The sequence below is a fragment of the Aegilops tauschii genome, chromosome 6 (assembly GCF_002575655.3).
Source record: "Aegilops tauschii subsp. strangulata cultivar AL8/78 chromosome 6, Aet v6.0, whole genome shotgun sequence".
In the NCBI taxonomy this organism is placed as follows: Eukaryota; Viridiplantae; Streptophyta; class Magnoliopsida; order Poales; family Poaceae; genus Aegilops; species Aegilops tauschii.
Genome location: NC_053040.3, coordinates 496,683,845 through 496,828,023, shown reverse-complemented (window position 1 = coordinate 496,828,023; position 144,179 = coordinate 496,683,845). Strand labels below are relative to the sequence as shown.

Below are 144,179 nucleotides of genomic sequence, written 5' to 3'. Positions count from 1 at the left end.
GAGAAAACATATGTTGTGAAGTAGGTGAAGATATTTCACATTAAAAAGTAGCCTCTGTTTAGAACCTTCTGTTTTGCCCAGACCACAACATCTTTCTTTTGTTCATGAAAAGTATAAACATGTATAAGGCCTGAACATGTTCATTACAAAAGTTCTACCTAAATTTTCTAAATATTAATTGTTTTTACAATTCACCTCCAAAACACTACCTCTAATAGTAACCATATATATTTATCACAATACATGTATGAACCCATGCACGAATTGATGACTAATAGAGTATATAATAAAGGGCTACCCATGATGGAATAATCCAACGACAATTGAAAGTTTCATAAGAGTGCAAAAAGAAAACCTAAGAGAAGTTTCTAACAAGTACTAATAAATACTCCCTAGACTCACAAATATAAGATGTTCTACCTCTTTTTCTGATCCAGATGTATATAGTGGTATTTTAATTGTTATTGAATCATTTCAGTACGTAAATAGTCCATATCAAAATATCCAAAACATCTTATATTTATGAATAAAGGGAGTAACTCTTTTGTGCATGATACAGATGTGGCAGCACCAAGAAGCAAGTCAGTGTGCGACTTCAGCAGTGAACGCATGGACATATGTACCATGCAAGGTGACGTCCGTATGCATGGCAAATCCGCCACCGTGTACGTGGTCTCGGCGTCTGATGATAGCTACCGGCCAGAGAATGGAACAGTGAAGATCCACCCGTACCCGCGCAAGTCGGAGGAAGGAACGATGCAAGCTATCCGGGAGGTGACCATCCGCTGGAGCGGGCTGGATGCGCCACGGTGCACGGTGACACACGACGTCCCCGCGGTGGTCTTCTCCACCGGCGGCTTCCTCAACAACTTTTTTCACGCCATGACCGACGGTCTCATCCCTCTCTTCAACACTGTGCGGGAGTATGATGGCCGCGTCCAGCTTGTGGTCACCGACTACAACCACAAGTGGGTTGACAAGTTCCAAGACATCCTCACCGCGCTCTCCATGTACCCGGTCATCGACTTTGACGCCGACGACAAGGTGCGTTGCTTCCCGTCGGTGCACGTCGGCACCGAGAGCCATAAGGAGATGGGGATCATACCTGCTCTCTCCCGCAAGGGCTACACGATGACGGACTTCCGGAACTTTCTCCGGTCGGTCTACTCGCTGAAGCGTGAATGGGCGACCCCTGTAAACAGGACCGCCGGCGACAGGCCTCGTCTCCTCATGGTGTTGCGCCGCAAGTCGAGGGCATTCGCGAATGAGGCGGAGGCCATCGCAGCTGCCACAGATATCGGTTTTGAGGTGGTGTTGGGGGCCCCGGAGGCCATGAGCGACATGGCCCGGTTCGCAGAGGTTGTGAACTCATGCGATGTGATGGTTGGTGTGCATGGTGCGGGGCTCACCAACCTGGTGTTCCTCCCGCGCAACGCGACGTTGGTGCAGGTCGTCCCGTGGGGCGACATGAGCTGGGGGGCCAATGCTGCATTTGGTGCGCCGTCGGCTGACATGGGGCTCCGGTATGTCCAGTACGAGCCGACCGCCGAGGAGACGACGCTCAAGTACATATACCCGAGGGACCACGCCGTCTTCACCGACATTGCCTCCATACACAGGCAGGGGTATGGTATGACGTGGGCGATCTTCCTCAACGGCCAGAACATCACCCTCGACATCGACCGCTACAGAGGGGTGTTGCAGCAAATCTACCATGATAGTGTAATGGCCAATCCTTCATTTAACTAGATGACACGTTGTGCCCTTGACGAAACATAATGCTGCCGAGAAGCGATGCCATCTATATGAAAGCCATCAATGATGGGGTCAAGGAGGAGCGCTATCACCCCTATGTTGCTGATACCCGCAGGAGTATCGCGGTGATCAATTGTAATCGGAATTTTCGAACATGAGTCTACTTGTGGCAGTGCTGTTTCAATAGTGCACACCTCGCCGAAAACACGGGAATAAAAAATCAAGCAATTTTATTTTAACGGAAAAGGAAGTTTTTTTTAGGAAATAAAAAAAGAACTACAAAATTCAAGCAATGAGAAAGCACCTCCTAAAAAATAACAGTTACCCAAGAAAAAAGGCATAATAAAAGCAAAAAATGAGACCTAGTGCATCGAACAACAATAACGAGGCTATCCTAACCACAAGGAAAATTCAAAAGAAATAACAAGTCTAGCCTGAAATAGAAAAAAATACCAGGGGCTGCCCATACAAACACACACGGAAAAGCTCATCTCCGTCCACAAGATAGAAAAGCCGAAAAAAGGTTATGGCTCATAAACCCGAAATCACTAATTAAGATGTACTCCTTTCAAAGATCACTCCCGCCTCCCTAGGTTGCGACAAGTGATGCATTGCATGTGCGCCACTTGTTGCAACCTGTGAGTTTTCCATTTTTTCATAGATCCGTTTATTCAAAGCGTTTAATCTCTTAAACCGTGTGTCTAAATCTCAAACCGTTTTCACCATTGTATTCCTCAGGTCGAGATCTTCAAAATTAGATCGCATGTTGATAGGTTTTGGCAAAAAAAATCCAAATAATCCGAACGGATAGCACGTTTTTTTCCTTTTCGAAAGAGGCACGAATGTGCCTCTTGCGGAAGCAAATCTGTGCCTCCATGAGAAGTAAACCATGCCTCTCGTGGAAGGAAAAAAACGCGTTTGTTTTTGTTTTCGAGAGCCACGGTGGTGCCTCTCGCGAAAGCAAAACCGTGCCTCTCATGGAAGGAAAACGAAAACGCGTTTTTTCTTTCATTTTTGAGTGACACGACCGGGCCTCTTGCGGAAACAAAACCGTGCCTCTCACAGAAGGCAAAAAAAATAAACGCATTTTTTCTGTTTCCGAGAGGTACAGCCGTGCCTCTCGCGAAAGCATATCCGTGCCTCTTGCGGATGCAAAAAAACTAGTTTTTTCGTAAAAAAAAATCAATTTTTTGTCCAAAAGCAAAGAAATAGCGGTGGAAAACCAAAAAGCCTAAAAAACAAAAAAAATCGAAAAAGCAGAAAACACGTGCGAAAAATTAAAGAAAATCCGAAGGGAGCGCTCAGAGCAATTCAATGCTGCCAGCATGCATTTGAAGTCAGGTTTCAACTTAGCGGACGATATTCATGCAAACCGGCTGATATTCATCAAAGTTTGGAAAGAAAATAGCACATCCATACGTAGGATGCAAGTACAACAATGTCCCAAATTCGACGTCCAACAAGTTTTTCAACAGATCATGTGGTCCCATACATGTTGTACCTTCAGTTTCATCCAATAATGTGTGTACGTAAATGGTCGTCCCTATGTCCTGTGGTACATCATGGCAGCGCGTACGAGCTACAAAACATGAATAGCAATAGTAAGTGAATGAATGAGTCAATCATCAAGTTGAGGAAGAAGAGGCAAAACATACAATCTTCTCATCTGCCGCATGCAATGGCCACCTTACCTCCAGCTGAGCAACTACGTGACTAAACTTGGTGATGATGGTCTGGATGGCTTACCATCTATACGATAACGACCTCACATTGTGATCATGGATGATGTGTATGTCATAGGGCGCAATGTGCTTTCGTTCGTGAAACAATTCATGCACTTGCTGTCAGAAGGTCCCCCCTCTGCTCCTGCCTACGAAATCCATGGATATGGCTAACCACCCATCGCACAACAACTCATCCACCATGGTCGAGAATCCCGACATCCTTCTTACTCTAAAAAAGCGACATGGCGTCTGAAAATAAGATCGATGGCATTTGACTGAACACCTGCCGGGCGTGGTAGCCGTCATGGAGGTCGTCGGCAGGGTGGCGGTGTGTACCTGGGTACAAACGGCTCCAGGGTGGAGAACGCCGTCGAAAAAGGCGGGCGGGCGCGTCGGTGCTGGTTGCGAACGTCCAGCAATGACTGTGTGGCGGTCGGAGAGGTACAATGGTGGCGGCAGAGGTGGAGGGTGCGGATGCAAAGCAAGTGGGAGAAGTGGCGGAGTTGAAAAAAATGGGGCCATGAGGAAAGATTTAGAGGGCCTGGGGTATCGGAGTCCAACGTGGTTGTTGTCCAGACTCCCACAACCCCTCCCCCCCACCCACCTTGTCTCCACTTTGCGGGAGAAAGTACGTCTGGACCACCGAGCAGACTGATACATGCCCGCGTTGGATGTCTTCCACGGTCCGGACCGTGTCGTCCAGACGTATGCGAGCGGTTTGAGGGTCGGCGTTGAAGATGTCTTAATAAAACTTTAAGTTGTTTTCATCAATATCCACCCAATTAATGGGTTTGGTTCATCACAAGCAACACGTTACTTCACGATGTTCTAACTAGCAATTGAAGTTGGTATTATTGGTTATAATATTAAGAGGTAAATACACCGCGAATCTTACAACTTGCACGCAGCGGTCAGTGTGAGCATCGGTACTAGCGCGGGATGCTCATATGGTGCACCATCTTCTGTTCTGGATAGCTCCACGTGGCTGGTTTTCTTCCTACGTGATCTCCTCTTCATATGGTAGGTTATTATGACGTTAATTGCCACAATTTTCACCTACAACAAGGTGTTTTCTAATCAATGCTCAAAATCTCTTGCTTCTTCGGGAACCTGGCAAAAACAGGCAAGAAAAGGTGAGCAGACGCGATTAAATTCTGACAGTCCAATGACTATGATGCAAAACAATGGATAAAAGTGATCCGAAAATGCACTCATCACAAAACCAATTCCCAGTGAGATACTTGTGAATTCTGATTCACCTCCGGCGCCTCTCAAATGCGACGTGGAAATATGGTAAGGAGGAGAAACGTCTAAGGTAGTTGGAAATGCAAGTTGCTAATTGTTGGCACACGACTTGTTTCAATAAACTAAGTACTGAAAAATATGGTTCTCTACATGCTATAATTTTTCTAGCTGTTAAGGGGGTGCTGAAAAGGCTGGATTACTTTAGGTTGAGATTCTTTTCTAGTAAGGTGAAAGCGAAAATAAAAGAAATATAAATATGTCAAATGGAACATGGTTTGCCACCCAAAGGATCACTAATGATTAGGCATGGACGATCTTTAGGTAAAAGATGATGCCTTACTCGGTAAAAAGATGTACCCCCTCTGTCTCAAAATAAGTGTCTCAATATTATTACAAATTTATACTAAGGTTAGTATAAAGTTAAGACACTTATTTTGGGATGAAGGGAGTATAAGCTTCTAACTGAGAAAGGGATCTAACAAACACTGCTTCGCAAAAAGTATCTAGGCTCAAAAGAAGTATCGCAGGATTACTGAAAACATGGGTCTTCATACTTTAGGGCTGGTCTAGTGGAGGCAACGAGACACATTTCTGCTCTGAATCCCTCGCAGTCAAGGAAGGCTTTGAGATTTGTCTCTGGGAGGATAAATGACTGTGAAACACCATCCTCCGGGAACAATACCCGCCCTTATACCTAATTGCCACTCCACTCCAACTCAAAGGAAAACATATATTCCCCCGCAAAAAAAAAGGAAAACATATACGGAGAGCCAACCATGGAAATCAATAGGTACAAGGGCATCAAGCATACTTCACTGGAAAGGACAGATCCCTTTAGGGCATCCACAATACAAGAGCGCTTAATCAGGTGCTTAGACAATAAAAATAATTAATTATAGAACTTGCGTCGGTGTGGGAGTTTGTTTCCCCAACGGAGGAGCGCCTACTCAAGCGTTAAACTAATTCTTTTTTGTGTGGGAAAAAATGGATAGTGCTCGTTAAAAAAGGCTCGTACGGGAGGAAAAAAGGGAAGCGCCCGATGGCTAGAAAGGCATCGACGCCAGCCAAAATCCTTCGATCAAATGGGATTTACCCATAACGGCCAGGACTTGAATCCTGGCGCCTGACCTAAGAGCCGGCATTGTACATGCCCTTAGCAGCCTCCCTCTCCCAGCCACGCCCCCTCATGTAGACTTCATGCGTCAGTTGGGCAATCCTCCTAGACATTTTGAGCGCAGAGAAAAAAAATCACAATAGTGAGGTTTCCATGCAAAATGCCTTGGAAGCCAGATTTGTTTCTTATCTTTCATATAGTCCATAAAAGACCAGCAACATAGAAGCAATGCTGCAGAAAAGGAAAATTTGTATGTATCCTATATATAGCTGGGAAGCCAATTCGGGCATAAATCAAGAAGAGCGGTTGTATATATGACTTCACTGTGTCTGAAAAATTATTTTTGTATAGGTACCTTGTTTTTGGTTGTGTGCATTCTAGTCATGCAGAGGCTTGATATATGTTCACTGTGCCCTGTATCCATTTTGAGTTAATATAAACGTCCTTCATCGAAAAACATCATACCAAAGAAACAAAATTTTAGTAGGAATTTTTGTAACTACTGTACGACTCTCCACGCAGATCTATCTGAGAGTGATTCTTTTTGTCAGGTCCCATGTAGCTATACTGGCCGTTGGCTCACGCGAAACAGCACTAGAATGTGTGCAATTAAGAAACAGTGTAATGGGGCGAGGCGGCGAGCTATGAGCCACCACAGCGTTTTGATGTCGCTGGCCATCGGATTCCATCGATCGCACGGCTTCTGGTCATCTTCATCTGTCTGTTGGGCCGCTGCTCCGTAGAACCATCTAGCCGCTGTTGGAGCTGAGCTCAGCTCCTCTTCTTCTTCTTCCTCTAGCTTCCACTCACAGCTCACGGAAGAACAAAAGAACACAGACATTTGGTGGCCGCTGTATCACACAGACGACCCTTTTTTTCTTCTCTGTATTCTTTTCTCAAAGCAAACATGAGTACAAGTGCTTAAGTAGACTCACGCCCACACAGCCGGGCCACACACTGGCCCACTAACTGCATGCACGCACTCACACCACTAACTGATGACCTGATCTTCTCCTAGAATCACTTCAGGAGCCACACAACCCGACCACTCATGCAGCAGCAGCTAACAACCTCGGACATGCATACACAGCAGCCACTCGCCACTGTTGGGCGTCTCGCCATGCGCCACATCTCACGGCGCCTCGCATCTCACCTCATGCATGTTCTCCTAGGCTCCACCTACTACAACTAACTACATATATGCATGGACAAGCAAACTAATATGCAGATCCATGTGAATCAAGATTTTAAAAACTAACAGACGCAATGTGGTTAGTCGATTCCTACTACACATCGGGCTTTTTTGGCCACTGCTCCGTAGAACCATCTAGCTTGATGTGGTCAATCTGTCGTTGCCGGATCGAGCGTGAGAGGGAGAGAGGAAGATGAAGGCGCGCGAGAGAGAGAGTCCTTGCGCTGCCAAATTTCGCAGCTTTTTATGCGTTATATTCTCTTCTTGTTATTCTGTTACAGAAGCCACCCCCAGCTCGCTATCTCCCGGCGGGATCGCCATGATCCGTGATCGTGATGGCCACATCACACAGCGACAAAGTCCCACCAGGAGAGAAGCTAGGGTAGAAAGAAAAAGAAAGAGAAAAACGAGAGGATCGTGCGTACGTGCACTCCACTCCTACCACTACATGCATGCGCAGGTCACATCACCATGCACACACACATTATTCAGCAGAAAAGAAACAAGGACCTGAACTACACAGCCATGCATCCAACTAGCTTAGTCTAACACAATCGAGCCTTATTACACATCGGGCCTGCTAAGCAAACCAGGCGTTGAACTCGTGGTGGCGGTGCCGGATGGCGACCACATGTTGCAGGTCCGGCGGCGCGAAACCCTGTCCTTTCTCCAAGCGATTGCGAGGCGGCATGCTTCTCCACGGCATCTTCTAATGCTAGTGTTTGGAGTAATTTTTTGGCAAAGGGTGAATTTTTTTTTTGCAGGGTGTTGAGTATTATGATTATTACTATCTATCCCTTCTAACATGGGGAAATGGTGAATTTTATTGACTCAAAAGGAAGCATCAAGAGAATGATAACATAATGAGCACACCCGGCCTCTGCATAGCTAGGATGCACACAGTCAGCACACACACAATAAACATGCCAGCAAATAGTAAAGTTATATAAGACCAAAGCTGTGCACATACGAGAAAAAAAAACAAAGCAAGCATATCCACTATCGGCAAACTACATCAATGACCATATCCGCACCAACATCTCATGACACCACATGAACGACGAGATTCTTCAACAGCAACGCCTTCATAAGGGAGCGACACTCAATCGCCTCCGTCACCGGATCCAACCACTCAAGATTAGAATCTAGGTTTTCTCCCTGAAGAATCAGTTTGGGCATATCCGAGCAATGCCTTCAACAAGGTAATGAAGTAGAAACATCACCATTGCTAGGCATAACCAACTTAGGTAACCTAGGCTTTCACCCCGGAGCTTGAGACCTGCTGCTCGATAGCACCACCATCAATGTCACTCATGTGTTTTCGCCACCACTTTTCCACCATCCCAGCAGCTATACGCGATGTGCAACCACCATCGCTGTACAACCATCCCTATGCGTCAAGTCGTCGTCGTAATTTGCATCTCATCATCGAAGTCAACCATCAGATCTAAAGGAAATAACCCTCATGAAGGCATTTTGGTGCCCACCCCGATTCTCAGCGAGGTCGGAGAATCACCATGGGGATGGCCGGATCTGGCCCACTTTGCACCTAATCCATCCATGGATGCGTGATACGTCTCCAACGTATCTATAATTTTTTATTGTTCCATGCTATTATATATATTATGTTTTGGATGTTTAATGGGCTTTATTATACACTTTTATATTATTTTTGGGACTAACCTACTAACCCAAGGCCCAGTGCAAATTGTTGTTTTTTTGCCTATTTCAGTGTTTCGCAGAAAAGGAATATCAAACGGAGTCAAAACGGAATGAAACCTTCGGAAGAGTTATTTTTGGAACAAACGTGATCCAGAGGACTTGGAGTGGACGTCAATAAACGAACGAGGAGGCCACGAGGCATGGAGGCGCGCCTGCCCCCCTGGGCGCGCCCCCACCCTCGTGGGCCCCACGTAGCTCCACCGACCTACTTCTTCCTCCTATATATACTCATATACCCGAGAACATCCAGGAGCACCACGAAACCCTATTTCCCCCGCCGCAACCTTCTGTACCTGTGAGATCCCATCTTGGGGCCATTTCCGGCCCTCCGCCGGAGGGGGCATCGATCACGGAGGGCTTCTGCATCAACACCATAGCCTCTCCGATGATGTGTGAGTAGTTTACACCAGACCTTCGGGTCCATAGTTATTAGCTAGATGGCTTCTTCTCTCTCTTTGGATCTCAATACAAAGTTCTCCTCGATCTTCTTGGAGATCTATTCGATGTAACTCTTTTTGCGGTGTGTTTGTCGAGATCCGATGAATTGTGGGTTTGTGATCAAGATTATCTGTGAACAATATTTCAATCTCCTCTGAATTCTTTTATATATGATTTGATATCTTTGCAAGTCTCTTCGAATTATCAGTTTGGTTTGGCCTACTAGATTGATCTTTCTTGCAATGGGAGAAGTGCTTAGCTTTGGGTTCAATCATGCGGTGCCCGATCCCAGTGACAGCAGGGGAAACGACACGTATTGTATTGTTGCCATCAAGAATAAAAAGATGGGTTTTATATCATATTGCTTGAGTTTATCCCTCTACATCATGTCATCTTGCCTAACGCGTCACGCTGTTCTTATGAACTTAATACTCTAGATGCATGCTGGATAGCGGTCGATGTGTGGAGTAATAGTAGTAGATGCAGAATCGTTTCGGTCTACTTGTCGCGGACGTGATGCCTATATACATGATCATGCCTAGATATTCTCATAACTATGCACTATTCTATCAATTGCTCGACAGTAATTCGTTCACCCACCGTAATACTTATGCTATCTTGAGAGAAGCCACTAGTGAAACCTATGCCCCCGGGTCTATTCTCCATCATATTAATCTCCCGTCAACTAGCTATTTCTGTCGCCGTTTATTTTGCATGCTTTACTTTCAATGTTTATCATAAAAATACCAAAAATATTATCTTATCATCTCTATCAGATCTCACTTTTGCAAGTGGCCGTGAAGGGATTGACAAACCCTTTATCGCGTTGATTGCAAGGTTCTTATTTGTTTGTGTAGGTACGAGGCGACTTGCGTGTGGTCTCCTATTGGATTGATACCTTGGTTCTCAAAAACTGAGGGAAATACTGACGCTACTTTGTTGCATCACCCTTTCCTCTTCAAGGGAAAACCAACGCAGTGCTCAAGAGGTAGCAAGAAGGATTTCCGGCGCCGTTCCCGGGGATTCTACGCACAAGTCAAGACATACCAAGTACCCATCACAAACTCTTATCCCTCGCATTACATTATTCGCCATTTGCCTCTCGTTTTCCTCTCGCCACTTCACCTTTGCCGTTTTATTTGCCCTCTTTCCGTTTGCCTTCTCTCTTGTGTTGGAACGCTTGTTTCACCATCATGGCCAGTCCTTTATCTACTCCTTTGTCTCCCGAGAATGAAGTTCTTAATTTTAAACAAAGGGAGGGAGAAATCTAAAAGATGCATGCTTGGTACATAATTTGCAATGCTCAAAATAGATCTACTAGGAAGCAATCTACTTCCGTTCTTCTTCGCAATTTTTATGTAGGCATCACTCCTTGGAATAGGTATATTTTTGATACCATTACCGGAGGGAATTTCTTGGGTAGCCATACTTTTGATTCTTATAATGCTATGATAGATTTGTTTGGCCCACCACCTCTTTTGGTTAATGGAACTATGCTAACTTTGGAACATGTGATGCAAAGGCTTGAAATTATTGAAAATAAAGTTGCCACTGTGGATTTGATTGAGAGTTTGGATAAAAAGATCCACAACCAAATTACCCTATATGGATCTAAAGTAGGAGTTACTCTGAAAAGTTTTAAAGAAAAAGAACCCATAGTTAATGAAACAATAGATCAAGATTCCACTAGAATTGATAAACTTGAGGGTATTATTACCAACTTAGGGTCCGCTTTTTTTCCCGTAAGAAATATTCCAATTCCTCCTACTACCAAAATTGCCAAATTTATGTATGTTCCTAAACATAAGGGTGAATCTTCTAGTAAGAAAACTGCGGATCTCAAATCAATCAGTGTCCACCCCAACTTTTTCACTATCATTAAGGAACCGTTCGCTACAAATGAATTTCTTGATTTCTTGCCTAGGAGTTTGATCATTAATAAGAGGAAGGAAACTCCTAAGGGTTATAAGTGTTCTATTGAAGAATTACCAATCAAAGATGGCAATACCTAGATCTATCCTAGCTTTTTTGCCTAGCTAGGGGCATTAAACGATAGCGCTTGTTGGGAGGCAACCAATTTTATTTTTGTTTCTTGCTTTTTGGTTCTGTTTAGCAATAAATATTTGATCTAGCCTCTAACTCTAGTGCATCCGTTGCATGGCAATCCCTACTCACTCACATTGATATCTATTGATGGGCATCTCCATAGCCCGTTGATACGCCTAGTTGATGTGAGACTATCTTCTCCTTTTTTGTCTTCTCCACAACCACCATTCTATTCGACATATAGTGCTATGTCCATGGCTCACGCTCATGTATTGCGTGAAGATTGAAAAAGTTTGAGAACATCAAAAGTATGAAACAATTGCTTGGCTTGTCATCGGCGTTGTGCATGATTAAATACTTTGTGTGATGAAGATAGAGCATAGCCAGACTATATGATTTTGTAGGGATAACTTTCTTTGACCATGTTATTTTAAGAAGACATGATTGCTTTGTTAGTATGCTTGAAATATTATTATTTTGATGTCAATATTAAACTTTTATCTTGAATCTTTCGGATCTGAACATTCATGCCACAATAAAGAAAATTACATTGAGAATTATGCTAGGTAGCATTCGACATCAAAAATTCTGTTTTTATCATTTACCTACTCGAGGACGAGCAGGAATTAAGCTTGGGGATGCTTGATACGTCTCCAACATGTCTATAATTTTTTATTGTTTCATGCTATTATATATTCTATTTTGGATGTTTAACGGGCTTTATTATACATTTTTATATTATTTTTGGGACTAACCTACTAACCCAAGGCCCAGTGCAAATTGTTCTTTTTTCCTATTTCAGTGTTTCGCAGAAAAGGAATATCAAACGGTGTCCAAACGGAATGAAACCTTCGGGAGAGTTATTTTTGGAACAAACGTGATCCAGAGGACTTGGAGTGGATGTCAAGAAACGAACGAGGAGGCCACGAGGCAGGGAGGCGCGCCTGCCCCCCTGGGTGCGCCCCCCACCCTCGTGGGCCCCACGTAGCTCAACCGACCTACTTCTTCCTCCTATATATATACTCATATACCCCGAGAACATCCAGGAGCCCCACGAAACCCTATTTCCCCCGTCGCAACCTTCTGTACCCGTGAGATCCCATCTTGGGGCCTTTTCCGGCGCTCCGCCGGAGGGGGCATCGATCACGGAGTGCTTCTACATCAACACCATAGCCTCTCCGATGATGTATGAGTAGTTTACACCAGACCTTCGGGTCCATAGTTATTAGCTAGATGGCTTCTTATCTCTCTTTGGATCTCAATACAAAGTTCTCCTTGCTATATTCTTGGAGATCTATTCGATGTAACTCTTTCTGCGGTGTGTTTGTCGAGATCCAATGAATTGTGGGTTTATGATCAAGATTATCTATGAACAATATTTGAATCTCCTCTGAATTCTTTTATGTATGATTTGGGATCTTTGCAAGTCTCTTCGAATTATCAGTTTGGTTTGGCCTACTAAATTGATCTTTCTTGCAATGGGAGAAGTGCTTAGCTTTGGGTTCAATCATGCGGTGCTCGATCCCAGTGACAGCAGGGGAAAAGACACGTATTGTATTGTTGCCATCGAGGATAAAAAGATGGGGTTTATATCATATTGCTTGAGTTTATCCCTCTACATCATGTCATCTTGCCTAATGCGTTACTCTGTTCTTATGAACTTAATACTCTAGATGCATGCTGGATAGTAGTCGATGTGTGGAGTAATAGTAGTAGATGCAGAATCGTTTCGGTCTACTTGTCGCGGACGTGATGCCTATATACATGATCATGCCTAGATATTCTCATAACTATGCACTATTCTATCAATTGCTCGACAGTAATTCGTTCACCCACCGTAATACTTATGCTATCTTGAGAGAATCCACTAGTGAAACCTATGCCCCCGGGTCTATTCTCCATCATATTAATCTCCCGTCAACTAGCTATTTCTGTCGCCGTTTATTTTGCATTCTTTACTTTCAATCTTTCATAAAAATACCAAAAATATTATCTTATCATCTATATCAGATCTCACTTTTGCAAGTGGCGGTGAAGGGATTGACAACCCCTTTATCATGTTGGTTGCAAGGTTCTTATTTGTTTGTGTAGGTACGAGGCGACTTGCGTGTGGTCTCCTACTGGATTGATACCTTGGTTCTCAAAAACTGAGGGAAATACTTATGCTACTTTGCTGCATCACCCTTTCCTCTTCAAGGGAAAACCAACGCAGTGCTCAAGAGGTAGCAATGTGTTGCAGCTACGAGATGGGATGGAAGCGGAAGCCATGGCTTGATGAAGGAGGGAGAAAGCCACACTTGGGAGGGAAGAAGGCCCCGCCGCTGCCTAACACCGAGGGCTTTGCCGGGCGGCGCTGACCGGCAGAGGCGAGGGGGAAGGGAGAGTGGGAGAGGAAGCCTTTGGCTGCGGCGGCATCCTGCCTCACGTGTCGCCCAGGGACGACGCGGTGGCCAGGAGTTTGGAGTATGGGAAGCAGGATCCGGAGTCTATTGAACCTATGGAGCTGGATCATCGACCTCCTCGACTCTTCATTAGTGGCGGCGACGCCGACGTCCGCCTCCACCCGCGAGACCCATCGTTCATCGCATCACACACATCGCGATGTCTTTCCTTCTTCCACATGTATGATGACGAAAGTGGCCAAAACCGCGGCGTATCTGCTTACGAGGTCCCAGTCCGTCGTAGCCGTCTGGCATGTGGATGGGCATGACCCGACCCTCTACGCACTCCACCTCCACAAGCGGCTGGAGCACCGGCTCATACTGCTCTTCCCCACAATTTCTTGTCAATTTGTTTCATGTTTGGACACAAATGTCCTGCTGGGATTGAGATATGTGTGCTTCCTCCCCAATTGTAGCTTGCGAAGCAAGCTAATTTTAACTAAAGTAAATGTTAGGAAGAGTTTACATCAATGTACAATTCAAGAGTATTGTTGAGATATAGTTCATGATGTTTTCAGTGCTTGCTATTTCTTCAACACTCAGCTGCATGTCTGTCTATGTCACCATGTCAGTATGACACTAATGAAAGTGCTCTGAAGGATGCATTCTCTCAACATGGACATGTTACTTGGTGTTGGATCCATGGTTTGTGTTGATTAGAGATTGTTCTCTAACTGATGGATCTTTCATACAGTTAAAGTAATACACAATCATGTGCTTAAGAAACCCAACAGATGTGGTTTCTTCATGTTCTGTTAAGAAAATGAAGCAGCAGTAGCATTCGAGACAGTGAACAATGAGGTCCTTTCCCAAAAAACATGAATAATGAGGTAAAATATGCTTCATGGCATCCATAGTATATATTCCATGTCATGTATATCTTTTTGTTACTGAAAGTATTTCTCATTTATGTGTGAGTATAAGAACAATAGTACTAGTACAAGTAGTTAGAAATTATTTTGGTTGGCAAATCCGATGGGCTGGGTATGAGAAAGGAGATAAGACTTCCTCTTTGTCTTTTCTGCTGCACAAGGTCACATGCACACAGCGGCATAACCGGATAAACTGGTCTCATACAGTAGTGGTACCATATGGCATGCATATCATTAATGCTCAGAAGAAAGTTTAACCACATATGGCCTTATAATCATCTGACATGCAACAGGCCTAATGCATCTGTCCCGAGACAATGCGCACTCAGTTGCAACTTTCTCAATCTTTTATTGTGGTTCACACGACTACCCCGTTCTGATACGCTAGTTCCTTTCGTAATTTAGGCCATATTTTGATCATAATTTAACTAACAAAATATAAGTTATACGTAGCAAGAACAATATCACTGAAAACTACATTCAAATACGAATCCAACAATATAAATTTTGATGACACATATTAACATTTTCTAGTCAATTATGTGGTCAAACTTTGACTCAAAATACGATGGGGACTAATATACATAGACGGAGTTAGTACTGTAGAGAACGGAGGAGGCAACCGAGGACACGAAAGATTAATGCGTAACAGGAGATCCGATTTTACAGGAACAATATAGAAAAGATTTGACATTCCTGGCCTCTCCTTTGGGAGAAGTGATAAAGAATTTACGCCTTTTTCGAGGGAGTGGATGCTAATGCCAGTATGCTTGAATAGCGCAGTCATGCCAGTATGACAATTAATTTGTTGGAAAGTCTCAACCATCTGTTGAAAAGGCAAAATTTCAGGCCGCAAACCAAGAAAAGTTACAGCGGACAAATCCAGCCCGAGAATAGCTAAGGATAAGGTATATTTCTACAATTTGCTATCATCTAAGTAAGAGCGCTTGAGAGAAATCCATTCATAAGCAAATTAGTGTTTCTGCTTTGATTGCAAGAACAAGTTGGTTCATGACTTCAGAATTCTGAAGGAGACGTACAGTGCTAGATTCCACATATGGGTTTAATGACATACTTAAAGTGACATCACATGTTCCAAACTATGCTCAGACAATAGCCTTGACATATTTTCATGTAATTATTGGTAACTCCTTTCTGAACCTTGCATCAACTAAAATTTGATAGTCCATTCATCAGTGTATTCAGTTCTGTGGAATTTCGTGTTATTTATTAGGTGATACGTATATTACCGAAAACAAAACTGGTGGAGCCCATAAGGGTTCGCTCAGAGAGAATTGTTTAGAGATATTGGCAAGATTGTATTTGTCCTTAATCCAGAAAAGGATTTGTCAATGTGGAGGTTGATCTTTGTTTCCCTTGTCCTATCTTCGTATCTACATTTCTGTTTTGTCATTAAGTTACTTTCGAAAAATGTACTTTTGCCTCGAAGTTCTTGTTACATGTAAAAGTTGAACTGAGGGGGAAGGAAATCAAGAGATAGCTAATCTATTGGGAAGAGGGAGGGAGATGCAATCTATTAATCATGTAGGTGTATACAAGTCACTTGAGTGGGACAAGCTAATAAGCCATGTAAATTAAAAGATTGATAAACTAAAGAAAAGCTGTTCACGTTTATTTATATTATAAGCTATGTGTGGTCCATGGTTTTGCCTGGTCAAGTATAACATTATGCTAAGTCCTCTCCTGGTAACATGATTTTGCGTATTTCACCGTCATTTTGTCATGCTCTGGAGTCAGGGAGCAGCGTTGCAACGGCTCATGTTGTCGGTTCAACTATACAATAGTGTGGTGTTGCAACGACTCATGTCCATAGTTCAAAGTGTGTGTGGAAGGGGGCATTGTGAGCTTGAAATTGTATGATAGAGATAGTGTGTGAAGAAAGAAGAAGATAGTGCCTTATAATGACATAAAGAATAAGTTGACAACGAGGATCCTAAAAGTACTGTATGTTAGACACTACTAGAAGATTTTTGTCCCCATTGCAACGCACGGGCACTGATCTAGTGAGTGTTAAAACGCCATTCTCTCCGTTTGTATCTGCTGGAGGTCACACTGGTTTTTTTTTTCTCTAATAGTAGTATATATGCCAGGCCATGTATGTCTTTCTTTTATTGAAAATATTTTGGTTGAAAAATCCGATGGGCTGGGTATGAGAAAGGAGATAAGACTTCCTCTTTGTCTTTTCTGCTTCACAAGGTCACATGCGCACAGCGCCACAACCGGATAAAACGGTCTCATACAGTCTGACCTGCATTAGCACATGGCATGCATATCATTAATGCCCGGAAGAAAGTTTAACCACATATGGCCTGACAATCATCTGACATGCAACAGGCTCAATGCATCTATCCCGAGACAATGCGCACTCAACTTCAAATTTCCCAATCTTTTATTGTGGTTCACACTAAAACAACTTAAGTAGTAGTAGTAGATTATTACAACTAATCCATTTCTTTTGTAACTTGGGTCATATTTTGATCATGATTTTAAATAATAAGATATAACTTATATTTAACGAAAACAATATTGTTGAAAACTACATTCAAGTACGAATTCAACAACATAAATTATGCTCAATTATGTGATCAAAGACAATGAGGACTGATATACACAGGCGGAGGTAGTACTGACAAGAACGGAGGAGGCAGCCAAAGACACGAGAGATTAATGTGTAACGGGAGATCCGATTTCCAAGGGCAATATAGGAAAGATTCCACGTTCCTCACCTCTCCTTGCGGAAATGACTAAGAATTTAGGACTTGTTCAAAGGAACCGAGGGAGTAGTATATGCTAATGCGAGTATGCTCGATTAGCGCGATGGTGCCATTATGACATGACACTCGAGGTCGAGGTCAACTCAAAGACTTAAGACCCACTCTAGAGTATAGACCCCTGTACAAATGGATGGAGAGAGAGAGTATACTAGACATATATGCTAGTGGCAGTAGTATGCTCGATTAGCGCAGTGGTGCCATTATGACACTCTGAGGTTGAGGTCAACCCAAAGACTTAAGACCCGGTCTCGAGTAATATGAGAAGCGCGTTCGGGGAGGAGATTGCATCACGCTTCACTTGTAGTAGTAGACTCCAGACTTTGCAGAATACAACGTCTTGAGGTCTGACCTCCATTTCCATTAAATCTCATGCACACATATACTACTAGCTAGTAGGAGTAGCTCCCAAGTCTGTGAGGAGCAGTGTCCACCATTGCTCACTCAAGCTAAGTGAGCAAGCCAGTAGGTACAAGATGAAAAGGGGCAGGAGGAACGAGAAGGGTAAGAAGCTTGCGGGCAAGGCCGCGGCAAGGGCTCTCGTGTGGCTTCTGCTTCCTGTCCTCGTCTTCGTGGTGCTCAACTCCGATCACATGCCGCAGGTTCCTCTTCAAGCAACAACTCTTTGTAAGTCCCCTCAATTACATTACAAGCAACAACTCTAGGTTTCGAGTGTTCATCTGATCTATACGTGTGCGCGCTCATCTCCGATTCATCGTCCCAAAGACTCATTACTCAAACTCTTAGCCCATAGTATTAGTAGACGTGTACTACCTCTCTCCTGGTTTATTGGTCTCCTTCATATTTTATGTTATATTTTAACCATTTTTTTTAGAAATGGAGGACGACCCCAACATCAGCATCTGGATTATGCATGCAGAGATTTAACTAAAAAATGTTAATGCATGTCGTCGGAAATTACATCGTTAGAATTGTATTTGAACATAGTTTTCGCTAATATTATTTTTAATATGTATAACTTTTTATTTTATTAGTTACAATCATGGATAAAATATGACTCTAAATACTAATACGAGGGGCACGGAGGTAGTAACAACGATTTAACATATCTGTTACAGCACGTTATGTATACTGCCCATGAGCTTGATCATTCTCTAATTAATTCATCGATTTGGCGCTAACAGTAATATGGGCTAATCCTTCATTTAATTCAGATTTGGTCGGCCATGCACCACCACCTTCTCCCGCATCAAGCGATCAGACGCCCGGCGAGGCCGTCGATGCACCACCTTCTCCCACATCACGCCATGAAACTCCCGGCAAAGTCGTCGGCGCACCACCTTCTCCCACAACAAGCGACCAGACACCCAGCGTGGCCGTCGATGCACCACCTTCCGTCGCATCACGTGACGAGGCGCCCGGCGACGCCATCGGTGCGAACAAAAGTCAAGGCGACGTCGCCCGTCGACGAGGTAATAAGTTTACCTTTTCTCCGCAGAGCAGAACCGTTGTTAAGTCTGCCTAAACAAACTAATGCTAACAGACATTGTGTTAGTTGTACAGTAGTACCAATGGAATAATCCAACGGTAATTGAGATCTCTCCAAGAGTGACAAGAGCAAACCTAAATAGAAGTTTCTTTCTACTAATTAATAACTCTTTTCTGCATCTTACAGATACAGATGTGGCAGCACCAAGAAGCAAGTCAATCTGCGACTTCAGCAGCGAACGCATGGATGTCTGCGCCATGCAAGGCGATGTCCGTATGCACGGCAAATCCGCCACCGTGTACGTGGTCTCAGCGTCCGACGACAGCTACCGGCCAGAGAACGGGACGGTGAAGATCCGCCCATACCCGCGCAAATCCGAGGAAGGAACGATGCGGACTATCCGGGAGGTGACCATCCGCTGGAGCGGCCTGGATGCGCCACGGTGCACGGTGACGCACAACGTCCCCGCGGTGGTCTTCTCCACCGGCGCCTACCTCAGCAACTTTTTCCACGCCATGACCGACGGCATCATCCCTCTCTTCAACACTGTGAGGGAGTACGATGGGCATGTCCAGCTTGTGGTCACCGACTACAACCACAAGTGGGTCGACAAGTTCAAAGACATCCTCGCCGCGCTCTCCAAGTACCCGGTCATCAACTTCGACGCCGATGACAAGGTGCGTTGCTTCCCGTCGGTGCAAGTCGGCACCGAAGGCCATAAGGAGATGGGGATCATCCCTGCTCTCTCCCGCAAGGGCTACACGATGACAGACTTCCGGAATTTTCTCCGGTCGGTCTACTCGCTGAAGCGTGAGTGGTCGACCCCCGTAAACCGGACCACCGGTGACAGGCCTCGCCTCCTCATGATTCTGCGCCGCAACTCGAGGGCGTTCGCGAATGAGGCGGAGGCCGTCGCAGCTGCCACAGAAGTCGGCTTCGACGTGGTGTCGGCGGAGCCGCAGGTCGTGAGCGACATGGCTCGGTTCGCAGAGGTCGTGAACTCGTGCGACGTGATGGTGGGCGTGCATGGCGCGGGGCTCACCAACTTGGTGTTCCTCCCGCGGAACGCCACGTTGGTGCAGGTCGTCCCGTGGGGAGACATGAGCTGGGGGTCCAATGCTGCCTTTGGTGCACCGTCGGCTGACATGGGCCTTGGGTACGTCCAGTACGAGACGACCCCTGAGGAGACGACCCTCAAGTACAAATACCCGAGGGACCATGCCGTCTTCACCGACGTCGCCTCCATAAACAGGCAGGGGTACGGCATGACGTGGGGGCTCTTCCTCAACGGCCAGAACATCACCCTCGACATCGACCGCTATAGAGGGGTGTTGCAGAAAATCTACCATGATAGTATAATGGGCGATCCTTCGTTTAATTCTGGCCCGGTCGTCGAAGCACCACCTTCTTCCGCATCAAGCGGCGAGACACCCGGCGACGTCCTCGATGGGAACAGAGGTAATTAATTACTTGTTCGAAACTCAAGTCTGGCTACTCAATTGAATATGTATATTGTGATCTGTTGCAGATCTCCAAAACGAGAAGGGGTTGCAAGCCTTGAACGCGGGAGTAGATGCCCCTTTGATAAAATCAGGTACGTACAGAGTATGTATACTGCATATATATCCAAGCACTGGGTTGTACAGTACCAACGTATTATAGAAATTACTCCTAGTTACTCCATCCATCCCATAATACAAGAGCATTTTTGACACTCCCTCCGTCCCATAATACAAGAGCCCAGGGAGTACTAATTTGAGGCATCTTTCGAGCCACCGTGTTGATCCTAGAAAACATGCCATAAATAACCATACGATTGGAATTCAACAGACTAAGATTAGATGTGAGATATAGTATATTTGCACATGGTTCTAAGTTCCGGCAGTCTTGAATCTCTACGTCTTTACATTTTCTATTAACATTTTCTTTTTGCGGGTGACATTTTCTATTAACATATACTGTACAAACATTCGCTTACACGTTGCCAGTTTGTAGCCGATTCCTTCGCTAGTCCGTATGTGTATGTGCCTCTCAAAGCAGAATCCTAATAGACTAATCTATCTACTACGCAAGCAGAATCTCTATCTTCTTACTCTCTTTTACCGAGACCTGTGTAACAAAGTGCAAGCAAGTCCATAAACCATAGATTCCATTAGTCCGAGCTTTAGATTTCATATAATTTGGAACACATATTGTTAAAAGAAACCGGCCAAACAGTACTACTACGAAAAAGGTGCTCACATGTGGACACGTCGATGGCACAACCTTCGTGCATGGTCAATGGTAAAAAAAAGTGAGGTTAATAGGACCCGCGCAAGTATGTAATGTTTCAGCCAGGTCAATTTGTCGACCATATCGGTCTTATGATCTTGAAAAAAAAGACATACTATTTGCAAACAAATGGGAAATAGTGACAAGATTCCGTTAGATGTAACTTCTAGTATGAACTAGCATGGGAAGATATATATGAAGTGACATCACCACGTAGATAATATAAAAGAATGTGCGGAAATCGACACAATAGTATGACCATGCAATTTTGTTTGGCCCAATGCATAATACGAAAACGTCAGAGAGATAAATATAGGGACTTATCCACTGTATATTGAGTGTCCATATGAAATTAATATTATAATAAGTCAGATATTTCTTTCAGAAAGACACACCACAAGATCCCGGACTAACAGTAAACAAGAAAGAGGCAAAAATGGTCAACGAATATTGATTTCTTTTTTCAAACATACATGAATGTCTCTTTTAACAATGTAGTGAATTTTACCAAGAAACAACATATGTTGTGAAGTAGGTGAAGATAGTTCATGTTAAAATCCAGCCTTTGTTTATAACCTTTTTTTTGGGCCCAGAGCACAACATCTTTCTTTTGTTCATGAAAAGTTTCAAACGTGTATAAGACCTGAACATGTTCGTTACAAAATACTTCTTAAATTTTCAAAATATTGATTGTTTTTACTATTCACCACCGAAACACTACCTCTATTAGTAACCACATAATTGTCAGAATACATGTATGAACCCGTGGATGAATTGATGACTAGTAGAGTATATAATAAAGGGCTTCCCATGATGGAATAATCCAACGGCAATTCGAAATTTCCTAAAGTGACAAAACAAAACCTAAGAAAAGTTTCTAACTAGTACTCCCTCCGGTCCTTTTGACTTTGCATATAAGAATTTTTTAAAGTCAAGCTTCTCAAAATTTGACCATATTTATATGAGAAAATATTAATATCTATCATGCTAAAGTTATACAATATGAAAATGTAGGTCATGACGCAGCTAATGATGTTGATTTCGCATTGCAAATGTTGGTATTTTTTTCTATAAAGTTGGTCAAACTTTACGAGGCTTGACGGCGGGCAAATCTTATATGGGATCTAAAAAGGACCGGAGGGACTACTAATTAATACTCCCTAGTCCCTATGCTCACAAATATAACATGGTCTACTTTTTTCCTGATTCAGATGTATGTAGACACATTTTAGTTTGTCTTCACTCATTTCAGACTGTAACTAGTTTAAAACATCTTATATTTCTAAACAGAGGGAGTAACTCTTTTGTGCATGATATAGATGTGGCAACACCAAGAAGCAAGTCAATCTGCGACTTCAGCAGCGAACGCATGGACATTTGTGCCATGCAAGGCGACGTCCGTATGCACGGCAAATCCGCCACCGTGTACGTCGTCTCAGTGTCTGATGACAGCTACCGGCCAGAGAACGGGATGGTGAAGATCCGCCCGTACCCGCGCAAGTCGGAGGAAGGAACGATGCAGACTATCCGGGAGGTGACCATCCGCTGGAATGGGCTGGATGCGCCACGGTGCACGGTAACGCACGACGTCCCCGCGGTGGTCTTCTCCACCGGCGCGTACCTCAGCAACTTTTTCCACGCCATGACCGACGGTGTCATCCCTCTCTTCAACACAGTGAGGGAGTATGATGGCCACGTCCAGCTTGTGATCACCGACTACAACCGCAAGTGGGTTGACAAGTTCCAACGCATCCTCGCCGTGCTCTCCAAGTACCCCGTCATCAACTTTGACGCTGACGACAAGGTGCGTTGCTTCCCGTCGGTGCATGTCGGCACCGAAGGCCATAAGGAGATGGGGATCATCCCTGCTCTCTCCCGCAAGGGCTACACGATGACGGACTTCCGGAACTTTCTCCGGTCGGTCTACTCGCTGAAGCGTGAGTGGTCGACCCCCATAAACCGGACCACCGGTGACAGGCCTCGCCTCCTCATGATTCTACGCCGCAACTCGAGGACGTTTGCGAATGAGGCGGAGGCCGTCGCAGCTGCCATAGAGGTCGGCTTCGAGGTGGTGTCGGCCGAGCCACAGGTAGTGAGCGACATGGCCCGGTTCGCAGAGGTCGTGAACTCGTGCGACGTGATGGTGGGCGTGCATGGCGCGGGGCTCACCAACCTGCTGTTCCTCCCACGCAACGCCACATTGGTGCAAGTCGTCCCGTGGGGCGACATGAGCTGGGGGTCCAATGCTGCCTTTGGTGCACCGTCGGCTGACATGGGCCTTGGGTACGTCCAGTACGAGACGACCCCTGAGGAGACGACCCTCAAGTACAAATACCCGAGGGACCATGCCGTCTTCACCGACGTCGCCTCCATAAACAGGCAGGGGTACGGCATGACGTGGGGGCTCTTCCTCAACGGCCAGAACATCACCCTCGACATCGACCGCTACAGAGGGGTGCTGCAGAAAATCTACCATGATAGTATAATGGTCGATCCTTCATTTAATTCTGGCCCGGTCGTCGAAGCGCCACCTTCTCCCGCATCAAGCGGCGAGACACCCGGCGACGTTCTCGATGGGAACAGAGGTAATTAATTACTTGTCCTCTGCAGAGCACGGAGGAGTTTGCTTGTTCGAAACTCAAGTCTGGCTATTCAACTAAATATATATATTGTAATCTGTTGCAGATCTCCAAAACGAGATGAACGCGGGAGTAGATGCTTCTTTGATAAAATCAGGTACGATATCCAAGCAGTACGTATTTGCATTCTTAATTTGGTTGTGGCAATCTGGCTGGCAGCGAGGAAACATAGGGTATGTTTGGTTCATGACTAATTTTGTCACAACTAAGCTTAGGCAAAGTATGGCTGCCACAAAAAGTGTGGCTAAAAAATGGTCACTACAAGTGTGGCAAGATTTGGCAAGAAGTTGAGTCTATGACATGTGAACCATGTAGCTAGAAAAGTGTGGCAATGAACCAAACACATGCCTAAGATATTGTGGCACGCCTAAGCTTAGGCGTGGCAACCTTAGGCTGCAAACCAAACAGACCCATAGTACTAGAATTTGGTACTAGAAAACAAACTTAATACTAATAGACTTTGCGTTAGTTGTGCAGTACCAACAAATTATAGTAATCACTCCTACTAATTAGAGGCATCTTTGGAGCCACCATGTTAATCCTAGAAAACATGTGATACATAACAAACGATTTGAATTGGAGGACTAAGACTAGATGTGAGATAGAGTATATTTGTGCGCGGTGCTATGTTCTGGCAGTCCTGGATCTCCACGTCTTTACATTTTCTATTAACATATCTTGAAACAGGCTTTCGCCCTGTTTTATATATAAAGCAACAGCACCCAAGTTGCTTCTATTCCATTCGCTTGCATGTTGCCATTTTGTAGCCGATTAGCCCTTCGGTGGTCCGTATGTATGTGTATGTACCTCGCAAAGTAGAATCCTATAATAGACTAATGCATCTACTACACAAGCAGAATCTCTACCTTATTCCTCTCTTTCACCGACATCCATAAACCATAGATTCCATTAGCCCGAGCTTTAGATTTCATATAATTCGTAACACATTTTGTTAAAAGAAATAGGCAAAACGGTAATTAAGAAAAAAGTGCTCACATGTGGACACGTCGATGGCACATGCTTCATGAAAGGTCAATAGTCAAAAAAAGAAATGAGGTTAATAGAACCCGCGCAAGTATGTAATTTTTCAGACAGGTCAATTTGTAGACCATGTCTGTCTCTCAACCTTTAAAAGAAGACATATTTGCAAATAAATGGGAAATAATGACACAAGATTCTGTTATATATATATAACTTCTAGTATGAACTAGCATGGGAAGATATATATGAAGTGACATCACAAAATAGATAACATAAAAAAAAATGTGCGGAAATAGATACAATAATATGACCATGCAATTTTGTTTGGCCCAATGCTAATACGAAAACATCAGAGAGATAAATATAGGGACTTATCCACTGTATATTGAGTGTCATATGAAATTATATGATAACAAGTCAAATATTTCTTTCCGAGGCCACACGACAAGATCCCGGACTAACAGTAAACAACAAAGAGGCAAAAATGGTCAAAGAAAATTGATTTCATTTTTCAAACATACATGAATGTCTCTTTTAACAATGAAGTGAATTTTACAAAGAAACAGCATATGTTGTGAATTAGGTGAAGATACTTCATGTTAAAAAGTAGCCTTCGTTTAGAACCTTTTTTTTTTTGCCCAGATCACAACATCTTTCTTTTGTTCATGAAAAGTTTCAAGCATGTATAAGACCTGAACATGTTCATTACAAAATTCTTCTCAAATTTTCTAAATATTAATATTTTTTACTATTCACCTCCAAAACACTACCTCTATAATAGTAACCATATAATTGTCAGAATACATGTATGAACCCGTGCACGAATTGATGACTAGTAGAGTACTCCTCCATTCCTAAATATAAGTCTTTTAAGAGATTCCAATATGGACTACATACAAAGCAAAATGAGTGAATCTATACTTTAAACTACGTCTATATACATTCGTATGTAGTCCATATTGAAATATCTAAAAAGATTTATATTTTGAAACGGAGGAAGTATATAATAAAGGGCTGCCCATGATAGTATAATCTGACGGCAATCGGAAATTTCCTAAGAGAGACAAAAGAAAACCTAAGAAAAGTTCCTAACCAGTACTAATTAATAAATCCCCCATTCATAAATATAAGATGTTCTCCATTTTTTTCTGATTCGGATTTATATAGACGCATTTTAGTTGTTTGCTCACTCATTTCAGTTCTTTTTTTTTTTGTAAAGACTCATTTCAAAACGTAAGTAGTCCATATCAAAATATCCAAAACATCTTATATTTATGAACAAAGGGAGTAACTATTTTATGCTTGATACAGATGTGGCAGCACCGAGAAGCAAGTCAATTTGCGACTTCAGCAGTGAACGCATGGACATCTGTAACATGCAAGGCGACGTCCGTATGCACGGCAAGTCCGCCACTGTGTACGTGGTCTCAGTGTCTGATGACAGCTACCGTCCAGAGAACGGGACGGTGAAGATCCGCCCGTACCCGCGCAAGTCGGAGGAAGGAACGATGCAGACTATCCGGGAGGTGAGCATCCGCTGGAGCGAGCTGGATGCGCCACGGTGCACGGTGACGCACGACGTCCCCGCGGTTGTCTTCTCCACCGGGGCCTACCTCAACAACTTTTTCCACGCCATGACCGACGGCATCATCCCTCTCTTCAACACTGTGAGGGAGTACGATGGCCACGTCCAGCTTGTGATCACCGACTACAACCGCAAGTGGGTTGACAAGTTCCAACGCATCCTTGCCGCGCTCTCCAAGTACCCGATCATCAACTTTGACACCGACGAAAAGGTGCGTTGCTTCCCGTCGATGCACGTCGGCACCGAAGGCCATAAGGAGATGGGGATCATCCCTGCTCTCTCCCGCAAGGGCTACACGATGACGGACTTTCGGAAATTTCTTCGGTCGATCTACTCGCTGAAGCGTGAGTGGTCGACCCCTGTAAACCGGACCTCCGGTGACAGGCCTCGCCTCCTCATGATTCTGCGCCGCAACTCGAGGGCGTTCGCGAATGAGGCGGAGGCCGTCGCAGCTGCCATAGAGGTCGGCTTCGAGGTGGTGTCGGCGGAGCCGCAGGTCGTGAGCGACATGGCCCGGTTCGCAGAGGTCGTGAACTCGTGCGACGTGATGGTGGGTGTGCATGGCGCGGGGCTCACCAACCTGGTGTTCCTCCCGCGCAACGCGACGTTGGTGCAGGTCGTCCCGTGGGGCGACATGAGCTGGGGATCCAATGCTGCATTTGGTGCACCGTCGGCTGACATGGGGCTCCGGTACGTCCAATACGAGACGACCCCCGAGGAGACGACGCTCAAGTACAAATACCCGAGGGACCATGCTATCTTCACCGATGTCGCCTCCATAAACAGGCAGGGGTACGGTATGACGTGGGAGCTCTTCCTCAACGGCCAGAACATCACCCTCGACATCAACCGCTATAGAGGGGTGTTGCAGCAAATCTACCATGATAGTATAATGGTCGATACTTCAGCTAACTAGATGACCCATTGCGCCTTGATGCAAAGACCTAATGCAACCAAGAAGCGATGCGGTCTATATGAAACACGTTTCATGAATTGTTCGCATCGTACGATCTCAATTTATGACATGCGACATTTGTCAATACTCGGGATATTACATGATATAGTTCATTTTCAAGGTACATATGCAGAAAGTGTGTACAAACATTCTAGAAGTTCTCAAACTATTTCTTTAAGTGCTACTGAATATTCTTGAAAATGCTAAAACTATTTCAAAACGTTTTTGTGACTAATTCTGAAAGTGATCGGTCTTATTTTGATACTCAAACTATTTCTAAAGCGTTCATAATGTTTTGCAGTCTGAACATTTCACAGATGTTTTACAAATACCCCACACATCTATACGTAAATGTCACATCTTTTTTGTTGCCCACACATATGTTAATACAAATACAAACACTTATTGTTGTCTTGAATTAAGAAATACAGTACCAACAACATCTCGACCTAATACAAACATAATAAGAACTTAGTCTGTGAAATGAAATTAACATACTAATTCAACATGCGCATCTAAGCAGCAGGGGTTCACCACCCATAGCTTCGAGAGAGATGCGACTAGTGAACCTATGGTCTCCTGGGTCTATTCTCCATAACTTAAAACAGAAAAGGTAGCCATGATGTTTTTACTTATGTTTTAGATTTACCATGCATGACAACTAAAGTTTTCCATCACTTATACCGAAAAAAGAAGTAGCCATGATGTTTGTACCTAAAAGTTTCCATCGGCTAAATCCTAGATTTCCCATGCATGACAAACTAAAGTTTTCCATTACTTATACTGGGAGAATTAGCCATGATGTTTTACATAAGTTTGCCATGTAGCAAAACCATTATTCATGCTCTAGAAAAATAAATCTGACGCATATTTGAAATTCTTGTGTATTATGTCTAACATACAAAAAAGTGCAAGATACTAGAAAGTTAAACTACAACATCTCCAAGAAAATCATATATATCAAATATATAGCTAAAAAACCAAAATTTGCCATGATTGTAGAATGTTTATATAGATCATGTATTTATCATGCAAAATCTATCTTAAAAAATTACAAGCATAAAGTTGTCATGGTGATTTTATGGACCTACCATGATATGTACTAAGTCTTAACTCATGTTGGAGGACATTAAAAACTAGTCCCTCAATTCCTCACTTATTGTGGAACGCTAGGAGCATCATAGTGTGTGTGAACCCTCGAAGGAGCTCAAATTCACCTCAAAATGCATCTAATATAGCAAAAAAGAGTGGTAGTTTTTGTTTGTTTACCATGATCCCTACACACTACTTTCCATGAAGACGCTCAAAAAACACAACATGGAAAAAATGCGTATAAAATTTCCATAATGCATACAAACTAATAGACATGATGCTCAAAAATGGCAATCATGACAGATTGTGTGTAAGTTTGTGATGATGGAAACTATATGTGTAAAATTGTCATGATGCATACAAACTACTTGCCATCATGATCAAAAGATGACATTCATGGAAAAATTTGTGTAAATTTGCTATGATCACAAATATAGTGTGAAAGTACCATGATGCACATGAAATACTTGTCATGATGCTTAAAAAGACATTCATGGTAAAGTGTGTGTAATTTTACTATGATGATAAATTTAATGCCAAATTGCCATGATGCATACAAACCAATTGCCATGATGCTCAATAAACACATCAATGCCATTTACACACTAATTTGCAGTGATTCTCAAACACAAATCATGGCAAAAATAAGGTGTGTAAAATTGCCATTGCATGCACACTACTTGCCATGTTGTTTAAAAACACATCATGGTAAAATTGTGTGTAGATTTTCCACGTTGCATAAACACTACATGTCATGATGATCAAAGGACACCGGCAAAAAGAAAAGAAAAACACATGGAAGTTGGCATGATATTTGCCATGCGCAAACAGATTTAGATGCAAAAGGAAAAGGTGGAAAACATCTTTAGTTCTCATGGATGCGAAAATCTTAATTTGAAACAGGAAATCTTCTTTAAATTGCCGTGATATTTGCCAGGTGCGGAAAATATTTAATATGAGAAGAGGTAAAAAAACATATTTAAGTTATCATGGACAAAAAACATCTTAACGGTTCCCCTCAACAAAAAAACATTTTAAAGGTTAGCCCCAACAAAAAACATCTTAAATATGTTAAGGAAAAAAATTAAGTTACAAAGATATTTGCCATGTGCAAACATCTTACAGTTCCCACGTAGAGTGTGTTTTAAGCTGTCAGGGGAAAAACAATTTGGTACGCTATTGGAACATAATTTAGTTGCAATGATACTTGGCAAAACATAAAACAAAGGGGGGAAAGGTGGTAGCTAAGAGAAGCATGAAATGACAATGTCGGCAAGTGAAAACATGGGGTTTTATCATGGACAACTTTTTTGGCACACGCCATAGTATTGCTTACCAATAAAGCAAAACAAAGGAGACACAAATCGCATATAAAAAAACATGGAATATGTGTGAATATTGTCGTGGGGTGAATCTAAGAGTTGTCACCTTGACCAAACAGTGGGAAAAAAATACTGGGAAAGCCTCCTAATGCAAATATTGCCGTCGGAGCATAACAACCCATCCAGAAAGCTTCTTCAGAGAAGTACATCTAAAATGATTTAACCACTTGACTAGTTTGTCGCAGATTTGCGACACACCCAATCAACTAATACACAAGCAACTCCACAACAAATACAATTACTATAAAAATGTAATGCAAAATTTAGCAAAAACATGTGCTGGTAAAAATGTTGGAAATATGAGCAATTTACCAAATGATTTTATTAACAGAAATACTAGAAAAAGCGTGACTAATATAGCAGAGATAAAATAGGTCATGCTATCTGACAGAGGGAAGGTAAATAGCATCTGCATATAATAACTGGGACCAAACATATCTAGAGCAGACACTAGAGCCAGAAACTGAAGCAGAACTTCAAACAAAAAGAGTATGAGAACGTACTGACAGGAGCGGAAGCACCGGTCTTGGGGTCGGTGTCCTCGCCAGCCATGTCGTCGAAGAGTTTGTCGACGTCGGGGAAGAAGTCATCGTCGAGGAAGTAGTCGTCGGAGTCAGGGGCGTCCGTGACGAAGAAGTCAGTAGTCGCGCGGAGCGCTCCCTGCTACCTCTTGAGCACTGCGTTGGTTTTCCCTTGAAGAGGAAAGGGTGATGCAACAAAATAGCATAAGTATTCCCCGTAGTTGTTGAGAACCAAAGTATCAATCCAGTAGGAGGCCACGCACGAGTCCCTCGCACCTACACAAGCAAATAAATCCTCGCAACCAACGCGATAAGGGGTTGTCAATCCCTACACGGTCACTTACCAGAGTGAGATCTGATAGATATGATAGAACAATATTTTTGGTATTTTTATGATAAAGATGCAAAGTAAGATAAAAGCAAAATAAAAGCAACGGAAATAGCTAAGTGTTGGAAGATTAATATGATGGAAAATAGACCCGGGGGCCATAGGTTTCACTAGTGGCTTCTCTCGAGAGCATAAGTATTTACGGTGGGTGAACAAATTACTGTTGAGCAATTGACATAATTGAGCATAGTTATGAGAATATCTAGGTATGATCATGTATATAGGCATCACGTCCGAGACAAGTAGACCGACTCCTGCCTGCATCTACTATTATTACTCCACACATCGACCGCTATCCAGCATGCATCTAGAGTATTAAGTTCATAAGAACAGAGTAACGCTTTAAGCAAGATGACATGATCTAAAGGGATAAACTCATGCAATATGATATAAACCCCATCTTGTTATCCTCGATGGCAACAATACAATACGTGCCTTGCTGCCCCTACTGTCACTGGGAAAGGACACCGCAAGATTGAATCCAAAGCTAAGCACTTCTCCCATTGCAAGAAAGATCAATCCAGTAGGCCAAACCAAACTGATAATTCGAAGAGACTTGCAAAGATAACCAATCATACATAAAAGAATTCAGAAGATTCAAATATTGTTCATAGATAAACTTGATCATAAACCCACAATTCATCGGTCTCAACAAACACACCGCAAAAGAAGATTACATCGAATAGATCTCCACGAGAGAGGGGGAGAACATTGTATTGAGAACCAAAAAGAGAGAAGAAGCCATCTAGCTAATAACTATGGACCCGAAGGTCTGAGGTAAACTACTCACACATCATCGGAGAGGCTATGGTGTTGATGTAGAAGCCCTCCGTGATCGATGCCCCCTCCGGCGGAGCTCCGGAACAGGCCCCAAGATGGGATCTCACGGGTATAGAAAGTTGCGGCGGCGGAATTAGGTTTTTGGCTCCGTATCTGGTAGTTTGGGGGTGCGTAGGTATATATAGGAGGAAGGAGTACATCGGTGGAGCAACAAGGGCCCACAAGGGTGGAGGGCGCGCCTGGGGGGTAGATGCGCCCCCCTACCTCGTGCCTTCCTGGTTGATTTCTTGACGTAGGGTCCAAGTCCTCTGGATCACGTTCGTTCCAAAAATCACGTTCCCGAAGGTTTCATTCCGTTTGGACTCCGTTTGATATTCTTTTTCTGCGAAACTCTGAAATAGGCAAAAAAACAGCAATTCTGGGTTGGGCCTCCGGTTAATAGGTTAGTCCAAAAATAATATAAAAGTGTGTAATAAAGCCCAATAATTTCCAAAACAGAATATAATATAGCATGGAACAATAAAAAATTATAGATACGTTGGAGATGTATCAAGCATCCCCAAGCTTAATTCCTGCTCGTCCTCGAGTAGGTAAATGATAGAATAGATTTTTTGATGTGGAATGCTACTTGGCATAATTTCAATGTAATTCTTCTTAATTGTGGTATGAATATTCAGATCCGAAAGATTCAAGACAAAAGTTTAATATTGACATAAAAATAATAATACTTCAAGCATACTAACTAAGCAATTATGTCTTCTCAAAATAACATGGCCAAAGAAAGTTATCCCTACAAAATCATATAGTCTGGCTATGCTCTATCTTCACCACACAAAATATTTAAATCATGCACAACCCCGGTGACAAGCCAAGCAATTGTTTCATACTTTTGACGTTCTCAAACTTTTTCAATCTTCACGCAATACATGAGCGTGAGCCATGGACATAGCACTATATGTGGAATAGAATGGTGGTTGTGAAGAAGACAAAAAAGGAGAAGATAGTCTCACATCAACTAGGCGTATCAACGGGCTATGGAGATGCCCATCAATAGATATCAATGTGAGTGAGTAGGGATTGACATGCAACGGATGCACTAGAGCTATAAGTATATGAAAGCTCAACAAAAGAAATTAACTGGGTGTGCATCCAACTCGCTTGCTCACGAAGACCTAGGGCATTTTGAGGAAGCCCATCATTGGAATATACAAGCCAAGTTCTATCATGAAAAATTCCCACTAGTATATGAAAGTGATATCATAGGAGACTCTCTATCATGAAGATCATGGTGCTACTTTGAAGCACAAGTGTGGTAAAAGGATAGTAACATTGTCCCTTCTCTCTTATTCTCTCATTTTTTTATTTGGGCCTTTCCCTTTTTTCTTATGGCCTCTTCTTTTTTTTCGTCCGGAGTCTCATCCCGACTTGTGGGGGAATCATAGTCTCCATCATCCTTTCCTCACTTGGGACAATGCTCTAAAAATGATGATCATCACACTTTTATTTTCTTACAACTCAACAATTACAACTCAATACTTAGAACAAAATATGACTCTATGTAAATGCCTCCGGCGGTGTACCGGGATATGCAATGAATCAAGAGTGACATGTATGAAAGAATTATGAACGGTGGCTTTGCCACAACTACAATGTCAACTATATGATCATGCAAAGGAATATGACAATGATGGAGCGTGTCATAGTAAACGGAACGGTGGTAAGTTGCATGGCAATATATCTCGGAATGGCTATGGAAATGCCATGATAGGTAGGTATGGTGGCTGTTTTGAGGAAGGTATATGGTGGGTGTACTATACCGGTGAAAAGCGCGCGGTATTAGAGAGGCTAGCAATGGTGGAAGGAAGAAAAGTGCATATAATCCATGGACTCAACATTAGTCATAAAGAACTCATATACTTATTGCAAAAATCTACAAGTTATCAAAACAAAGTATTACGCGCATGCTCCTAGGGGGATAGATTGGTAGGAAAAGACCATCGCTCGTCCCCGACCGCCACTCATAAGGAAGACAATCAATAAATAAATCATGCTCCGACTTCATCACATGACGGTTCACCATACGTGCATGCTACGGGAATCACAAAATTTAACACAAGTATTTCTCAAATTCAAAACTACTCAACTAGCATGACTCTAATATCACCATCTTCATATCTCAAAACAATTATCAAGCATCAAACTTCTCAGAGTATTCAACACACCCATAAGAATTTTTCTTTTACTAATCTTGTATGCCTATTATTGTTAAAGCAAACTACCATTCTATTTAAGACTCTCAAAATAATCTAAGTGAAGCATGAGAGATCAATAGTTTCTATAAAACAAATCCACCACCGTGCTCTAAAAGATATAAGTGAAGTACTAGAGCAAAAACTATATAACTCAAAAGATATAAGTGAAGCACATAGAGTATTCTAATAAATTCCGAATCAAGTGTGACTCTCTCAAAAGGTGTGTACAGCAAGGATGATTGTGGTAAACTAACAAATAAAGACTCAAATAATACAAGACGCTCCATAGTTCCAAGTAAAGTTACCGATGGAAGTAGACGAAAGAGGGGATGCCTTCCGGGGCATCCCCAAGCTTTGGCTTTTAGGTGTCCTTAGATTATCTTGGGGGTGCCATGGGCATCCCCAAGCTTAGGCTCTTGCCACTCCTTGTTCCATAATCCATCAAATCTTTTACCCAAAACTTGAAAACTTCACAGCACAAAACTCAGCAGAAAATCTCGTGAGCTCTGTTAGCGAAAGAAAACAAAACACCACTTCAAGGTACTGTAATGAACTCATTCTTTATTTATATTGGTGTTAAACCTACTGTATTCCAACTTCTCTATGGTTTATAAACTCTTTTACTAGCCATAGATTCATCAAAATAAGCAAACAACACACGAAAAACAGAATCAGTCAAAAACAGAACAGTCTGTAGTAATCTGTAACTAACGCAAACTTCTGGAACTTCAAAAATTCAGCAAAAATAGGAAGACCTAGACAATTTGTTCTATCTGCATGTTGACGTGTGCGGCTGACGACAGCACTTGCATGGATATGTGTGCGTGTGATCAAACTGATGACATGGAGTAGCACCGGTTTGCTTCCCAGGGAATGCCAGCTACATAGCTTTTCTGAAGAAAAAAAAAATGAATTTTGCAGGAGGCGAAAAGGTCATCGAAGAAAGAAAACTCATGCCTACATTTTTCACTTCTGTATTCCACCTCTGTATTTACTAAACATGCCTACTACATCCTGTACTACTATAAACTGCCCCAACATCTTATATTTAGGAATAGAGGTAGTATAATGGAAAGGAAATGTGACAAAGCATATATATATCACTCAACTTACAAACCATCCACCCCATGGAGAGAAAATCCTGCACATGTTGTCTTTTTTATCGAGCATATATGCGGATTACACGACAATACAAAAGCAAGACGCCTGGACTACAATCTCTTTAGAGAATCCCATGTAAGCATAGGAGAACATGCCAATCGGGGGAAAATGTCTAATAAACATGCGTATCACATATACAAAGTATGTGTCACTTCTGATTCAAAGCAATAAGCTTGGCAATGAGCTCGTTCAAAACAAGGGGATATGTTGCAAGTATATGCTGCCAACCATGAGACGCCATTAGTGTTTGCAAACACGATGGAGACTGGGCTTGGATAAACTTGAAGCACGCCTCCTTCAATCCGGAGCAGTGGTGCTGCTCGGCTAGAACTAGTGTAGACGCCACCGAGCTCACCTGTATGTTCTCAGACAACTGCATTTCACATATGAACTTGAGTCGTTGAAGATCATATCGGTCTGCCGCTACCAACAAGTCTTGCAGCCATTGCAGCCGCATCTCATCAACTTCTGTTTCGTCGTCCTCCATGTCATCCATCTCCATCCCAGGGAACGAGTCTGTGTAGATGAAGCTGAGCAAAGACCTGAACACTTCTGCTTTCATGTCTTTGATATGTATGATGGTGGACGTATCCTTCATGGGGCCAAAGAGTTGTGCCATGAAGACTTTAGACCTGGCTGCAAGCACACACCGGTGTGCAGGGAACGTCTCACCACTGACCTCAAATGTGACATCAGCACCAACCTTGGTTTGAAGGAGATTGTTAAAATGATGGCAAATGTCAGGCAGGCGCACCCCGTTTCCATGGCCAGCGGCATCATCATCCTCGGTGTTGCAGACCATGATGTCACACCGGATGGTGAAACAATCAGCCTCCAGATTCATTGATCGTTCAACGGCGTCTTTTCTCACAAACCTGTCGTAGCCCCAAGAAGAACCCTTGGAGGGAAAGCTGCATGTTTCAGCTTGACCAACGTAGAGAGGATTCTGCATCTCAACCTGGTCGATGAAACTGAAGGTGAACTTGGCTTTCACAGGCGTCTTGCCGTCATCGTCGTCATCAAGAACAACATCGAGGGAAACGAAGTCGGCGCAATCCGTGCTCTTGCCGTTAGGGAAGCACTTGATGAGCCAACAATGGCCTCCTACCCCGAACTCGCGGGAGGTGACGCTCTCGCTAGTGGGTCTCGACTTGTTGGTACGTGAGTAGTTTTCGACCACAAGCAGGTGGTACCCGCACTCGGAGCTGGTGTTGATGAAGGCCACGGTGGAGTCGCACAGCCCGCCGTCCTCCACCACAGAGACGCCGGCGAACGACGACATGACGAAACCTACCTACCTGCGACTGCGAGCCCACCGCAAATCTATCCGCTCAGTAACCATTGATTGATAACAAGTTACAGAGTTGAGATCGATCGATGAGCTGGGGGGCAAACCTGGTCACGTACGTTAGAGTCGTCGGAGATAGTCTGCGCCGCTGTCTGGTCCTTTATTTCACGTTTCTCCCCAAGCCTATATAGTAGTAAGATAGATGGCCGGTCCACTACGTACACATGTCCTAGACGGACCCTTTTTTTTGCGGGGGAAGTCCTAACAAGATCCCTAACACGTGTTAGTACAACTCATAAACGGATCAAGAAAAAAGTACAACTCGTAACACAAAGTCCTAATTAGGTACGGCAAGCTGCCAAATCGCACAAATTAGGCTCTTCTCATGCTAATTAAGATTATAGTAACCGACAAATCCATAAAAAAAACTTTTTTTTTGCGGGTCTACTATAACTGACAAAGACACCACTGAAGTCGAAATTTCCCCACCAAAACTTGCCTACATGTAACGAGGTTCATCGATATGGATATATTCCCGGGGCCTGACTACGAGTGCTCCTCCTATGACACCACTACAATACCACACCCCGGCCGCCCAGGCATCGGTACATGTCGCCGGTTCCCCCGCGTGCATGTGTTATTATGTTGGCATATGTTACATCGTATGTCTCCTCTCTCATTATATAAGAGGCCTAGTATACAGGTGTCCTACTTGGACACGACTCCATATCATGTCTACGTACCGTACGACTCAGAGTCCAGCTGTAACCTACCTTGTACAATAATATCCGACACAACAACAGTCACAAGAATGTTTACCAGGTGCAATTGGCAGCAGGATATTATATCACTGGAACAAGCATGAACATGGGGTACCCAATGTTAGCTAAAATAAATGGGTGGGTACCAACAACAAAGACGCAAAGAAATTAAGATGCAATGGCACCAAGTGTGTATGTTTGTACCTCCATACCGAGTCTTCTAGAAAATCTGATTCACATTAATAGACAACATTATGTTCATTGATCAATGTTTCGATTATGATACCCAGCATGAAAATATACTGTGTACCGTGGAATTTCTAACAAGAGCAGCTAGCTAGAATCAATTAATTGCAACCATGTGCTAACACCAGCATAGCTCTGAAAGAACCACACCAGGTAAATTGACCAACGGACGATGATAACTGCTACACGTGTGGGTGTTAAGGTGTCTGGCCACATGTTTTGTGTGGTGTTTAAAAGGACCAGGCGTGTGGGCAAAACAAGTAATGCCCACACGTCTCTTTTTTTCTTGCGGTCCCTCTCACACGCTTACGTGTGGGCAAAATAGATAACGCCCACACGACCTCTCTCAGCCACCTACCTCACGGTCCCGCACGCCCCGCGTGACAGTCACCACGCGTCCCCGCAGTTGCCATGGTCCGGACCCTCTTCAATGTCCGTTTAATTGCAGTTGCCATGTTGCTGTACTACAGTTGCCATGTTGCGGTACTACAGTTGCCATGTCTGACAACTACATTTGTCATGGTTGCTCAACTGCAGTTGCCATCTCAGATCAAGTGTCAGATGCCATTTTTTGGACAACTGCAGCTGTTGCCATGTATGGTCTGGTTACTACAGTTGCCATGATTTGAAAACTTTAAGAGTTGTCACCTACTCACACTAGGCAGTTGCCATGTATGTCTGGTTTACTACAGTTGCCATGATTTGAAAACTTTAGGAGTTGCCACCTACTAACACTAGGTAGTTGCCGTGTAGCGCTACAAAAAGACATGGCAAAATAACATGTTCGGGTTAAGAGAGAGTTGCCATCTGCTTACAAGCACACTAGGGCACTTGCCATGTATCCTGCAAAACACATGGCAACTGACATGTTCGGGTAAAAGAGAGAGTTGCCATCTTCTTACAAGCACACTAGGGCAGTTGCATGTACCCTGCAAAGACATGGCAAGTGACAGCTTTGGGTGTGGGAGAGGAGACGGGCGTGTGGGCGAACTGATAAACGCCCACACACCAGCCCATGTGCGTGAGTGAAAACTGACGTGTGGGCGAACTGCTAAACGCCCACACACCGGCCCCTCCGTATGGTGAAACGGACGTGTGGGCGACCGGGTGAATGCCCACACACCAGCCCAGTCCTACATGACACCACAAACATGCCAAGATTCGTGCACCCACAAACGGACGCGGATCCATGCGCGTGGGCGAGATGCAAACGGTCGGGCTCGTCGGGCGCGTCGGGTGTGCGCGGACGTGCGGGACGCACTGTTGCGGTCGGGCGCGTCGGGTGCGCGCGGGACGTGCGGGGCGCCGAGGGACGGCAGGCGTGTGTCGCCGGCGGAGAAGGAGCTCGGCGTGTGTCGCCGGAGTCGTGACGGTGCACGTTGCGACCGGCGTCGTTGCGAGGTCGGGTCCGCGGGCTGGGTCACGGTCGTGGCGACATCGACGATGGGAGCTGCAACAACTCCGACGACGACGATGTCATGGCTTAGGGGGTGATTGATGGCAATAAGCCATGCATGTGGCAGAGGTGTCCGGTGCGTGCGCGCACTCCGGGTCCAGTTCGTAAGGCAGCGGCTGTTAGCTAGAGTTGTGGGCTGTTAGTGCATAGCAATACATGGCTAAGTTAGTTAGCAGGTTAGTTGGTTAGTGCGTGCGTGCATGCATCAGGATATGGAAGTGCATGGGTGCGTGGGTGTGTGGGTGCTGCGTCACCGGACGGCTATAAAGCCAGCCTTGATCAGAATGTGTAATCACGCAGAGTTGCCGGTGTTGTAGCGATATAGCCAGTGTAATGAGGAAAAAGATTTGGGCGTTCATGTGCCCGTGGCGGCGTTCGTGCGCCGGCCGGAAAATCTCTCGTGTCCACTGTTTCCTTTCTTCCTCCTCCTTCGTCTTTGTTGTGTCAGTGAGAGAGAGCGTGAGGGAGGTTCAGAGAAAGAGTGCAAGAGGAAGGCCACGGCAACAGCACCCGGAACATAGAAGCAGCAGTGGCACCGGCTTCATGCGCATGGGAGAAAAGTGCAGGGAACCGCCTGTTCAGAGGGCCGCCCTCGACGCACCAGTTGTCAAGCCAGAAGGCTGTCCGAGCACCGTCCTTCAAAATATATCAGAATGAAAATCATCTTTTTTGGTAGAGGATACATCCCTCGACCTCCAACCTTCCTCTGCCATGGGGGGGCACTGCCCGAAGACAACAGCCAAGTGCCGTGGACAAGGTTTTTGGGTGCTGGATCAAGTTTCACACTATCGCTTTCGCCGTGATGGAGGAAAAAAAACTTCCCCCTAAATTCATGTTCATAAAATGCATGTACCATTCTCGGAAAAAAAATCTGCTCAAAAACATTTACACTATTCTTCTTGATAACCACTAGAAAAAGGGTTACATGACATAGAAGGCACAAAGCAACAATACGAGACAATGCACCGAGAGATATGTCAGGATAAAAGGACATTATTCCCTAAAGAGACAATTTCCCCATATGTTGGATTTTTCTGATTCAGCATACCACTCACTCGTCTGCAACAGCGCATCCGTAAATCGTGTTCCTTCCTCCATTGAATAACCTCACTACCGACACTGCGTAAGTTAAAATATAAAATCATATCTCAATTCAAAATCAAACTAGATGAACCGGGGGCTTCTACTGGGTCATGACAAACCTAGGGTTTGGCGGGTGTCCATGTCGCGGGGCTAGGCCATGAGGTACGTGACTCGGGTGTGATTGACGACGATGACGGCGATGACGAGTACGGAGGCCAGATGACGCCATGATGCGGAAGGCGACAACTTCGACGATGCGGACGGAAGTGAGATCACTGGCGAGGCCGGGGAAATGCTGGCCGTGTTCTGCAACCGGCGGCGGCCGCGGTCGTGCGATGGCAGATGTCGACCGTACTCTCCTGCTGGCGGCGGGGCGGGCGTGAGATGGGGGTCACAACCGTGGGCTGCAACCGACGGGCAATGGCGGCGATCGGCCGAGGCGATGCTGGATCGGGCTGCATGAACGCTGGGCGGTTTGTTAGGTCGCACGCGCGCGCGCGTGTGTGTGTGTGTGTGTGCACCGACTGGGGCAGGGGGCGCGTATCGGCTTGGTTGTACGCGATGCAGGGCGACGCGCGCATACATTAAGCACCGTATGACAAGAATGCCCTTATACGTTAAGGGGTGTACCGAAGCAGACTATAGGGTAGGGCTCGTGCGCACTGGGCGGCGGCCTTCACGCAGCAACGCGTTGGACGAGACTGGAAGAATCGATAGAAGGAAGTAGATGACGCAGGATCTGATCAAACGGCTGCAGAGCTGCATTGTGCCGCTGAATTTGGGCCGGTCGACCGGCGCCTGTCAGTGCCCTATCTTTTTTTTAGACAATAGGACAATATCTGTCGTAGAGTACTTTTTTTTAGAGTTAAGAGTAATCTGTTTGTGGGCTATATATGTACGTACAGTCAGAACCTGGCCTTAAGCCCATTGGATGCCCTTCCGTCGCCACGAGCACACCTCCTGACGGAGCAGTAGCCAGGATCCGTCCCAGCCGGCGGCCATGGCGGAGGCCGCAACGTCGGCAGCGACGCCGCTACTCCACGTCCTCCCGGTTGATATTGTCATCTGGGAGATCCTTGTCCGCCTCGACCCCAAAACCCTCCTCCGCTGCCGCCTAGTCTGCCGTACGTGGTGTTGTGCCACCTCCACTCGCGGCTTCCTCCTCGTCCACCACGACCGCCAGCCCACCCTCCCCCTCGTTTGCAGCTACCAATGGTGTCTGGCCGTTATATTTCACGAAAGAGACAATTTGTTCATACGTTGGATTTTTCTGATTCGACATATAGGAAAATATACATGACGAGAAAACTGAAAGCAAAACACCTCTAGAGTGTCGCGTATATGCATAAGAGGATAACTTCCAATGGTTTGAAGCAAGCTTGACGAAAATCTCCTTCAAAACTGAGGGTCATGTTGAAACTACGTGATCCCAGCCATCATTTGTCGTTACTGTTTGCAAGCACGAGGGGGCTGGATTTGGATAAATTTCAAGCATGCCTCCTTTAATCCCTGGCAGTGGTGTTGCTCGGCTAAAGCAAGAGTGGACATCACCGAGCTCACACCTAAGTTGTTACACAATTTCATTTCACATATGCACTTGAGTCATTGGAGATCATACATGTCTGCAGCCACAAACAAGTCTTGAACCCATTGCAGCCACATTTCATCCTCTAGTCTTTCCTCTTCTTCTTCTTCTTCTTCTTCTTCTTCTTCCAAAACTTGTGACATTTCCTCCTCCTCCATGTAGTCCTTGTCTATCTCAGGGCAATAGTCGGTGTAGATGAATCTAAGCAACGCTCTAAACACGTTTGCTCCCATGTCTTTGATATGTAAGACACCGGATGTAGTAGTGCCCTCCTTCATGGGGCCAAAGAGATGTGCCATGAAGACTTTGGACCGGGCTGCAAGCACACACCGATGTGCAGTGAACGTCTCGCCGCTAACTTCAAATGTCACATCAGCACCCACTTTAGTTTGAAGGAGAATGTTAAAGTGCTGGTCTATGTTAGACACGATCACCTTGGTGTCATTGTTACCGGCATCCTCGGTGTTGGGATCCTTCCAAACCATTATGTCGCACCGGATGGTGAAAGAATCACCCCTTAGATCCGCGGATCATTCAAGGGCATCTCTTCTCAGAAACTTGTCGTCACCCCAGGCATCATTACTCTTGAACCTGCAAGCTGGATTAGTTGCACGGATGTACATCGGCGTGTGCTTGTCAACCTGGTCGACGAGAGTAAAACTGACCCTGGCATCCACTTTGTCATCGTCGTGGTAAAGGGATGCCATTAGGGTAGTACTCGATTAACCAATCATGGCCTCCCACTATGAAAGGGCCAGCTGTGATGCTGTCGCCCATGAGCATCAACTCCTTGGTGCGCGAGTAGCCCTTGACCATGAATAGGTGGTAGCCGCTGTCCGTGCCAGCATCGACGGCCGACGTGTTACAAGAGCGCCCGTCGTGGCCTTGGACGATGGATATACCGGTGAACGATGACATGACGTACTGCTAGTTGTTGACCGATCTCTCAGAAATCGCATGTTTGTTTGTCACGGTGGCTGGGTCTCCAATCTCTAACACGGACGAGGACACAAAGTCCTGATCGGACACTAACTAATTTGAACCTACTCCTAATTAAGTCCAGATCTATCTCTGACACACAAATTAAGTCCTAATTCATTGGACTCAGACGGCAAAACTTGCCCGGTTGGGTACGGCAAGCTAGCTGCCAAATTGCACATGCTAATTAAACTCCAACTTTAATTAAGATTTTATTATAACTAGCAAAAATACCAACGATCAAATTTTCATGCTACATTTGAATTTGTATTTTTTTTCTTTCTTTTACGGAACTGTAAGTAGCACTTTCTAGCTGCTTTCATGGATTCATGTATCAAAATTTCCCATCAAAACTTACCTACATTTTATGGCCAACTTTACCTATTATGCTGTAATTCAATGGAATTGTTTTTTTTCGAAACGGAGGCAAAAGATTTGCCTCGTCGATTAATTAAGGAGAAGAGAGTTGCCCAGTTAATTAATGAAAAATCGGCCGAAAACCGATACAAACCTACCACATGCGGACTATTCACATAACATGTAACCCCATAAGCACACAATCAGCCTGACAATCATACCCAACACATAACGACCACCAACCTCCACACAACTACATCGCATAGACACCCTCAACGAGAGTACCTCGGCCGGAGACCACGAGCACCACCAAGACCACAGAGACAAGTCAGGCCATATGGACAACTGAAGGGACTGATGACCATACATCAAGCAGCTGTGGACGCCTTTCCTGCGCCACCACTCTTCTTACTTTTGCTCATGATGAGAGCCTCCTCCACAATCGCCTTGCCGGATCCAGGACAAGCCGCCTCCAAACGCTTGAGCAAGCTGTGAACCTCTAACTCGAAGAGAATCTCATCGACCTTGTCACGCACAGACACCACGTTCCCAACGGCCACCTGCGAGTGGGTGACCGCAACGTCGGAACCTCCGCGGTCCACAAAGGCAAGCGGCTGGCTGGGCTCCCAAGAGTCAGGCGCCAACATACAAACCGCCTCAACATCATCAGCCACAGAAACCACCGGCACGACAACATCGCCCACGGGAACCACTGACACAATTGACTCAGGCACCTCCAGTTGCTCACATGACAGAGGCAAAACGTCATCGAAATGGATCTCTGCACTCAGCCGCACGGTGCCCATCCAAGCAGGGATGGGGCGAGGAGCCACTGCCGGGGCCGGCAACATTGGACGACGCGGACCACGCTGGGGCAACACCTCTTGCCAGCTTCCGCACACCTCCGGCACACGTCCCACACCCGAGTGGCAGCGAGCTGTGTTGTAGGGACCAGCTAGGGTGGAGTCGAAGACCATGGAGGCAGCTTGTGGCACCAGTTCTTCTTCGTCCTCACCCTCTTTGTCATTTGCAGCAGAACCCCACGTGCCCACACCATTAGGCATGAGAACCGGGGAATGGGGTGCATGCTGGAGCAACATGGGCAAGGCCGGCTCCTCCTGGACATCAAGTGCCGTGACGACCAAGCAGGGGCTCGCCACATGCATGCTGCAGAAACCCAGTCCGCAGGAGCTCTGATCTGGCCCCGGCAGGGATGTAGGCGCCGACGCCGGGGACGACAGCAGCTGGCCGGGGGAGACGCCAACAATGGGAGCAGAGGTGGCGCCGGTGCCGGCCCTCCGCCCACCTATGGACGAGTCGGGCTTGCGGGAGGCCAGCGCAGCCGCGGCCAGCTTCGCGGCGGAGACGATGGGCGAGATCGGATGGAACTAAAATCATCATACAGTATGTATTTCATGCAGTGTGTTCAAAGCTTGGCCACGATGAATGATTTACTGCCATTTCACAACAATATTTGCAAGGCTACTGATACCCGTAACCGGAGCAAGATTCAGATTTCCACACCGGGAAAAACCACAATGATTGTGTTTTTATTTCATAGCATCAGCTGCCAGAACTGAGGGAATTAGGACAACCAAATAACAGGCAGCTCCAAGAATTTCTTAGTCTGTTCCTCTCAAGTATGAGTCTGACACTAGTCAGCATCTAGACTCTTCAGTTTGCATGCTCAGGCCCTGTGTTCCAAGATCCTGCACGTATACGAGCCCCGACTTGATCATCGCCGCCATTCTTCACAAGTTTGCTTGAAATTAGTCGCAAAAGATCATCTCACCCGGATGAAGAGCCAGCCAACAGCATGCATGGCACGGTTACGGTACAAGTACCCAAAAGCGACCATGGTATACCTCTTAGACATACTCACAAGCAGTCACAAAGCCAAATAATAGCCATGTGAAACGTGCATGTCATGACGCGGTCCACCTGGTTAATAGACAGTCCAAGGCTCAAGGTGCCACATTCCCAGGTGCAATCTGCAGCAGGAACACACCAAGCATGAACGCGTAAATTTAGCAAATGTCAGTTCAAATAAATGGGTGACTACCAACACAAAGACACACGTAAAGATGCATGACACCAAGCTGTGTAAACATGCAAACAGAGAATGATGATTCATATCCCCTGGTTTCCTGACATCATAGAACAAGGACGCTCAGTCAGGCTACAGCCCCTCCCCGACTCCCCTCCCTCCCCGAGGCGCTCCCGCGGGCGCCCCCGGGAGGAAACCCTAGCGCCGCCCCCGTCGTCCCCTCGCCTCAATCCCCTCCCTCGCCGCCACCTGGGGCGTCGCCGACCAAAGGCCGTGTGGCGTTGGCGGCGGCAGGGCGGCTCTCTCCCGCACGCAGTTGGAGATTCCGCGGGGCGTTCCCATCTGCCTGGTGGTGCCGGGCGTCGGGCCGGCCCTGCCTCGGCTCCTTCTTCCTCTCCCAGCGTCCCTCGTTGGCGCCGCCTCCTCCCCTCCGTGGTGGTGGGTTGTGGGGGATGGATCTAGCACTAGTAGAAAAGAGGGCTTTGGTTCAGGCCGGGTCAGCCATTAGTCCCGGTTCAGTCCAGAACCGGGACCAATGGGGGCACTGGTCCCGGTTCGTGAGGCCAGGGGCCCGCCGGGCCTCGTGGGGGCATTGGTCCCGGTTCGTCTGGCCCCTTTGGTCCCGGTTGATGGGACGAACCGGGACCAATGTGTTGGGATTCGTAGCATAATTTTAAAATTTTCCTATGCTCACCAAGATGCATCTATGGAGTCTACTAGCAACGAGGGGAAAGGAGTGCATCTACATACCCTTGTAGATCGCGAGTGGAAGCGTTCCAATGAACGTGGATGACGGAGTCGTACTCGCCGTGATCCAAATCACCGATGACCGAGTGCCGAACGGACGGCACCTCCGCGTTCAACACACGTACGGTGCAGCGACGTCTCCTCCTTCTTGATCCAGCAAGGGGAAAGGAGAGGTTGATGGAGATCCAGCAGCACGACGGCGTGGTGGTGGATGTAGCGGGTCTCCGGCAGGGCTTCGCCAAGCTTCTGCGAGAGAGAGAGAGGTGTTGCAGGGGAGGAGGGAGGCGCCCAAGACTGTAGGTTGCTGCCCTCCCTCCCCCCCCCCCCCCCCACTATTTATAGGACCCCTGGGGGGGCGCCAGCCCTTGGGAGATCAGATCTCCAAGGGGGGCGGCGGCCAAGTGGGGGGAAGGGGTGCCTTGCCCCCCAAGGCAAGGGGGAAGCTTACCCCTAGGGTTCCCAACCCTAGGCGCATGGGGGGAGGCCCAAGGGGGCCGCCCCAGCCCACTAAGGGCTGGTTCCCTTCCACTTTCAGCCCACGGGGCCCTCCGGGATATGTGGCCCCACCCGGTGGACCCCCGGGACCCTTCCGGTGGTCCCGATACAATACCGGTAACCCCTGAAACTTTCCCGGTGGCCGAAACTTGACTTTCTATATATAATTCTTCACCTCCGGACCATTCCGGAACCTCTCGTGATGTCCGGGATCTCATCCGGGACTCCGAACAACTTTCGGGTTTCCGCATACATATATCTCTACAACCCTAGCGTCACCGGACCTTAAGTGTGTAGACCCTACGGGTTCGGGAGACATGCAGACATGACCGAGACGCCTCTCCGGTCAATAACCAACAGCGGGATCTGGATACCCATGTTGGCTCCCACATGCTCCACGATGATCTCATCGGATGAACCATGATGTCGAGGATTCAATCAATCCGTATGCAATTCCCTTTGTCAACGGTATGTTACTTGCCCGAGATTCGATCGTCGGTATCCCAATACCTTGTTCAATCTCGTTACCGGCAAGTCTCTTTACTCATACCGCAATGCATGATCCCGTGACTAACGCCTTAGTCACATTGAGCTCATTATGATGATGCATTACCGAGTGGGCCCAGAGATACCTCTCCGTCACACGGAGTGACAAATCCCAGTCTCGATCCGTGCCAACCCAATAGACACTTTTGGAGATACCCGTAGTGCACCTTTATAGTCACCCAGTTACGTTGTGACGTTTGGCACACCCAAAGCACTCCTACGGTATCCGGGAGTTGCACGATCTCATGGTCTAAGGAAAAGATACTTGACATTGGAAAAGCTCTAGCAAACGAAACTACACGATCTTTTATGCTATGCTTAGGATTGGGTCTTGTCCATCACATCATTCTCCTAATGATGTGATCCCGTTATCAATGACATCCAATGTCCATAGTCAGGAAACCATGACTATCTGTTGATCAACGAGCTAGTCAACTAGAGGCTTACTAGGGACAGGTTGTGGTCTATGTATTCACACATGTATTACGATTTCCGGACAATACAATTATAGCATGAATAATAGACAATTACCATGAACAAAGAAATATAATAATAACCATTTATTATTGCCTCTAGGGCATATTTCCAACAGTCTCCCACTTGCACTAGAGTCAATAATCTAGTTCACATCACCATGTGATTAACACTCACTGGTCACATCACCATGTGACCAACATCTAAAGAGTTTACTAGAGTCAACAATCTAGTTCACATCACTATGTGATTATCACTCAATGTGTTCTGGTTTGGTCATGTTATGCTTGTGAGAGAGGTTATTAGTCAACGGGTCTGAACCTTTCAGAACCGTGTGCTTTACGAATATCTATGTCATCTTTGTGGATGCTACCACGCGCTATTTGGCGCCATTTCAAATAATTGCTCTACTATACGAATCCGGTTTACTACTCAGAGTCATCCGGATTAGTGTCAAAGTTCGCATCGACGTAACCCTTTACGACGAACTCTTTTCCACCTCCATAATCAAGAAAATTCCTTAATCCACTAGGTACTAAGGATAAGTTCGACCGCTGTCATGAGATCCTTTCCCGGATCACCATTGTAACCTCTTGATCAACTCATGGCAAGGCACACTACATGTGCGGTACACAGCATAGCATACTATAGAGCCTACGTCTAAAGCATAGGGGACGACCTTCGTCCTTTCTCTATCTTCTGCTGTGGTCGGGTCTTGAGTCTCACTCAATACTCACACCTTGTAACACAGCCAAGAACTCCTTCTTTGCTGATCTATTTTGAACTCTTTCAAAATCATGTCAAGGTGTGCTGTCTTTTGAAAGTATCATCAGGCGTCTTGATCTATCTCTATGGATCTTGATGCCCAATATGTAAGTAGCTTTATCCAGGTCTTCCTTTGAAAAACTCCTTTGAAACAACCCTTTATGCTTTCCAGAAATTTTACATCATTTCGGATCAACAATATGTCATTCACATATACTTATCAGAAATGTTGTAGCGCTCCCACTCACTTTATTGTAAATACAAGTTTCTAACAAACTTTGTATAAACCCAAAAACTTTGATCACTCCATCAAAGCGTATATTCTGACTCCGAGATGCTTGCTCTAATCCATGGAAGGATCGCTGGAGCTAGCATACCTTTTAGCATCCTTAGGATCGACAAAACATTTCTGATTGTATCACATACAACCTTTCCTTACAAAAAACTGGTAAGGAAACTTGTTTTGACATCCATCTGCCAGATTTCATAAATGTAGCTAATGCTAACATGATTCCGACGGACCTAAGCATCGCTACGGATGAGAAAAAACTCATTGTAGTCAACTCCTTGAACTTGTGAAAATACTCTTTGCCACAAGTCGAGCTTCATAGACGGTAACATTACCGTCCATGTCCGTCTTCTTCTTAAAGATCCATTTATCTCAATGGCTTGCCGATCATCGGGCAAGTTCACCAAAGTCCATGCTTTGTTCTGATACATGGATTCTATCTCGGATTTCATGGCCTCGAGCCATTCGTCGGAATATGGGCCCACCATCGCTTCTCCACAGCTCGTAGGTTCATTGTTGTCTAGCAACATGACTTCCAAGACAGGATCACGCATTACTCTGAAGTAGTGCGCATCCTCGTCGTCCTACGAGGTTTGGTAGTGACTTGATTCGAAGTTTCATGATCACTATCATAAGCTTCCACTTCAGTTGGTGTAGGTGCCACAGGAACAACTTCCTGTGCCCTGCTACACACTAGTTGAAGCGATGGTTCAATAACCTTATCAAGTCTCCACCATCCTCCCACTCAATTCTTTCGAGAGAAACTTTTCCTCGAGAAAGGACTCGTTTCTAGAAGCAATTACTTTTGCTTCCAGATCTGAAATAGGAGGCATACCCAACTGTTTTTGGGTATTCTATGAAGATGCATTTATCCGCTTTGGGTTCGAGCTTATCAGCCTGAAACTTTTTCACATAAGCATCGCAGCCCCAAACTTTTAAGAAACGACAACTTAGGTTTCTATAAACGGTGTCGTCTCAACGGAATTGCGTGGTGCCCCTTTTAAAGTGAATGCGGTTGTCTCTAATGCCTAACCCATAAATGATAGTGGTAATTTGATAAGAAACATCATGGTATGCACCATATCCAATAGGGTGCAGTTATGATGTTCGGACACACCATCACACTATGGTGTTCCAGGCGGTATTAATTGTGAAACACTTTCCACAATGTCTCAATTGTGTGCCAAACTCGTATCTCAGATACTCATCTCTATGATCATATCACAGACATTTTATCATCTTGTCACGACGATCTTCAACTTCACTCTGAAATTACTTGAACCTTTCAATAATTCAGACTAGTGTTTCATCAAGTAAATACACTCAGCATCTACTCAAATCATCTGTGAAGTAAGAACATAACGATATCCACTGCATGCCTCAGCACTCATTGGACTGCGTACATCAAAATGTATTACTTCCAATAAGTTGCTCTCTTGTTCCATCTCACTGAAAACGAGGACTTTCAGTCATTTTGCCCATGTGGTATGATTTGCATGTCTCAAGTGATTCATAATCAAGTGAGTCCAAACGATCCATCTGTATGGAGTTTCTTCATGCATATATACCAATAGACATGGTTCGCATGTCTCAATCTTTTCAAAAATGAGTGAGTCCAAAGATCCACCTACATGGAGCTTCTTCATGCGTTCTACACCAATATGACTCAAGTGGCAGTGCCACAAGTATGTGGTACTATCATTACTATCTTATATCTTTTTGGCCTGAACATGTGTATCACTACGATCGAGATTCATTTTAGGTGCAAGACCATTGAAGGTATTATTCAAATAAACAGAGTAACCATTATTCTCCTTAAATGAATAACCGTTTTGCGGTAAACATAATCCAATCATGTTCAACGCAAACACCAAATCTCGATGGTAGAGGGAGCATGCGATGCTTGATCACATCAACCTTGGAAACACTTCCAACACATATCGTCATCTCACCTTTAGCTAGTCTCCATTTATTCCGCAGCTTTTATTTTGAGTTACCAACACTTAGCAACCAAACCGGTATCTAATACCCTGGTGCTGCTAGGAGTAGTAGTAAAGTACACATTCATGTAACGTATATCCAATATACTTCTGTCGACCTTGCCTACCTTCTCATCTACCAAGTATCTAGGGTAGTACTGCTTCAGTGACCGTTCCTCTCATTACAGAAGCACTTAGTCTCGGGTTTGGGTTCAACCTTGGGATTCTTCACTAGAGCAGCAAACGACTTGCTGTTTCATGAAGTATCCCTTTTGCCCTTGCCCTTCTTAAACTAGTGGTTTTACTAACCATCAACAATTGATGCTCCTTCTTGATTTCTACTCTCGCGGTGTCAAACATCGCGAATAGCTCAAGGATCATCATAACTATCCTTGATATGTTATAGTTCATCACGAAGCTCTACTAGCTTGGTGGCAGTGACTATGGAGAACCATCACTATCTCATCTGGAAGATTAACTCCCACTCGATTCAAGTGATTGTAGTACTCAGACAATCTGAGCACATGCTCAACGATTGAGCTTTTCTCCCTTAGTTTGCGGGCTTAAGAAACTTGTCAGAGGTCTCATACCTCTTGACGTGGGCACTAGTCTGAAATCCCAATTTCAGTCTTCGGAACATCTCACATGTTCTGCGACGTTTCAAAAACGTCTTTGGTGCCACAATTCTAAACCGCACTGAACTATCACGTAGTCATCAAAATGTGTATGTCAGATGTTTCATAACATCTACAGACGACGCTGAGGTTCAGCACATCGAGCGGTGCATTAAGGACATAAGCCTTCTGTGCAGCAATGAGGACAATCCTCAGTTTACGGACCCAGTCCGCATAATTGCTACTACCAACTTTCAACTAAATTTTCTCTAGGAACATATCTTAACCAGTAGAACTAAAGCGCAAGCTATGACATAATTTGCAAATACCTATTTGACTATGTTCATGATAATGAAGTTCATCTGATTATGAACTCCCACTCAGATAGACATCCCTCTAGTCATCTAAGTGAAACATGATCCGAGTTTAACTAGGCCGTGTCCGATCATCACGTGAGACGGACTAGTCAAGATCGGTGAACATCTCCATGTTGATCGTATCTTCTATACGACTCATGCTCGACCTTTCGGTCCTCCGTGTTCCGAGGCCATGTCTGTACATGCTAGGCTCGTCAAGTCAACCTAAGTGTATTGCGTGTGTTCCGAGGCCATGTCTGTACATGCTAGGCTCGTCAACACCCGTTGTATTCAAACGTTAGAATCTATCACACCCGATCATCACGTGGTGCTTCGAAACAACGAACCTTCGCAACGGTGCACAGTTAGGGTGAACACTTTCTTGAAATTATTATAAGGGATCATCTTACTTACTACCGTCGTTCTAAGCAAATAAGATGCAAAAACATGATAAACATCACATGCAATCAAATAGTGACATGATATGGCCAATATCATCATGCTCCTTTGATCTCCATCTTCGGGGCACCATGATCATCTTCGTCACCGGCATGACACCATGATCTCCATCATCATGATCTCCATCATTGTGTCTTCATGAAGTCGTCACGCCAACGATTACTTCTACTTCTATGGCTAACGCGTTTAGCAACAAAGTAAAGTAATTTACATGGCGTTATTCAATGACACGCAGGTCATGCAAAATAATAAAGACAACTCCTATGGCTCCTGCCGGTTGTCATACTCATCGACATGCAAGTCGTGATTCCTATTACAAGAATATGATCAATCTCATACATCACATATATCATTCATCACATCTTCTGGCCATATCACATCACATAGCACTTGCTGCAAAAACAAGTTAGACGTCCTCTAATTGTTGTTGCAAGTTTTTTACGTGGTTTGTAGGTTTCTAGCAAGAACGTTTCTTACCTACGTATGACCACAACATGATTTGCCAATTTCTATTTACCCTTCATAAGGACCCTTTTCATCGAATCCGTTCCGACTAAAGTAGGAGAGACAGACACCCGCTAGCCACCTTATGCAACTTGTGCATGTCAGTCGGTGGAACCTGTCTCACGTAAGTGTACGTGTAAGGTCGGTCCGGGCCGCTTCATCCTACAATGCCGCCGAAACAAGAAAAGACTAGTAGCGGCAAGAAGAATTGGCAAACTCAACGCCCACAACTGCTTTGTGTTCTACTCGTGCATAGTAACTACGCATAGACCTGGCTCATGATGCCACTGTTGGGATTCGTAGCATAATTTTAAAATTTTCCTACGCTCACCAAGATGCATCTATGGAGTCTACTAGCAACGAGGGGAAAGGAGTGCATCTACATACCCTTGTAGATCGCGAGCGGAAGCGTTCCAATGAACGTGGATGACGGAGTCGTACTCGCCGTGATCCAAATCACCGATGACCGAGTGCCGAACGGACGGCACCTCCGCGTTCAACACACGTACGGTGCAGCGACGTCTCCTCCTTCTTGATCCAGCAAGGGGAAAGGAGAGGTTGATGGAGATCCAGCAGCACGACGGCGTGGTGGTGGATGTAGCGGGTCTCCGGCAGGGCTTCGCCAAGCTTCTGCGAGAGAGAGAGAGGTGTTGCAGGGGAGGAGGGAGGCGCCCAAGACTGTAGGTTGCTGCCCTCCCTCCCCCCCCCCACTATTTATAGGACCCCTGGGGGGGCGCCAGCCCTTGGGAGATCAGATCTCCAAGGGGGGCGGCGGCCAAGTGGGGGGGAAGGGGTGCCTTGCCCCCCAAGGCAAGGGGGAAGCTCCCCCCCCCTAGGGTTCCCAACCCTAGGCGCATGGGGGGAGGCCCAAGGGGGGCGCCCCAGCCCACTAAGGGCTGGTTCCCTTCCACTTTCAGCCCACGGGGCCCTCCGGGATATGTGGCCCCACCCGGTGGACCCCCGGGACCCTTCCGGTGGTCCCGGTACAATACCAATTACCCCCGAAACTTTCCCGGTGGCCGAAACTTGACTTCCTATATATAATTCTTCACCTCCGGACCATTCCGGAACCTCTCGTGACGTCCGGGATCTCATCCGGGACTCCGAACAACTTTCGGGTTTCCGCATACATATATCTCTACAACCCTAGCGTCACCGGACCTTAAGTGTGTAGACCCTACGGGTTCGGGAGACATGCAGACATGACCGAGACGCCTCTCCGGTCAATAACCAACAGCGGGATCTGGATACCCATGTTGGCTCCCACATGCTCCACGATGATCTCATCGGATGAACCACGGTGTCGAGGATTCAATCAATCGGTATGTTACTTGCCCGAGATTCGATCGTCGGTATCCCAATACCTTGTTCAATCTCGTTACCGGCAAGTCTCTTTACTCGTACCGCAATGCATGATCCCGTGACTAACGCCTTAGTCACATTGAGCTCATTATGATGATGCATTACCGAGTGGGCCCAGAGATACCTCTCCGTCACACGGAGTGACAAATCCCAGTCTCGATCCGTGCCAACCCAACAGACACTTTCGGAGATACCCGTAGTGCACCTTTATAGTCACCCAGTTACGTTGTGACGTTTGGCACACCCAAAGCACTCCTACGGTATCCGGGAGTTGCACGATCTCATGGTCTAAGGAAAAGATACTTGACATTGGAAAAGCTCTAGCAAACGAAACTACACGATCTTTTATGCTATGCTTAGGATTGGGTCTTGTCCATCACATCATTCTCCTAATGATGTGATCCCGTTATCAATGACATCCAATGTCCATAGTCAGGAAACCATGACTATCTGTTGATCAACGAGCTAGTCAACTAGAGGCTTACTAGGGACAGGTTGTGGTCTATGTATTCACACATGTATTATGATTTCCGGACAATACAATTATAGCATGAATAATAGACAATTACCATGAACAAAGAAATATAATAATAACCATTTATTATTGCCTCTAGGGCATATTTCCAACACAATGGGCCTCGCTCCTGGCCCACCACCATTTGTCCCGGTTGGTGGCTTGAACCGGGACCACAGGCTGCCCTTTAGTCCCGGTTCATGCCACGAACCGGGACCAATGAGGTGCCTATATATACCCCTCGCCCGCGAGCAAAGCACTCCAGTGCTCTGTTTTTCTTTGGCCGGCGAGGGGAGGGCTTTGTGGTGCTCTAGCTCACCTCCTATGCACATGAGGTGTTCGATGAAATGCCCCAGCCACACTAGTTAAGCTTTCTCCTCTCGAAGCTCGACCTCAAAACTCCATTTTCCTCGAGATTTGTCTAGGTTTAGCGGCCCGTCACGTCCCATTCCCGTCTTCACCGCCGTCGATCGCTCGCGCCGATCTCGTCGCCGGCACCACCGTGGTGAGCCTCTTGTTCTTATCTTCTTTCTGGAAAAAAAAATTCTTACTTTAGATAGATACCTGTCTAATTTTCTTACTATTTTATTGCTTGTTATTATATAGTGCGATGGTTTTGGTATCCGCCCCCGTCGGCCCTCGTCCTGTCTATGATTCGGATGTGGTATATATTATCTTTGTAACTATTGGTTCATTTATTGTTTATGAAAATTATGCCGACCAACGTGACATAGATTTTATTTATCTAGGAGGTATGTGAACCGGAAATTCCAACCGACCCTATTGTCGAGAGGTTAAATTTAATTGAAGGAGAAAACAATTTCTTGAAGGAAAAAATAAAAAAAAATTGAGGAGGAGAAGATGATATTGGAGTTGCATGTTGCGGATGTCGTCGATGATCGCAAGATCAAGATGGATGCAATGCGCTTGAAGATTAGAAAGATTAGAAAATATACCATTCATACCGAGGCTTGGTATCATTATGCCATTGGATCAATTGTTACCTTGGTTGCGATTATGATCGCATTTGTTTTCGCATTGAAATGTTTTACCTAGTTTCAATGTATGGTTTAATTAATTAGATGCTCTGGAGAGCTATATGTTGTTATATGAGTACTATGTATGTACTTTGGTTTTAATGTGATGATGCCTATTGGTCCCGGTTAGTGCCACCAACCGGGACCAAAGGCCCTCCTGCTTGGGCTCGCCGCACCGGCCACGTGGAGGCCCATCTGTCCCGGTTCGTGTAAGAACCGGGACTAAAGGGCTAGGGCATTAGTAACGACCCTTTAGTCCCGGTTCAAAAACCGGGTCAAAATGCCCTTACCAACCAGGACAGATGCCCCTTTTTCTACTAGTGTAGGATCCCTGCCCAGATCCGGTGGATGGTGGGATTGGTGTTGGCAGCGGTGGCCGGCGGCCCAGGCATGGTGGCGGCGAGTCTCGCGGCCTCTGGGCATCGTGGAGGTGCCGGCGGCGGCGAGTGATTAGCCTGGTGGTGGCGGCGGCCGTGCACGGGAGTTGGATTCCTTCGAACAGATCTGGGTGAAAACTTGCTTTTGGCTATTGCCAAGGCCGGCGGTGGCAACGCTATCTGCATCGTTTCCTTTTTGAAGGCATCGCCGTGGAGAAGTTCAAGGCCACTCTCTGCTACCTCCGGAGGAAACCCTAAATCGGATGATCGGATGACGGCGGCGCTCTAGTGTCGTTCCCCCTTTGGGGCGTCATTCTTGGAGGTGCACACGTGATCGAGGGACCAGAGGACAGATTCTTTGGTGGAGCGGTGCTTCATCTCACTCATTGATGGTAGCGGATCTCGGCGGCATGGCGTTGTGGTGACTCGGCGTCCGATGCGCGGAGATAGACTCGGGCAGGAGGGTGACGCGGTCTGGCGTCGTGGTGGCGTCGACGGTAGCTAGACCGGGCAAGGTAGATGCAGCAGTACAGTTCTGAAGATGGATTGGTGGCAGGTGGCTGCGGCGGCCTCATACCAGGCAGGCGTCCGGGTTGAGTAGTGTGCCGGACCGATGGGTGCCCCATACCCGGCAGGCGTCCTGGATGGGACCTCAGGTCTTAAATGGTAGGTTTGGCTGCGAGGTCCGTTTGGTATTAGACCCAGACTATCAGCATCCCTTCATCAATTGGATAGGAGTAGCGACAGATGTTGCCTAGACGGTGGCTTTAGTCTTACGTTTGTATTACTTTGTAAGGTCTTGTGTGAATAATTAATAAAATGGCTGCATGCATCGTCCAGATACAGAGGCCGGGGGTCTTCCTCCATTTTTAAAAAAAATATCCCCTGGTTTCCTGCAAGCTCAATTAGTTGCACACCTATATTAAGCTGTGCATAGCTCGAAGCAAATCTACCAAAACATACTTATTATTATATAAAGAAAAGCATAGCCCCTGTACATGGACTCAAATCTATCCCCAGCTTTTCATCGCCAAAATTGACAGCAAACAATCACCACAATGGATATCATACATTTAGGTACAGGGCACAAGAATTGAAACCCTGGCTGTTCACGGTAACCAGGAATCCTGATGACCTTCGTCTTGTCTTCCAAGTTCCCTAAATCCTGGTTCATAAAATGCAGATCCAAAAACATGGACACTATTTTTCTTGATATAAACACTAGAAAAGGACCTACAAAATAACTAGCAAAGGCACAAAGCAACAATATATGAGACAACTAATGCACAGAGAAATATATGAGACAACTAGCTAAGGAACTTGCATAGTGACGCTCGTAGCTGAATGTACAGACCATCATTTCGACAGAGACAATTGCATACCTGAATGTACAGACCATCATTTCGACAGAGACAATTGCATAGCTGAATGTACAGACCATCATTTCGACAGAGACAATTGGGCCATAAGTTGGATTTTTCTGGTTCAGCATACAGGGACATTACATGAAGAGACAAAAGCAACACGCATCTCTCTAGAGAATCCCATAAATGCATAAGATCACACTACAAGTCCAAGGAACATGCATAGTTGCATATCGTGTAAAGAGTCTTACTTCCCCCGGTTTGAAGCAATCTTAACACAGAGCTCCTTCAAAACCGAGGGATAGGTGGTATAGGCATGATCCCAGCCATTAGTTGCCATCCCAGCCTCATTTCATGTTGTACTGCCTCGTCTACTTGCCCTCCTTCCAGAACTTGTGACTTTTCATCCTCCTCCATGTTGTTATCCTCTATCACGGGTAATAATTAAATCTGTGTAGATGAAACTAAGCAAAGCCCTGAACACTTTTGCTTCCATGTCTTTGATATGTATGACGGTGGATGTCTCCTTCATGGGGCCAAAGAGTTGTGCCATGAAGACTTTAGACCTGGCTGCAAGCACACACCGGTGTGCAGCGAACCTCTCGCCGCTGACCTCGAATGTCACATCAGCACCCACCTTGGTTTGAAGGAGATTGCTAAAATGCTGGTGCATGTCAGAAGGGGTGCCCCCAGCATCCTCGGTTTTGGGATCCTTGGAAACAACCATGATGTCGCACCGGACGGTGAAACAATCACCCTTTAGATCCGATGATCGTTCGAGGGCATCTCTTCTCACAAACTTGTCATTGCCCCAGCAAATAGCACCGCTGGAGAAGGTGCAAGCCTTGTTAGCTTCACAAATGTACACTGGATTCTGCTTCTCAAGCTGGTCGATGAGGCTGAAACTGAACTTGGCCTCCACGGCTACTGTAGAACAAGAGCTCAAGGAATCGATAGATCGCACAGGTTTACATCTTTGCCGTGCTGTACAACAACCTTAGCTAAAGATCAGTTAACTACCCCTACTAGCTAGCGCTGCCAATCCTGTGCAGTTGAGAGCACAACTGAACGTGCTTGCATGGGAGGAGGAGGTCCTGAAGACGTGTGCCAAGTCCTGCATGATGCGATCCTGGCAGCGTTGAGCAGGTTGGTAGTGGTGACGACGCCGCCACGCTGGAAGTGGGCCGAGTTGGGGTAAAAATCAGGTCACGTGGCCAGTTAATCAAAACTGGTTTGACATCATACTGAAACCACCTGAAGGGACGAAACTTATCCGGTTTAAATAGTTAAGGGACTAAGTTTTAGTGGTTTTGAAGTTGAGGGACGATTTCTAGACTTGCGCAAGAGTTCGATGACGAAAAATATACTTATCCCTTTATGAAATGCATTTGACTGAAACAAAAAAGAATACCATTGAACTCAATCAAAAAGTTCTCCCCGTGTTTTTCCACAAACTGACAGATAACATTTTCCTTATGTTCACATAGTACATCCCGCCAAGGAAAATGTGTTCAAGCTTCATCATGATAAGCTTTACCCTGGTGAATAAATCGACACTCCAGAAAAACCAGTGGTGTAGTTGTGTTTCTATTTCGCAGCACAAACAAAAAAACATCTATCCAGAATTAACTAATAAAGGGGCACAAATAAATAAAAATCTTTGGTTGGTTTGGAAAAAACATAATATGTCCCGCAATTGTGCATACCCTGATGAACAATATCTTTAAAGGTGCTAATATTCAGTATTCAGGTAAAACAGTGAACTATGTTAACACCAGCACAGCTCCAACTAAGCTAGCCAAAAGATATTAATTACATAAAGAAAAATCATATAATATGCTGTGTTGAAAATCTGGACCCATCCCACTGGAAATAACGAGTAGATAAGTGCACACAACTGCAACTAGATGCTCGGAAATTGCAAAAACACCGAATTTCGATAACATCGACTGGAAAATGTATCAATGTACAGGCATTTTAAACTTTTGCTTTTTCAGGGGCATCTACAGTACAAGGTGAAACACAAAAGGCAGGTACCTTCAGAAAAATTATTCAATTTATACAGCCAGCCCATCAGTGACGGAAGGGAAAAAATGTGGCAGCCAACACAGCAAGACTAGCTCAGACATCAACACCGGCGTAGCTCCAAGTAGGTTGCACAAAAGATATTTGTTATATAAAGAAAAATTAAAACCCTGCCTGTGCACTCATATGTGCTTTTCCCCAGCTTTTCTGAGTAGATGGCAATCATCTGTGCTCCAAAATAGAAAATACAACAGGATGAAAGTAATATTTTCAGGTACAGAGGACAAGTAAAGCATTGGACATAGCAAAAACATTTCAAGCTCCGACCTTCCACTCTGATGGGGAGCGCCACCCAATGAGTACGTCGAGCACCCAGGAGAAGGTTCCAAGGTACTCAATAAAGATTTCACACTGACGCTGTCGTTTATAATACTGAAAAAATTATTTCCCTTAAATCCAGGACCATAAAATACCTTTCCAAAACATCTACATTGTTCTTCTTGATAACCAAAGCAACAGTATACGAGACAGATAATGGAGAGAATTGTATGAGGATATAACGACTAGCTAGGAAGCAATACACGCAGATTACCATCTCTCTAGTTGATGCCAAACATGCAAAAGCATGTCACTTCAGGTCTAACTAAGGAACATCCATAGCGTACCGTACGCAGAGTCTTACTTGCGCTGGTTTGAAGCAAACTTGAGAAAGAGCTCCTTCAAAACGGAGGGATAGGTCGAAGCTACATGATCCCAGCCATTAGTTGCCATTAGTGTTTGCAAGCACGAGGGGGGCTGGACTTGGATAAACTTGAAGCACGCCTCCTTCAATCCCCGGCAGTGGTGCTGCTCGGCAAAAGCAAGAGCGGACATCACCGTGCTCACACCTATGTTCTCAGACAAGTGCTTCTCGCAGATGCATTTGAGCCTTTGTACATCATATCTGTCAGCCGCTACCAACAAGTGTTGAAGCCATTGCAGCAACATTTCATCCTCTAAAACTGCCTCTTTTTGTTGCCCATCTTCCATGGCTTGTACCATTGCATCCTCCTCCATGCTGACACTGTCCTTGTCCATCACAGGGAATGAGTCTGTGTAGATGAAGCTAAGCAGTGCCTTGAACACCTTTGGTTCCATGTTTCAGTGTTGCCATTAGTGTCAGTCTACCTGACCTGACAGAAACCCCAAGTTTCAGCGTTGGGAGTTGAGATGGATGAGCTAGCGAACCTTGAGGCTTGCACCGACGTCACCGCGCGGGGGCCGGGCTTGCACGGAATCGTCGCCGCCGCTCGACCCGCTGCGCCGCCGCGACAGGAAACAGAGTTTGCTCGCCGATGGGTGCGGCCTAAATTAGCTAGGGTTTGTAAGTCACCACGTTGTTGATTGCGCTTTCCAAGGCCCTCACAGCCCACGTTGCAAGCCCATACATCGCTCATGGCACTGTTTGTGTTTGAAATATAAGTCTATTTTTCACCCTAAAATGCGTCCTGATGGACAAATACTCCCCTGAACTGGAATTTGGTATGATTTCAACCCTCAAATCTACAAAACCGGATGAATCTCCCCCTTAATTAGGTGGTTTTGCTCCTGACTTGTCAGATTTTAGGCGGTTTTAGAAGTCTATTGGGCATTTGACTGCCATGATTGAAGCTGAATAGATTGGAAGTTTTCCGCAAAAAAAAAAAACGTGGCACCAAATCAACTTTTCTTGGTTGCATCGGACCAGTCCATCCTTGCTCATTCATTTTCCTTCATTCGCTATGGATCGGATGTCGTTGTAGACCAACCCTGCTTTTCTCCTCGTACATGGTTTACCTCTTCAACCAAATCCTCAGTCCATGACGAAGATCGTGTCGCCATTATCCACGGACGCCACCGCAGGACCTTTCCATCCAGTGAGCATGCCAGACAGCATGTCCTCACACCGACCGGTCACGAGGTTGAACATGGCGCCCTCCTTGCCGCAGCTGCAGCGTGGGTTGACTATGCGGACCTTCCGCCCGCCCCGTAGTGGCTTGAGCGGCTCCCACGGCGCAGACGGCCGGTGTGGCGGGGTCCGATATCGCGCTGGAGCGCGCGACAACGAGGTCGTACCCAGCGCCAACGCCTCTCACGATGAACACGCGGCCGCGCGCTGCGCCAGCCATGCACAACCTGTGCGGGCCGACCAGCCAGCGCGGCATGGGCGCAGTGGCCGGGTCGAACACGAGTGGGCTACAAGGCGCTGGGTGGAGCATCTAAGTGAACCCCATGACGATTTGGCCGTATCCATCGTTCTGATGCAGAGGCCGGGGAGTCCCCTTTTCGAAAAGAAAAAAAAATGACGAGGACGAGACACCCTGCTGCAGCCACGGACTGGAGCGGCAGCCGGCGGGAGGGAAACGACTGGTGGCAAAGTGCCAGGGCGGCAGCATGTCCCACCGCGCGCGCGGCGATCGGGTCATAGGCCGCAAAGGATGTGCCGTCATCGCCGGCGCCCTCGGGGAGCGCGTAGAGCATGAGGAACAGCGGGAACGACGACGCGTACAGGCGGCGGCACGCGACGTGCATGATGAGCAAGCGAGCTTTACTCCGTCTACGCATCCAAATACCATGCCACGTCAGATGATCTTGTCCCAAAACCACCTTAAATCAAAGGAAAACCACTTAAGGGGGGGATTTACCCAGTTTTAAGGATTTGAGGGTTAAAATCATACCAAATTTGAGTTAGGGGGGCTATTTGTCCTTCGAGCTACATTTGGGGGTGAAAAATGAACTTTTTTTTTGTGTTTTGGGGCAAAGCCTCAAAATGGAGCTGAATTTTGCATCACCTAAAAAAACTGAATTTTGCATGAGTATAATAATAATAATAATAATAATTCAACCAAAACAATTTGATTTTGTATTTACGCAACGACTAACTTGACTGTAATTTGTAATTTCGTGAACTCAGTCAGAATTCTCCACCTCTGTACTTACCGAAACCGAATTACTTGTCACCGAGTCGTGTTTTAGAGGGCCGTTCCGTCACGTACAACAAACCGGTCCAACGAGTCGCCGCTGCTTCACTCGCTGTGGCGCGTATGTTTTTTTTAGCAGTAAACCCAAGCTTTATTGAAGAGTATTAGGGTTTACACCCAATCATCTGTAGGGGACTCGTGGGGAACATTCTAGCAAGGAGTGTCTCTACGAGTCCTCCATATCACATATGTAATGATCCGAGTATGGCATCTTTCTCTTGTGACGAACAATTTCAGTTGGAATAGATTGTTGACGCCAAAGAAAGTTGTGTACCTTCCATGGCATGTCAACTCGCCATATAGTAGCCTATGCTTTCCCTTCCCTTCTGCGACAGGATCAGATGATCCTGCGGTTCCTTTCAACCAGTTTTCTCTACCGCCAACATCCGGTGTGCGGACCTAATGGAAAAAATCTCATTCTTCTCAAAATTCCAGGCCCAAAAATCCTGTGTTCTTAATGCACATGGGGATACCCATTATTGCATCATGGCCGGCTGCTAAGAACACTTGGCCAATTATCTTCCATCGCCAAGTGGCAGTCGTATTGTCAACCAATTCACTGACCAACATGGGTGGGTGGCTGGATAGACACGCATACGGTCTCAAAAATTCATCTCGTTGAATCCATTGGTCGCTCCATACACGGGTATATGGTCCATTGCCAATCCTTCTAATCAATCCCTGACAGAGAACATCCCTTCCTTCACTGATTGAGCGCCACAACTGTGAGGGGTGGGTGCCCACCTCAGCAGTTAGGATTGATGAATTAGGGAAATAAATCGCTTTTAGCAATCTTGCACGTAGGGATTCAAGTGTCTGCAAAATGCGCCATGATTGCCTCGCTACTAAAGCAAGATTAAAAACCTCAAAGTCTCGAAAACCAAGGCACCCCATAAACTTTGGTTGTGTCATTACCTTCCATGAGACCCAGCTCGGTCTAACGCTTGCCATCTTTGCTGCCCCACACAAACTGTCGAGTAAGTTTGTTAAGGTGCTCACACAGTCCACTGTGTAGCTTGGAACAAAGCATGACTTGATATGACTGACACTTCTTTTCCTGCTAATGGGAGAAAGGAAAGGACCACGATCTGTTGGCATGGTTCCCGGATCAGAAGAAAGGGAAACAGATCCAACAAGAATTGAACTAAAAAGGTTATTTTGAGGGGATGATTCAAGGCATACCCGGAGAAGACCACCGCCGGAGAGAACAAAGGCAGGAACACCGAGAATAGCGATGAAGAGAATTCGTCGAAGCCTCCAATCCGACGAACGAACCCGAAAACACACCATGTAGGACTAAACTAACAGATATACAAATGGGGGAGCGGCGCCTGGCCCCATTCCCCTGCTTCTCTGGCCGGACGAGCCGCAGAGGACAAACGGAGAGGAGGCGTCAGAAGAATAGGAACGAGCAGAGTGGCGCAGAGAGAAGCCGCAGGAGAGAGAGAGAAGAAGGAAGGAAAATCGAAAGATAGCGTTAGGGTTACTAAAGGATATTGGCTTATATAATGCCTTTGCACATCATACACGGTCGTTTTACCGAAAAAGGCTTTCGCCCCGCTTTATATATAAAGCAAACCGCCAGAGCACAATATCCAACATAGGAGGGCACAGCTCAACAAGCCCTAAAAACACACACGCCCAGACACAACACCGGTTGGGGCAACCATAATAGGCTAATTAGGCTCGGGAGGAGGCGGCGGAAGCGGGGGTGCCAGACGAAGCGTCATCAAGCGGAGATCGTCGATGATGGTGTTGATGGCGTCTCGGTCGGAGGGGCGGCTAAGCGTCCGCCAGAGCTGGAGGAAACCACACATTTTAAAGACATCATCAGTGGAACGTCGAAGGGGAACATGCTGAATCACAAGCTTATTGCGGATCGTCAGAGTCCACACTAGCACCCCAATGGTCAGCCACCTAATGTGGTGGGCCGACGGGGGGACGGACTGGATCTCCACGAAGAGGTCGGGGACGTTCAATGACCGCCAACGGCTTCGCGAAAGCAACTCCAAAGGAATTGGGCCGTGACACACGCAAAGAAGATGTGGTTCGAGTCCTCCAACGTGCCGCATAGGGGGCACATCCCATCCCCGGGACCATTACGTTTGAGCACCTCCACCCCAGAAGGTACCCGGCCTCTAACCCACTGCCACAAGAATATTCTGATCTTGAGTGGAAGTTCAATGGCCTAGACCGCCGTGAGAGCATCTGGGGCCGTCGACGGGGCGATAGCCTGGTATAAAGACTTAGTGGAGAAGCGGCCCGAGGGCTCCAGGCGCCAAGATATGCAGTCCGAAGCACTGTCAACGTCGGGGGGGTGTAGGGTGATGCACTCGAGCATGTCCTCCCAGGCAGCAACATTTGGTGGGCCAAAGGGGCGGCGGAACGTGAGGCGCCCTAGATCCGAAAGGGCGACCTCGACGGAAACTCTAGGCTCCACCGCAATGGAGAAGAGGTCCGGGAAGCGGGCAACAAAGGGTGCATCACCGGCCCATCTTGTTGGGGAACGTAGCGGAAATTCAAAATTTTCTACGCATCACCAAGATCAATCTATGGAGTAATCTAGCAACGAGGGGAAGGGGAGTGCATCTACATACCATTGTACATCGCGATGCGGAAGCGTTGCAAGAACGCGGTAAAGGAGTCGTACTCGTAGCGATTCAGATCGCGGTTGATTCCGATCTAAGCGCCGAACCACGGCGCCTCCGCGTTCAACACACGCGCAGCCCGGTTGGGGAAGACTCCGTCCAGCAGCAGCACGACGGCGTGGTGGTGGTGGAGGAGCGTGGCAATCCTGCAGGGCTTCGCCAAGCACCGCGGGAGAGGAGAAGGGAGAGGGGTAGGGCTGCGCCAAGAGAGAGGTGTTCTCGTGTCTTTTGCAGCCCCAAATACCTCAAGTATATATAGGGGAAGGGGAGGGGCTGCGCCCCCATCTAGGGTTCCCTCCCCAGGGGTGGCGGCAGCCCCCAAACCCATCTAGGGTGCGGCCAAGGGGAGGAGAGAGGGGGGCGCCACTAGGGTGGGCCTTAAGGCCCATCTGGACCTAGGGTTTGCCCCCTCCCACTCTCCATGCGCCTTGGGCCTTGGTGGGGGGGTGGGCGCACCAGCCCACCTGGAGCTGGTCCCCTCCCACACTTGGCCCACGCAGCCTTCTGGGGCTGGTGGCCCACTTGGTGGACCCCCGGGACCCTCCCAGTGGTCCCGGTACGTTACCGATAGCACCCGAAACTTTTCCGGTGACCAAAACAGGACTTCCCATATATAAATCTTTACCTCCGGACCATTCCGGAACTCCTCGTGACGTCCGGGATCTCATCCGGGACTCCGAACAACATTCGGTAACCACGTATATCTATTCCCTATAACCCTAGCGTCATCGAACCTTAAGTGTGTAGACCCTACGGGTTCGGGAACCATGCAGACATGACCGAGACGTTCTCCGGTCAATAACCAACAGCGGGATCTGGATACCCATGTTGGTTCCCATATGTTCCACGATGATCTCATCGGATGAACCACGATGTCGGGGATTCAATCAATCCCGTATACAATTCCCTTTGTCTATCGGTATGCTACTTGCCCGAGATTCGATCGTCGGTATCCCGATACCTTGTTCAATCTCGTTACCGGCAAGTCTCTTTACTCGTTCCATAACACATCATCCCGTGATCAACTCCTTGGTCACATTATGCACATTATGATGACGTCCTACCGAGTGGGCCCAGAGATACCTCTCCGTTTACACGGAGTGACAAATCCCAGTCTCGATTCGTGCCAACCCAACAGACACTTTCGGAGATACCTGTAGTGCACCTTTATAGCCACCCAGTTACGTTGTGACGTTTGGTACACCCAAAGCATTCCTACGGTATCCTGGAGTTGCACAATCTCATGGTCTAAGGAAATGATACTTGACATTAGAAAAGCTCTTAGCAAACGAACTACACGATCTTGTGCTAGGCTTAGGATTGGGTCTTGTCCATCACATCATTCTCCTAATGATGTGATCCCGTTATCAACGACATCCAATGTCCATGGTCAGGAAACCGTAACCATCTATTGATCAACGAGCTAGTCAACTAGAGGCTTACTAGGGACATGGTGTTGTCTATGTATCCACACATGTATCTGAGTTTCCTATCAATACAGTTCTAGCATGGATAATAAACGATTATCATGAACAAGGAAATATAATAATAACCAATTTATTATTGCCTCTAGGGCATATTTCCAACAGTCTCCCACTTGCACTAGAGTCAATAATCTAGTTCACATCACCATGTGATTAACACTCACAGGTCACATCACCATGTGACCAACACCCAAGAGTTTACTAGAGTCAACAATCTAGTTCACATCACTATGTGATTAACACTCAATGAGTTCTTGGTTTGATCATGTTATGCTTGTGAGAGAGGTTATTAGTCAACGGGTCTGAACCTTTTCAGATCCGTGTGTGCTTTACGAATATCTATGTCATCTTGTGAATATCTATGTCATCTTGTGGACGTTAGCACAACGCGGTTGATGTAGTCGTACGTCTTCACGATCCGACCGATCAAGTACCGAATGCACGGCACCTCCGAGTTCAGCACACGTTCAGCCCGATGACGTCCCTCGAACTTCGATCCAGCCGAGTGTTGAGGGAGAGTTTCGTCAGCACGACGGCGTGGTGACGATGATGATGTTCTACTGACACAGGGCTTCGCCTAAGCACCGCTACGATATTATCGAGGTGGACTATGGTGGAGGGGGGCACCGCACACGGCTAAAAGATCAATGATTAATTGTTGTGTCTATGGGGTGCCCCCTTGCCCCCGTATATAAAGGAGCAAAGGGGGAGAGGCGGCCGGCCAGGAGGGGCGCGCCAGGAGGAGTCCTACTCGGGGAGGGGGCGCGCGGCTTGCCCTGGCCGCCCCTCCTCTTCTCCACTAAGGCCCACTATGGCCCATTAAACCCCCGGGGGGTTCAGGTAACCTCTCCGGTACTCCGGTAAAATCCTGATTTCACCCGGAACACTTCCGATATCCAAATATAGGCTTCCAATATATCAATCTTCATGTCTCGACCATCTCGAGACTCCTCGTCATGTCCGTGATCACATCCGGGACTCCGAACAACCTTCGGTACATCAAAACTCATAAACTCATAATATAACCGTCATCGAAACTTTAAGCGTGCGGACCCTACGGGTTCGAGAACTATGTAGACATGACCGAGACAGGTCTCCGGTCAATAACCAATAGCGGAACCTGGATTCTCATATTGGCTCCCACATATTCTACGAAGATCTTTATCGGTCAAACCGCATAACAACATACGTTGTTCCATCATTGGTATGTTACTTGCCCGAGATTCGATCGTCGGTATCTCAATACCTAGTTCAATCTCGTTACCGGCAAGTCTCTTTACTCGTTCCGTAATACATCATCCCGCAACTAACTCATTAGTTGCAATGCTTGCAAGGCTTAAGTGATGTGCATTACCGAGTGGGCCCAGAGATACCTCTCCGATAATCGGAGTGACAAATCCTAATCTTGAAATACGCCAACCCAACAAGTACCTTTGGAGACACCTGTAGAGCACCTTTATAATCACCCAGTTACGTTGTGACGTTTGGTAGCACACAAAGTGTTCCTCCGGTAAACGGGAGTTGCATAATCTCATAGTCATAGGAACATGTATAAGTCATGATGAAAGCAATAGCAGAATACTAAAAAATATTTGAGAAAATAAATACCAGAGGGGCCACCCAGGTGCCCACAAGGCATGACGCGCCCCTGGTGGCTTGTGGGGCCCCTGGTGATGCGGAGCATCCTATGGTCATCCCCATGGACCCACCTTTGCCTACTCGAGTGCAAAGTGGACCAATGACACAAGCCCATGTAAGAGCTCTCGAAACCGAGGTGACATCTCTCCTTTTGTGATATTCCATATGACCCACGTGAGACATGACTACTACCTAAAGTGGGAATGCTATGTGTGATTAGGTGTGGAGAAGACCCTCTTGGAGATGCTCGTGAAGATGAACAAGTCCCCAAGTACACTGATGAAAGGAATCGCTGAAAGTCTACATGACCCGGACATCCGGCCCCTGAAGACAACAACAGCAGCAGCAGCCCAACAACGCAGAAGCTATAGGGTCCGGACATCCGGCCTGGCCCCGGACATCCAACGCCAGCCAAAAAATGTGATCTTTAAGATGTTGGATCCAACAGGACGTTCATTGTCTTGGTCGCTAAGGTGTTGGATCCAACTCCTTGTCACATTTTCAACCAATAAGTTTGTGCAATGTGGTCTTTAAGATCATATCAAAGATACATGCAAATCGTTTGAAAAAGATTCTGCGGAGATCATTTCACTTGAGCAATCTGCTTTTCTACCTGGGAGATTAATCACTGACAACATCATAGCAGCCTATGAGTGCTTACACTTTATGAAGCGGTCCAAGAGCAAAATAATTCACACTGCGGTCTCAAGACAAAGCTAACAACTACATTGTGTTAGCGTTGCAGGAGATGAAATTGCTCGTGAATCTTTCTGGATGCCTTTGATTCCTAGTTTCCAATTATGATCAGCTTTAGTTCGTTTCTTTGGTATCTTAGATGAGCTCACCGAAATGGCAGTCTTTCCACAGCACACGAAAAATGAACAAGCCAGGTACAACATTTTCCGTGAGTTTTGGACCGAGTTTTGTACCTGGCTTGTGGAGAGGACCCAAGCTCAACAAGACTAAAAGCCATCGTGAGTATTTGATAACTCGGTCCAAAACCATGAGACAAGTAGAAATGCATAGGCAGCCCGCCCCACTCTAGCAAATCAAAATAGCTACGAATTGGTCTAAATTTCAAACTCCATGGACACCTTTATAATGGCATATGGTGGTGGTGGTGGTAGAGGGGTAGTACTTTGGCTGTTGCGTTTGTAAATAAATACACTTGCGCCTTGCTAGTGAAGAGGGACGCAACGCCATTGAATGTCTAGGAGCAATGGGAATTGAAATTGATTGGTTGGGATTTGGTTTTGTTGGCATCCGTAGTTTATGTTGTCCTAATTTCTGTACGGTGTTTTTTCTTTCAAATCAAACTCGCATTAGTTCGTGCATCATTTGCACGGACAGGATGGCAGCATTTCAAATCTAGTTGTCACCTAGTCTCTTTGTCAACTGTGAGAGTATTCGGCGAGATCCATTGTATCGCCCACATCTCCATGCTCTTTGTTATGCATACCTCATATATACTGATCGTGGGTTTCACGTACAGACAGCGACCCCCAACATCCCCTCCGGTGGTAGCAAGTTGACGGGTGCCATGTCGGTGGATACCCACACCGATGTCGTTTCCCGCCTAATATGGAATTCCGGAAGCGTAGAAGGCAACCGTGTTTAGTAAAAGAAAAACAGATGAAATAAATAAATGAAACGAGAATATTTTGGTTTTACCTACCAACAACACATGAGTAGGAAGCACAAAATATACCGAATATTGTTGCGAAAAGGGTTTTGAAGGTTCACAAGCTATCTAGAAACTTCAAATCCAACCAAAATTCCAGAAAAAGAATAGTTAGGTAGGATGGGATCTGGGCCGTCCATTGTGGGCACGCGTCCTATATAAGCATCCCGGACAGGTTCCTCCCCCACAGTTTTCTCCATTCCATTCCCCAAACTCCAAATCGAAATCGAAATCGAATCGAGGAACAGAACGAAATCGAAATCGCTCGCTAATCCCACCCACCGCCGCCGCTAATCCATCCATTTCAGTGAGCTCCGGCGAGGAAGCTCGCTAGGGTTAGGGTTTCCGCGCGCAGATTCGACCGCCGAGAGTTCTTGCTGCCTGCCGATCCGATCCGATCCAATCCACCGCCGATTCGGTCGATTTGATAAATTTCCAACCCTAGAAATCCTCCCTCCCTGCCTGCGTAAGGCGATGGATCCCAGCCAGATGATGCCCCGGAGCTTCCCCATGTGGCCGCCGCCGCCCCCGCCGGCCGCCTCCGACGCCATGCCTCCGCCGCCGCTGCCGCTGCCGCAGCCCTTCCTCGCGCCGCCCCCGCCACAGCCCCAGCCCCAGCCCAACCGCGGCTGGAAGCGCAAGAACAACCCCAACAACAACAACCTCGCCGGCGGCGGCGCCTACCAGCCCCCCGCCATCGGCGACCTGCAGGTGCAGAACCGCGCCAAGGCCCGCCGCTGGTTCAACAACCCCAACAACCCCGGCGGCGGCGGCGGCAACAACAACCCCAACAACGCCGGCGGCCGCAAGTACTTCTTCCCCAAGTCCAACAAGGCCGGCAACAAGGCCAAGGCGCCGCGCAACACCACCTCCTTCATCATCCGGGCCAAGCGGGCGGGGGGCATCGCCTCGCTCGTCTCCCCCTGCCCCGTCACGCCCGCCGTGCTCCCCACCCCGCGCATCTCCCCCTCCCGCGAGGGCCTCTCCGACATGGCGCAGCAGCAGTGGGGCGTCGACGGCTACGGCTCCATGAAGGGCCTCATCCGCCTCCGCGCATCCTCCCCCCGCCACCCCGATGCCGAGGGCGAAGGCGAAGGCGACGACGACTCCAGCAGCGGCAGCGACGTCGAGGAGCACGTCGAGGTCGAGCGCCGCCTCGACCACGACCTCAGCCGCTTCGAGATGGTCTACCCCGGCGGGATGGGCAACGCCGCCGGCTACGTCTTTGAGGACCTCGACGACGAGTACGACCAGGACGTGCACGTCGCCAGGCTCGAGGAGGAGAACCTCACCCTCAAGGAGAGGCTCTTCCTCATGGAGCAGGAGGTCGGCGACATGAGGCGCCGTCTTGAGGCCATCGAGGCGCGCTTTGCAGGGGCGGATGGCGCTGCTGCTGGCAGCGCCGACAATGCTGCTGCTGTCCTCCAGCAGAGTGCTGATGCTGGTGCTGGTGCTGAGAATGCTGTTGTTGTCCTCCAGCAGAGGGCTAATGCTGATGCTGAGAATGCTGTTGTGGAGAATGGCGTTGATGCCGCGGCTGTTGCAGGCGACGCTGTAATTGAGTCTCTGGAAGATGCTAATGCTAATACTGCTGGTGCTGAAAATGCTAATCTACTCGAGAAAGAGAAGGGTGATGCTGCCTCTGCTTCTGATGACACTGTTGAGGATGCTCTGAAGAATGACACTGAGATGGATGTCGCTGCCTCTGCTTCTGCTAACGCAGTTGAGTTTGCTCTGAAGAATGACACCGAGATGGGTGATGCTGGCAACTTGGTTGAGGAGGCTCTGGAGAATGTCGCGGCGGCGGCTGATGTCGTTTCTGGTGCTAATAATGCAGTCAAGGAGTCTGACATTACCAGGGGTGATGTAGAGCAGGAGAAGAGCGCTGAGGACATGTCTGGTGCAGGTTCAGAGAAGAAGGTTGAGGACATGGCCGGTGCAGGTTCAGAGAAGAATGCAGAGATGGCTGATACTTCTGGAAGTGGAGAGGAAGACGGCAAGGAGCAGGCCTGATGCTCCAGCTAGAAAACGGTGAATAGAGCAAGCAGGCCTCTGCCTCTGATGATGAGGCTCCTGCTTGGAGATGGAAGATGGACAGTGGAAAAATGCACAAGGGTTTCCTTCCCTGGTTGTTTGTTACTGTACATACTTGCAGATGAAGCCATGCGGCGTGTTTCGGTTTTGTGGGACTGAAACGTCGTGTGACCGAGGCGGTGGTTTGTCGGCGTCGGTGATGTTATATGTTTGTTGCCATTTTGAGTTCTCTATATCTGGAACCTGTAGTGTTTTAGCTAGCTAAGCTGCTGCTGAAGGTGGTAGTAAGATACTCCTATGGATTTGTTGTTACTGTTAAGATGATGTTGTCAAGATGATGACTCTGTTATTGCTGTATCCATACATACCGTGCTGTCATGTTTCTTAATTTGGTCTTGCATTATCGTGGTTATTTCGATTATTTTTTTGTGGTTTGCAATTTTAATTTACTCTGATGTGAATTGGGACAAGTGCATAAACTTCATCTGGTCTAGCTGAAAACCAAGATGGGTAACATGCTGGTGTTCCCTTTTCCCCTTCATACCCGTGAGTTTCAGGTAGCACATGATCCGGATTGCTCTATATGTCATCCTAGATTTTTATTTTTCACTTGACTTTGTCTTATTTCCCCCAGAGCACAAATGTTCCATTTTGCATGAAAAACGCCAAAAATCAGTTTTCAAATATGTTTTCTGTTTGTTTTGTGTTTTTTAAATAAATCAGTTTCAAATTTGTTTTGGGTTTTTTGTTCGCACCAAAAGCATATGCTCCTGGGAGCCGAAACGCCGCTCCCTCGATGGTCTTCCTTTCTTTCCATTTTTATGGATCAATTTTTTTTTTCCACAAAGATTAATTAGACTACCGAGACAAGTTCATTTCGCTTCTTGTAAAATGCATTGGTGACCATTAAACTTGTGAGGATGGTCTCCTTCGCCTCGTCCGACGACACGTCATTCAGCAACCTGTCGAGACGGGGATAAAAAGGAAAGGAAGGGAGAGGTGTAGTGTTTCAGCAACCTAGCTAAGCTGCTGCTGAAGGTTGCTGAAACACTACACCTCTCCCTATGAATTTGTTGTTATTGTTAAGATGTAGTCAAGATGATGACTCTGTTATTGCTGTATCCATCCATACCGTGTTGTCATGTTTCTTAATTTGATCTCGCATTCTCATCGTTATTTTGATTTTCTGTGGGTTGCAATTTGAATTACTCTGCTGTGAATTGTAACATGTGCATAAACTTCATCTGGTCTAGCTGAAGACCAAGATGGGCAGCATGCTGGTCTTCCTTTTTCAGGATATTTAATTATGCTCTAGATTTCACTTGTAGAGTTTTTATTTTCACTGAACTTTATCTTATTTTCCCCAAGCAAAGCATAGATGTTCCCTTTTGCATGAAGATTGTCAAAAATCACATCGGACGCTACCGTGAACATGTAAAAATAGAAATCAGAAGTTTTTAAAAATTTTGTTTTCTGTTTTTTTAGTTCTTCCTTCGCGCCAAAAAACATATGTTCCTGGGAGCCGAAACGCCGCTCCCCCCCCCCCCCCCCCCCCCACCATTTTTACGACTCAACTTTTTTCGACAAATATTAATCAGACTACCGAGACAAGGTAATTTTGCTTCCCGTAAAATGCATTGATGACCATTAAACTTGTCGGGACGCTCTCTTACGCATCTTGCGACGACACGTCATTCACCAACCTCGGGACGGGGATGAAAAGGAAAAGAAGGGAGAGGTGTAGTGTAAAAAAAATTAGGCGGGACAATGCTAAAACAAGATTGTCTCAATCGTGTCACTGCAGTAGTTATTGGGGGGGGGGGGGGGGGGGGGGGATTCGAACCGTACGCGAGGTCTGTACAAAGATTGAGAACCTCCAATGTATAACTTCAAATGAATATGCTCCAAGTTCTATCAATTCTAGCCGAAAACAAAGAGTAAGAACATGGATGCTCGTGTGGGGGCCCTTTAGTAATTTCAGCAAGTTGTATATGATCCTCCCTCATTTTCTCGCCTCCCCCTCTTTGCCTCTTCTCCCCCGCTTTGAGGGTCGCCTACTTTCCCCACCACCCCTTCCTTTGGGGACCCAGCTGTCCAGAGTGGGGATGAGAAAGGACGACATTCTGCTCCTCTGAATAGTGGATGTAGGTTAGCATTTAGATTTAGACATGCCTCCAAGGCGACTAGTGCTATGTTGTGGCGGAGCTTTGCTCCAGCGCTCGCAGGTGGCATTAGGAGCTCATCTCCCCCCTTCCAGCTGATTTCCATGGTGGGAAGCCATGGGGATTTGGCGAAAGAACCCCCGGCAATGAGCTCGTTTTAGCGATTGATCTAGTGTTGCATCTACTCTCTCCCTTGTTTCTTTTTCGCTATGGTGTCGAAAAGAAGGAGAGGGGGTGGAGGGCCTCAAATTCGACTCCACATGGGATTTTGCAAGTCGTGATGGAGCTGTTTGGCCAATCTACTTCCACTACATCAACCTTTGTCGTCGAAACAAAAGATCAAACAATGAATTTGTTTCGTCGAGCACCTTTTAAACCTCCATGGTGGAGCCCTCTCTCCTTGGTCCGAAGAGGGTCATGAACATGACGAAGATGGTTGCAGCCAGCTTTGGTGAGCTCACATGTCGTAGCAGGACTAAAGTGCTTTTTGACCTTTCCTTTCAAGGTCATGTTTGCAAATTGGTAGGACATAGTTACTATTTTGAGTAAGGTTTGGGGAAGAGAGGTTGTGGAGAAGACGAGCAGAGAGGCTGATGGAGAAGACGGGAGTAGAGAGTGGCTGAGGTGGAAGGTGTCCTCTTCAATGCTATAGACATCCTTACACGCCATGGAGAAGACAAGAGCAGAGAGAAGCTGATGGAGAACGAACACGATAACAGAGAGAGGCTGATGGAGAACACGAGAGAGAGTGGTTTTGTGGAAGGTGTCTATTCAATGCTATAGTACATCCTTCAACGCTTTGGAGAAGACGAGAGCGGAGAGAGGTTGGTAGAGAAGACGAGAGCGGAGAGAGGCTGATCGAGAAGATGAGAGCATAGAGTGGTATGGTGGAATGTGGCCTCTTCAGTGCTATAGTACACCCTTCAACGTTATGGAAAAGACAAGAGTAGCGAGACTGATGGAGAAGAGCAGAGAGAGATTGTGGTGGAAGGTGTCCTCTTCAATGCTACAATATATTCTTCAACGTTTTGGAGAAGACAAGAGCAAAGAGACTGATGAAGAAGACGAGTAAAGAGATGCTGTGAGTGGAAGGCGTTCTCTTCAATGTAATATATCCCGGACATAGGATGGCCTTAAATGGTACAAAATTAAGTAGGAACGTTTAATACAACTCCTGTTTTCCATAAAATTTGGTTTCACTAAGTGACGTCCTCACCTTCTCCGTAGTACATTTGCTGATAGTTATGTTCTCTTGTATGCAGGAGAAAAATAGGCCTAGACCCTAGAACCCACTAAAAGATTACAGATGCAGTGTCTGTTTTTCCTTCAAACAATATCAGCAGCAAAAAGGGGCAATTGAGGCGCATGGACAATAACCCACTAGGCGTGTCGTTTTAACTCTGTTTGCTTGTTTTCTCCACCGTCTTTCTTCTCCCCATCTTTCTTACAATCTGTTAGTACACCTTCATGTTAAAAACAAGTTTATATATGGTTTTTAACCAGTTTTGTTTTCCTTATATGATCTTTTTGTTTTTCAAAGAATGGTTGACGAGTCAACCTTTGGTGTTGACTGGTTGGGCCCATGAAGTCGAAAGCCCATCAAACCCAAACCCAAACCCGGATCTATTCCCCATCCTCTCCAGCTCCGGCGCCGGCGATGGCGATGGCGGATCCTCGGGCGTGGAACCCCAACTACGGTGTGGTGGGCAGCGGCGACCGCCGGCTGGCCTACTCCCGCCAGCCCTCCTTCTCCTCCTCCCCGCGCCCGGGCCCCGGCCTCGCCCGCTCCGACTCCTCCATCTCCATGCCCGCGCCCCTCGCGCAGCCGCCCAAGGCACCTGACGTCCGGTACCGCTGGCTCGCCACCCGCCCGATGCGCCGCCTCGCGCTCCTGCTCGCCCTCAACGCCGCCTACTCCGCCGTGGAGCTGGCCGTGGGCCTCCTCACGGGGCGCGTGGGCCTCGTCTCCGACGCCTTCCACCTCACCTTCGGCTGCGGCCTGCTCTCCTTCTCCCTCTTCGCCATGGCCGCCTCCCGGACCAAGCCAGACTCCACATACACCTACGGGTGCTCTGCTTGCTCCTTTGCCTAATGGATAGATAGATAGATGCAGTGAATTTTCAGGTTCAGTTCAGTTGGATTCATTCGTGCCCCTGACTTTGCTATCCTATCATGCAGGTACAAGAGATTGGAGGTCCTCGCCGCCTTCACCAATGCCGTAAGCGTCGCAACCCTAAACCTCTTTGACATCCTTGTTTGCATAGAGCTTATTTAGGGAGACAAATCATGTACTAGCAAAAACATATTCTTCATTGCAAGGCAGCACAAACCCAACCCTTGTTTCTATCTTCTTATTATGATTTTGTATGTAGCAAGCCAGCAACAAAGGCTGGAATTTCTTGTAGCACAAAACTGGAACAGTCTGTTGATGCCTTTACATTACATACTATATGAGTGACCCTTTGGATTATTTGTTTAATTTGTTTGCACTAAGTGGCACTCTTTCTGGCCATTCTAACCTCTTTTTCGTGCTAACGTTTTGACCGCCTCCATATGGTTGTTTATGTAGACAGCTGTTCCTGCTGTTCATGTCTTTCTCCTTGGCTGTCGAAGCGCTGCACTCGTTTATGCAGGATGAGTCCGAGCACAAGTAAGCGCCATTTATATATGCTGACAGATGACTCTGTCTGAATATTCTTTTCTATGTTGGTTGTCGAATGTGTTTACCTTAGGAGGAAACAAAGGAGATCGTATGTGAAAATTCCAGTCACTGTAATGCATTATGTTGCATCGTACTAGTATGATAAGTATGTGTTGGTTCAGTCCATCATTGTGGGTAACTAAATTGTGTTCTCAGAGGAAAGTGCTTAAAATGAAAGATAAATTGCATCTACAGTTTGTAGTCAGTGTTACACCGCAATTGATGATCTACTGTCCAACCTCTGACTTCTTACATTATTTTCCTGAGAAACCGAGAATTTTTTGGTCAACTTTTATTTCCATGCATCTACTGCCTTTTTTTCATCAGCCATGGCCTATCAATCTAAACTCTTTGCTATCCTAATATTTTTCTTGCTCTTAAAAATATGTTTCAGGCATTACCTCATTGTTTCTGCAGTCACAAACCTTTTGGTCAACTTACTTGGTGTCTGGTTCTTCCGGAGCTATGCTCGTGTTAACATAGGTATGAAAGTGATTGGTATCCTGTCTGTCTCTGGCAGAAATGTCAGGATATATACATCTTACCCTTGCTAAGTATCATAATTTGAAAATAGACTGATCAATGGACATGTCATTGTCTGTTAATGTTAGTGTACAGGAAAGCAGAGGATATGAACCATCACTCCATCTGTTTGCATGTTCTGGCAGATTCAGTGCGGAGGTACAAACATACACAAGTGCCGTGATGCATCTTTCCTTTCCTTTGGGTATATTTTTGCGCCTTTGTCTTGCTACCCATGTATTTTTAATTGACACTGGGTATCTCTTACTCTCTCCCAGTGCAGGCTTGATACTAGCTTCTTGGTTTCTTTCATTGGGGTAACTCCTTTGACAGCTTTCCTCTGCTCTTTTATGATGGCGTTTGGGTTTTGGCTAAGCACTTGCGTTTGCGCTTCTGTTGTTAGGATTGAGAACGCAGAGGTGTTGTGCCTGGGAATAGTTTCGGTGGCGGTGTTCATGCTTGTTATGCCTCTGTTCAAAGCCACGGGCAATGTCCTGCTGCAGATTGCGCCTGGCAACGTGCCACCTTCAGCCTTCATCAAGTGCGGCAGACAGGTAAGCATCTTATCTTACTTTTTTGAATACCTATTTGTTTAGCAACGCCACCTTTCACATGGCTGAGGTATCATTCTCCAGATTACTGCTTGTGAGGATGTCTCTGAGGTATCCCAGGCTCGGTTTTGGGAGCTTGTGCCTGGTCATGCCGTTGGTTGCCTCTCCATCCGGGTAAGTCAAGATAAATTTCAGCAGACTTGTTGATACCTGATAATGCTCGAATGACTGAAGTGGGGCATTGGGTGTGTGTGTGCAGCTCAAGAATAGCAGTGATGATGAATCGGTGCTCGAATACGTGCATGGACTGTACGAGGATCTAGGGATACATGACCTGACCATCCAGACCGAAAAATCTTAGATACAGATACTTTCTCTTGCCTAGTGGATCTAGTCTTTTTCTTTACGTGGTAGAAATAGACCAAGAAATTCTGGAAGCTGTCTTGTGTTTGTTTGTTTATGCTACTATTCTAGTCACTCGGTGTGGCATGCAAATTTCAAATCTTGCTCTGATTACGGATATCACCAACCCAACCGTCTTTCGAAGTTGGATTGTTGTGAAATCACAATTTTTTTATTTTATTTTATTGATGAGGGCATTGCACGGTACTATTACCATATGATGATCACAATCGCATTCCATTACAGCATAACTAAAGTTATCCATCAGTAACTGAATTAATCCCCATAAAAGATGCGGTTTTCAGTAAATACTAAATAAATACAGAGGTGGAGGATTTTGACAGACATGATGAAATTGCAAATTACAGTCAAGCTAGCCATTCCGTAAATAAATATTCGACAATTGTTTTGAGTAAATTATTGTGGAAACAAGACAAGACCACCTGCCTGCCTCCTCACTGGGTGACACCATAGGCAGATTTTGGTGGTTGCCTCGGCCTCGGGGCATACGAGTGTACAAGGTGACAGGTGGAACCAAACGATCAAACACAAAATCATCACACGCCTTCCTCACCTTCAATGATTGCAGCTCAATTGTAAAGATGCCAGCACCAACTGAGTTGACAAAAATGATATTTGCTCCCTCGGCTAAACGTTCTTATATTAGTTTACATTACAGAGGGAGTAACAAGTAAATCCGCACCTATTCTGCAGATGACAGAATCCCTAGCAAGAGCTATCCCATTTCGTTTCAGAACTGTAGAGCGGGGAGAGGAGGAGGAGGGAGCGAGCATCGATTCTGTGCACCTATCAACACTGTTGAGCATAGCCACTCAACAAAATAAGACTGTCTATTTCCCCTGCACACTCCACGATCGCGTCTGGGCCATGCAATTTAATTGGACGGACCAGGCCCATCACACAGATGGACTACTAACTAGTACTTGGGCCTACCGCATGCACACAAAAAAGGAAAAATTCTCGCACACGGGCTGGTTCAGACACGCGCGCGTGGCCGTTGGCGAGACGCGTGGTTTTTCTTTCAGTTGTTCGGTTTCTTACTAAATTTAAGAAATGTTTGCGGTTCAAAAAACTTGATTTTTTTTCCAAAGTATGTGGTTTGCAATTTGTGTTCAAAATTTTCATCAATTGTTTGGAATAGGATAATTTTTTTTAATAAGTGTTCCACTTTGTAAAATTTTCGTACACAATTCAAATTTTCAAAATTGTTCATCTTTTTAAGAAAAATGGTAGGGACATAAGAAAATTTTCATGTTCATTGATAGTGACAGAAATTACAAATAACAGAAGTATTCTAATTAGGAAAAAGTACATGCTCACGAATGCACGTGTCTAGTATGGCATGCTCCTCTCAGATGGTGTTTTCTACTATGGATAAATGACCACAACTTCTTGCAGCAACCTAGACCGGACATATGAGAGGCATTCATGACAGGTTTGAACAACGTCCGACACCGTTGGCATCATTGTAAAAAAAATCATGGATTTAGAAAGAAAAAAATGTTCACGGTTTTGGGGACCTCAGCTTGCCATACCGTTTTTGAAAATAATATTCATCAATTTTGAAAAAAAATTCATGGTATGTGAAAAAAGTTCACATGTTTTGAAAAGAAATTCACGCATTTTTTGAAAAAAAGTTGACAGATTTTTTAAAGAAAGTTTAAGGTTTCAAAAAATGTTAATGGATTTGTTTTTTTGAATTTAAGAGAAATTCATGATTTTTCTAAAAAAAATAAAAATAAAAAAAAGAAAATGGAAAGAAAAAACAGATGAAAACTCGCCAAACAAAAAGGAAAACCACTACGTTTTATCACTAAGAGAGGTACCATACCAATCATTGGCGCAACTTGTAATGTGGCCTGTTGGTTACCTCGATGTATATATCAGCTGCGTATTTTCTGAACATTGACACAAAAAAGCTTATTAGCTGCATATATTTTTTGACCATTAACACAGAAAATAAAGAAAGGGTGAAACATTAAGTGAAGAAAAAATAATCTCAAGCTCCGGCCACCACGCGCGTCCTGCGACGAGCTCGGACACAGGATCCCAAGATCCGCTGCCACCGGTGCCGCCACAAGGACCCACCACCTGACCCGTCATCCCTGGGAGAGGGGACGCCGCCACCACCATGGCCGGATCCGGGCCAGGTGTCACTATGGCCATTGCCAAGACCGGATCCGGGCTAGACACCACCGCCACCGGCCATGCCCAGCCTCCCCTCCATCCTGTAGGCACGCCCAGCCGATCGCCAGGCCACCCCCAGCCGAGCTCCACCCGCTTTGGTTCGAAGCTTGTCAGTTGTATATTTTTTTTAACATTGACACAAAAAGCTTGTCAGCTGCATATTGTTTGACCACTAACATAGAAAATAAAAAGACGAAGCTTTAAGTGAAGAAAAAAAAATCCTCAAGCTCCAGCCGCCAAGCGCATCCTGCGATGAGCCCGGACACGGGATCCCAAGATCCGCTGCCACTGGCACCGCCACAAGGACCCACCACCTGGCCCGTCATCCCCGGGGGAGGGGACGCTGCCACCACCATGGCCGGATCCGGGCCAGTCGTCATCGTGGCCACTGCCAAGACCGGATCCGGGCTGGACGCCGCCGCCATCACCGCCACCGGTCATGCCCAGCCTCACCTCCATCCTCTAGGCATGTCCAGCCGATTGCCACGCCACCCCAGCCGAACTCCATCCGCGGTGCCAAGCGTCGCCGCCGGGGAGCCACAACGCTGCCATGCCCTGGATCAACATGACGCCATCGCTGAAGCCGTCGTCCCGCATCGCGAGACATCGAGCAAGGAGAAGGGAGATCCCCGCTGCCGTCTATGCCGATTGGATCGGCGGGGGAGGGAGCTGGAGGACTGGCCCTGGCGGCTAGGGTTCACCCCCTCGGTCGGTCGGTCGGTCGGTCGCGGGAGCGACACGAGGGGGATCCTGCAGTTTGATAAGTTGAGGCTTTCAAGAGTCATCACCTATCTATGATTGTCCATTAATGTTAGTTTTGCAGGAGCCAGGGAATATGAGTCATCACCTATCTATCGTTGATCCCCAACTCTGAAGTTAAGGTGCTCTAAAATCAATCAAGAATCACTAGAAACAAACACACATAGATCATCAATTTACCGTGATACAGATTAAGTTTCAGATATAAATTTGATTCATAGCTCTGGAAACAAATAACACAATGCTTTTAGATTCTCCATGGGCTCACATGTTGGTCATGCGTCGTTCACCAGTGTATCCGTCGCCGAAGGTCAATAGGGGAGCTTTTGCAAGACGTCCACCATCGACGCCAGCACGAACAGCGGGTACCACCTGCTTATGGTCAATGGCTACTCACATACCAAACATGAGTTGCATCTATTTTGTCGTCATTTTTATTAAAATGCATTACAAGAATCTAAGAGCACAAAATGGACAATTGTAAGTAACAAACATGGGCAGTGAGGAAGAGGACATCTCTTATCCCAGACACGTACGGTCAAACTTTGTAGTCTAAGGGACATATGTAGGTAAAAGCATGTACAGTTGATAAGCACACCCTTGGAGATGCTCTATATATTCAGGGTTTACAGGCTTCTACTTAATTAGCGATCAAGAAATGAAATTGGAGCAGAGATCTACACGGGGTACTGCATTTTATAACCATTTCTTTAACATTCATTCATCATGGATCGTGTACGTAGAGCAGAAATCATTAGCGAATGATGATATATTTCTAATGTTGGACTCCGCCCCTCACTGAGGACTGAACTTGAGGGCCGGGCGCTTCACGGACTGGAGGATCAGTTCCTTGGCCTACGTTATTATTCCACACAAACCAAGGATCAATATTCATGCAGAGCACCAAGCTGCTAAAATCCCTATTGTTTATGTACCAGAGAGTTACCTGACGAGCTGGAGCCGCACGACGCCGACGCGATGCTTCCGGTGGACCTGCTGCTGGCGACGATGGACGTAGACGTACTGCAAACAGAATAAGAAGGATGCTTGTCTTATTCATGACATTGTACAGTTACACATACTGTTGTTAGATGTGTATAGTCTTTTTTCGATTTATCCTCATTGTATAAGGGGTTTCCTGCACTTTACCACACATGTATATGTATTGGCCTTTGGCCCTCAGTAAAGTCAGTTGCTAATTATCCAACATGGTATCAGATGCCAGGCTAGCCCCTCCCTCTCGCACGATGCAACTCCGTGCGCCTCGTTCCTAGCCTGCTCGTCTCCGGCCGTCCGGTTGTTGCCTCTCCGGCCCGGCCAACAGGTCACCACCTCGTCCAGCCGCTGTCCCATCTCGCCGCCCCGTCCGAGCGCCGTTCCGCTCGCCCGCTACTTTGTCCGGCCTCCCCCTCGTCCCGTATCGCCCGGCTGCGGCCGCTGCCTTGTCCGGCAGCCGCGGGAGCTGCGGGCGCTGCTGGCCCAGCCGTTCCTCTCGGCCGGCCCACTCCTCCCGCTGCTGCGGGCGCTTCTGGCCCTGCTGGCTCTCGATCCGATCTGGGGATCGATCCAGGCTGCTGCGGGCACTACCGGCTCTTGATCCAGTTTGGATCGACACCGCTTGCGTCTCCACCGCTGGTTAGCGCTGCCCCGAGAGCTTCTGCCCGTCTCTCTCGATCCAGAATCGGGGGTCCTGGCTCGAGCGGGTGAGCCTCATCCCCCGATCCAGATCCGTTGACTGCAAAAAAAAAAGACAGAAGGAGGGATATCTCAGTATGTCATCTTCGGGCTATGTGGCTGTTCCTCGCTGTTCGGTGATCTTCGATGGCACCAACTATGCTGAGTTTGTGGGCTTCATGCGCATCCATATGCGTGGACTCCTTTTGTGGGGTGTTCTCTCTGGCGAGGTCCCTTGTCCGCCATGCCCTGTTGCGCCAGTGGCCCCAATCCCACCAGTGCCGCCGGTCCTTGCTGCTGATGCCTCTCAGGCTGACCGGGATGCTGCCAAGGCTCTCGATGATGTTGCGGTTGATGCTTATGATCAGCAGGTCTCCGCATATTCTGATGCTCTTTCTGTCTACCGGGATGATCTGTCTGCTTACACTTAGTGGTGCAATGATGATGCTCGGGCTGCTGCCGTTCTCACTGCGAGTGTCCTTCCTCAGTTTGCTTCGGAGTTTATGGGCCTCAGCACTATTGCAGCAATGTGGTCCTATCTTTGTCAGCGCTATCAGCCCTCTGGCGATGCTCTATACCTCTCTGTGGTGCGTCAGGAGCATGCTCTTCAGCAGGGTGACTCGTCTGTTGATGAGTTCTATTCACATTGCTCTGCCATCTGGCGTCAGCTTGACTCACTGAGGACAGTTGTTTGTGGCACTTGCCGCTGCTGTCAGACTACGCGGTCAGACTTGGAGTTTCAGAGGGTTCATGAGTTCTTATCTCGTCTCCGCTCCGAGTTTGAGCCCCGACGGGCTCACTTACTTGGTCGTGGTCGTGTTCCTATCTCGGAGGTACTTGCTGAGCTTCGTGCTGAGGAGATCCGTCTTCGCTCTGCTGGGTTACTTGTGGTTCCTTCAGTGTTGGCCACCCGAGCTCCTGTGTCATCTGCTCGCCTCACTGCTCCACCACTCTTGCCCACTCCTTCGGGGGGGGGGGGGGTGAGCCGTCCTCTTTATGCTGAGAAGAGTACGTCGCGCCGTGACACTTTCTGTGGTTACTGCTCCCGGTCAGGTCACCCAGAGTCTGATTGTCGCCAGAAGAAGCGAGACCAGAGACGCTCCCCTTCCAGTGGCCCTCCTGCGTCTTCCTCGACTCAGTCACTCACTGACCAGGACATTGTACGCCTCAAGCGTCTACTTGCCTCCTCTGGCTCCTCGTCGACTGGTTCAGCTGCTGCTATGACTGCATCCTCTTCTACATCACCGCAGGCCTCTACACAGTGAGGTACATCCTCGTGGGTTCTGGATTCTGGAGCCTCCTTTCATATGTCTTCTGATTCTTCTGTGCTGTCTTCTCTCCGACCTCTTGATTCACCTGTTAATGTTCTTACCGCCGATGGCACACCTCTTCCTGTTGCTAGTCGTGGTCTTCTTTCCACTCCATACTTTTCTGTTCCTAGTGTTTCCCATGTTCCTCGCCTTACCATGAATCTTTTTTCTGCTACCCAACTCACTGATTCTGGTTATCGTATCATTCTTGATACCGACTCTTGCTCCATTCAGGATCGTCGCACCAAGGCTTTGGTTGGTGCTGGCCCCCGGCGCCGTGAGTCAGAGGGCCTTTGGGAGGTTGACTGGCTTTGTGTTCCTTCCGCTACCACCACTTCTGCCAACTCCCATGCTCTTGCTGCCTCTTCGTCTGCGTCCTTCCAGCAGTGGCATCATCGTCTTGGTCACATCTGTGGCTCTCGCTTGTCTTCGTTAGTTCGTCAGGGCCTCTTAGGGTCTGTATCTGGAGATGTCTCCTTACATTGTAATGGTTGCAGACTTGGCAAACACTCAGTTACCTTATCCTACCAGTGAGTCTGTATCTCAGCGTCCTTTTGACTTAGTTCATTCTGATGTCTGGGGTCCTACTCCCTTTGATTCGAAAGGTGGTCATCGCTACTATGTTTTGTTTATTGATGATTTCTCTCGCTACACTTGGCTCTACTTCATGAAATCTCGTAGCGAGGTTCTCTCTATATACAGACGATTTGCTGCCATGGTTCGTACCCAGTTTTCCACGCCCATTCGTACTTTTTGTGCTGACTCTGCTGGAGAGTATATCTCTCAGCTGTTGTGTGGTTTTCTCGTGGAACAGGGTACTCTTGCCCAATTCTCATGTCCTGGTGCTCATGCTCAAAATGACGTTGCAGAACGTAAGCATTGTCATTTGCTTGAGACGGCTCGTGCGCTGATGATTGCTGCTTCCCTTCCACCCCATTTTTGGGCTGAGGCTGTTTCTGCATCCACCTATCTCATCAACATTCAGCCATCGACTGCTTTGCAGGGTGGTATTCCTCTGGAGTGTCTCACTGGTCGCTCTCCTGACTACTCCGCTCTCCGTATGTTTGGATGTGTGTGCTATGTTCTTCTTGCCCCCCGAGAACGCACCAAACTGACTGCTCAGTCGGTTGAGTGTGTTTTCCTTGGTTACAGTGATGAGCACAAGGGCTATCGATGTTGGGATCCTGTGGGTCATCGCTTGCGCATCTCGCGTGATGTGACTTTTGACGAGTCTCGTTCCTACTACCCACGTCCTTCTTCCTCGTGTTTCTCTGTGGACGATCTCTCTTTCCTTCTCCTTCCCGATACACCCTGCTATGTGCCTCCTGTGTCATCTCTTTCTCCGGCACCTCTCATTTCTTCTCCTTCACCACCGATCCCATCTTCTCCATCCTCCTCCTCCACCTCTCCACCATCATCTCCAGTTCGTCGCCCTCTCTCACCGTTCCCTCTCCACTATACTCGTCGCCCTCGTTCTGAGGATGTCTCCCCTGACGCGCCTTCCACCTCTGGTGCACCTCTCCTCACGCCTCCCCCGGTTCACAACCTCCGGGCTCGGCCTCGCCCCCCGCCTGATCGCTACTCTCTTGCTCGGTATGGTCTCTCTGTTATTGCTGAGCCCACTTCCTATCAGACTGCCATGACTCAACCTGAATGGCAGCTTGCGATGGCAGAAGAGCTTGCTGCCCTTGAGCGCTCTGGTACATGGGAGCTGGTTTCCCTTCCTTCCGGTGTTCGCCCCATCACCTGCAAGTGGGTCTACAAGATTAAGACACGCTCCGATGGTTCTCTTGAGCGCTACAAAGCTCGTCTTGTGGCTCGTGGTTTCTAGTAGGAGCAGGGACGCGATTATGATGAGACATTCGCTCCTGTGGCTCACATGACCACTGTCCACACTCTCCTTGCTGTAGCTTCTGTTCGTCAGTGGTCTATCTCTCAACTTGATGTCCAGAACGCTTTTCTCAATGGCGAGTTGCGTGAGGAGGTTTACATGCAGCCACCACCGGGGTACTATGCTCCTGACGGTATGGTCTGTCGACTTCGCCGCTCCCTCTATGGTCTTAAACAGGCCCCTCGCGCCTAGTTTGAGTGCTTCGCCTCTGTGGTGACTGCCGCTGGTTTCTTGCCCAGTGATCATGATCCCGCGTTGTTTGTTCACACGTCTCCTCGTGGTCGGACTCTTCTCCTTCTTTATGTTGATGACATGATCATCACTGGTGACGACTCTGACTACATTGCCTTTGTTAAGGCCCGCCTTCATGACCAGTTCCTCATGACTGATCTTGGCCCTCTTCGCTATTTTCTTGGGATTGAGATCTCCTCGACCTCTGATGGCTTCTAGATCTCTCAAGAGAAATATATTCAGGATCTTCTCGCTCGAGCTGCTCTCAGTGATGACCGCACCGTTGTGACTCCTATGGAGCTCAACGTTCAGCTTCGTGCCTCTGATAGTGACCCTCTTCCTAATCCCACTCGCTATCGTCACCTCGTTGGTAGCCTTGTCTATCTTGCTGTTACGCGTCCTGACATCTCCTATCCTGTTCACATCCTGAGTCAGTTTGTTGCAGCCCCCACCTCTGTCCACTATAGTCACCTCCTCCGTGTTCTACGATATCTTCGTGGCACGATCTCTCAGCGCCTTTTCTTTCCCCGCTCCAGTTCTCTTGAGCTCCAGGCTTACTCTGATGCTACCTGGGCTAGTGATCCCTCTGATCAACGCTCACTGTCTGCTTATTGTGTCTTTCTTGGTGGCTCTCTTATTGCCTGGAAGACAAAGAAACAAACTGCAGTTTCTCGCTCGAGTACAGAGGCTGAGTTGCGAGCCATGGCTATGCTGACGGCTGAGGTGATCTGGTTACGATGGTTACTTGAGGATTTTGGTGTGTCTGCTGCTCCCTCGACTCCCTTACTGTCAGACAGTACTGGTGCTATCAGTATTGCGCGTGACCCGGTGAAGCATGAGCTCACTAAGCACATCGGTGTGGATGCCCACTTCGTGCGTGCTGCTGTGCAGGATCAGACTCTCGCTCTTCACTATGTGCCCTCTGAGTTACAGTTGACTGACTTCTTCACGAAGGCACAGACTCAAGCGCAGCATGCCTTTTTCCTCTCCAAACTCGGTGTTGTTGATCCACCATGAGTTTGAGGGGGGGTGTTAGATGTGTAGTCTCTTTTCGGTTTATCCCCATTGTATAAGGGGTTTCCTGCACTTTACCACACATGTATATGTATTGGCCTTTGGCCCTCAGTAAAGTCAGTTGCTAATTATCCAACAACTGTATCCATCAAATTAAGATACAGTAACAAATACTCGTGCGATCGATGAAGAGAGCTCATAACCGGCCGATTCAATATGGGTTTGTTTGTTTGTTTGTATGTATTCAAAGCGAGCTGTGCAGGAAACTGCTCTATAATTCTTTCATCAGAGAGCCGTCCAACCTTTCATCTCGCTCGACGTCACCCTTGTCTACAGCTTCGACGACCATCAGCATATATGCATAGATGAAAGAGGCCAACAGATCTACAGTATCTGTTGGCAGTGCCTCTTAAGCACTCCGCATATCTAAAGGGTGTCTCAGTCTGTCCGAAGAATGAATTCAGACAAATCAGCATGCATAGATGATGCCTCCTCTCGGATGTTATCAGGTTGAGCCGATGTTTTTTTTTTCTGATGCTGCTCGAAAGATGGACGCATTCCGAAGAAAAGTAGTGCAGTACATGGTTCACACTGCAGATAAATGTTACATGTAAAAACAAGAGAATGTCCTCGATATATATATATATATATCGAATGCACACTTCAGACATAATAAGAAGGATGAGAGTCCTAGCTAGGCACCCTCTATATATGAACAGTAATTTTTTTTTGAAAACAAAATAAAATAAAAAACTGAAACTTTGCAACATCAAAGATAATCAAACTTTGTAGGTGCATATAAGAAGGTCCTAGGCACCCGGGAGCTGTTACACCTTTCTATAAGAAGGATGCATGTATTAGTATTACCCATGACAATATACAGGTACACATATTGTATCCAACAAATTAAGGTACAGCAAAAAAGAAAATACAAATACAAATACAAATACGTTTACAACAGATGCTTGCCATTAAGAGAGCTCATACTCAACCAACCTCATTTTCTCTGTGCTTCCAAGTTGCAGCACGATGAGGCTCCGGAATTCCTCCGCCCCAAAATGTAGGTCTTCAGCATTGAAATAGATCACATCGAGACGCAGAACGGCTAGGTTTGGCAGATTCCCCAGGGCTCGTATCGCACCATCCTGCTCCACTTGGCCGGACGTTCCGAACCCGATCTTCAACTTTACAAGGTTCTCAAGCTTCTTGAGCCATTCCGGAAATTTGGGCGTGCATACAATGGAGTACCTTATAACCTCCAGCTTGAGGTTCCGGAGGTTACTTGGAGGCGAGGAAATGCCATCCAGTAGCAACTCGTGTCCACGGTCTGGAGTCACTGACAATGACTCTAGGAGGTTGAGACTGGAAACCACGGCACAAAACTCTGAAGTATTCTTCTCTTGTAGGCGGACCACTCCTAGTCCTAGCTTACGCAGCCTCATCTATGTGGCCGTATGCATCGTTCTGATGCAGAGGCCGGGGAGACCCCCTTTTCAAAAAAAAAAAAGCTTACGCAGCCCCATGAGTCCTTTGATGTTCCGCAGAAAAGCAATGCCTCCGGATGCGAGGAGGTCCACGCCCTGTAACGTATGCAGGGCATTCATCGTCCTGATCCCTCTTGGCACCCTCATGCCACCACCATTGCCATACCCACTCATCAGAACAGGGATTGCCGCGCAGCATGTGAAGGTGCATACATCACGCTGGTTGGAGTCATGTTTTTCCATTCCTTCACAAGGTATGCAACGTCCAATACAAAAAAACATGCATGCCTCCAAATAACGCTGTGAACTAATTAGCTTGTTACTGCAACCAAGATATTGCAGCTTCCGAAGCTTGACGATGCTTCTCGGCAGTATCACTATGGATGTACCTCTGATATCCAGTGTCTGGAGTTGTATCAGGTTACCAATTGAATCTGGCAGGTGATAAATATCTTTACATCCTCTCAGAGATAAGTATATTAGGTGAAGAAGCTTCCCAATATGTTTAATGTGATGATCGACAAGACCTGTCGTGTCTTCCAAGTCCACAACTCGTAGCATCCTCATCTTCACCGACATGAAGAATGGCCTCCACTTCCCAAAAACAGTTACTGACCGTACACGGGGTATATCCACCATCCTCTCAAAATCACTTTGCTCTCCTTCCCAATTGCCGTTTATAGCAAGATGGCGTGCACTGCCCTGCTGGCTATTCAGCTTACAACCTTTGTCCAGCCTCAATACAAGGTTTTCTTCCACAGACTTTGAGATGCTTATCTCACGAATGAGATCATGGACTTGGCAGGAATCAATTCCTTTTATACTGTGAAATGATTTTTGAGATGGCAGTATCATGCTCGTGCCTATAAGTTCCATGAAGTAGCCATCTGATACTTCCTCTGCCGACTTATCACGCACCTCCTTTGAGTACCCCTCCGCAGTCCACCGAAGCACCAAGCGTCTCCGTTCAAGCTTACGGTCTTCAGAAAAGATAGATGTATACAGGAAACAAGACTTGAGGTGGTACGGTAGACCATCAAAGCTTTTCATAAGGACGGTTCTTATGGTTGTAAGCTTTGGATTCATCTCCATCTCGGCACTGATATGATTATAAAATTTCCTCCACTCGAGAGAAGTTTTTGGCTGTTTTGCCAAAAAGCCACCTATGGTGACTACTGCAAGCGGCAGTCGGCCACACTTCTTCAGGATCAATTTGGTTGGCTCAACTAGCTGTGGATATTGCTTATCCAAATCTATAATCTCATTAAATACCTGAATTTTGTACAATACATATATCAGTACTCTAATAACTAAACAACATACAAATGGTACAAAACAAATCTTATAAAAAAACAGGGTCATGCAACTCAGATATTGTTTTGATGGCTCGCAAAAATATTCCGTCATTATATATTTCAAATATTTTTATTTAGGTATGTGCCAATATATATGAAGAATTCATGTATTCCAACTGAATAAAAATATGAGTAATTTTAACATGCTCCCTCATCCCCCCTCTTTTCAAATGGAAGATAAGAAGGTAAGAGTCAATCGGACCACTACTTAATTTAATCAATGGCTAAGATCTATTATGTACTCTTACCTCTCATGCAAAGGGGAGGTAGAGGGACCATGCTAAAATTTTCCTAAAAATATACGTAAATAAGTCATGCCTAATGGGCAGACTCAAACGGAGTAGTAGAAAATTTTAGAAAAAGATGACCAAAATATGCCTAGATGAAGCCTTTTGCTAAACCCTACATCACCTCAGCTGGTGAAACAGAACATATATAAAAGAACAATGTATTTATTATTAAACAATAGATGCTTCGGAAGTCAATAAAAAGGTGACATCCAAATAATATCAATTGGTGTATACCCAGCAATCGACAAAAACATGAAAAATGAGAGAAAGTGAAATAAAAATACAAATAATAGAAAAATAAAATTTGCAGTGATAAATAATACTCCCTCTGTAAAGTTGTACTAAATCAAAGAGAGTTCATTTGGGACAGAGGAAGTAAGTTGTACTATATCAAAGACAATTATTTTGGGACATGACCTACTAGGTGTAGTTTCTGTGATCGGGATGAGACGATCAAACACCTTTTTCTTGATTGCCCGCTAGCCAAAGTTTTATGGCGGACGGTCCATATTGCTTTTAATATTACTCCACCGAATTCTGTCAACACGTTATTTGGAACGTGGCTTAACGGGATAGAGCCCGAATTAGCGAGACATATTCGCGTAGGAGTCTGCGCCTTGTTGTGGGCTCTCTGGAATTGCAGAAATGATTTGGTTTTTAACAGGACAACACACATTCATTTCTTGCAGGTTATTTTCCGAGCCACGGCGTTGATCCGTTCGTGGTCGCTACTCACTCCGACGGAGGCCAGGGAGCATTTGGTTACTGGATCTATCCGCTGGGAGACGGTAGCTCGGGATATATTCAACCGGTTTGGATGGCAGTCATATAATAGGATAGGCAATTAGTTTACCTATCTCTCTTTTTGCCAGCCGGTTGTGGCGTCCTTTATTTGACTAGTCTGTCTTCTAGCCTTTTTGGCTCTGTGTGAGCTCTTTTTTTATTTGGAGACTTCAAGACCTTGTTCGAACCTATTTATTTGTTTAATAAGAGGGCCGTATGCATTATTCTGATGCAGAGGCCGGGGAGTCCCCTTTTTGAAAAAAATAATTATTTTGGGACAGAAGGAGTACTTCATAAAGACCTACATTGATATAAACAAAGCAAAAGAGATGAGAAAGGAAAAAAAATAACACTTGAGAAGTACCACTAAACAAAAGTTAATAAGAACAAAGATGATATAGAAACAAAATTAAAAGAAAATCTGTGAGGCATAGGAGCTTGCACCAACATGCTCTTAGAAAGAAGCTACAGCTTTTTGTAGTCGGTCAAGGAATCAATTATCAAAACCTCTGAAACTAGTCTAGCTTGTGCCTGTTTGGTATTCTACAAATACGTTACCTGATGCTTGGAGAGAAGTCGAGATACAACAGATGGAGCTAGAGGCAAGAACTTCCAAAAAAAAAAGTTCTAGCTTTTGGTTGTAGCGCAAATCTCTGTTGTTCATCTATGTTTCGGCTTTTCCAATCTGATGCTAATGCATAATGAATGAAATTGGATTGTTTCTAAGACAACCAGTACATAATGCCTTTTCTAAAAAATGAAATAAAGTGTACACATTTTTCAGTTTCATACAGGGCTAGACAGACATGTTTTTCTTATTGTTATTTTTACTATGTTGTTCAAATTTGGTTTCACATACATGCATATTGGACAATCTAAAAAAAAGATACATATTGGACTAACCAAATATAGGCATGTAATATAAAAGTATAAGGTTCCGCATGATATCATTGATGATGCATGTGAGGGATGAATTTACTTCGAACATAAACCATTACTTTATATTATTTTTGTAGGGAAATACAAACCATGATTGTAGGATAAGAAATCTTCCCCACAAAAGGGAATAAGCAATATTAAATCAAACAAATGAACATGACAAATACTTTTCAACTACCTTTTTAGTGAAGAGCTCACGTGCATACTTGTATGGTAGATCATTAAGCTTGTATATATTTTCTTGTTTCTTCTCTGAACAATGTAGAGCAATAATCTTCTCCCTTGTTGTGACAATGATTCGGCTTGTATTTTCCATCATAAGGAAACTATCTAGTTGTATTAGCTGATCCCATTCTGCAGTAGATGATACATCATCAAGAACAATAAGGCATCTCTTTTTTCGTACCAGTATTGCTAACTCGTTGATCAACTCAGGAACTGTCATTGATGGTAATTTCTCCTTTGCGCTTGCAGGCAGACCCACCACAGGCTTTATTTCAGATGTTTCTGTGTAAAGTTGCATAGCTAAGCTCCTAAGAAGCTCTACAAGACTGAAAGGGCGCAAAATTGTGGCACAAGCACGCTCCTCAAACTTGTCACTGAGTTCTTTGCTTTGGTAGATATCTTCCACTAGAGTGGTTTTCCCAAGGCCACCCATTCCCCAAATGGAGATCACCTGAAACTTTTCAGTTGCTTGATGAGATATCAGTTCAATTATATGTTGTTTTTCTTGAGCTCGCCCCACAATACGAGATTCCATTATGCTGTTCAAAGTGAGGCTCTTTCCATCAACACCGTCTGCAGATAAATACTCAGTTATCTCACCATTAGGCATTGCTGAGTTGTCAGTACTATTGATAGTGTCTCCTTTTGAGCATGAACTTGTCCCAGTTAAATCTGATGCTTCATGTTCAGAGCGCTGCACAAGGGAGCACCATTTAGCCACATTCTTTAAGACAATGATTTAGCCACTCAATAAAAACTCCTTTCTGAGCCCATCCAGTGGAAGTAGAGGAACATCAGGCAAGTCAAATAATCAAGGTGTAAAAAAAGGACTTTATTTACCACATGCACATAACGGGCCAAAAAAGCAGTAGTAATATTGTTTTTGTTTAGCTATTGATTAGGTGTATAAAGATGAATTACTACTTTCATATGATATATTTTTCATAAACCCGTAAAATATCTTGTTAATAAGTACTTAATAATTAGAGCGAATTCTATTTTCTACTCCCTAATATCATGTTTGTGACAGTATTATTTACCCCATTTAGCAGTTTTTTCACATTTTCACTCAATTTAGTGAAGCTTGTGCCACAAATTACCTCTTTTTTCATTTTCTTTGTTGACTTTGCATGTCATGTCAATGGTTTAATTTAGTTTATTATTTTTTGTTTGATTTTTTTTGAACTGAACCGTACCCACAGCGGAACATGGTCATGGCGCACCTGGCCGAGCTGGACCACGTCGGGGAAGACCACACCTTCTCCTCTTCTTGCCGCCACACATGGTGGGCTCTCGCAGCGGCAGAGGGAGGGAGGGGCTCGGTGGAGGGAGGGAGGGGCACCTAGGTCCTAGCTTCGGCGACAGTAAGACGTCACTACCAACCTCTGGATCCTGCCAACCCGCCGAGGCAGCAAATGACAATGGGAGGGGGTAGGCTATGGAGCCACTAGGGAGTAAGACATTGCCGCTGGGGCGAGCTCAACGACCATGCAGCGACGGAGGATCGACGTGGCAGCTCGTCGACGAAATGGCTACCAAGTGGATCTCGCCTGGTGGAGCTTGTCAGGAAGCCTTGGTGTTGACCAAACATCCAGATAGAGGTCATCTCGCGACTGTGGGTGAAGAAGGTGAGGAGGGGAAGTGGTTGGCAAGGACAGGTGGCGGTGCGGGGACCCTTGTCAGCCTAGATCAGACGAAGCAACGAGGGTGCCTGGGAGAAGGGATCCCGGAGTTGTGTTTGGTCGGGCAGGCTTGGCGACTGGAGGTGGGGTGTGGTGGCGAGGCAGGGTGGGGCTGGGTGGCGCGGCGTGGTGGGACCACATGGAGGGCACGGTGACACTAGTAGAAAAAGGGGCTTTCGTTTGGGCCTGGCCAGCCCATTAGTCCCGGTTCTGCCACGAACCGGGACCAATGGAGGCATTTGTCCCGGTTCGTGAGCCCAGGGGGCCGGCCGGGGCCTCGTGGGCATTGGTCCCGGTTCGTCTGGGCCCATTTGTCCCGGTTCTTGGCACAAACCGCGACCAATGGGCCTCGCTCCTGGCCCACGACCATTGGTCCCGGTTCGTGGCAGGAACCGGGACAGAAGGATGGCCTTTAGTCCCGGTTCCAGCCACGAACCGGGACAAACGAGTTGCCTATATATATACCCCATCGTCGGCGAGCAGAGCACTCCGCAGTGCTCTGTTTTTTGCTGGCCGGCGAGGGGGAGTGCATTGGGTGCTCTAGCTCACCTCCTATGCACATGAGGTGTTCGATGAAATGCCCGAGCCACACTAGTTAAGCTTTCTCCTCTCGAAGCTCGACCTCCGAGCTTCATTTTTTTCGAGATTTGTCTAGGTTTAGCGGTCCATCACGCCCCATCCTCGTCTTAACCGCCGTCGGTCGCCCGCGCCGATCTCGTCGCCGGCACCACCGTGGTGAGCCTCTTGTTCTTATCTTCTTTCTGAAAGAAAAAAAATCTTACTTTAGATAGATACTTGTCTAATTTTCTTACTTTTGACACACATAATTATATATAATGCACGCAGATGAACCGGCAATGGATGTACGGTGACAGACACACATCTGAGTACATTAAGGGCGTGCATAATTTTCTCGAAGTGGCTGAGGCGAACAAGTAGAATGATTTTATGTGTTGTTCATGCCCTAATTGTGGGAATACGAGGTCTTACTCTGACAAGAAAATCCTTCACACCCACCTGCTTTATAAGGGTTTCATGCCACACTATAATGTTTGGACGAAGCACGGAGAAATAGGGGTTATGATGGAAGACAGCGAAGAAGAGGAGGACGATGACAACTATGTGCCCCCTGAATACGGTGATGCTGCAACGGGGGAAGCTGAAGATCAAGAGGAAGCTGAAGATCCAGAGGAACCAGACGATGTGCCCGATGATGATCTCCACCGGGTCATTGTTGATGCAAGGGAAAAGTGCGAAAGTGAAAAGGAGAAGCTGAAGTTCGATCGCATGTTAGAGGATCACAAAAAAGGGTTGTACCCCAATTGCGAAGATGGCAACACAAAGCTAGGTACTGTACTGGAATTGCTGCAGTGGAAGATAGAGAATGCTGTGCCTGACAAAGGATTTGAGAAGCTACTGAAATATTGAAGAAGAAGCTTCCAAAGGATAACAAATTACCCGACAGTACGTACGCAGCAAAGAAGGTCGTATGCCCTCTAGGATTGGAGGTGGAGAAGATACATGCATGCCCTAATGACTGCATCCTCTACCGCGGTGGGTACAAGGATTTGAACGCATGCCCGGTATGCGGTGCATTGCGGTATAAGATCAGACGAGATGACCCTGGTGATGTTGAGGGCGAGCCCCGCAGGAAGAGGGTTCCTGCGAAGGTGATGTGGTATGCTCCTATAATACCACGGTTGAAACGACTGTTCAGAAACAAAGAGCATGCCAAGTTGATGCGATGGCACAGTGAGGACCGTAAGAAAGACGGGAAGTTGAGAGCACCCGCTGACGGGTCGCAGTGGAGAAAAATCGAGAGAAAGTTCTGGGCTGAGTTTGCAAGTGACCGAAGGAATGTATGGTTTGCTTTAAGCGCGGATGGCATTAATCCTTTCAGGGAGCAGAGCAGCAATCACAGCACCTGGCCCGTGACTCTATGTATGTATAACCTTCCTCCTTGGATGTGCATGAAGCGGAAGTTCACTATGATGCCAATTCTCATCCAATGCCCTAAGCAAACCCGCAACGACATTGATGTGTACCTAAGGCCATTAGTTGAAGAACTCTTACAGCTGTGGAATGGAACAGGTGTACGTGCGTGGGATGAGCACATGGGGGAAGAATTTGACCTAAAGGCGTTGCTGTTCGTGACCATCAATGATTGGCCCGCTCTCAGTAACCTTTCAGGACAGACAAACAAGGGATACCACGCATGCACGCACTGTTTAGCTGACACCGAAAGTATATACCTGGACAGATGCAGGAAGAATGTGTACCTGGGCCATCGTCGATTTCTCCCAACCAACCATCAATGTCGAAAGAAAGGCAAGCATTTCAAAGGCGAGGCAGATCACCAGAAGAAGCCCGCCATGCGTACCGGTGATCACGTACTTGCTATGGTCTCTCATTTACACGTAATATTTGGAAAGGGTCCCGGTGGACTAGCTATTCAGAATGACGCTGAGGGACGCGCACCCATGTGGAAGAAGAAATCTATATTTTGGGACCTACCCTACTGGAAAGAGCTAGAGGTACGCTCTTCAATCGACGTGATGCACGTGACGAAGAACCTTTGCGTGAACCTGTTAGGCTTCTTGGGCGTGTATGGGAAGACAAAAGATACACCTGAGGCACGGGAGGACCTGCAACGTTTGCACGAAAAAGACGGCATGCCTCCAAAGCAGTATGAAGGTCCTGCCAGCTACGCTCTTACCAAAGAAAAGAAGGAAATCTTTTTTGAATGCCTGCTCAGTATGAAGGTCCCGACTGGCTTCTCGTCGAATATAGAGGGAATAATAAATATTCCAGAGAAAAAGTTTCAGAACCTAAAGTCTCATGACTGCCACGTGATTATGACGCAACTGCTTCCGGTTGCATTGAGGGGGCTTCTACCGGAAAACGTCCGATTAGCCATTGTGAAGCTATGTGCATTCCTCAATGCAATCTCTCAGAAGGTGATCGATCCAGAAATCATACCAAGGCTAAGGAGTGATGTGGCGCAATGTCTTGTCAGTTTCGAGCTGGTGTTCCCACCATCCTTCTTCAATATCATGACGCACGTCCTAGTTCATCTAGTCGACGAGATTGTCATTCTGGGCCCCGTATTTCTACACAATATGTTCCCCTTTGAGAGGTTCATGGGAGTCTTAAAGAAATATGTCCGTAACCGTGCTAGGCCAGAAGGAAGCATCTCCATGGGCCATCAAACAGAGGATGTCATTGGGTTTTGTGTTGACTTCATTCCTGGCCTTAAGAAGATAGGTCTTCCTAAATTGCGGTATGATGGGAGACTGACTGGAAAAGGCACGCTAGGAGCGGACTCAATAATATGCAGGGACGGGCATTCTTGATCTCAAGCACACTACACAGTTCTACAGAACTCTACCTTGGTGACCCCGTATGTCGATGAACACAAGAACAGTCTGCGCTCCAAACACCCGGAGCAGTGTGACGACTGGATTACACGTGAACACATCAGGACTTTCAGCAGTTGGTTGGAAACACGTCTCAGAGGTGACACCACTGTTTGTGATGAGTTGTACTCGTTGTCCAGGGGACCATCTTCAATTGTATTAACTTACAAAGGATACGAGATAAATGAGAATACATTTTACACGATCGCCCAAAATCAAAAGAGCACCAACCAAAACAGCGGTGTCCGCTTTGATGCAGCAACCGAGAGGGGAAAGGACACATATTATGGTTACATAATGGACATATGGGAACTTGACTACGGACATGATTTTAAGGTCCCTTTGTTTAAGTGCAAATGGGTCAATCTGTCAGGAGGCGGGGTACAGGTAGACCCACAGTACGGAATGACAACAGTGGATCTGAACAATCTTGGGTACACTGACGAACCGTTCGTCCTAGCCAATGATGTGGCACAGGTTATCTATGTGAAGGACATGTCTACCAAACCGAGAAAAATAAAAGATAAGGAAGCGAATACATCATACGATGAGCCAAAGCGCCACATAGTTCTTTCAGGAAAAAGGGACATTGTGGGAGTGGAGGGCAAGACAGACATGTCTGAAGATTATGAAAAGTTTCATGAAATTCCTCCCTTCAAAGTCAAGGCTGACCCAAGCATCCTGATAAACGATGAAGATTATCCATGGTTATGGCGCAATAAGCAAATCATACAAGCGAAAAAGGTGAAGACTTTCTCTCCACAACTATTATGATGATACCATGCCAACTTTCAACCTTTTCGTAGTTCATTTGAAATGCCTGTTGTAACAGACGAGTTTCCGTATGAAATCCTGATACTTCGAAACAGATTGTCCATTTTGTACATGAAGTGCATCCAGTTTTTGCCGTAACCCTCTCTACTTTCTTGCACATGCTATGTGGGTGAAATGATGATACCATGCCAACTTTCAACCTTTTCAGAGTTCATTTCTAGTGCTTTTCAATTTCAGGGTCTTATAGCTCAAAATAATCAGTAAATGCATGGAAAATAACAAATATCATAAAAAAAATAAGTAATTAGAAACAGAATAAAATAAACTTTAATAAAATATATAAGTAGAAACAAAATAAAATAAACTTTAATAACATAAATTAAATTTATGAAACTAAAATTATCAACGTATTTTCTGTTCAAAACATTATAAGCAACCTCTAGTATTACTGAAACTAAAATTATATAAAATTGATGCAATTAAAATTATCAAAGTTTTTTCTGTTCAAAATCATTAAAAGCAAAAAGAATTTTCATAAAGAACTTTTTTTGTTAGAAACTTTAATAGCAAAAAGAATTATCATAAAATAAAATAAATAAGTAATTAGAAACAAAATAAAATAAAATAATAAGTATTTTATTATAAGTAGAAACAAAATAAAATAAATAAAGCAAAAAGAAAAGAAATAAACTAGGAAAAAAGAAAAAAAGCCACCTACTGGGCCACCACGGCCCGAATACGACTAGAAACCCACCCATGGGCCAGGATTCAGGTCCGTAGAAGGCCCAATAGGCTCACATGCAGATACAGTGTGTTTAGGCCCGAAAGCCTGCATTTGAGAGGAGCTCGAGAGGGCAGCGGGAGTGGGGCTTATAAACCACTCTCGAGCTCCCTCAGCTAGCGAGGTGGGACTAAACTTTCGTGCCGCGATGCGGGCAGCACAAGGCCTTTAGTCCCGGTTGGTGCCACCAACCGGTACTAAAGGCATACATTAGTACCGGTTCATGCCAACAACCGGTACCAATGCGCACGCTTTAGTCCCGGTTTGTGCCACCAACCGGGACCAAAGGCCTCTGCTTCCCGCCCTTTGGCTGCTGAAAAGCGACCTTTGGTCGTGGCTCCAACCGGGACTAAAGGTGTGCTTTGGTCCCGGTTGGTGCCACGAATCAGGACCAAAGGTCTGTCTATATAAGCCACACTTGTGAAATTTTCGGTTCAGTTCTTCTTCCCACTGCCCCGACGCCGTCGCCGCGTGCTCCCCTGCCCCGATGCCGTCGCCGCGCCGCCGCCCCCTGCCCCAACGTCGTCGCCGCACGCCGCCCCTGCGCCGACGCCGTCGCCGCGCCGTCCCGCGTCGTCACCGCCCGGTCCGCGCCGCCCCTGCCCCGACACCGTCGCCCCTGCCCCAACGCCGTCACCGCGCGCTGCCCCTGCCCCGACGCCGTCGCCGCGCCGCCTTGCGTCGTCACCGCCCCGGTCCGCGCCGCCCCGCGTCGTCACCGCCCCGGTCCGCGCCGCCCCTGCCTCGACACCGTCGCCGACGCCGCCCCCAGTGACCCCGGCCCCCGCGCCCCTGCCCTGCCCCGCGCCGCCGCCGCCGCCGCCGTGGCCGCCGTAAAAGTTATATGATTAGATGATTTTTTTTGTTCATAGATGTGATTTTTTTGTCCATATATCATATGATGTTTTTATATTGTTCATAGATGATCGATCATATTTGTTCATATGTATGCAAGCGAAGTCGTTGTAATTAGTTTTACTGTTTAGGGTTAGGGTCGTCGAGGAAAGAAATTAAGGAAAGAAGAAAAGAGGAAGAAGGAAGAAGAAGAAAAATAAGAAGAGGACGAAGAAGAAGAAAAAAAGAGGAGAAGGAGAAGGAATAGAGGAGAAAAAAATAGATATCTATTTTTTCTTCTTCTCCTCTATTCCTTCTTCTTCTCCTTTTTTCTTCGTCTCCTCTTTTTTTTTCTTCTTCTTCTTCCTCTTCTTATTTTTTATCGGGTATGTCGTTGTCGATATACCCCCTCCCCGATAACTTCGACATGAGGGGGGGGGGGGGGTCGATAAATAATAGAACTAGTTAAACAAGTTTATTTTTAGTAAGTACTACTTTTAGTAGTTGAACTAGTTGATTTAATAAAAATACTTTATTTTACTATAGAAGTAGTTTATTTTTAGTAAGTACTACTTTATTTTATTTATAGTAAGTGCTTACACTACAAAAAAAATACACTTCCGTGATGATACGTGTTTGTCACAGTAGGTCGCGTTTTTTGTCATGCGTGTACATCCATGACAAATTAATAACAGAATCAAGATAGTCATACCTGTGCTGTCGTAGAAGTGTTTCATGACATTACCAAAATTATCATCATGGAAGTGTCCACTTCCATGACGATAAATCGCGCGTCACAGAAGTGCTTTCGTCAAGGGTGATACGACACGTGGCATCCACCGTAACGGAACGCCGTTAAGCTATCGGGTCGGGTTTTGGATCCGATAACCCGTTAACAGCCCCGACCAATGGGGATTTTCCACGTGTAAAATCATCATTGGCTGGAGGAAACACATGTCGGCTCATCGTTGGGACAGATGTCATCCACTCATTGGACAAGAGGTGCCTATGATACGTCGACACGTGGCACGGCCCAACAGAGGCCCATTCTTGTGAAAAGGCCGACCCGTTTGACTTGGTCAAAAGGTGGCGGGCCGGCCCGTTTGACTTGGTCAAAAGGTGGCGGGCCGGCCCATGGAAAGCTTGTTAACGGCCTGTTCGCATATAGCCCATTTACAGCCCGCTAACCCAAGGCCCGTTACACCCTATCCGAATTAGGCCCAGTAGTGTCATCTGGGCCATCCAATATGATTCCAGCCCGTTTTCACTTCTGGCCCATGTATGGCCGATGACGTCTTTCGGCCCATATGAGGCCCTATGTAACTCTTGGCCTATTAACGGCCCGTGGTGAAACTGGCCCGTAATGAACAGTGTATCACTTTACACCCATTAACGGCCCGTGGTGAAACTGGCCCGTAATGAACAGTGTATCACTTTATACCCATTAACGGCCCGTTATTCCGTTGGGCCGTTTCCAGCCCATGTTATCTTTCGGCCTTCTCAAAGCCCATTTATTCTTGTGCTCATTTCCAGCATTCGTTTATTTACGGCCTGTTACTGTCATTTTCTGCTTGTGGGCCAAATTCAGCTCGTGGTTACAGTCGGCCCGTTTGTGGTCCGTTAATACGTTGGGCCGTTTTCATAGCGTCATCAAATACGGCCTATTAACGATGGCCCATTATGGTCGGCCCATGAACGGACGATTCCAACTCTAGCCCGTTTACAGCCAAAATGCGGTCTGTTTGGCCCATGTTTGGCCAATCGATCATACGGCCCGTATAAGGCCCATTGATGATACGACCCGCAGAAGGCCCATTGTTTCTACGGCCCGTAGAAGGCCCATTGTTTCTACGGCCTGTAGAAGGCCCACTGTTTCTACGGCCAGTAGGAGGCCCAGTGTCACTACAGTAAATATTAGCCCATGGTTATTGTGGCATAGTTTTAAAAAATAGGTTATTGCAGCCACTAGCTAACCGCGGAAAAGAACTGCAATTACTACAAGCAAACAAATAAACAAGACAACAAGGAAATAAATAAGCAAGAAACTAACGCTAGGCTATCATGGCTATTACACATATTACATCCATTGGGCATCAAAGTTCGCCACCAGTGCAAATATAGGGAACAAAGCAGCATATCATATACACTGGTTGTCAAAGTTGGCGACCAGCGCAAATAAACGCCGCAGCAAAACAAATCCAGAACTGAAACCACTTCAGAAGATCTCAAGAAACAATATCCTGGGTACCCATAATGCTGGCAAGATGCTTAGCAAGCTTATTAACTTTCTCTTGGTTGGCGCTTAAATCCTCCAGCGCTTGCTCACTACTAGGAAAATGGCTATAGATGGAATGGCCACTAATGACGCACCAGACATGTGGTGCGCCATTGCTATATAGCAGTGGCGCACCATGTACTGGTGCGCCATTAGTGTGAAAGACACTAATGGCGCACCGGACAAACGGTGCGCCATTAATAACAATTTTTTTATTTTTCCAAACATACTAATGGCGCACCTGCGCACAGTGCGCCATTACTAGTTCTAACTAGTAATGGTGCACTAGTCACATAGTGCGCCACTACTATATTTTTTTATTTTTTATTTTTTTGCAAAACTACTAATGGCGCACCAGGGAACAGTGCGCCATCACTAGCGATCCCCCTCCATCTCGATCGCTATCCCACCTCGCCAGATCCGGTCCCCCTCGCCGCCGAGCACCCCTCGCACCCTCTACCCCGCTCCACCGGGCACCGCCGCCGACCCCCCGCACCCTCCCCCGCTCCACCGCCGCCGACGACCCACCGCACCCTTCCCTGCTCCACCGCCGCCGACGACCCACCGCACCCTCCCCCGCTCCACCGCCGCCGACGACCCACCGCGCCCTCCCCCGCTCCACCGCCGCCGACGACCCACCGCGCCCTAGCTCCCCTGCTCCACCGCCGCCGATGACCCACCGCACCCTCCCCGGCCCGCTCCACCGCCGCCGCCGACCCCCTGCACCCTCTCCGGCCTGCTCCACCGTCACAAATGAATGCTATAGCTAATTCCTCCCTCTCCCTCGCCAGTTCCCCCCTATAGCTAATTCCTCCCTCTCCCTCGCCAGTTCCCCTTCGTCCCTCTCCCTCGCGATGGTTATCAGGACTCCGGGGTAACGATGGAATCCTACACCGGTAACGACAAGGACAGAGCACCCCCTGCAACCCCCGACGACCCACCGCACCCTCCCCCGCTCCACCGCCGCCGAGCACCCCCCGCACCCTCTCCCCCGCACCCTGTTTTTATAAAAATTATTACTGTTTTTATAAAAAAATATTACTGTTATGATTTAAACAAGTTTGAACATATTTAAACACAAATAATTATCAAACATCATTTTAAATGCATTTTTTATAAAAATTATTACTGTTTTTATAAAAAATATCACTGTTATGATTTAAACAAGTTTGAACATATTTAAACACAAATAAATATCAAACAACATTTAAAATGAATGCTATAGCTAATTCCTCCCTCTCCCTCGCCAGTTCCCCTTCGTCCCTCTCCCTCGCGATGGTTATCAGGACTCCGGGGTAACGATGGAATCCTACACCGGTAACGACAAGGACAGAGCACCCCCTGCAACCCCCGACGACCCACCGCACCCTCCCCCGCTCCACCGCCGCCGAGCACCCCCCGCACCCTCTCCCCCGCACCCTGTTTTTATAAAAATTATTACTGTTTTTATAAAAAAATATTACTGTTATGATTTAAACAAGTTTGAACATATTTAAACACAAATAATTATCAAACATCATTTTAAATGCATTTTTTATAAAAATTATTACTGTTTTTATAAAAAATATCACTGTTATGATTTAAACAAGTTTGAACATATTTAAACACAAATAAATATCAAACAACATTTTAAATGCATAAAAACAAAAATTTGGGAGTCTGGGAATCGAACCCAGGACCTCCTAGTGTGTGTGCTGCGTGCTAACCAGTCGGGCTAGTGGGCGTGTTCTGATGGAGATAGGGTTAGGTGGAAATATAACCTGAGCAGTCGGGCTAGTAATTTGTAATGGCGCACTATGGTGAGGTGCGCCATTGCTATCGTCGTACTTATGGCGCACTTGGGGGAGGTGCGCCATTAGATAGACATCCCGCACTCCACCTATTCCCTCGCACTGTGGCCTCCCTCCCTCCCTCGCTAGATCCCCCACTCGACCCCAACCGTACGCCGCCGCCCCCTTGCTCTGCCCCCTCCGTCCGCCGCGCCTGCACGCCATCGGCGACGCCGCCGCCGCCGTGGTCTTGCGCTGCCCCGACGCCGCCGCCCCGACCCCCGCGGGACTCCACGCCCGCCACCCCCAACGGCCGAGCGCTCCTCTCCTCTCCTCCTCCCTCCGACGAGCGAGGGCCTCCTCCGGCCCCTGCAGCAGCCGGCGAGCGAGGGCCTCCTCCTCCTCCGACGTGCCCACACCCCGCCTGCCCCTGCCGTCCTCCGCCACCCGGCGACCAGCCGCGCCCGCCCAGGTACCCCTCCTCCTTCCTCCTTCCTCCCTCTCCACCCGGCGACCAGCCGCGCCCGCCCAGGTACCCCTCCTCCTTCCTCCTTCCTCCCTCTCCACCCTTCCTCCCCATTCCCTTTCACCCATCTCAAATTAACAGATGCATGATGCTATCTTATTAGGGCAAACACAAAGGTTAAATCCTATATGCACTTTATTTCTACTTGCAGACATCAAGTTCAGTCAAATATGTCATGGTTAGCTGAATGATAAATTTTATTGATAATATCAAATCAAGAAGGTCCAGTTGAATTTGCATGATGAAACTGCAAGTTTGAATCTCTAGGTGTTAGCTGCCTCTTTAGTTTGTTATCTACAGGGAATTGAAAATGAATTCCCTTTTTTTTATTTCTAGATCATAGTGGCAAATACATGCAGGTTCATGTTCATGCACACAAATCTGTATTTTTGTATCATTTAAGTTTGTTTTTTGCTTTTTCAAATTGGGCTACTTGCTGAGACAAATTTACACATGGCATATAATTATCCAATATACGTAAATGTTTACATATATATAGGTAGTCAAAGTGCTGTGTCCAAAATGAGAGCTTTCCAAGAACTAAATGAGGGTTCTTGAATATGTTAATGTTATTCCCCCCTATAGGAAGTGTTTGCTTCTATTGGCGTTTCTGTTATGTTTCCTCCAGTGCACTATTTGTCTATTTAAACCCCTGCACCAAAGTATGCACCAAAGTATGGTTCCAGATCTGACTTCTGGGCCAGTGAATGTCTTACAATAAATTGTTGTAGGCCCTGTTCTATATCATCAACTCAACACTAGTGTTGCATTAAACAATTTGCATAGGCCGTATCTGCTAGAGAATAAATATGTCATGATTGGCAGAGAAGATCTGCTAGCTTTTATTGATAAAATTTTAGCCAAAATAGCTAGATGGAGAGGCAGACTTCTTTCTTATTTGGAAAAAATTACCCCAATTAGGTCCTGCCTAGCTAGCATGAATCTAAAGGGACCTGCTCTTATAAATCTCTATATGTTCTAGTGAATTTTAGGGGGGGTGCAACCTTTGTATCTTCCTGTAGTATGGAGTATTAAATTGCCCCCTAGGGTATAAGGTTTCATTTGGATGTTCTCCCAGAACAAAATCATGAATTGTGACAATCTAAGGAAAAGGGGGATGGCAAAACCCCTAGAGTGTGTTCATTGCAAAGAGATACAAACTGTATATCATTTATTTTTTGAATGTATTGTAGCTAGTAAAATCTGTGAAGATGTTGAAATGCTTTTCTAGGTGCCAATCGTTAACTTTGAATCTATTGCTAAGTTGTGGCTTTGCAATAAAAGATACATTCACTTGAATGCAGTGTGCTTTTTTCTTTTCCAGAGGAAAAGAAAATGTGGTGTATAACAAATGTATTATTTGGTGGAAATTGAGATGTCATATTAATCATTGACAAATTGGCTTTGAACAAATAATCTTAAATCCATGCATACCTACACAATTCATCTATTTTCAATGTGATGTTGTAAGGGTACTAATTGGTCTCTTCTGCTGCTTATCAGAGATGGGGGGAAGCAACCACCGCCGCTCTGCCTCACCGGAGTACGAGTTGGATGCTTTCGAGTTCTTCAGTGTCATACTTGGGACTTTAGTATCAGCCACGAGACAGGTATATAAAACGAGAGATCTCCCCTTCACCCATCTCATTATGATAACTCTGTTTTTTGCTACATCACTCCTTGTCCCAAATTGCAGAGGCTGCCTGACACTTTTATGAACATGCTGGGTGAAGATCCGCCACATAATGTGAAGCTCCGACAGGCCGGCAGCGGGGTTCGCAGGCTGTGGGACGTGGAGTTGGTGATCGAGGAGGGCCACATGTACCTGTGCCGTGGCTGGGAGAAGTTCTACAATGCCTACGACCTGCGGACCGGGTACTTTCTTCTCTTCAGGTACGACGATGATGCCACAATGCTCATCGTGAAGGTTTTCAACACGACTATGTGTCGCATGCGCTACGCTGACGACGAAGATGCCAGTGCGTTCTGCCTCTTCTTATTCCTCTACATTTGGCTTTGTCTCACATCGATTGTTAACGGCCATTGTTGCATTTGGACAGGCAATGGGAGTAGCAGCAGCGACACTGGCTACAGCCAAAGCAGCAACGATTCTGGCTTTAGCGAAAGCAGCAGCGATTCTGGCAGCAGCAAAGACAGCAAGAAGGATGATCCAGACTGGAGTGGGGGAGAAGAGGAGCAGAGTGGGGATGAGGAGCTGCAGGATGACGATGGGCATCAGGCTGAGGATGACCTAGCGCTGGTGGTGGCTGACCAAGGGCAAGAGATGGTGGTGGCTGACCATGGGCAAGAGATGGTGGTGGCTGACCATGGGCAAGAGATGGTGGTGGCTGAGGATGACCTAGCGATGGTCGTGCCCGTCCTGCCTGAAGGTGGCCTCGCGATGGTGGTGGTGCCTGACAATGACCACGCACCGGTGGTGGCGCCGGCGATCCCACAGCTGGGCGACATGACCACGCCAATTGTGGTAGAAGACTACATCCCACAGCTGCCTCCACCGCCTCGCCGCTCTTGGCGCATCAGGCTGAGGAAGGAGAAGGAGAAGAACAATGAGAACTGAACTATGTGAAACTTTTGTAATATGGTGTTGGATGGATAACGGTGTTGGATGAACAATGTGAAACTTTTGTAATATGTAACGATGGAACTATGTGTTGGCTATGTATGTATATATGATGAAACTTGTGTGTTGGATATGATTGTTATATGGATGCTTGTTGTATATATATGTGTTGGATATCTCATATGTGAAATAGTGACCTGAGATTAAGAAAAAACGATTTTTTAAAAAAAATGTTACTAATGGCGCACTTCCATCTGGTGCGCCATTAGTATACCAGTTACTAATGGCGCACCTGTGGGATACTAATGGCGCACCAGTGGTGCGCCATTAGTATACCAGATACTAATGGCGCACCTGTGGTGCGCCATTACTAAAATATTCTAGTGGCGTGGTGCTAGTGGCGCACCAGTAGTGCGCCATTAGTAGGCAAAACTGGTGCGCCACTAGTAAGCCTTTTTCTAGTAGTGGATGTTGCACCAGAAAATATGCATCTGAATTCTGCAGGGACTTCCTCAGTCCTTCAGCTTCCTGTCGCAGCACATCTGATCGATGTCTTTCAACTTGAAGTTGAGACTCAAGAAGACGAACTGATTCAGGCAGCGAGTTCGAAGAGCTTGTGCCAGCAGTAGTGGCCAGTAACTCGAACACTACATCAAGACAGGACTTTTGGGTTCCCTCACTGTCGTCAAGATAGTTTTTATTAGCTTTCTTGGAGACCAATAGGGATGTCTCACTATCTTAAACCTTATCTGCATTACTTCCTTTACCATTGGATAACGCGGTACTGTTCTCCAATATTTTGTCCGCATTCTAAAAGAGAAACAAGCAGACACATCACATGTTTACCATGTTGTATATGAAACTCATCTTGGTAAATGAGTTCAGTAGTAAAGTGGACAGGATAACAACATGAAACAAACATATATCTATGTACCATGGTCACTTTATGGTCTATATCATTCTAGTTTTTGTTGCCAAATCAAGATAGAGACACAGTTCAAATAATATTTGTTCAAGACAAAGCAGAATAGACAGAATATAAGTGTGGGTAACTATAGAGCAATAACAACACTTGTAATGTGCATGACATGAGAACATAACTGTTTATTCAATTGAAACTGAAATCAACATAGAGCAGGTTACAACAGCAAACCAGTTAAAGAAACAGGTTTAAAACATACCTGTTGCGCCATTGGAGTTTCAATTCCATCCTTCAAATTTGAAAATAGTTGGTATGAGTAAATACAGTAATGCAAGAGCAAAGGAGTATGAACCATAGCTACAGAACCTGACCTGAGAACAAATCTTCTTCTCCTTTAAGCGTTGAGTTGGGATTCAGAGTGGTGGTCCTCGTGCTTTGGGCACTGCAGTTCCCTTACTAACTGCTCGTGTTTGGGTGCTCTGTGGTGGAGATGGTGCTGTGTCAACTGGAACTGGGTTACTATCTGCCGGGATTGGGGTTAGAAGAGGTGTAGCTGGTTCTCTGTCCAACTGGGTAGGGGTACAATCTGCGAGAGTCTGGGTTATGTGTGGTGGATCTGGTCCTTGGGCAAGTACAACCGTGGTTCTATCTGCATAAACTGGTAGCACTATCTTTTCTGAAGACCGTGTTGTTACTCCCTTAGATACTGCCATCACGCTCTCCAATTCAAATGGCTGATAAACAAGAAAAGTAATTGAAAGTATAGACATTGTATGATAGACAGGTGCAATGGATAGTGGGGAATAAAAGAGGGCATGAAATAATCCATATTTATGTTGTCTAACCAAACAGGATAGCATGACACAATTTCACATATATGATGGCTAACTAAACAGGATAGCATGACACAATTTCACATTATGATGGCTAACTAAAAAAGATGGAAAGACATAGTTCAAAATATGAGACTATGTAAACAGGATGACATGACATAACTATATAATGTGTTTATTAAATAGGTTGGCATGCCATAATTCACATACATTCACGGATAGAATGCCATAATTCAAAATATGATGACTGTAAACACTAAACAGGATGAGATGATATAACTATATGATGTCTTTATTAAATGGGTTGCCATGCCATAATTCAGATAGATGATGTGTATGTACTATGTAAACATGATGACATGATATAATTCAAATATATGATTTATATAGTAAGCAAGTAAGCAGATGGCAATCCATATATGATGTAAAAAACTAAGCAATGCAAGACAACATGCATGACATGGGTAATATAACCCTGCCAAGTTTGAGCATAGACCTCAGGGGGGAAATAGGACTGGTCATCAGTCTCTAAATCCTCCTCTGAGGAGCTCTCTGTAACCAGCAAGATGTCTGCTTCAGCAGGTAGCATTGTCTGCTCTGAATACCTTGTTTTCACTCCAGATACTTCCATCACCACTTCAAATGGATGATGCACAGGAAGAGTAGTTGAATATACAAACGTTGTCGACAAATGGAACACGTAATACAAAAAAATGATAGCATGATATAATTCACATACATGATGATTGGCTAAACACCATGGCATTGCATAATTCACATATATAATACCTTTGCAACAAGATAGTATTTTATAATTCACATATATAATGTCTTGCAACAAGATGGCAATGCATAATTCACATATATGGTAATTAGACACTGAACAGGTGGCATTCACACAAAGCATGTCTAAACTAATCAAATGACATAGCAATGCGAGACACCATACGCACGATATGAGCAACATAACCCTGCCAAGTTAGAGCATACACCTCGGGGGGGGGGGGGGGATAGGACTGGTCATCTGTCTCTGAATCCTCCTCTGAGGAGCTATCCGTAACCAGCGAGATATGCGCTTCGTCAGATAGCATAGTCTGCTCTGAAGGCCTTGTTTTCACTCCAGAATTTGCCATCACCGTGTCAAATGGCTGATGCACACGAAGAGCAGTTGAATGTACTAACATTGTTGACAAATGTAATATGTAACGATAAAAAGGATGGCCTGATATAATTTACATATAAGATGACTGGCTAAGCAGGATGGCATTGCAAAATTCACATATATGATGCCTGGCTAAACAAGATGGCGTTGCATAATTCACATAAACGATGAATAAACTAAATAGATGGCATTCGCACAAAGGATGTCTAAACTAAGCAGATGACATATTTGATGTATAAAGTAAGCAATGCAAGACACCATATGCATGATATAACCAACATCATATTTGATGTATAAAGTAAGCAATGCAAGACACCATATGCATGATATAACCAACATCAGCATGCCAAGTTAGAGCGAAGACCTCAGGGGGTAAATAGGAGTTGTCTTCTCCTTCTGAATCCCCCTCAGAACAGATATCTTCCTCTCGATTACAATCCGAAATGCGTGGAGGGGGGGCTGCCTTTGCGCCTACCATGGAGCGACGGCTGCATGAAATTTTATTGCCACACAAGGCTCATCTCTTTTGCTCTACATGTTCAGTTCCATTGTTTACAATAACTGTCATGCATAGGAATAAAACATAGTGAGATTATGTAAGGAGTGCATGCAGAAATCCAGAGTGATGGTAGCAACCTGTGGATAGACCCAAAACCAATAATAGCAGGCAGATAATGGCTTCAGTTAAAAAATACAGATAATGGCTTCTTTACTGTTTGTTTCCCACCCAACATGAAACTCATAGTAGACACCGGAGATTAACCAGATAGTAGATAGATATTATTGATAGCGGCCCCGATATGTACCCCACAACCATTTAAAAACTCAAGTTTGACCATTAGTTTGGAGCTGACTCAGAGTCTAATCGGTGAACAGGACGATAAAGTAGCATGTAATATTAAGCGATGCATAACGTAAGCAGACACGAAAGAGTGCGACCTCTCTTGCGGACCCGTGTAGTCCTCGAGGTCATCTGCTCGGTTGATGATGGTAATGCAGTTTTCATGGCTGCCAGCGGCGGGGAAGAAGATCTGAGGCGGCGAAAGACAGTCTGGAGGCCGGATCCCTGCTGTGCTGGACCCTTCTGTCGTTGGAGCAGCTGAGCTGGGGTGGACGACGACGCAGCAGGAGCGGGACAAACCACGCAAGGTTTTCTTTGACAACTATCTGTAAGAGAAGTAATTCTGCAAGGGCTCGTTTGAATTGGAGGATTCCAACAATGCAGGGATAGGAAATAGACAGGAATAGGATAGGAATGCACGTGCAAAACAGAGAATTTAAAAACACAGGATTTCTGCCAATCTGGGTGTTTGATTGACAACAATTGGAAGATCACAGGATGCAAAGAAGCATGGTGAGATTAAGTCAAACCACAAGAAAATGTACGGTTATAATGCTATTATGCTACTATCTCTTAGTCTTGTGCTTCATGAATAGGAATTTGAAAAGAAGGACAAGTGAAACTTAAAATTCCTACGTTTTTTCTTTCAAGATGACACTAAAGGAACAAATCCGTGTGCTCAGTGGACAATATATATAACATGTAGAGTAAAAAAGAGATGCAACAAGTGTACAACCTCTTTGGCAAAGCCATGTCGATCTCAGTGTGATTGGGTTGGCCGGTGAGGATGCTCCGGCTGACTTTGCTATCGGAGGAGGGGAAGAAGATCTTAGGCGTCTGGAGATGGAGCCCGAGGTACTGCTCCGCTGTGATGGAGGGTTTCGTCGTTGGAGCAGCTCTGGTGAGTTGTACGACGCCGAGGCTGAAGCAGGACAAGAAAGACAACGAACAACGTTAACCTGAGTGGAATTCTAATAGCATCTCCAATACATGACGTAAAATACATAACCACAAAATGCTAGATGTAAAATACATCAGCCGCTCATCTCTGAACTTAATTGTCGAAACTGAACTTAACTGTCAAAATTGAACTTAACTGTCGAAACTGAATTTTTGCTGTCGAAACTGAATTTTGCTGTCGAAACGGAACGCACTAGCAAGGTGAGGCTACACGTCGGTCGACTGACTTTTTCATCTCTGGTCAGTCGATTTTGCAGCCGTTGGATACGAAATCAAGGGCCTGCGGTTCATCTTCAACCTCCACCCCCTGAGCCGCCAGCCATCACCGGCCAAACAGCAGGCCCCCGCCGCCCGCGGCCGGCGGTGTGCCGCACCGTCCACCTTGAAAACAATCCCCACCGCCAGTCCGCCGCCGCCCCGGCCATCCCTCTAGCCCCCCCCCATGCCGAGATTTTTCTCCGGCGATCCCCACGCCACCGCCCCGCCAACGCCCCGCCACCGCCGGCGACCACCGCCCCCATCCTGAACCCTAAGATAGATAGTGGGGTACCTCTCCGCCGAGCCCCCCTCCCCGCTGCGGCTGGTTCTTCCTTCACCCCGGCGAGCCCCCCCACCCCCTGAAAATCGACTGACCCAAAAGTCGATTCAGTCGACTGAAGTGTAGCTAAATCGGAGCAGCATCGCAAGCAAGAGAAAGAGCAAGAGCGAGAGCAGCAGCGCGAGCAAGAGCAATGGCAAGAGCAGACCAGGCAGGGGACCGAGAGCAAGAGCAGAGTAGCAGCACGAGCGAGAGCTAAAGCAGCAGCAGCTCCTACTGATGTGGACGTCGCCGCCGAGGGAGCGGCGCAGTGGAGGAAGTGGCCGGCGACGCCGCCGTAGATGGAGCCGCGTTGTGTCGGCTCGGGACCGAGCGCTGGCAGCACCGTGAGATCGAATCAAGAAGAAAATGCGGCGATTAGTGTACAACCTCTTTGGTGGCGCCGATTAGGTCGCAACTTCATCCGAGGAAACGGTGATGATGATGCTCTTCCGGTGGTGCAGGTGAAGACGACGGTGTGGGAATGGAGGTGGCGCGAAAGACGAGGGGAACGTCGGGGCAGCTCCTTGGAGGTGGAGGACGGGGTGGCCGAACCGGCGGGACGATGAGATCGACGACGGATCCTCATTCGGTACGGTGGATGAGGGACGTTGAGGTGTTGCTGTGGACGACGTCGTCGGGGAAGAGGCTCCGGCTGGGTGGCGGACGGAGCAGGGTGTGGGGTTTCTTCGCGGGTTTGCGTGGCCTCGGTGTACGAATGGGTGGGCGGATGGGATGGCAGTGGGGACCCATGGCTTAGAGACGCGCTTGTCCGAAATGTGGGGTAAGTTACGAAAGTACCCCCACCGATTTGAGGCGGTTCTTTCGGTTCAGGGGTACCACGGGCATTTCGCGTGTCGGGATTTCACATGAGGTGGGAGTTTTCGCGCGCGTTGTAATTTTAGAATAGCAAGGCGCGGGTTGAGATGGAGGGAGTTGTCGGAGCACAACGAGACAAAGATATATCTTAAATATTTCGGGCTAACAAGGCGCGGGTTGAAATTTCCGGACAAGCCTAACGTGTACTGTACCAAATCAATGCGCACTACAAATGTCATTCAAAACTTTGAATTCATGTTATTTTCAATTAAAATATTTCCCTACATGTATAATGCATGCAACCTACTACTCAAATGAACGTTTTAGTGCATTCCAAACGTATATACTACCGCTTCAATATGAACTAAATTTGAATTCGTTTCTCTATTTGAATAAGATCTACAGTAATGATTGTTGTGAAGTCAAAGCATTTGAATTCGTTTCTCTATTTTAATAAGATCTACAATCATCATTATTGTCAAGTTAAACCATCGTTTGTGTATTATCTTCACAGCACACCACATGATTAGTCTCGAGTTACATATGAACTATGTGTACTATATGAACTCGAACTAGATTTTTTGAATCCACTTTATTTTGATTTCAAATCACATTACATTTCTAGCTCTAGCTAGATCTTCATAATCTAAACCATGTCTCATATGTATAATGTGTTTATCACATTATGTATGGTGCCCCGCCTCCTACGCCTACAAGTATTTAGATGTGAGTTGCAAACACCACACATTACCACAAATTCAAATAAAATGTGAGAATGTTTGATATATAGTATTGTTTAGATTGTTCGATATTTAGTTGTAAGCTGCAAACGCCACACATTATCACAAATTCAAATAAAATGTGAGATTGTTTGATGTATAGTATGGTTTAGATTGTTCGGCATTTAGCTGTGAGTTGCAAACGCCATGCATTATCACATTATGGTATAACATGTGCACAGCACGTGTATCACCGCTATATTCATGCATGCAATGTTTAAAACACTATGATCTCCTATTCAAATATATGAATCCGCTTTCATATCAAATTATGATCTTTGTTAGTCTCTTACACCCACACAATCCTCTAACCTTTGTAGCTACCACTAACTTTCTCTCGTGCATGCACACGCCCTCCTCGCCCCCCCTCCCTCGGCATTCTATCCACCGGGCACATTCATTTTTTTCTTTAGGTCGTTCTCCCAGAGTCTCCACAACTCCTTTCCGACACACACCGATCGATAAACCTCTCCAGCGATGCCTGCCTACAACATACGCACACACCTTCAATCTCCTCCTTTATGTGTCCTTGCCTCGTGTCTCTCATACGGTCAGACACACGTGTAAACTCTCGCCCCTCTTTTCATCGATCTCACAAGCGCACACTCCTCCCCCTATCTAGCTAGTAGTTGGGCCTCTCGCACCACCTCCTAGCTCCATTCTCTCTGTCTATCCATCTCGCTGGGCCTTATTTGCCTCTAACAAATGGACGTACACCGACCGATCTCTCACTATACATATAGCTAGCTAGGTCCTTATAACTCGTTTTTACCCACACGTCAATCGATCTACCTCATTAGTTGTGTCTCTCCCTTCCTCCGACAAACAACAATTGATCTACCGATCTAGTTAGGTTTGCTTACCAAACACATGGTTCCCCTTCATCATCCATGGATGCGTCCCGACAGATCTATCACGCACAGGAACACACAGAAACACATCCCCACTCTTATTGATAACATTGCAGTTCCACCCTCAGTTTGTCTAGTAGGCCTCTCCCACCATCTTCGATAAGCAACTCCATCACCCATCCAGCACTCCACCCCTCTTCCTCCCTCTCCCTCCCTCTCTCTCTCTCCTCTCTCTCTCTCTGTCCCATCATATTTCCCGTCCTTCAGTTATGTATGGATGTCGACCGATCTCCCTCAAGACATAGCTGGGTCTCTCCTTCTCAACACATATACGAGTCGTTCTACCTCTATAGTTAGGCCTCTGCCTACCCCTCCCCCACCCTCCTCCCCCCCACACTCTGATACATCGAGCGCTCTAGTCATGTCTCCCTGCCACACACAAACTTGACATGTGCCCTCTAACGTTCCGGTAGGCCAGTCGCCCTATATCTTTGACTTGCACACACACACAATTTCGATGGCTCTCTTCATCGATCTCGCACCCACCCACTTGATCCTCTCTTCGAGTCTATCGATAGCTATGACCCCTCCCTCTCTTCTCGTGGATTGCCCGACCCTCTATGTATGATATGGATAGGCCTCCATTTCACACACATTGCATGCAAAAAATTTGTTTGAGATGTCATCGACACATATTCCCACAAATAATTCATGAAATCAACCCCCCACCCCACCCCCACCCCAAAACAAAAAACACTCACGAACGCGGTTTGTATCTCTCACACACACCCACGTAGGTGGGGGACGTGCACGAAGAGAAGAGGTGCATGCACGTCGCACGTACTCCCGTCTCTTTCCCAACCACACCCGCGCGGGTACACGGCGGAGCTCATTTCTGTATGAAAAAGGCAGCCCACGTGGTAATTTGGCATGTGTACTGGTTGTCCACTTGGTGGAGGGAGGATCGTCTACCACGGGTGAACAAACAAATTGCGACTTGACGTGTTATGTTAAAAAAAGAGGCAAACCATGTGGGGCCTACCTTAGAGGCAAGGCTCTATACACTGGAGTATTTTTGATGTGTCCCGTCAACTCGCAGAACGAGGAGAAGCTTGCTTAGTAGGCTGTCTCCCCCGCCCACGGGCGCGGTGGCTTGCAGGATGAGGTGAAGCTTGCTCCGCCTTACGCCCGCTCCCTCGCCCATGCGCGCGGTGGCTCGCAGGACGAGGAGAAAAATTTACTACTCCCTCCGTTTACTCCTCGTCCCTACTACCTTGGTTATAGAGATTATATCATATTGTTTGGAATATATATGTCCATTAGTAGATTTCAATATGAACTACTAGTACATACTCCAAACACTGATGTATATAGACATATTTTAGAGTGTAGATTCACTCATTTTGCTCCGTATGTAGCACTCTCCCTCGCCCCTCGACCCTCGCCCACGTGGTGGACGTGCAGCAATTCATTCGGTCTCATATAGCCAGAACGATATATACTGCACTACCATTATTGCTCGACTTCCCGAAGAGGCGAAGAGCCAATCGCCAGGTTAATATTTTGGAGATGCCAAGCGCAAGGTTATAGGAGAATGAGTAGTAGGTGCCGCGTCATTTATAAATAAAGTTTTTTTCTTCACTGGCACGTACGCAATATGATAGGTTCATATGGAGAGAAAAGGAAACCGCTCCACTATATACATAGTCAGGACGGGCCAGCCTACACGGTTGCTTGCTGGGGTTGCGGCCACATCTCTAACATCCCGGCGGATCACGTCCGCTTGGCGAAGGGGTGGATGCTTAGTGTAGATGCGGTGGCCGTCGCCGACGGCGAAAACCCACTGTCGGCACGTCCCGATCAGGGGTCCCCGCCGTTCTCTCTCACAAAGCCGGTGAGGTTGCCTTCGTCCCTTGCTCACTGCCGCGACGTGGGCAGTTGCCGCCTCCCGCCGCCCTCCTCAAGGTTGAGCTACGTCCCTTAGGTACAACTCCCTTTACAGCCGGCTTGCACCACTGCTCCAGCTGCCCACATCACTCCCTGTGGATATTTCTCTACTTCTTTGCCCCGCACATACCTCTACTGGCTTCTACGTACTGTATTTGTGATGAGTTTATGTCTCATCAACTAGTCCCAGTAATCTTATTCTAATCACGCTTCTTCAATTTCTTTGCCACATGGATGCTCATCTCGATTTTGGTGAAACTGCACAAAATGATCCGATGGTCAAAAGGTTGCAAACTTCATTTATTTGGAAGCTCGAACGTTGCCAGCAAACTGAAGCCTGGTCAGGGTTCACGGTTCAAGGGCTAGGGACTGCATGGATCGTTTTTTTTTCTTTAGCTGCCTCTGTTCCAAAATAAGTGTCAACTTTAGTAGTAGTACAACTTTGTACTAAAGTTTGCACAAAGTTGAGACACTTATTTTGGAACGGAGGGAGTACATATTTTCTATGATCTGTCAATCATTGAGATGCAATAGCATGCATGTTAGTCTCCTTTGTATTTGATGAAATGTTGCAATGGTCAACCTTGGACGCAAGATACATGTAACAGAAGCTGGAAGCTTCATAGCATTGTACAAATTTATCTCGCTGATAAATTACAGTACGTACTATACTAGCACTTCCTCCGTTCCTAAATATAAGTCTTTGTAGAGATTTCACCATGAACCACATGCGGATGTATATAGATGCATTTTAAGTGTAGATTCATTCATTTTGTTCCGTATGTAGTGGAATCTCTACAAAGACTTATCTACTAGTAATAGCTAGCCCCCACTACTAGGAATTCTCTATCCCCTCCTTGAGCCACATCATCAAAATTGATGTAGCCGTTAGATGAAGTAAATCAGTCCATAATAGCCGTCTGATCTAGACGTTGAGAGGCTCTGCACTAAGCCACATGCAACCATGCAGAAATACCGTGGCACATGCATGTGAGTGGGTTTTAAATCACATCAACATGTCTGCATGCAAGCATGCACCGGTAGCATGCATGTAAGTGAGCTTTTAAGTCCCATTAACATGTCAAAAAGAAAAATATAATCCCATTATGCAGTAGGAGTTGGCTGATCTTTTTTCCTTACGTGGGATGATCTAAATGATGATGGGAGTTTATTTAGTTTGGCTACCACATTTGTCATGCGGTTATAGAGTTTTTTTAGTTCTATGAAATCGATAATTTTGCGCAGAAAGATATACCGCTGTTCCGCAGCAACGCGCGGGGACTCATCTAGTAATATTTAGGAACAGAGGGAGTACTATGTAAAGAGTTAGGTGTCGCACGGTGATAGTGTGAGGTGGGCCATGTAATCACTGAGCCTATGTGTTTTCACTGCTCTTGCATGCCTCCGCTGTAAGAATGGAGAAAATTGTAATCTAGTAGTAGTACCTCCTTTCGCCGAAAGCGTGGGACATCCAGCAGTCCTACCACCTCAGTAATAAAGACCAATGAGCCGTCAAATCACATAGACCCAGCAGTAAGTTGGACGGACGAAGCAACCATCACTCTTGCGCCAGTGAGAGGTCGCGTCCGCTTTGCCCGGGCATGAATGCGGCACCGATTCTTTGGAGCGGCGCTGACCGTTTCGGGCGGGAAGCGCGCGCGGGCGATGGAGGGGCTTTGGGTGGGCCAGGCTGGTCAGGAGCGGGCGTGGCAGCTGTCCACATGTCCCTACCGGACACGCCCGGAAATGAGAGGATGCACCGACTCTCGCGGCTAAAATCGTACTACTACACTACACAACATCTCTCTGTAGGAGTAGGTCGATCTGTCGCTCTCTCTAACACACACATGATGTTAAACACACACACACACACGCACACGCACGCACCTTGGTCCCGTTGCACGTTCTAACGTGACTTATTACACCTAGACGGAGGGAGTAGTAAGTATACGAGATACGGTGGCACACTGACTTAAGTCGAATACAAGTGCCCAAAATTTGTGTGCATGTTATAATAAGGATTCACTTAAAATAGTACGTGAGCGAACAGAGGGATCAATTGGACAGTGTTCCCGAGCAGTAGCGAGATGTGTGAGGTAAGATACACCGCTGGCGCTTTTAATTTTTCTTATTAATTTGTTTGTTTCACCCTCTGACTGGTGGGACCCAACGTACTACGTGGAGAGAGGTAAGGTGACTAAGGCTGCATTATTTCTGCATCACTGTGGATAGTCTTACCACCAAAGCCACATGACACGATTATGATTGAAATCCCAATGACTCCCACACACACAAAAAAAAACACGGCATGCTTGTCACACGAATGCAGGAATGTATAAAAAGGTTATTTCCCTCTCGTTGAACATAACGGGAGGGTTGTGTAGCTGGTTAGCCTGTTCGCTCATCAAACTTGAGGTCTCGGGTGGATTCTTTGACTGGTCAAAATATTTTCTAGGGTTTGCACGCTTCACACTCTCTCTCCAGTATATATATACACGATGGAGCCTCAGCGCTTGTAGTTGCTCTCTTCACACTCTCTCGCCCTCTCCCGCTGGAGCCTCAGCGCTTGTAGTTGCTCTCTTCACACTCTCTCGCCCTCTCCAGATCTAAACAAGACTTCGTTGGCCTCTCTCTCCCCTCACTGCTGCTCAAAGAGCCGGCAGGATCCGTCCGCCGGGAAGGGAAGGAGGCTTAACGCTGTCGCCGTCGGCGAGGGACTACCGGCGTAGCTGTTCACTTTCCACCCAGCGGCGGCGCGGGAGGGCCTCCGACCCCTTCTTCTTCGCCGTCGTCCCGTCGCCCACCGAACCACGCCCCAAGAACCTTAAGGTATAATTTACTTACTCCACATGCATTGCTCTAGCTGCATGTATACCATGAATCTAGGACGTGGTTCAAAGAGGAAAGGAGTGGGGGAAAGTAGTGGGAAAAGTTGTATATAGCATGAATCTAGGACGTGGTTCAAAGAGGAAATGAAGGGGGAAAGTTGTATAGCATGAATCTAGGACGTGGTTCAAAGAGGAAAGGAATGGGGGAAAGTACTAGTTCAAAAAGGAAAGGAAGGGACAAGGCTGTAGAGTTTGAGCAGGACTAGATTTGCTGCGCTCACATAGGGAAAGGTGTCTAAAGATAACAAAACTGGGACCAACACAAATATGCTCCTTGGTTGTTTGTTCTTTGTTGCAACAGACTGTGCATGACCACAGTACATCGGTAGACATTCTTAGCATGATTTTGGGGAATCTCCTTGCTATTACTCAAACAAGCATGAAACGTATGCTTGCATATTCGTCCATAGGGCAAATCGGATATGTAATTATTGGAATAATTGTTGGAGACTCAAATGATGGATATGCAAGCATGATAACTTAGTGCTGGTGCGTCCACTATCCCGTGCAACTCATTAGCTGTTGTTAATCTAAGGCCCTGTTTGGTTAAAAACTCCCTAGTCCCTACCTGCTTGGTTCCAGGGACTAAACATGGACTAGAGGTTATTAAATGACATGCTAAAAGACCATGTTACCCCTAGTAATGAACTAATAGAGACAAGGTGCGATGCGTGGCAGGGGCAACTGTTGGAAAAAGTCCCAAAAAGACTCCCTCGGGGTCTTCTTTCTTTAGTCACAATTGCCCACTTTTAGTCCCTAAAAGTCTCTCCTGTTTGATTTAGATGGGACTGACACGGAGGTTTTTTAGTCCCTACACCAAAATGTCCCTGTAAACAACCACCCTCTAATAATGCCGCTAGAAAATTGATGCAATGCCACAGTTAAAAGCAAATTACATGTTTAACGAATTTTATTGTTAATATAATCTCTATGTTAATATTAATCAATGCCACCGTTTGAGAAATGCTACTGTCTTGCTTTGTTTCCCATTTAGATAAGGTAGATGCTTCTTTTTGTTGGCTTCTGTGTCATCCACCGTTATTGACCACTAATTGTTTCCTTTGCACCTCTGTGTAAACAGGGTTATCTACTTCACCTCGTTGCCATTGTGACCTTTTGTTGCACTGCACAAAACACTTTTGTTTTAAGAGTGTTTTGTGCAGTTCAACCAAAATGTCACACCGACAACGTTGCTTGGTTGCTTGATCTTAGTGGAACTGCACAAGAGGAGATCTTACTTCCTATCCGTTAAGGCAAATTTGGTTCAGATCTTCTTCTTGTGAGTTGTTTGAATTCCGCATCATGAGAGGTCAGTACTAGCCTTCTTTCACATGATTCTGCAGTGTGCTTTCATATGTTGTGCTACTTGTACGATAATGTTGCTTGATTTTAGTGAACTGCAGAAATGGAGACAAGACTTCCAATCTGTATGTGCACCGTAATATCCCATTGAGGTAAGATAAGGATATTTCACAACTGCTGGCCTGTATTTTGCCACTTTCATCAGAAAATTAAGTTTAGTACTATACTTGTGCTCCCTAATTGACATGCCAAATCTTACATTGAAGGCGAAGCTTGTCTGTTATTGAACCAAGTGATGAAGGGGAAGAATAAGCGGAAGAAAAACAAAAATCAACTCCCGGTGCTGTAATGAAGCACTGGAACTGTGATGACACAAGTAATGATATAGTTTTGCATCTTAATTTATTTCTATGGCTGGAACGAGCAATTGTTTTGCCACGGATTTGATGCCACTCTTAATGTAATATGTAATTATCTCTACTAGTGCAAACAGGGATCTTCTTTGAAGATACCATATATTTTAGTGCAACTGCACAAGAAGATGTTGGAAACATTAAACTAATCGAGGAGTATATAGTAAGCATGGCCACCACCGTAGATAGCAACAGATGGTTCCGGAGAAGTGCTTCATCTGCATGCTCTACACAATAAGCCTCCTGACAAAGGTTGGTACTCGCCCACTGATTCATCCATATGATTGAGCTTTGTCATCTCTATTGGTGTTGTGCTACTGTTTAGATACTGTCATGAAAAAGTGGTATTGTCCTTGAGAAGTGCTTCATCTGTGCTATTTTAAATATTTCCTTTCCTTTTTTTGAGCAAACAGGGATGCTAGCATTTAGTAGTCCTCTTGTCTTTGCACAACAGGATCATCTTCCTCTGAAGAAGAATATGGAGTACGTGAAGTGACTAGTTCCGATTATGCCAGGATGAAGAAGCCCTGTCTATCTTCTCATCAGAAGGAGCAGTTGAAGGATGGTTACATTACTCCCCACAAGACCAAACTAACTTCAGCTCAGAAGGACTGACAAATCTCCATTTTTTTGCTGTGATGCGCGAGTACAATGTTGTTCTAGGATTCTTTCTGGTGAGTTCCATTTTTCTAAAAGTGTGCTCTACATGGACCATGTATGTGCCTGTTGAAACTGTCAATTCATAGTACAGTTTGCTCTATACTAATCACTTTTTTTGTATTTGTGCAAACAGGGGTGCTCAGCTTGATTTCAATGGGAACTGCACAAAATGTTCATGAATACGAATCATTCATTTCCATCACAAGAAAGGAGGTGCTGATAAGTTCAAGGCGTTGCAACATATGAGGGCGAAATCATACAAGCTATGCGCGAATTTGGTTGATTTTGGTGGAACTGCACAAAAAGAACAGCTGGTTTATTTAGCACGAGGTGCCATGTCAGTGTCCGAACTGATGGCAAACCCTGCCCATTCCACAATCGTATGCATTTGATATTTTGGAATGGGACAACCTTGTCAAATTTTGCTCATTGATTTTAGCAAGACATGCGTTTGATATTTTTGAATGGGACGCCCCTTGCTATCAGCAGCGTCGATCAATTTTTTCCTTTATTCTTTAGTTGTGAAGTTAATATTGCCTCTGACATGTGAGTCATTGAGATGCATAATCATCGATTGTTTTGAATGTTCTCTATGAATTGCCAGGCCTGTGTGTTTGATTGCAATGTACAGAAACGCTAAAAAGCTGCTCAAACTCTTTGTACTACTTCTGTTACTTTTTACTTCGCACATTGTGAAAGTACATACTTTTTTGTATAAGGTTGGTCAAAGTAGAGATATTTTGACTGCAGACAAAACTTGTATGCAGACTAGAAAGGACCGGAGGGAGTACATGTGAAACTGCTGCAAACGAGGTGATCACCCTGGGAATAATGCTAGTACGTATTGTTTTGCATGTTCATCCAATGCCAGTGATACAGGAATTCGAACTAATCGAAATAAATTCATTCATACACGGTCGGATTTCATATAAACATGCCGGATTTCATTACATTTCATACATTCTTCAACTAAAAAGGGGTGCGCTGGAGGTATAATTAATTAACCGAAGCTACCCACCTGTGTCCCGCTGAGCCGAACGGAAGCTTCAGTGACTTAACTGCAGGTGCAGTTGCGTAACTGACATGTGGCCTATTGGGCCCACGTGTCAGTCAGCCAACTGCACCAGCAGTTAAGTAGAAGCAGCGTTCTTCTCCAGCGCAGCTCTCCGACTCCACGTCGCCGCCAAGAAGCTAACCAGCCGTCAATGGTCAACCCGCCTAGCTTGGCTTCAACCGGAGGGTAGCAGCGGTGGCCTTACTTGGACCCGAGCGGTGGCGACCTACCGTGTTCTACTCTTCCTTGTTTTCTATGTGGCGCGGCCTCGTTGGCAGCTGGGCGGGGCCTCGGCGGAGCCGGCGATGTCCTTTGTCTCGTTGCCGGCGGGCGGCGCCTCAGCGGAGCGGCGGAAATCCTCCCCCATGTTGCCGGCAGGGTGGGGCCTCGGCTGAGCTGGCGATGTCCTCTGCCTTGTTGTTGGCGGGGCGGGGCCTCGGCGGAGCCGGCGGTGTCCTCTGCCTCGTTGTTGGCGCCGCGGGGCCTCGGCGGAGCAGGGCCTCGTCGACGCCAGCGGAGCGGGGACTCGTCGGAGCCGACATTGTCCTCTGCCTCGTCCTCGGTCTCGCCAAACAGCGCCTCGCCCACTTCATCGCCCTCTTTGCTAGCCTCTTTGTAGGCGGCCGCAGCCTTCGTCACCCGCATGCGGTACCGCCAGCGCTCGAGGCGGCCCTTGCGGGCGGAGCGGTACGAGTCGAGCAGCGCCTCCTGCTCCGCCCGCTCCGCGGCGATCTGCTCCTCTGCCTGCAGGTGCTCCTGGAGGAGATGGTGGTTGTAGGCGGCGTCGGCCTGCGCCTCCCGGAACTGCTCCTCACGCATCTGCCTCACCCTGTCCATATATTGGGCACGGGCCTCGCCGATGGTCATGGTGCAATGCACCGACGAGGATGGCGCGAAGGAGGGGGTCGGCGCCGGATCGTCGACTACCATGTTCTCCATTGGGACGTCGTCGTCCTCCGGCTGCCTGCCGGCCAGCCGGTCGGCAGCAATGGCTGCCATCTCCTTGTGGTCCGTCGTTCGCCCGTCCCGAAGAGTGCTGGAGCGCGAGGAAGCCATGGTGGGTAGTAGTGGTGTGCACAGGAGAAAGGGAATGGATGCGGATGACTGCGGCTATGGCCGGCGCAGCAGTTTATATAGCAATGGTGGGCGGGCGGAGGGACGGACTTGTGGCGCCGGAGTAGCCGCCTCGGCAACCGCGTATCATTAATGTGGGCGGCAGATGGACGGACGGACGGCACTTGCATCGTTTGAAGGCGGAGCAATCGCCTGCACCGGGAAGCGGGGCGGGCGACGCTGACTGTTTCGCACGGAAAGCGCGCGCGGGCGAGGAGATGACTTTACTTGGAGAGGATGACAATGGGGACCCACCAGGTCCATAGCCTCACGTACGCAAGTGCCTCCTTATTATATATATATATAACTATAATTTATTTTGCTTCCTCCTGGTTTCCTGACATCACGGTCCCACACCATTGGCAACCTATGTAGTAGTCAATAAACGAGAGAATTGCACAAGAAGCGGCCGACAGCTGGGACCAAGCAGCTCGAGTAGTATTTGTGTTTTTGACGTGTGAGCACTGCATAGTTTTTTGATGTTTAGCCCAGATATTAATTTTTCTCCTCTGAACAACAACGAAAACATCGCTGCAGGTATTAACTGGGCGGGCTGTGGCCCGTCTAGCCCAGGCCAGATATCCAGCCCAGATATTAATTTTTTTCAAGCTGAAAATGGCTAGCCCAGCTATACTTTTTTTTAGGAATACCCAGGCAAGGTCAAGTTGTTATTCTCCGCCCCGCTGGGCTGCAAATCTTTGCTAGGAGGGATGCATTAGGCTTAACAAGAAAATGGGCTTTAAGAAATAATAAATGGGATGTAATTATAAAACTAGGCAATAACTATAAAAAATGCACCAAACACGTGGTTACTTTATAAAATATTATTTTTGGATATTGAAATTTTTAATTTCATTAATTGTTGCGAGCGCAATGTTTCGTTGGATTTTTACGTAATATAAAATTATATTGAAATTGTATTTAATCTGACTAGAAATTTCGGGATAAAAATATTTCGGATCCCATCAAAATATGAGAAATTTTATTGAATTCTGTTTTGAACGGTTGGTTGAAATGGGTTGTACTTTTAACAAACTGTAAATGGGCTGTAGTAAATTCAATTAGAATTCAAAAATGGGCTACACATTCTTACAAATCTCAAATGGGCTATAAGTTCTCTGCCACACACTTCTGGCCTTACTAAGTTGACGCGTCCCCTAAAAAAACAGAGTTGACGCATATGCAAGGCTTTGTCAACTTATAGTCAACACACGGTTCTAGCAACAGTGGCCGTTGGATGTCCATCCAACGGATGCCGTGCTTCTTCTTCAATCTCGGATATTCTAGCTTCACCCGCCAAAAAAATGATTCCTCCCCCTGACATCTGGGGCGCACCGTTTCGGAAGCTGACCTGTGGGCCTACTAAGTTGACGTACCAAGGGCTTTGTCAACTTAGTCAATATAAACGATTCTAGCTGCAGTGACCGTACGATGTTCATCCAACGGCCGTCGTGCTTCTTCAACCTCTGGTCTTCTTGCTCCAGCCGCCCAAAGCAGCGCCGGTCGTGCCGCCTGCTCCTGCCTCCCGTGGCCAGCTGTGCTGCCGCGGAGGCCTCACCGCCCCCTACTACTCCCACCGCTGGCCAGGCCATCCCTCCACTCACCCACACCCCTGTTATTCTACGGCGACGGCAGCGCAGCAGAACCAGTGAACCCTCGTACTCCTCTCCGCGTGTGCATCCACTGCCGCGTCTTCCCCGGCTCCGCGTCGTCCCCTTCCTAGGCCTCGCCGTCGTCCACCGCCCTGGTGCTCTCGGCGCGGCATGGTCAACGTGGTCAAGGAACGACTTCCATCGGACGTGGACTGTACGTGGAGAGGCTGACAGCTGGGTCCACGGCAGCCGCAAGGAAGTGCCTCCTTATTACGCGGAAAATAATTATTCCTCCACTTGACAGCGGGGACCCACCGGACGGGCCACCAGTATTTTGCGAAAAAAACATTTCCCCCTGACTGCTGGGACCCACCGGACGGGCCACCGTATTTTGCGAAAAAAACGTTCCCCCCGCTGTCAGCTCGGACCCACCGGAAGTGCCTCCTTATTACGCACAAAAAAATGAATACTCCCCCGGCTAGCTGGGACCCACCTTGGTGGGAGGCTGACTTGTGGGCCTACAAAGTTGACGGGGATGAAGGGCTTTGTCAACTTAGTCAATATGAACGATTCTAGCTCCAGTGACCGTACGATGTCCATCCAACGGCCGTAGTGCTTCTTCAACCTCTGGTCTTCTCGCTCCAGTCGCCCAAAGCAGCGCCGGTCGTGCCGCATGCTCCTGTCTCCCGTGGCCGGCTGTGCTGCCGCAGAGGCCTCACCGCCCCCTACTATTCCCACTGCTGGCCAGGCCCTGCGGCGACGGTAGCCTCACACCGCAGCCGAACCAGTGAACCCTCGTACTCCCCTCCGCGCAGGCTTCCACTGCCGCGTCTTCCCCGGCTCCGCGTCGTCCCCTTCCTAGGCCTCGCCGTCGTTCACCGCCGTGGTGCTCTCCGCGCGGCGTAGTCAACGTGGTCAAGTAACGACTTCCATCGGAAGAGTACTATACGTGGAGAGGCTGACAGCTGGGTCCACGGCCACAGCCCAGTTTTTTTGTGATTTGCCGAGTAAGTCGCTTTGTCAGGCCTGTTGGGCTGCAAATCTTTCAAGACAAGGAGAACTTTCATTCAGCTGGCCGAGAAAATGGCCCATCAGTAATGAGAAATGGGCTGTACATTTTTAAAACACATTAAACCGGCAATTAGTTTCAAATATCTCTTTTTTTCATTTCAAGATTTTAAATTACATTAATTTTTATGCGTGGAGAATTTGTTGGATTTTACATAGATATACATTTATTTTTAAAATCAGTTTGAATGTGAGTCGAAATTTCGGGATTAAAAACAGTTCGGACCGCACCGAAATATGCAAAATTTTGTATAATTTTTTAACCGTGGCCACAATATGGGCTGTAATGCTAACAAAAAGAATATGGGCTCAAAAAAAAACTTAAGAATTAGCAAATGGGCTGTAAATTATTAGAAATAATGGCAGATGGGCTGTATGCTGTTTTCCACAGATTTGAGGCTTTCCTAAAAAAAAGGTTGACGCACAAGCACTGACTGTTGGATGTCCATCCAACGGCCGTCGTGCTTCTTCAATCTCTGCTCTTCCTGCTCCAGCCGCTCAAACAAGCGCCGGCGGGACTGCCTGCTCCCTCCTCCCCGCGGCCGGCTGTGCTGCCGCGCAGGCCTCACCGCCCCACCGTACTCCCATCACTGGCCTAGCCATCCCTCTACTCATCCACACCTACTGTTATTCTCCGGCGACGGCAGACGAACCAGTAAACCCGCGTACAGTCGTACTCCCCTCCGCGTGGGAAACAACTGCCGAGTCTTCCCTACCTCTGTGTCGTTCCCTTCATAGGCCTCGCCGTCGTCCACCGCCCTGGTGCTCTCGGCGCGGCCTGGTCAACGTGGTCAACGACCGACATGCATCTGAAGTGGACTGTACGTGTAGAGGCCGACAGCTGGGTCCACGGCTGCACGCAAGGAAATGCCTCCTTATTACGCGCAAAATAATGATTCCTCCACCTGACATCAGGGACCCACCGAAAGGGCCTCTGTATTTCGCAAAAAAACGTTACCGCCGCTGACAGCTCGGACCCACCAGCTATATCTTCGCACGCAAGGAAGTGCCTCCTTATTACGCACAAAAAAAATGAATACTCCCCCTGCTAGCTGGGACCCACCATGGTGGGAGGCTGACTTGTGGGCCTACTAAGTTGACTGGCACGGGGGCCTTTGTCAACTTTAGTCAATATGAACGATTCTAGCTCCAGTGACCGTATGATGTCCATCCAACGGCCGTAGTGCTTCTTCAACCTCTGGTCTTCTTACTCCAGCCGCCCAGAGCAGCGCCGGTCGTGCCGCATGCTCCTGCCTCCCGTGGCCGGCTATGCTGCCGCGGAGGCCTCACCGCCCCCTACTATTCCCACTGCTGGCCAGGCCCTGCGGCGACGGCAGCCTCACACCGTAGCCGAACCAGTGAACTCTCGTACTCCTCTCCGCGCGGGCTTCCACTGCCGCGTCTTTCCCGGCTCCCCGTCGTCCCCTTCCTAGGCCTCGCCATCGTCCACCGCCCTGGTGCTCTCGGCGCGGCGTGGTCAACGTGGTCAAGGAACGACTTCCATCAGACGTGGACTGTACGTGGAGAGGCTGACAGCTGGGTCCACGGCCGCAGCAAGGAAGTGCCTCCTTATTACGCGGAAAATAATGATTCCTCCACCTGATCGCTGGGACCGACCGGACGGGCCACTGTATTTCGCGAAAAAAACGTTTCCCCCTGACTGCTGGGACCCACCAGCTACATCTTCGCACGCAAGGAAGTGCGTCCGGGCAAAAAAAACGATTCGCCCCCCAGACTGCTGGGACCCATCAGCTACATCTTCGCAGGCAAGGAAGTGCCTGACAGTTGGGACCCACCTGGTCGAAGCGTACGTAGCATTGTCATTCTGGTCGCGAACGTGTACGTACATACTGGTCGATGTAGAGGCGCGCACATGTCATAGTAGAGGCGCGCACGTAACATGTACACGTACGTACAGCGGCCAGTGTGCAAGAAAGAAAATACGGCCACGTATGTACATACGGGCAGGGTCTCGAACGCCTACTCGCGCATACGTACGACCAGGGCTCGTGTACATGGCTGGGTCGGAACGGAGAAACAGCGTCCTCATCGTGTTCATGGGGAGCCAACCAGCTGGGTCGGAACGGAATGCGTCGTCGTGTTCATCAGGAGGGCTTGGACGGAATAGCCAATGGAAACGATGCCTGGCGTACCGCAGAACGGAGGAAACGGCCTTGTGTTTGACCGGCCACGTTTGAAACGGGATCCTGTTCATCGGGAGGGGTCTGGCGTACCGCAAAACGGAGGAAACGGACCTCCTACGGTCGAAACGGGGGTCCTGTTGATCGGGAGGGGTGTGGCGTACCGCAAAACGGAGGAAACAGACTTGTGTTGGAGCGCTACGGTCGAAAGGGGGGTCCTGTTCATCGGGAGGGGTGTGGCGTACCGCAAAACGGGACTCCACGGGACACTGTTCATCTCCACCGTCGACCCCCTCCCGCCTCCACGGGCTACTGTTCATCCACCGTCGACCTCCTCCAGCCTCCACCTGCGACTGTTCATCCGCGGGCTCCTGTTCATCCAGCCTCCACCACGCGCTACTCCACCGGCTACTGTTCAACCAGCCCTCTCCACGGGCTCCTGTTCAACCACCCCTCCACGGGCTACTGTTCATCCAGCCCTCCACGGGGTGGTCCTGTTCATCCTGCCCTCCACGGGGTGGTCCTGTTCATCCTGCCCTCCACGGGGTCCTGTTCATCCAGCCCCAACCGGCTCGATCGATCGGGGTCCTGTTCATCCAGAGGCAACACCACGGGGTCCTGTTCATCCACCCCCACCGGGAACTGTTCATCCAAACCCCCCAGCAACGCTCACTGTTCATCATCGATCGGCTTCAGTTAGCAGCGGTAGCGAAGGAATCGCTCGAGCAGGTTCAGTTAACAGCCATCGACCGATCGCTCGGGTTCAGTAACGCGTAGCCTGCAGTGCAATCGCTCGGGTTCAGTTAGACCCAACGCCTCGCTCGGGTTCAGTTAGAGCCAACACCTCGCACACACGCGCGTACGTGTACGAGAGAAACGTGCATCGCTTAGCCCCCGACCTCCCACCGTAACCGGGAACTCCCCGAAATTTTCCTCGCCCTCGCTTCTACCACGGTTTTTTCCGTCATGGACGGCCCAAAGAATGTCATGCAGCTACGTCTCTGGCCCGCCTAGGATGAAAAGCCCATTTTCTGTCAAGATTTTTTGTCATAGAAGTAGGAGCCCACCACATCTATGATGATACCGGGTTTTGTCACAATTATCGTCATAGAAGTGTCATATGTATGACAGAAAAAAATTTCGTTCGGCCCAAAATGTCACGGATGTGTCTTTTTTTGCAGTGTTAGTAGTTGAACTAGTTGATTTAATAAAACTACTTTATTTTACTATATATAGAAGTAGTTTATTTTTAGTAAGTACTACTTTATTTTATTTATATTAAGTGCTTAATTAGTAGTTGAACTAGTTGATTTAATAAAACTAGTTTATTTTACTATAGAAGTAGTTTATTTTTAGGAAGGAAATTAATAGAACTAGTTTGTTTTTTAGTTAAAACAATTATTCTCGCATCGACGTCGACGATGCCTATCCCGCATCCTCGTCGTTGACTCGGCGGAGGAGGCCGGCTTGATCAGAGGGGCCATGTCCGGGACTGGGCTCCGCCAGGCTAGTTTTGGGAGGTGCTACCTTCCGGGGACGTAGGTTGGTGAGGAGCCAGCCCGTCGTTGACCCGATCCTTGTTTGGTGGCGGTCGCGTGGGCCAGTGACGGTGCCGAGGCTTCCGGACACCGCGGAGGTGGTACGTCACCGTGTCAGCGAGGAGGACCAACACGTCCGTCGCTACATGGCTGCGTTGGAGGGCAGGTTCGACAATACCTGGCAGGTTCTTCAGGGATCTCACTGGAGCTATGATCCTGTGATGGTTCCTTCCCTTTGGGTGTCCACCGCCCGCGCCGATACCCGTCGGGTGCTACGGTTCTAGCTGTACTAGCGATGCTATATGTATGATAGTATTCGAGGTGTATTAGTGATAATATTCGACGATGTAAGAACGCATGGAGATGATGTAGTTTTGCTTATAATTGAATGCATCCTAATTTGAATACTACTTTATTTTTCGATTTGATTTTGCTTATTGAATGCTCAAATTGGAAAACTACTCCTACTTTGAATGATAAAATTGGAGAGCACTATGCAAGGCATATGCATATGATTAGTTGATAGCTTATAGGGTTTTTGTTTTCGCAGAAATCTAGGAGCCCCCGGCCCCTCCACCATCCCCGCCGTCGTCCCCGTCACCGACCCCCTCCGACATCGAGGTGAGACCAGCCAAATCCTCTTTTAGAAAGATAATTAACGATATTTCGGGTTGACTTTAAGTCTGTCGAGTCTCCACCATATATAAGAGGACGAAGAATCCCGACTGTTGCCGTGGGGGTAGCTTCTCCTTTGTTCCCGTGTGCTAGACAATTTGGTGTAATGCACTCGGGAACGAAAGGAGGAGCTACCATCACCGACGGTCGCAAATGTCAGAGAGGAATCAGTGAGGGAGAGTTCCACCATATATATATAAGAGGACAAAGAATCCCGACTGTTGTCGTGGGGGTCGCTTCTCCTTCATCCCCGTGTGCTAGACATTTTGGTGTAATGCACTCGGGGATGAAAGGAGGAGCGACCATCACCAACGGTCGAATGTATACACCACGTGAGCTGAGAGTTTTCAACAAAAGACTCGACAGACCGATAGTCAACCCTTGATGAATAATAATGATCTAATTAGGTTTTTTAGTACATATATTTAATTGTAGATGTTTAATATTTGAATTATGAACATAGGAAATGTCGTACTCGGACGACGAAAGTCTCCTGGGGGAGTGTGACTGGTGCCACGATGGCCGAGGTTAGTGCGACAGGTCTCACCTAGACGAAGATCGGCGCTTCAACATTAAGCTGGAGGAGACCTTCGATGTTGAAACGGTACACAACGATGACAAGTGTTATTTTTTCGTAATTAAGCACGACTTCAAATATTTCAACGTGTACTTTTCATCTTTTACAATTAGACTAGCTTATCCCATGCCATGCAAGACGCTATGTCTTGGAGAGGATGGGTTTTGAAGACCATGAAAGTTTCGAAACAAAGAAAATTCACCTAAGGACCCATCACGGTGTGGATTTTGAAGTAAAGTTATACAATTCTGAGAGCGTAACCCATTTTGGTTGCAAAAAATGGGAAGCACTTTGCAAGATGTATGGTTTTGATGAGGGTATGCTTGTCAGCATGGATCTTGGTGATCCTGAAATCGAGCAAGACAATATGGACATTTGGGTCCTTGTTGATACGCCTCCAATTCTACCGCTATGTGAGTTTCTCAAACATAGTTATTAGCTAATTTATATTGTTTATTTCAAAATAGTTGGCAGCTTATTTCCATTGACAGCTTATTTTGATTGTTCAAACAATGTGAGGAACATGGTAGACAAAACCCACTACACCGATGGCTCCGAATTAACTTATCAGGAGAAAAATCATCTGGTTGGATTTCGTACTGATATTGAGAATTACAATATCTACAATCAAACTCCTCAACATTATGGTCAATACCACTAGTAGAAAAAGGACCTAATGTGAGACACATTAGTCCCGGTTTGATTTTGGCCCGGTACTAATGGTACCATTAGTGCCGGTTCGAACGGCTATGCATTAATGCCGGTTCGTGTTGAACCTTTAGTACCGGTTCGTGCCACGAACCGGTACTAAAGGGGTGGTGGCAGGCTGGCGTCAGGCCGGGGCCCCACGATCACCTTTAGTACCGGTTCGTGGTACAAACTGGTACTAAAGGGCTAACCTTTAGTACCGGTTCGTGCCATGAATCGGGACTAAAGGGGTCTGACCTATAGTCCCGGTTGGAGACACAAACCGGGACTATAGGGCAATTTTCAAACTCTACCCCCCCCCCCCCCCGTTGAAAGATCGTGGATGTCGCCTAGAGGGGGGGTGAATAGGCGCTTTAAAATAATTACGGTTTAGGCTTGAACAAATGCGGAATAAACCTAGCGGTTAATTTGACAAGCACAAAGCCTACAACAACTAGGCTCACCTATGTGCACCAACAACTTATGCTAAGCAAGATAAACAACTAAGTGATAGCAAGATATATGACAAGAAACAATATGGCTATCACAAAGTAAAGTGCATAAGTAAAGGGTTCGGGTAAGAGATAACGTGGCACGCGGAGACGACGATGTATCCCGAAGTTCACACCCTTGCGGATGCTAATCTCCGTTTGGAGCGGTGTGGAGGCACAATGCTCCCCAAGAAGCCACTAGGGCCACCGTAATCTCCTCACGCCCTCACACAATGCAAGATGCCGTGATTCCACTAAGGGACCCTTGAGGGCGGTCACCGAACCCGTACAAATGGCAACCCTTGGGGGCGGTCACCGAACCCGTACACTTTGGCAACCCTTGGGGGCGGTCACCGGTACCCGTCAAATTGCTCGGGGCGATCTCCACAACCTAATTGGAGACCCCGACGCTTGCCCGGAGCTTTACACCACAATGATTGAGCTCCGAACACCACCAACCGTCTAGGGCGCCCAAGCACCCAAGAGGAACAAGCTCAAGGGCACCAAGCACCCAAGAGTAATAAGCTTCTCAACTTGTAACTTCCACGTATCACCGTGGAGAACTCAAACCGATGCACCAAATGCAATGGCAAGGGCACACGGAGTGCCCAAGTCCTTCTCTCTCAAATCCCACCGAAGCAACTAATGCTAGGGAGGAAAATGAGAGGAAGAACAAGAAGGACAACACCAAGAACTCCAAGATCTAGATCCAAGGGGTTCCCCTCACATAGAGGAGAAAGTGATTGGTGGAAATGTGGATCTAGATCTCCTCTCTCTTTTCCCTCAAAAACTAGCAAGAATCCATGGAGGGATTGAGAGTTAGCAAGCTCGAAGAAGGTCAACAATGGGGGAAGAACACGAGCTCAAGAGATAAGGTTCAATGGGGAAGAAGACCCCCTTTTATAGAAGGGGAAAAATCCAACCGTTATGTGCTCAGCCCGCACACGAGCGGTACTACCGCTCCACGAGCGGTACTACCGCTCCATGAGTGGTACTACCGCTCTGGCGGAAGAAGCAGGGAAAAGGAGCAACCAAACATGAACCTTGGGGCGGTAGTACCGCTTATAAGCGGTACTACCGCGCACCCCAGCGGTACTACCGCTGGAGGAGCAGAACACGGGACCAAAAAAACAGTAGCGGTACTTCCGCCCGACCGGAGCGGTACTACCACTTATAGGCGGTACTACCGCTTATAGGTGGAACTGCCGTGCCTTACTGCCGTGCAACTACTGCAAAACTCGACACGAAAAATGGAAGACCCAAAATCGAGGCGGTACCAGCGCGGAACCGTAGCCATACTACCGCTTATGGCCATAGGCGGTACTACCGCTTTGGACAGCGGTACTACCGCTTGGGGTGATAAGCGGTACTGCCGCTCTGGCCGCGGTACTACCGCTAGGAAACCAAAACTGCCATAACTTCTGCATATGAGCTCCGAATTGAGCAAACTCAAGCTTGTTGGATTGAGAAAGACGAGTAGCAAACTCAAGCTTGTTGGATTGAATTGAGCAAACTCAAACTTATAGTAAGAAGAGGCAGGGGAGGTATGCCAAAAATAGAGGAGTGAAACCTCCAACCGAGAAGAACCGGCATAACCTCCAACATCGAAAAAATCATAGAAGATGCGAGTGAACTCCGTTTTCGATGAACTCGAGCTTGTCATCAAGATGACCATAAGCTCCAAAACTCACAAAGAGAAGAACCAAACAAGAACCAACAAAGATGATGCAAGGATGCAATGGTTTGAGCTCTCTATGAACGATACGATCAAGCTACTCATCGAGAGCCCCCCTTGATAGTACGGCAATCGATCCTATAACCCGGTCTCCCAACTACCATCATGAGACCGGTAAAATAGAAAACCTATCAAGAGCAAACCTTTGCCTTGCACATGGTCCACTTGAGCTAGATGATGACGATCTTGACTCCCTCAAGTTGGACCACCTTTCTTGGTTGTGTTGGCTCGATGAAGACTAGTTGATTGCTCCCCCATACTCCACTATGGGTGAGCCACTCTTCCGCACATCTTCACCAGTCCATTGTCACCACAATGGACGGCAAGCTTCAAGCATTTGATCTCGTCATGATGCTTCACTTGAACTTGCGCACCGCAACATCTTCACAAGTCCATTGTCGCCACAATGGACGGCAAGCTTCAAGCATTTGATCTCTTCATGATGCTTCACTTGAACTTGCACACCGCAACCTAACCCCACAAAGAACTCTCACGAAGATCATGGGTTAGTACACAAAGCGTAATCGACAATGCTTACCACACCATGGGATCGCTTGATCCCTCTCGGTACATCTTGTGCGCTTTGTGTGTTGATCAACTTGATTCACTCTTGACTTAGTCTTGATCAACCTTGACTCTTTCCAACTCTCTTCATTTGGATGATGTCTTGAAGGTAAACATGAATGATCACACAATCTTCTTCTTCAAGACATGCTTGCAATAAGTTCTACTCTCACATGACCAATCTTTGGATAATTCCTTAATAACACCTTGGTCACCACATAAACTCCTTGAAACCAACACATGGACTTCAACAAATGCCTATGGACAAATCCTTCAAATATAACTCAAGGCAACCATTAGTCCATAGAGATTGTCATCAATTACCAAAACCACACATGGGGGCACCGCATGTTCTTTCACCCGTGTATCGCCATTTCAGTTTTGAAAAAATCAAAAGAAAATGATAAAAACTTCAAAAAAATAAAGTCCTTCGAGAGGTAGTTATATTACTACATCTACTAGTTAGGAAAATTTGAAAACTTCAATTTGGACATTTGCAAAAAGTGTAGGGAAAATGTAAAACGGCTATAACTTTTGCATACCATGTCAGAAAAAAACGTATAATATATCAAAAAATTCAGCACGAAAAACCGCATACGATTTTGACCGCCTACGGCCTGTTTGTAATTTTTTAGAATCCTCAAATTCCAAAAGGAAAAAAAATATGCTCAAATTTCAGTTTTTTTGGTTAAATCTGGTCAAACTATGGTCAAACTACTTATTCAAGAAGTATTAATGTTACTACATAATTATTCAAGAATATTAGTGTTACTAAATAATTATATCAATTTTTTAAATTTTGGTCAACTCTGGTCAAACTATGGTCAAACTTATTCAAAAAATATTAGTGTTACTAAATAATTACTGTTTTTTAGAATAATAGTTTCAAACTCAAATGGTGAAACGTGTGACCAAATGCTCAAGCTAAACTGCTGAGGGTTAATAGGATTGTCAGCTTACATTTGTCAGGAAAACAACAAGTGCAGACTTGGAAAGTAGAGGGAATAGAACTCCGAAGTTAAGCGTGCTCAGGCTGGGGGAGTGAGAGGATTGGTGACCGGCCGGGAAGTTAGACGATTTGGAATGAGCGATCCACACTTGAGTAGTTAAGAGGGGTGATTAGAGACTAAATCCTCAAATAATTCAAAAAATTGAAAATAAAAAAATTCAACTTTTTTTCCCAAAATTTTTAGAAAAAATTTCAAAAAAAAACCTTTGGTGGGCCTTTAGTGGCGGTTCGTGCCGAACCGGTACTAAAGGGGGGGCCTTTAGTCTCCACTTTTTAGTGCCGGTTGCAGAACCGGCACTAAAGGCCCTTACGAGCCGGTGATAAAGCTTCGTTTTCTACTAGTGTACGTGCCACTAGTGCACGTATTGAACTACGGTAACTACCATGGAGATACCCTGGTAAGATTTTTTACTATTACGACATCCGTGCATCTTTTGCATACTTCTAAAACTAGTACATGATTGCTAACTATGAAGTTATTACTATGTTTTTCAACAGAGAATCCCAGAGGATTGTGTGCCTCATTTGATGTATCAGAATGGCAGCCTTCGTGTTTTGAACATATATCCAGGTCATCCTACGAATCTCAACTGTCCATACCGGATTTCTCAAAGAAGTGGAGACATGCTAATCAATAAATGGAAAAAATGTATGGACAGTCGTAAGGAGGTTCTTGAAAGCAAAAGGAAGCGAAGCGCAAGAATTGGAGACAGGATGATCTCCATTCTCCATAATGGAGAGTCAGGGTCTATATTGTTTTATGCTATTTTACCTTAAAGAGGGTATTTAGGTCCTACCTAATACTGATGATCATGTGCTAAGAACAAAGTAGGGCTGGTTCGATGAGTATCAGGATGATGATCGTATGACTTGTTATTAATAACGAGTAGAAGTTGTATGATGATGATTAGTAGGACTTGTTATTATGATGATGCATGATGCGAGCATGAAGAGTTATTATATATCTGTGGGTGAAATGAACATGGATTGGATTGAAGTGAAGGCAACATGCATGTGGTGCATGTCGAAAGTAGTACAATCCAAACTTGATCAATTTAGGATTAGTATTACTTTTGACATGCACCACATGTTGCCTCACTTCAATCTAAGTCATGTTTAGGCATAGCAGTAGCAGTAGCACGGAGATAAGAGAGGACACATCTCTCTATTAGCTACCTATACCAATCTAAATTAACCCCCAAAACCCCTAAACCACCTCCTTTCAAAAAAAAAACCAGCCCTTGAAATGCTGACGCGTGGAAGCTTATTGGTCCCGGTTGGTGCTACCAACCGGGACCAAAGGCCCTCCTGCCTGGGCTCGCCGGAGCGGCCACGTGGAGGCCCATCTATCCCGGTTAGTATAAGAACCTGGACTAAAGGCCTAGGGCATTAGTAACGACCCTTTAGTCCCGGTTCCCCAACCGGGACAGATGGGCATTATGAACCGGGATAAATGGGCCTTTTTCTACTAGTGTGACACTGGAAGCCGATGGAGGCGCCCCGGATCTCATGAAAATATTAAAACAGAGATGCATCAACAAGGAATCAAACACCCGACCTTTAGACAATGCATGCTAAAGGCCCAATAATCATCTAGGCTAATAACACTTTGTGATTTATTAATGATTGACATCAATTATTATGTGCATGCATTTGATGCGAGGTCAAAATTTTAAAAAATTACCTTAAAGATTTTGTTTTTTGTCATAAATGAACCGATGAACCAGCCATTCGATCAGTAAAACCCTGGACCGATAGCCTCACTGGTTCGGTTGCCATTTCGGTTTTTTAAACTATGGGTGGGAGGGTGCGGGCGCGGTGCAGTGGATCTGGTGCGGGTATGGGTGGGGTGAGGCAGGTTCGCCTAGGCTAAGCTAGGTGCAGCGTGTACCATATTTTTTTTGAATATGCACGAGTGTGCATATCATATACTTTATAGAAGGGGGGGGGGGGGCTAAAGAACCCAAAGTCTACAGTTGGTGTTACAGCGTGTACCAGTTTGGATTGATTCTGTAAAAAACAGATGGAAAACCGAAAGCGAACTAAACTGTTAACATGGCAGGTACAGTCAGCAGGAAAACGGGGAAAGGGGTGTAATTTGTGGCACAAGTTTCGCTAAAATCTGTTAAATGGGGTAAAAATGGTCACAAACGTAAAACTAGAGGGTAAAAGATGTAGTTCACTCTAATAATTAATATGACTGCCACTGATAATAAGAAGCTAGCTATATGAATGACATATCGAAATAGCAATGATGGATGTACATATATAGGAGGAGAGGTTTAGTTGAATAATATTACCATGTTGTGGAAAGCATAGATATTCTGATGAGCTGACAATTGCTTGAGCTTTGATATGTTGTATCCTTGCCCTGCACATAAGGTCGCAACTTCAGCTTGTTGCGTGGATACTATGATTCTGCACCCCATGTTGTTTTCTGGCCGGATGCCACTCCTCGATGGTGGATAGGTCATTGACCACAACCAGATATCTCTTCCGCTTCACATAACCATAAAACTCCTGAGCCAGCTGTTGCGGCATCTTCTCGTCCATCTTCTCGTGCATCATTTGTTGTATGATGGAACTGCTGAACTAAGCTGTGGACGAAGTCCTTTGCATCAAAAGGATGTGTCAGCCTGACCCAAGCTCGGCATGGGAATTTGGTTGTGACATTTGGATTCTCGTAGACTTCACTGATGATGGATGTCTGCCCGAGATCATCACTCGTTCCCCACACGGCGATCACCCCAAGCCCAAGGTCATTATTTTCATCCTTGCAGCTGACCATGAGGAACTGGGCAAGATCCATGTTTGATTCGTTGTGCTGCTCGGCGGCACCATGGATGCCAAACACCGACGCCGTTGCAGATTTTTCAGCTGTTAGCTGCTTGGAGGGGGAAGAAGAAGCAGCTGACGAGCCCTTGATGAGCTGGTAGCGTATGTTCCTCTGGCTGACATCGTCCACTTTGGCCCTGAGCTCTTTCATCTGATTTGCCACATCGTGCCGGTGTAACAGCGTGCGCCACCATGGTTGGTCAAGAATGAATTAAATCAGTCGAGAATGAGAAAACAAGATGAGCTCACCTACCCTAGTCGGCGAAGCGGTCGCCGGGGGCTATGGGTCGACCCACGCGGCAACTAGCTAGCTAGGCGAGTTTCCTCCTCGGGGGACCTTTGAAGCGGTGGAGCGCACTAGAAAGACCATATGCAAGCTTTTGTCAACAGAAAATGGGAGGTCATACCCAGCAAGCATGGTTGGTCAGTCAGATCCACTCCAAGCTTGTTCTCGCTGCTCAAGAGATAAGGATCAGGCCTTTACCTCTACCTCGAGGGAAGAGCGTCGCGGTAGTGGCGTAGTGCAGGCCGAGCCCGGGACGGCGGTGAGCGGAGTGCCGGATGGGGCTGGACGGTGACGGGCAGGGGTACGGTGGAGAAGGGCGTGAGACCTATCGGCTTGGGTGCTGAGAGCAGGCTACGAGGGATGAATGAGTGGAAGTGCGCCTACGCTGTCACGAAGTGTTTTAGCACGGTGTGGGTGGATGGGCCAACGTTAACGTTCGCACAGCAGAAACTGTAGTACTGATGAGTTTTTGGTCCCCTCAATTCAGAAAATAATACTCCGTATAATTTAACTAACGAGATTGGTTTGTCCAAGAAGTCTCCACATCGATTCGATTGATCAAACTCCTCCTCGACAGACACGGACGCCATGGCGTGCACGCCGATGGTGATCGAGCTGACACCATGGGTCTGGAGGTAGGCGAGGCTAGGTGCATTTGCGTACCAATATGCATAGATGGAAATTGATCTAAATAATTTCAACCTCACAGCTGCTAGCCCTGTTATGTAGTACAACTTCTTAATTAGTTCCCGCGCCGCTCGTTCAAAATTTCATCTGGACATGAAAAATGAACTACTAGTAATTAAACCTGACACCCCACGTTATGCACTTTATTTAGCTGCGCCCAATGCAGCTGTCTGCTAACGTTCGAGTGTAGATTACATATGACGAGATGCGTGGCGCACATGGATGGAGGTGAAGGAAGATGCCCTTTGTAGAATGTTGCTAGTATGTATGTATCAACAGAACACCAGAGAGTGTGAGAGCCTTCTCCTTGGTATCCTAAATTCTTGGTTAATTTCTAATTATGTACGAGAAAATTTTGTTGCTACCATGCCTTCTAGGGCCTGGTCTCTATACAAGAACAGAAACACTGATAGCATTTACTGGCTGCTTGGTGTTTGTTTCCTAGCTATATATACGAAGCTCCAAAAACCTCAGCAGATCAATGTCCTAGTACTAGTACTACTACTAAACACTGATAGCATTGATCGAATAATGCACGCAAAAATAGGTTGAATCTCACGAACCCCCATGAGATAATAATATTGATAACGAATGATGAGGAGTGCTGAACATCCTCCTTAGTTAAAAAGAAAAGATAGTCGGAACACGAGCATGCTACTTGGCTAGGTAGTACGTATACAATTTTTTGAATATTTCTGCTAGCTAGTACTCCGTATTTATTACTGTTCACCAGGTGCAAATGATCCCGGACACCATTTTGTATTATCGAATTCCATGATCCTTTCATGTGGTGAGCAAGTGGATGCAGAGTTAAACAAGATGGACAGCAGCCCACGGTATGTAATTATTTAATTAACCCCGTCCAATGCAGCTGTCTGCCACTGTTATCACTCCGTTCGATGACTCTCACAGAGTCACAGCCTCACTCCTCACTTGTTCCTGTCCACTTGTACGTACCCTGCTGTGCGCCGGAGAGCACCTGCCTGCCACTACACTTAGCTCCTCTGCGTCCTGCGGGAATAGAGCAAATGCTCGCAGAGGCGACACGCTATTCATGATTTTTTTTCAAATTTTTATAAACTATTAGGACTTCTTTTTCCCGAATCCATGACCTTTTTAAAATATTGATGAATTTGTGCAAATCCGTGATTGTTTTCCAAAACCGATGAACTTTTTCATGGACTCTATTCCACGCCTTCAGCCCCGGTCATAATGTAGTCCACTACCCATCTGACCGAGCTGGGCGACTCATTTAGGACCATAGTTGCAGTGCATATTTTTTGCGACCGTTTTTTGTGTGTTTGTTTTGGGCTTTTCTGGGCCGGGTTTTATTCTTTATTCTCTTTTCTTTTTATTCCCTTTTAATAGTATATTTCATGATTATTTTCTTTTTCAAATTTTCTAATTTTTTCATATGCATGAACATTCTAAATTCAAAAACTCTTTTCAAATTCCATGAACATTTTTTCAAATCCCTATAATTTTTTTCAAATTCATAATTTTTTTTTCAAAATTGATGAACATTTTGAAAACAATCAATTTTTTAGCCAAATCCATGGAAATTTTAAAATATTGATTCATTTTTTGAAATCCATGATTGTTTTCCAAAAATCAATGAAGTTTTTCTCCTATTCATGATCGCTTTCAAAATTGTTATTTTTCGAATATATGATTTTTTTTCAAATCACTGTTCTTTCGAATATTATGTTTTTATTTACATGTTAGAAATTTTTCATGTTCATTTTTTTACAAAATTCAAAACAGTCGATTGTTGAGAGAATGCAGAGTAGGAGTACAGTGTCCCCAACGACTAACATTTGTTGGCCCAGGCCCAGGGAGCCTTCGCATGAGCGCCACATACGAGATTATGCGCTAAAGGCCCCATGTGGGAATTGATGTCGTTGACCCTGCCGTTTCCACTCCACCCCGAGGTATCCGGTTCCTATTCGGCGCCTTAAGCCCCTATCGTAATGTAGTCCACTAACCGGCACACACACATCCGATCGAGCCGGTCAGCCCATTTAGGACTGTAGCTCTAGTGCATTGTTTTTGCAACCTCTTTTGTGTGTCTGTTTTGGACGTTTTTTTGGATGGGTTTTATTCTTTATTCTTTTCTATTTTTATTCTCCTTTAATTATAATTTTCATGATTATTTTCTTCTCAAATTTTATAGCCTTTTCAAATGCATGAACTTTTAGATCATGAACATTCTCAAATTCACAAGTTTGTTTTTCAAATTTCATGAACTTTTTTCAAATGTCTGTACTTTTTTTCAAATTCATGATTCTTTATTCAAATTTGATTAACTTCTCAAAAACTATTAAACTTTATTTTTTCAAATCCATGAAAATTTTAAAATGTTGATGAATTTTTTGAAATCTGTGATTTTTTTCCCAAAATCGATGAGCTTTTTCATGGATTCTATTCTGCGCTTTAAGCCCCGGTCATAATGTAGTTCACTAACCGGCGCACCCCCATCCGACCGAGCCGGCTGTCCCATTTAGGACTATAGCTGTAGTGCATTTTTTCGCGACCGTTTTTTGTGTGTGTGTGTGTTTGTTTTGGGCGTTTTTCGGGCCAGGTTTTATTCTTTATTCTTTTTTAGTTTTTATTACCTTTTACTTATAATTTCATGATTATTTTCTTTTCAAATTTTCTAACTTTTTTGAACCTCCCCCAATCACGAATAGGAGGAAGGAAATGACATCTTTGAAACCCCATGGTTGAACTACACCGACTGTTTTTTGGTGCAAGAAGCTGAAATCGATAGAAATCAAGCACAGAAAGGAAGATGAGACACACATGGCTAGGGTCTTATAAGAGATCTCTAAGGAGATAGCGCCGGAGCAGTGGGGGCGGGTCAAGAAGTCAGATATAATTGTATCGGCAGAATAAATTTGGGATGAAACTTGGGTTCCCTTGAAGAATAGAAACAACTCTGATATCAAAAAGGTATAAAAGAAACTTTGAATAACGCACCAGAATTTTTTTCTAACTTAACACGACATTTGGTTGTTTGTAGTGATTTTGTTCTTCAAAGATCGAGCAGATTGTATCAAAACCATATACAGGAAACTTTTGACGTACACGCACAATCCATATGCAACCAAGTTATGGACCGGGTGACACATGTCATACAAATTTGGGTCGTGTACCCGTTGTTTGTTATATTTGAAGTGCTTGTATCCATAGTTGGGGCTTGTATCCATATTTGTTATATTTGTTGCTGCCAAAACCCACTTTTTTTGATGCCAAGTGCATGCGGTTATTTTGCTAAACCAACATCCACAATTATGGTGAGTTACGGACCTTATGGTGCATGATGATGGTTAAATATTAAATCTAGAAACAAGTGATATAGGATTTCGTAATGCATGTATTGTCTTATGAAATGATGTTGTTTAATATCATATCTAGGAATTTATAGCCTGACTGCAAGATAATAGAGCTAGAAATGAATACATCAAACTAAGGAATAATCAAAGTATCTACTCATTCAAAAAAGGAATATTTCTTTTTAGCTCCAATTTTTGATCTCTTCACGAAGCTAATATCACATTCCACATGCGATATTTTGAAGTACTTGTATCTGTAGCTAAAGGTCGTCATGCCTTCCACTTAGTCACCTAGTTCCTGCCGCCAAGATCACTTGTTTTATGACAAAGTGCCTATAGTTGTTTTGCCAAATTTGTATTGTTTCATGACAGGTTCCTAGAGTTGTTTCATGATTCAGTTATCCGGTCGATTCCAAACCTCATGAAAGCTGGTTCAAAATCTCAAGAAATTTTCAAACTTGGGTGGATGGGGAGTCTCTTTACGGGCTATGAAAACAGCAGTGTGGAATCTTGGTGAAACTAGTTTCATAAGTTTTCTAAAGTTGATTCTAGGTCAGAAATTAATGCAACATGAAAATATTTGAGAGACAATATATATACACATGACACAAAAGCTCAATTTCAAATTAGATTCACATACAAAGAAACAAAAATAAGAATTCTTCTATAAATAGAATAGTTTTAAATAGCATGGAGTATAAGTTTGTTAGAATTTTCACACGTTGAAACTTGAGCGTGGAGTATATGGGGTGGCATAGCTACTTGATCTGATTCAGCATGGACAGAAAGTAGGTGTGTGAATGCATGCACATACTTGACCTGTTCTGCTGTTTCCCTGTGTGATTCAGTTGCCTAGTGGATTCCAAATCTCAAGAAATCCGGTTCAAAATCTCATGAAAATTTCAGAGGGGGGGGGGGGTTAAGCCCTATTAAAAACAGCAGTGTGGCATTTTGATTCTAGGTCAGAAATTAATGCAATTGTAAATATTCGAAACACAATAGATATTTATGACACAAAAACTTAATTCCAAATTGGATTTGCATACATACAAAGAAATAAAAACAAGAAATTCTTCTATAAATAGTAGCGTCCAAAGAGTGAGCTGAAGGAAATATGCCCTAGAGGCAATAATAAAGTTATTATTTATTTCCTTATTTCATGATAAATGTTTATTATTCATGCTATAATTGTATTAACCGGAAACATAATACATGTGTGGATATATAGACAAACAGAGTGTCACTAGTATGCCTCTACTTGACTAGCTCGTTAATCAAAGATGGTTAAGTTTCCTAGCCATAGACATGAGTTGTCATTTGATTAACGAGATCACATCATTAGGAGAATGGTGTGATTGACTTGACCCATTCCATTAGCTTAGCACTTGATCGTTTAGTATGTTGCTATTGCTTTCTTCATGACTTATATATACATGTTCCTATGACTATGAGATTATGCAACTCCCGTTTACCGGAGGAACACTTTGTGTGCCACCAAACGTCACAACGTAATTGGGTGATTATAAAGGTGCTCTACAGGTGTCTCCGAAGGTACTTGTTGAGTTGGCGTATTTCGAGATTAGGATTTGTCACTCCGATTGTCGGAGAGGTATCTCTGGGCCCATTCGGTAATACACATCACTATAAGCCTTGCAAGCATTGTAACTAATGAGTTGGTTGCGGAATGATGTATTACGGAACGAGTAAAG

General features: G+C 46.2%; 7 protein-coding genes and 3 pseudogenes across 7 annotated transcripts in view; 5 read left to right on the top strand and 5 right to left on the bottom strand.

Moving 5' to 3' along the window:
* LOC109752712 (uncharacterized) overlaps nucleotides 1–2,785 on the top strand; it is a 6,742-nt gene extending 3,957 nt beyond the window's left edge. Inside the window, exon 5 of the mRNA XM_045230238.2 lies at nucleotides 560–2,785. Within this exon, the coding sequence (XP_045086173.1) occupies nucleotides 560–1,749 (1,190 nt within the window). The 3' untranslated portion in view covers nucleotides 1,750–2,785. The remainder of the gene's footprint in view (nucleotides 1–559) is intronic.
* Nucleotides 2,786–17,503: 14,718 nt separating this feature from the next.
* LOC109752700 (uncharacterized) lies at nucleotides 17,504–27,730 on the top strand. Its single transcript, XM_045230237.2, has 7 exons — nucleotides 17,504–17,968; nucleotides 18,517–18,774; nucleotides 18,978–20,249; nucleotides 20,320–20,385; nucleotides 22,382–23,647; nucleotides 23,748–23,798; nucleotides 25,994–27,730. Exons 1-7 carry the CDS (start codon nucleotides 17,818–17,820, stop codon nucleotides 27,181–27,183), a joined length of 4,254 nt encoding a protein of 1,417 aa, XP_045086172.1. The 5' UTR covers nucleotides 17,504–17,817; the 3' UTR covers nucleotides 27,184–27,730.
* A 7,216-nt stretch (nucleotides 27,731–34,946) lies between these two features.
* On the bottom strand, nucleotides 34,947–36,080 carry LOC109752704 (BTB/POZ and MATH domain-containing protein 2-like). Its single transcript, XM_040391514.1, has one exon. It carries the CDS (start codon nucleotides 36,078–36,080, stop codon nucleotides 34,947–34,949), a length of 1,134 nt encoding a protein of 377 aa, XP_040247448.1.
* A 4,666-nt stretch (nucleotides 36,081–40,746) lies between these two features.
* On the bottom strand, nucleotides 40,747–42,135 carry LOC120961838 (BTB/POZ and MATH domain-containing protein 1-like; annotated as a pseudogene).
* A 14,593-nt stretch (nucleotides 42,136–56,728) lies between these two features.
* On the bottom strand, nucleotides 56,729–59,643 carry LOC109752705 (uncharacterized; annotated as a pseudogene).
* A 307-nt stretch (nucleotides 59,644–59,950) lies between these two features.
* Nucleotides 59,951–61,056, bottom strand: LOC109752706 (F-box/kelch-repeat protein SKIP25-like; annotated as a pseudogene).
* An 8,086-nt stretch (nucleotides 61,057–69,142) lies between these two features.
* LOC109752694 (uncharacterized) lies at nucleotides 69,143–71,378 on the top strand. The gene has a single exon (XM_020311594.4). It carries the CDS (start codon nucleotides 69,431–69,433, stop codon nucleotides 70,967–70,969), a length of 1,539 nt encoding a protein of 512 aa, XP_020167183.1. The 5' UTR covers nucleotides 69,143–69,430; the 3' UTR covers nucleotides 70,970–71,378.
* Nucleotides 71,379–74,746: 3,368 nt separating this feature from the next.
* On the top strand, nucleotides 74,747–77,541 carry LOC109752699 (metal tolerance protein C2). The gene is made up of 9 exons (XM_020311603.4): nucleotides 74,747–75,219; nucleotides 75,331–75,370; nucleotides 75,726–75,802; nucleotides 76,248–76,336; nucleotides 76,465–76,534; nucleotides 76,654–76,692; nucleotides 76,779–76,929; nucleotides 77,011–77,100; nucleotides 77,186–77,541. The coding sequence occupies exons 1-9, from the start codon at nucleotides 74,810–74,812 to the stop codon at nucleotides 77,285–77,287; spliced, it is 1,068 nt and encodes a 355-aa protein (XP_020167192.1). The 5' UTR covers nucleotides 74,747–74,809; the 3' UTR covers nucleotides 77,288–77,541.
* Nucleotides 77,542–85,695: 8,154 nt separating this feature from the next.
* LOC141026268 (secreted RxLR effector protein 161-like) lies at nucleotides 85,696–86,418 on the top strand. Its single transcript, XM_073502284.1, has one exon. It carries the CDS (start codon nucleotides 85,696–85,698, stop codon nucleotides 86,416–86,418), a length of 723 nt encoding a protein of 240 aa, XP_073358385.1.
* Nucleotides 86,385–138,313, bottom strand: LOC109752707 (disease resistance protein Pik-2-like). Its single transcript, XM_073502283.1, has 5 exons — nucleotides 137,806–138,313; nucleotides 137,628–137,698; nucleotides 91,445–92,185; nucleotides 87,929–89,171; nucleotides 86,385–87,832 (listed from the first exon to the last, which is right to left on the bottom strand). The coding sequence occupies exons 1-5, from the start codon at nucleotides 138,311–138,313 to the stop codon at nucleotides 87,387–87,389; spliced, it is 3,009 nt and encodes a 1,002-aa protein (XP_073358384.1). The 3' UTR covers nucleotides 86,385–87,386.
* Nucleotides 138,314–144,179: the final 5,866 nt, after the last annotated feature.

What these genes read in the sequence shown, in the direction of transcription:
- LOC109752694 (XM_020311594.4), top strand. Translation starts at nt 69,431, where the DNA reads ATGGATCCCAGCCAGATGATGCCCCGGAGCTTCCCCATGTGGCCGCCG.
- LOC109752700 (XM_045230237.2), top strand. Translation starts at nt 17,818, where the DNA reads ATGAAAAGGGGCAGGAGGAACGAGAAGGGTAAGAAGCTTGCGGGCAAG. An exon ending in CGTTCTCGATGGGAACAGAG is followed by an intron (nt 23,648 to 23,747) that starts GTAATTAATTAC and finishes AATCTGTTGCAG; the next exon opens with ATCTCCAAAACGAGATGAAC. An exon ending in TGCTTCTTTGATAAAATCAG is followed by an intron (nt 23,799 to 25,993) that starts GTACGATATCCA and finishes TGCTTGATACAG; the next exon opens with ATGTGGCAGCACCGAGAAGC.
- LOC109752699 (XM_020311603.4), top strand. Translation starts at nt 74,810, where the DNA reads ATGGCGATGGCGGATCCTCGGGCGTGGAACCCCAACTACGGTGTGGTG. An exon ending in CTGGCAGATTCAGTGCGGAG is followed by an intron (nt 76,535 to 76,653) that starts GTACAAACATAC and finishes ACTCTCTCCCAG; the next exon opens with TGCAGGCTTGATACTAGCTT. An exon ending in TCTTGGTTTCTTTCATTGGG is followed by an intron (nt 76,693 to 76,778) that starts GTAACTCCTTTG and finishes TTCTGTTGTTAG; the next exon opens with GATTGAGAACGCAGAGGTGT.
- LOC141026268 (XM_073502284.1), top strand. Translation starts at nt 85,696, where the DNA reads ATGGAGCTCAACGTTCAGCTTCGTGCCTCTGATAGTGACCCTCTTCCT.
- LOC109752707 (XM_073502283.1), bottom strand. Translation starts at nt 138,313, where the DNA reads ATGAAAGAGCTCAGGGCCAAAGTGGACGATGTCAGCCAGAGGAACATA. An exon ending in TCTATGCTTTCCACAACATG is followed by an intron (nt 92,186 to 137,627) that starts GTAATATTATTC and finishes TCCCTTGTGCAG; the next exon opens with CGCTCTGAACATGAAGCATC. An exon ending in GTGAGCTCTTCACTAAAAAG is followed by an intron (nt 89,172 to 91,444) that starts GTAGTTGAAAAG and finishes TACAAAATTCAG; the next exon opens with GTATTTAATGAGATTATAGA.
- LOC109752704 (XM_040391514.1), bottom strand. Translation starts at nt 36,080, where the DNA reads ATGTCGTCGTTCGCCGGCGTCTCTGTGGTGGAGGACGGCGGGCTGTGC.